Raw genomic sequence first — 108,071 nt, 5'->3', positions numbered from 1 at the left:
TTTTTCTGCCTTCATGTCCTTCACATTTACATCAAATCAGTCTTTTACAAACATGACAACAGCCTGATCAGATACCCTGTCAAAAATAGCCCATTTTCCTCCTCATATCCCACTTCCTTCATCTCTTTCGTGTCCTGTTTTTCACACCCATTTCCTCTCTCTTACTGTGTCATGTTTCCTCAGATAGAACAGAGCTTCCTTTTGAAATGTAAGAGTCTTTCTTGGCATTTCTATATGAATTTGGCAACATACAATAATGATGCGAAAATGATGCAAGTGAGTGTAGCCCGAACTCAACCCCATGGTTTTCGTGCCATTTCCATGTGTTTATACTGTCAGTCAGATTTTATCCTGTCATAATGGGACATGGGAAATCAGGGAGTTTCACTAGCTGTGTACAGACTTTCACATCAGCAGTCTCAGTTTGAGTCAGAAGAGATCTTTCCCCACTCGCAGCTCAGTGACAAACTCGTGTTTCTTGCATATTTAAAACAAACTCAGACTGAACATTTATTCCAAAAGGTCTGATTTTTGGGCTGATGGCTCGGGTTGGGTGGGGTGATGAAATTCTGACGACTACTGTCTTGATGTTTTGAGGTCCATATTTTAGTTTCATGACATCAAGTCAGCAATGCTCGGTGGAAATGGGGTTTGTAGAGCATGAAAGCATCAGAAGGCGAGCAGGCAGGGCTGGCAGTTTACGCGGGGGGAGACGAGGGAGAGTGCACAGAGGCACAACTGGGTACTTGAGGGGTCTGTGATGTCTGGTAGTTTTGTTTAAAATGCATCTCGGGGAGCTCAGAAATAATGGGCTGCTTATCGGTGCTCGAAACCATTTTTGCTGAGATCACAAGCTGAAGTGAAATAAAACAACACACAAGTACTGCAAGTACTGCAGTTTTCATGAGTTCTGACTTTATTTATGTGGATATCTTTAAGAGGAAAAGATTAAAGTGGCGTAGGTTAAAGATTTTCAGTCGCTTTGGCAGTAGATTAAGTTACCGAATCTCTGCCCAGACAAAAGCTGAAAGGCTATCATTATTTAAGGTTAGCTTTGTGGTCTCTGTTGACTCCTTGGAGACTGGTTTATCAGAGCTTTCTTTCTTTAAATGTAACAACTACACACAGTAAAGCTGTCACGAAACTGATGAACAGTGAGACCAAAGAGCGCTACCGATTTTACTCAAAGACGTCTGTTTACAGGTCTTAGGGATAAGGCTACTTTAACCTATACAAGCTGTTTGGTAATGCAATTTTGTCAGCCTCTGTTAGCTCTGAAAACCCAGAGTTAAAAAATATAGAAGTCTGTGCATGCTGAGTTAGAAAGAACAGATGTTTATGCACGACTACGTGCTCTTGTAAGACTTGAGGTTCAAGGCTACATTGTTGCTACTTGCTAGATACACATGAATCACCCACTGGGGACACAATAAGCAACATCTGGGGTGAAAAGGTAGCCAACACAGTTCCTCAAATGACCACTTCAGGCTGGCTCAAAAAGTGGGTCAGTCCCCGGAGGTTGCAGTGACATAATGCTCAACTTTACAGCACATATTTACAGCCTGCAGCCAAAAATGGTTTTGGACTCTATTGCCAGTTTTTCTTTCAAAGCACTGCTATAGTAGATTTATTTTGAGTATCTCATAAGTTTTAAGTGCATTAAGGTTTAAAATGCTTAAACAATAAAAATTAAAACACATTAAACACATTAAAAAGAAAAACAAATGGGTAAAGTCACGGTGACGGAGTCCTTTTCTGAAGGTCAAAGCATGGGAATGTCTGTGGGCATGTTGGATTTCAGGTAGGGTCTTTTTTATCCCATTTTCCCCTCATCTGATCATCGTTTATTTTTTTTATATGCACTTAAGACCCTCAGTAGACTCTCACAGGTGTTTTCTCTTAGTCTGCCTGATAAGATCTCATCTCAGGGCCAGTGTGGTTTTGGGCAAGACCTTCCTCAGCAAGCAGGCATTTATGTGTCAAAGCAGGAAAAGCACAGGCAAATTAATGATGGAGTCATTCCACTTAGAGTATATCCTGCCTTTGTGGATGCTGGTTCGCTGCCACGGCTTCTCGTTAACCTGCTGTAATTTCGGTTCTGCGAGAAGTTTAAACAAAATAATCTGACGGATGCCAAAACAACTTGCTTTCATGTAGTGCGCCCATATACACAGAGCAGGAGCACTTTCAGCTCTGGGGACTCGACCATTAATCCAACTCACTCATGCACACATGCTCATACTGGTCCCAGAGCATAAAACTCTTTTATCACTTGTGGTCCTGTCAGACAGGTGTGTGACCGCCACACTCTCAAAGTCCCGTAGGCCTTTGCCATTTGGTTCACTTTTGGCTCACAGTGCAGCACAAATTTCTCACCATCCCCCTCATCCACAGAGACAAAACACAGACAGGAACACACTATTTTCTTGTTTCTTCACTCTTCTTCACAGCTTGTCTTGGGCTCTGTGCCACACACTGCAATTACTTAAGAGAAAAGCAACCCCACAAAGATGTGTGAGCCTGCCTTAATTATATAACAAAAGCCCAAACCTGAGAGAAGATGAGTTAATTTTGTTTATATCCAAGATCTCTTTTTGTAGTGGGGTTACCTTTGTAATCATGATGGTGTATAGTAATAATGGTGGTAATTAAGGACCCAGGTTAATGTTACAAAGGTTTACATACTCTGAGTAGGACTCTAGAAGGTCAGGCAATCTAAAATACAAAAGATTAAATTTATTATATATATATATATATATATATATATATATATATATATATATATATATATATATATATATATATATATATATATATATATATATATATATATATATATATATATATATATATATATATATAGATGCTTTCTCAATCCTCAGAGGCAAATCTGGTTATCCACAAACTATTTTCTTTATGGATTTGCTAACAGACTTAAAACAGCATCACATGAGGTCAGTGGAACAAGTTTTAAGATGTAGCACAGTCTGATGACTTTGGAACAAACTACCATGTGATTATGTTGTAAGCTGTTGCGTTTCCATCGTCCGTCCCTTTGTGACCTCGCTTGGCCAACACCAGTCCATAAATCAGCCGGCCAAAGTGACCGGACTGTGCCAGAGCCTAAGAAGTTTGTCTTCAAGATTACAGCTCAAGGTCTCAAATGTTTTACTGAGATTATGAAATGAGGTTAATCAGTAAAAGAAAATCTAAGATCAGACATAGGGGGGAAGAGAAGATTTATCAGCAAAATTATGAAAAGGGTTGTAAAAGCAAAATAGGCATAGCGTTTATGAAAGCCCTCACAGGCAGACAGAAATGTCTGGTAGCGCTCAGGTATGACGCTGTTGTGTCGGGTGTCTCAACAAACGAGGTGAGTCACACACGGCACAGCGGGCACATCTGGAAGTCGAACCAAAGATGTTCTCGCAAAAACAATGACTGGTCTCTTTCAGCAGCTTACCACAGCACACCTGCTTGAGGCAAAATTGTGGCTTATGTGAGGGAGGCACATGAACACTTACTGTATATACAGTGTAGTCTAGGGGAGATTTTTCCTTCTCCATTGTTTTATGAAAAAGGAATACACACCATCCATTTTGGTGTGAGTAAATGCGACCATTATTTTCGTGTTTACAAAACCTGCTCCACCTCTAAATTAACCGTGCAATAGTTCTTTTCTCTTTTTTGATTTGCAAAAGTGCAGCGTTTTTAAAGCACTGCTCATTATTTCCTGTCGATTTAACATGAAATAACAGCCAGCAGCGGTCACAATATAAAACGTCCTCCAAGGCTCCTTATCTCCTCCCTAATGGTCCTTCTTGTTTACAGAAATTACACTAATGCCCCAAAGTAATGGCCATTAGTATATTTAAGTGAGTGGACATTTCAGAATCACTGCACAGAGGTCATTTTCAGGGAGAAAACTTTGACAGATTAGCTGTAACTTTGCACCAGACATCACCCTGATAGGTTTATCAGCTAAAAGGAGGAGATCCACCAAACAAACAGGCAGACAAAGCAGTTTTCAGGGTTAATCTCCACTGTTTGCAGTGTGTCTGCATAGATAAGGTGGCGACTTGACTTTTTTGAAGTTAGACTCAGCTCTCTGCAGGGTTGTTATGACCTCTGTTTCAGTGGCCTTGTTAATCCTCATGTGATAATGTGTGGATGTCTGCATGTTTTAAAAAAAGCTAACCTGCTTAGGCTACGTTCACACTGCAGGCGAAAGCGCATCAAATCCGATTTTTTGACCCTATGCGACCCATATCCGATCATGGTATGACAGTGTGAACGGCACAAATCCGATATTTTCAAATCCAATCTGGGTCACTTTCGTATGTGGTACTGAATCCGATATCCGATGTTTTAGAAAGCGACTGCTGTTTGAACGGTCATGTCGCATTAAATCCGTCTTTTACGTCACTGACACAAGACAGACGCCAATTATCAGCGCCGAAGCGCCCGAGAAGACATCGCGAACGCTTCCTGGCCATCCAGTGTGGATGTTAGTGAAACTGTTGGGAAGACAGCGTTGGAGAAACGTGAACATTTTATTTGTGATGTATAAAATGCAGATTCTGACAGAAATCTGCAACTATCCTTTGAAGCACCGCTCCTCTCTAAAACAGCAACAAGGATAATTATTAGGTTATTTACATTATTATGTAAATAACAAAATAACTAAAGCAAAAATTGGGAAACGTAAAGTCCGAAGTCTTTATATTAAGGGCCATCAGTCAAACAATATTGTTTGCTCTGGGTCTAAACAGAGCGCATTGTGTGTGACGTCTCCTTTTGCGCATGCGGGCCGCTTTGAGCGTTCACACTAGAGCGCGTTTGCTGTCGCATTTTATGTGTAGTGTGAACAAGCAGACAAAAAAATCGGATTTGATCAAAAAATCGGAATTGAGCATTAAGACCTGCAGTGTGAACGTGGAGCGACTCGTGTCATTCAGAAACAAGATGTTAATCAGAGGAAACTATGCACTTTCATGATTCTCCTAAACGTCTCGATGCGTGCTCGATCATCCTGGCAAGGAAATCTCAAAAAGTTCATTCCAAAAAACATCCAGGATGAACATAATCAACTTTTTGGGATTCTCCTAAACATTTCGGAAACAGTTAAACCGAACAAAATGCCAAAAAGGTTTAAAAGTATAAATGAGAAATCAAAATACATACAAAAGTTTTAAGAAATTATAAAACAGATGTTATAAATGATACAGCCACCTAAGGCCAATAACAATACCTCCCCCCCAGCCGCCAGGATAATCAGTTTTATAGTGTGGAGGAAGGGGCCTAGTGGAGGTATATTATTTAGAGAACCACAGTCCCTCACCTCACATCACAGAAGTTCACATGGTGTCTCGTCCCTGTAATCTACTAGCTCAATCTAGGCTTTATAATCTTGTGACTCTTTAGGAATGGATTTGGGACCCCCTTAGAAAATAAAATCTGCCTCCTGCCCCCTCTATTTCCCAGCAAACAGGGTAAGCTCTCTGCAAAGCTACCCCCCCATACACCCCCGCGGCCACACCACGACCCAGTAAAAACTCACGCAGGCACAGACACGCAACTGCACACATGCATGCATACGTCCTGCCACCCATCATCCATCTGTATCTCTGCTGAAATCTGATCACCCATCTCCAAAGGCAGGCCTGCCTGAAAATATCTGCTCTCATTCATACTTTCGAACAAGAGCTCGGGGCTTACAGGACCGTCAATACATTTTCAGTCAATATGTGTGTTTATTTCTTGGGTCATGTTTGTACTTGTTGGCTCCATTGATTATTTTCAGATAAAAGTGGCCACCTAGCAGGAGGAGTGCTGAGCTCGAAGAACCTGAGCCGTGGGATTTCCACACACGGCACAGAAAATATAACTCGGCAGCTGCGATGTTTCTCTTCTGAAATTATAGTTTGCCGAGTTATTTTTAAGGGAGCGATATGCAGGAGGCTCACGATCCACCAGTCGTGCTGATTTTGAAAGCTGGTTTGTCAGCTCGATGCCACGGGTCACTGGCTGTAGCGGTCACTCACGCGCAGTAAAAGTGATGGTTTGTGTTATATCTTTATATTGTATTGTATAGTTGCTGGAATGCAAATTGATTCTTTGGCCCTCCACAAAGTCTCTGTCGGGCTCGAGTTACTGTTTCTACAGCTGTTATGGCTGTTGTTCTTTGCTTTTGCTCCCGACCTGCAGCTAAGCCTAAACACACACACATACAAACACACACCAGACACACACACACGCAGCTCACCGTGAGAACCAGGAGACTCCAACAAGACGCTAAGAAGGCATCTGAAAAATGCATCTTGAATTCTTAATTTTAGAGGCTGATGGGCACAAAAATGTCGTCTCATGTAATGTTTAAAAAAAAAAAAAAAGATATTATGTTAAAAAAAAGAGGGTGAAGTGGTGAAAGTGGTGAAGAGGGAGCTGAGTGTAAAAGCGAAGCTCTCAATTTACCGGTCGATCTACGTCCCGACCCTCACCTATGGCCACGAGCTGTGGGTAGTGACCGAAAGAACGAGATCGCGGATACAAGCGGCAGAAATGAGCTTCCTCCGAAGGGTGGCTGGCCTCTCCCTTAGAGATAGGGTGAGAAGTTCGGCCATCCGGGAGGGGCTCAGAGTAGAGCCGCTGCTCCTCCACATCGAAAGGAGCCAGTTGAGGTGGTTCGGGCATCTGACAAGGATGCCCCTGGGCGCCTCCTGGGTGAGGTGTTCGGGCATGTCCCACCGGGAGGAGGCCAGGGGCAGACCCAGGACGCGCTGGAGAGATTATATCTCTCGGCTGGCCTGGGAACGCCTTGGTGTTCCCCCGGATGAGCTGGAGGAGGTGGCTGGGGAGAGGGAGGTCTGGGCTTCTCTGCTTAGGCTGCTGCCCCCGCGACCCGACTTCGGATAAAGCGGATGAGGATGGATGGATGGATGGTTAAAAAAAAATAAACAATGTAAAACTTCGAATATCTTGATAGTAAAATATACTTTTAAAAAAATACTTTAATCAGTCTTGGCACTCAGAAATACTCATCTGGTTTTGAATGAGTATGGATATTTAACCACAGCATCCTTCATATACATTTGTTTTTAAATTATACAACACCCCAAAAGCTTTGTGTTTCAAAATTTTTACCGAAAAACTTTAAAAAAGTTTCACAGTGTTGGCAGTATAGAAACACTGCTTCCCTGTAAGCGCTTCTTTCACTCTGCAGTTCTGCCTCTCACTGGATATGATGTAAAAAAAACAAAACCCAAAAAGACAATAGGGGAGAGACTGTTAACCTTCCCAGGTGGATGAAATGATGGATGGTCGAACAATAGAAGTAACTGCAAAAATTCTTACTGATAAAAGAAAAAGAGGATAGAAAAAAAAATTCAAAGCGGGAGAGTGAAGGAAGCTGAAAGTAAAACAAGAGTGAACCTCAGTTGGATGCATTAGGTGGAAACAGGAAATTCAAACTATCACTCTATTGGGTAAATATAAAGGTTTAGACAATTGATGCTAACTACCTGTTTGAAGCTCAGGAAATCACTATTCTCTAAGAACAGGTAGTAGAAAACATCCCTCCTGTTAAACTACAACTTTTGCATTGTTTTTTAAATGATAAAGATTTCCCGTGCGGTGCCGTGGGCACATTGCTATTCCCCAACTGAGAGGTGAGTGGCTCCTCCAGGTGAAATCAGCTGCAAAAAAGATGCTGCACCAAAAAAGCCCTTGTGATTGCTTTGGACGATTGCTGCGGTTTGCGTGGAAGATGCACTTATCTGCACTGTCAGGTAGGACATTTCAAAAGGTGCAACTTTTACTTTGAAGGCAAAAGTTTTTTATTTATGTTTTATTTTATGTTTGAGTTGCACTTTTCACAGTTTCCCGCTGGTGAGTGTTTATGGATGAGTTGCCATCTTCTGTGCATATGGTGGCGATTTGGTAGCAACTAAAGCAATTTCAAGGAGATTTTTGTCAACCAGCTGGGGAACACGCAATTTCCTTAGCAACTGGTGGTTGCCAGGGGGCAGGCCTCTGGGACTTGGGCTTTATTCACTTGACCCTGCATTGTAATCATGATCATTGCATGTTCAAAATCCCTGACGTCACATGGTTAGTGGCCACATGCAGACAGAACCTCACTAAAAACAAGATATAAAATTGTAACTAATGATGTTTACATGGGTTATGTTACAGCCTGTGTGACTATCTGTTCTGCTTAATTTTCGGTCTCCATGAAACTATAAAGTAATCAGTGTCTGACTTGTCATCTATTGCTCAACAAGTAAGCAAATTATCTTTTGTTTAACAGTTTAAAAATGCCTCTTATTTTCTTCATCATCCTGCCCACAGTGGCTTCTGTCACAGGTGTACATGGGTGGATGGATAGGTGGATGTATGGCTTTTAATACATTTATATAGAAAAAATGGTTCTTGTTGCCCCACCACATTAGGAATAACCCTCATGCACCACAGACTGATCATTCATCCATGCTCGAGCAAATCGAGCCTCGGGGAACCAGTGACCCATAAGTAGGCAAGGCGGAAATTACACATTGATGCACAGCTGGAGATTTCACTGCCCCTGTTTCTCGTCATGTACGATCAGTGCAGGTATGAAGACACACTCTGTCGTAGTATAAAAGAGCAGACCTCTATTCACAGCTATACAAGCCAGTATGGCTCATCTTACACCCTTCTCTTTCTCCGCTCCTGCAGGAGCATTGCATACTCCCCTCCAGCCTGTCATCAACATGTCATTAAATCCCACTCCATCTCTCTTTGGCTGCTCCGACTTTTGCCCCCTCCGCTGCAAACAGAAATTCCTGTGCTCTTTTGCATGTTTGCTTCTCCTCAAGTCGTTGTCCTCCTTCGGTCCATCTCTATTTCTGACATGGGAATCTGGGGTGTCAGGCTGTCTGAGTGGAGGACTGGAGAAGGAGACAGTGCCACTTGATAAGAAGTTGATGGAGGCTGTCAGGAGGTACAGCTATTGTGGGACAAGGCTGTTGTGGGCAGTTGGGATTTACGAGCACTGGAGCGTGTTGCAAGTTTGTGTGGACAGTTAAATCGAGCAGTTTCAACCGTCTTGTATCCAGTTATATTTCATGAAACTGAGAAAATGCTTCTTCACTTTTGCATCTTATCTAACTGACACAGATTTGTCCATGTTTTTTATCATTAAGTTTGAGTCCCATCCTGCTCATTTGCCAAGAAAACATCAAAACTAGGCCCCTGGAGGTTCTCATCTAAATCAGATATTATAAAGCCATCATGTTCCTTAGAAACTGCCCACCTTACAGTCGGCTAAAATTGTAGTATTCATGCACATATAACACCTTAAAAACATTTTAGAATTTGGATTTCATGACAACAACATCTTATTTATATCCACAAAACCTTTGCCATGCATCAAATATTATGATGTCATCATGTTGCCTATCAACCCCGAACAACAGACTGAAATCCTACTGTAGCATGAGCATGCACTAGTGCTTCTAATTTGCAACAGCGAGTATGTTTTGTAAGAACACGATGCAACAAAACTATCAACATATGAGATCAATGTTCAGAGACCTCACCAGTAAAATGAATAACTGGCTGATCTCTCCAGTATTATCGCCTTGTGCACCTTTGGACCGGTTTAGATCACACACACTCACCTCTGCTATGTCTGCTTCTTCTTGAATTTCATTTTGAGGAAGAGGGTGATGCTAACCTGGCGAGTGAAAGTGAAAAAGACAATGCTTGTGCAGCCAAAACGTTCCCATGTTTTCAGTGTATAATGAATGGTTGGCTCTGCTGAATGTGCTCCTTCAGATGCCTCAGGATGTTACAGTAGAACTCAACTTTTACAGTCAGATATCGTGTGCATGAGTCTTTGAATGTGGAAGAAAACATCGTGCTATTCAAGCTCAATCGTGCCATGCTCGAATCGTGTTTGATCTTTTTTGTAAGGAAGCACAAAATAAAATGTTTTCCTCTAAAAAACATTAAGAAATATATGCATATGTGAGTGCTGGTATTTTGTTTGCTCTTATGTTTTATCAAGTAAATTTACTGAGGGAGGTAAAAGGTTCCTCTGTACTTGGTGTTTCACTGACAGAGAAATCTTGTAAAGAATCAGAGGCCTAATCCTGAACTTCAACACCACTGAGCTTTTTTAATATGGTGAGAAACTGCTTCTTTGAGGACCTTTACACCAGTGTGGGTGACACACTAATCGGCCAGTTAGACACCTGGATCACTCTTTTCCCAGGAGGAACTGATATGGCTGTCAAAGTTCATGACCTAGTCGCAAAGCTGGGTGTCAGATACACGCACCATATCAAAGACAATAGACTTTTCAGTAGAAGCTCACCTGTGCCCTTCACTCTTGCCGTCTGACATCTGATGATGTTACAGAGCTTTATGCAATCCTGCACTGAGCCTGAAGCACTTTAGAGCATAAAGCTTCACAAAAGAAAGCAGCATATCCTCTGTGTTAGTATAAAAACAAAAGCAAAATCACTTCAGGCCAGTAATTTCCTCTGCTTGTTTGAGCTGAAGCTGAACGCCACACTCAGTATGTAATTTAGACAGGATTAGGACTAATTAGTAACTTTGTGGCAGGATCCTCTTATTATTTCTTGTTAATGACTAAAATTAGCTACAGAAAAAGCATAAACTGTTGCAGAGATTTTCTTTTATCTTTTTGTGCTTAGTAATAAAACGATGGGGAAAAAAAATGTAATGACACCGTCTTTACATAACTCAGATACTCTGCAGTGTGCGCATCACAGCGCTGCATTCCTCTCAGTGCACAGTCCTTCACAAGCTTGGCAACAAGTCATGAGAGCTCATGCCGATGGACTGAAGAATGTAATTAGAGGAAACAGTTTGCATTAGATCAGATTAGACTTCACCAGGTCAACTGGCAGTTCTCATGTAATTTCTTGACTGATAATTTGTTTTCCAGTTTGTCGTCTGCCAGTTATGATCAGCACTATTGGATGGCTGTCAGAATTACCACAGTGAGCTTTATATATTTACTATTATTTCCAACAGCTTGTTTTAGCTTCATTTATCTTCACTAAAGTAATATTATTATAGAAGCAGGAGCTTGTACTTGCAAATAATGCTTTAAGCAGTAATACTTAAAACTTCTGCTGATTTCCACTCAACAAAGTTTTGAAAAAATCTAACCCACTGCGATATAATTGCACAGTAACGTCCAAAATATTATCATGCAAGCATTACAATCCAATGAGACTCCACCAATGCTGCTTATGATTGACAGATGTCCTCCCTCCTCCATGGATCCTGCAATTAAGTCCCACTGAGGATGATCAGGTAGGAATCCTCTGTGGGTTTTGAGGGATATCACTGGCTGAATCCTCAGAGGAGGTCCTGCCCAACATGGCGCCACAGAGATGGGCCTTCCCTCGCCCTCGCAACCAGACTGGGGTTAAATTAGGAAAGGCTAACCCCAGAACTGTGGTAAAGACGAGGGCGAGGTCAAGTGCTTTGCTTTGCTTTGATGATGTTGGAGAGCACATCCAGTAGACGTTCTTCGTCTGCAGCTGACGGGCTGAGAGCGAATTGCTAATGTTGTTTGTTCTGGGTGCATGCTAGTGGAGATGGGAGTTATGTGCATATAGCCAAGAGGGACAATGTGCACAAATATAAGCCAAATGTCAAAATTCATTGTCATCTCTCAAAAATGGTTTGCAGCATATTTTTTGCTGCCTATTCCTGTACATCAAACCTGCTTGGTGAAATATGCACTGAAAGTGTAGTATACTGTCCTCTGTAGTTGCTTTCAATGAGAACTTTACTAAAAAGCTATTTTCCATGGTATCACCTGCATGTAAGGATTTAGATTCTCCTATATAGTGCCCACACTAGACTCTAATAACAAATACATGGTAGTCTGAAATGTTAAAAAGCTAAAAGCACCAGAGGACAGGAGTTCTGAATGAATAATTAACAAGTGTTAGCATTGTCCTTGTAACTAGCTTACTAGCTTCAGTAGCAACCTAGCATTACTTTAAAGCCTAACCTTCAGAAAGAAAAAAAGTTGCTTTCAGTCCAAACAAAATTGATATTTTACTGCCAACATGCTCATACATCATATTAATCACAAGCTAACTTAAGTGGCTATCTCTGCATATTTTATGTTCATGAAAAATAAAGCTAACGTGGTCAATCTTCTGCTACATTTTTAGCTTGTTGCCCAATAAAAACTGTCTGCAGCGATGCTTTATTTGGAGTCACAATCACATATGCACAACCAAACTGTCTGAAAGATAGCTTTCTAACACTTTAATTTAGATACCCAATACTTGTCATATCATGAAATATGTAACTGGCAGTCCTCATGCAAGACCAAAATAAACAGCTGTTGGCTAGAAATATGTATCATCCTTGCATTTTTGTGGGGAAAAATCAAAGGCTTGTTGCTTCAAAAATAAAAAATTAAAATGTGCTTTTCTTTTACTGCAAGTTACATTTTGGATTGTGCAAAAACAAAACAGGTTGACAGGTGTGGCAACAGGAACTGAGTTTAGCAAATAGTCAATTAGTGGTACAGAAAGAGACACGAAGACCAGACAGTGATTTACTCAGCAGCTCCCCCGCCTCTGCTGTGACATGAGCCTATTTTTTCTCTCACTACAGCCTCAAGGTTACAGTCTAAGCCTGGACTCAGCCTGTCTGTGCTGTAGCTGTTCTCAAAGTTAATCTGTGCCACAAAAAAGGGTCTCACCTTGGCTTGAGGCAGAAAAGTTCTTGTCTAAACAATAAATAGTCAAAGGAAATTAATTTCTTGAGCTGTTAGTAGGATATTGTTCATCAAGCCATACTAATAGATAAATAAAAAGCTCCAAAAGGAACATTTTTTTCATAATATGTACATATCTGTGTTTCACAGGACAAAACAGGACTTTGTGCCATAAGCACAAGTATTAGGCCTTATTAGGGAATAGTGTCCAACTCCAGTTCAACTTTAAAAACCACAACTAAGCCTATAGTAAGACCAAAGTGCTCTGTTGGAAAACCTTGGTGATATGACCTTTCCGAGATATGATGGCGCCTGATCAGTCATGACTATTAAATTGAATTCTGACTTTCAGCACGTATTAACTATGTATCTTTTTATTGCCACTTACATAATGGAAGTCATGCTGGAGTGAAAAGGTTGCAGGACTGACCTGTAGCAGCTTATCTATGCTACCAAGGTACACTTAATAGAAAGATTGAAAGCATGTATTATAAGGCATGGCTTTGACCTGAAGGTAAACCGAGTGGCTCAAAGAACATTAGTAACAGAGGGGATTGTGTGAGGAGGGAGAGGAGGTAGAGAAAAAGATGAAGGAGAGTGTTTGAATCTGCAGATGATTTCTCTTTTTAAACATACATTTTCTCAAACCAGTTTCACTGACTGTGGAAAACATCAAAGCTGCCACCTTAAAAAGGGAAGGGCCTTTCACTGGCCATATTGTGAACATATGGTCCCAGGAGATGGCTTTACCCTGCTTGGTGAAAAACATCAAGAACTGAAAGTGAAAGAGAGTAATCAAAAACCACAGGGATGCAATAAAGTGACCAATAAAGCGACCGGTTCGTGGCGTTTGGGTTACGAACTCTGTTCCCTCGTGGGAGTCGGATATCAGAGCAGGAGAAGTGTAGATGAATGTTTTCATGGATGCAGATGAGGAGCGAGGGCCAGCTGTTGGCCTGACAGCTTGTCTTGTTCCCACATGACTGGGAATAGATCTGACTGTGTGACTGGGGTGTTTTCTCATCATGATGTGGCCACAAATGTTTTCACAGCAAGGAACCCGTTGCAGTGTGCTACTTGGATGCAAAGAGTTTGGTAATTGCAATATGCTTAATTCTGTGCTGGGACTGTTTATGAATCAGCAAATTTGTGCTGACTGTTAACTTGCCACAGAGCGGCTGCTCATTGTGCTCTTCTAGAAAGATTCTGCCTACTTACAAAAACATGAGGCGATATTTACTGCTAAATGAAATGTATGCATTCATCAGTTTGCAAAAGTATCAACAAAATTAGAAATTGCATAATAAAGTGTAAAGTTAAGAGAGACAAGTTAAAAAAAATTACTTTACACCTCAAATCTAATTAAATGTAATGAATTCTTACAACTGTAATTATGGTTTATGCCCAAAATTAAAACATCTTTGATGAGCGCACATCTTTGCCGCCCTGTTCACCAGCATCAACATCTGGTCAAAGATGTCATGTGGGTAACCTTGTAGCTCTGATTTACTTTCATAGTTTTATTATAAATCTGTTTACTTCTTGTTTTTAGAACGATTTGTTCTCAAAGGGACATGCAAACTTCTCCAAGGAATTTGAACTACAAAAAAAGCTGTAAATACTTGTTTATGTTGAAAAAATGCAAATGTGCAGTGCATAAAATGGGGAGGTTCTTATCATCTAAGTTTATTTTCATCATAAATGTTATGGACAAACTTGAAAAAATTTGCATAGAAGAGCAGAAAACCCGCATAATGGTCATCTATTAATAAACCAGTTGCCATACATCACTGCAAGGTCTTCGCTCATTTATTTGTTAAATTCTTTATCATTACTTTTTTTCTACCACATGGAAAGGAAACTGTATCCTGTGTTTCCATTTGGGAAGAAAAAAACTGCAATAAACTTACTTTGTATAATCTTACTTTGTCACATCAATAAGCAATACAGCCTAAAAATGATGGGTATTCACATTCATTTTTTGTTTATCATCAGGGAATTTGTTATAAATTAACTGCAATTATATGCCATATCTGACATTTTTGACATTATAAGCAAAAGAATAATAACAAATGATCTCATAGATGTGATTTATTATTGATATGTACAGATGATAAAATATGGGATAATCATGTCTACAAATAAATGATTAAATTGAATTTCATAACAACACTTTATTAGGTACAATGTTGGACTGCCTTTTGCCTTCAGGACTGTTTTAATTCTTCATTTCATACATTCAACAAGATACAGGAAACATTCCTCTGAGATTCTGGTCTATATTGACATGATAGCATCACACTGAACTTTATGAGACGGCAGACTGGAAGTGATTAGAACATGGTTACACTGTGGACATAAAGGGAGAGACATGGTCATTTAAAACCAGTCTGAACTGATGATACAAGGCAGGCTGGATCCATGTTTTCATGCTGTTTACACCAAATTCTGTCTCTTCCATCTAAATGTTGCAGCAGAAATCAAGACTCATCAGAGCAGGCAACTTTTTTAAATCTTTGGTTGTCCAATTTTGGTGCACCCATATAAAGTATATCTGCGGTTCCTGTTTTCAGCTAAGAGTAGATCAGTAATTTCTGAAACAGCGAGTGTATGTTGATGTGTTTATTGGCCCAACACTTGCCCTGTAAGAATTGGGATAGGCTCTTGTCCACATGCAATCCTGATTTAGATGAGAAGTTAAGAAAATATCATAAACTGGGCTATTTCTTGTTAGAAATAAAAACAAGAAATTTTTGGTAAGAGATGCAGAGAGATCAGAGTGTTTACCTGAATAATCTTCTCTGTCTGTACTAGAAATAGCAGTGCAAGAATGAGGAGATGTTGATGCACGGATGGAGGACTACAGTTCTATACTTTGGAGAACTACAAAGTCTCTTTTATTGAATTTGCATTCTACATAAAAGGACTCTTTCACTGATTAAAGAAAAATGTTTAACCTACACAACACTTGAACTAGGAAACAGTCAGCAGTGGTCAGTCCCTGCTCTTGTTCTACAATGAGGGTCAACTGACCTCCCTGCTCTCTGAAAAGAAAACACATAAAACTCTTGTCTCCTGTTTCTGTAAATTTCATTTGGTGTTGAACCAGAGGCCCGCCAGCAGTCCTGCTGTTGTACTCCTGCAGCTTTTCCTGACGTAAGATGGTTATTTGTAGAGGGTCCGTGGCTCCTGGTCAGGTTTCCCACAGTGCCGATGCTCAGGCCATCTCCCTGACCCCCTGGGAAGCAGAGGTCATGCCTGACAAAGGGGAATGAAAGGGGTCTGTCCTCTGATTTATAACCCAGTACTGCTACGGGATACCTTTAGTTCAGGGATGGTTTTTGTTACAGAGACGGGGGCAAAGCAAATTGGAGTCTGCTACCTCCTCCTGACTTCATTAGCTTAAAATTTCAGCCTTACTGGGGGTAGTTATGCAGTTGCTAAGAGGTAAAACAGGCAGGTACAACAAAGTGTTTATATTTTGAATAATTTCCTGGTGGATTTCGTTACCAGATGTAAGCCAGCTGCTGTTTTCTTGGAACAGAATTACATAACTGAATCGACTGCTGCTGTGCTGGATCATTCCAGTCATTCCTTGGACTCTGTTATAAGGATTTTATTTTAGTTTGTCAGTAGATGTGTCAGTCAGGAGCCTGAGTCTGTGTCAGGTCAAACTGTGGGGCCAAGTTCTGGTGAACCTCACCTGCTGTGGATTATAATCATGTGATTTATCTGACTTTGTAAACCAACCCATGCTTTAGCCTAAACTGTGGTTTTCGGTTCATGTCAATCTAATCATTTATTTTAGTCTTCCCATTTTCTTAGGATGTAATACTGCAATTAGAAGATAAAAAATACAAAATTTTCCTTTTTTGACAATAAAATTTTAGGAGGCATGTCTAGACATCACACTCTGCATGCATCAGATGGAAGCGGCTGCACTCAGTGCCAGCCCATATCTGCTAACTTCATATATAGAAAGGACTCTTTAATTTTCTTTTGCCTAATTACAGATCCTCCTTCCTCTGCAAGCTGCTTTGCAACCCACCTCCACCCTAGCTCCTTCTTTTCATGCCGTTTCTGGCTTAATTGATGCCATACCTGTTGTCAGTGATGCCTGCTCTGTTCTGCACCCGCTGCTCTCCCTGTCTTAGTCTTTTCATGAATGCAGATGGAAGGAGGGCAGCAGGATGTTCTCCCACAACAATACTGCCATATATAAATCATTACAGATGAAAATAGCAATAGTGTTTTGACTAAAGTGGTCTAGACTGAACTAAACCGAGACTTTTGAATTATGCTGTAAATCATCAGCGGGAAGAAACCAAATTGTCTTCCCTGACTTTACAATATGAATTTGTGGGGATTTGGCATTTTTAGTTTCTTCAAGCTCATGCTGGGTCCTCAGATTTTGTTTGTTTATTACAGACACAACCCCCCCCCACGATCCAATTAATTACTTTTAAAGCCGTTACTATTATTATGACACTGAATGACATGGTTCAAATGGAATGCTGATATTTCCCAGTAATTCCTGCTTGTTTACCAGGTTTATGGTCTTTGTTGTCCTCACACACAGTACATCACAACTGCTGGCACATGGTGTGATTTAGTGTTGTGCATACTCCCATGTTTTTTTTAACATGGCAAAGTGCAACCCAGCCTCTGCCTTCCTCTGCAGACATCTCTATGATACGTCAGTGCCGGAGCACAGAGATTCCCAGATGGCCCAAAGGGAAGTTCTTGCAACAGTTGGAAAAGAAAAGGCATTTTGCATAAAAACAAAAGTATTATTTTGTAATGAGCCTTGAAAAAGGTGCACATATGGTGATGCCACTGTTCATGGAAGCAATGACCAATGACAAATACCTAAATCATAATCATGGTTTAAAATTCATATATATAGTAATTTATAACCTATCCCTGGTCTATTTTTTCTTCTTCTTTTTAGTCAAAAGACTTGTTGGCAAATATTTTATCTTATTTTTTTTATCGCCCTTTCTACTCTAAAAGTATTATACTCTGACACACATGCCAGAATCGGTGTGGAAGTAGGAGAGAGCTGTTTTCCTACACCGATACCTCTGGTTTTAGATGACCACCACTACCGCATCAAACAGGTCACCTTTGCTTGTTGATGTTTCTAGCACATCTGTGATGAAGGTGTGCCTTGCTAACAGCTGAAATAGTTGACTTCTCTCCTGGCAGACCACTGTGTGCCAGGGTTGTGTGCGTGTGCTGTTACTTTCTCTGTTTCTGAGTCATGAACCAAGCTTCTCTCAAGCGTAGACATCCGCAGTCTGCCGAAGCTGCTGGCGCAGAAGAACTAGGCCAGATTTGACACACTTCACAACCCATGCTAACCCTGACACACAATATTACTTCTCAGAGCACAGAAGAAAGATCCCAGCTACAAATGGATCGCAGTCGGAGGCCACACGAGCACAGAACTGTTTGACCTAAGGTGTTATCAAACAGCTGAATTAGAGGCTTTAGTGGAAAAGAAACTTGTGTTTTGTTTCACCGAGTAGTGCCAGATTTTTTTTTTTTTAAGCCTTGTAAGTGTTTAAAACCCCTGGTAAAGTGGAATCAGATTTCCATCCACTGTCTGAGAAATAAGTCTGTTATGCTTTAGTGGTACTGGAGGCCTTTGAGCAGAGGAACAACAACAGCTTCCTGTGTAAGCTAAAAGTCTACATTTGCAGCTTATTAAACTACCGAAAATAGTTTTGAGGGGATTTCAAAAGATTTTATTTATTGAAATATCCTGTTTATCAAGTCATAAATGGGTCAAAAGATTGCTGATCCACATGTGCTGGTTGGCAAAAGTGTGATACGGAAGGTCTTCGGACTGTGTGTGTGTCTGTGTGTGTGTGTCTGTATTAAAGTGAGTGAAAAAACACATCAGCAGCAGCATCAAAGCCTGGAGTGCTGGATTCCTGCTGGTTTATCATCCACTTTTCAAACTACTGGGCATTTTTTCCCTTTTTTGCAAGCACACTAAAATCTTTAACAGGTACACCAGTTCAGTCTTTCTGCTTGCTCAGCACTAGACCAGCCTAAACCTTGTCAACCCTGTAATAATCAGACCCAAATAGTCCTTTTCCAGCTGTTGTCTGTTTATTTCCAGGCAGACGGAGAAAAAAAAAGCCAAACCCAAAACATGACCATATGTTTAAACCTTGTCCTATGAACCCAAAACAGGATGTCACAGCAGGCCCTCTGGTCAGCATAGCTGACAGAGACTCGGGCACACAGGAGGGCTATTGTTTTGCTCTGCTTTGGGAAAGACAGAAAGAGGGAAAGGAAGTGTGGTATACTAGAAGAAAGAAATTAGATTAGTGTGTGTGAGTGCGTGAGCGTGTGTGCACTTATTGTACAGTGTAAGTGCTGCTGTTGTAACTTGCCAACCTTGCAAAAGCTTTGTTCAGTGTGTGCAAACCGGTGAACGTGTCAGATGTTTGTTTGCTTAAATATCCTCACACTGTGTTCTGCTTCTTTAAAGGGAAACTCCCTACAATAGAAATCATATATGTTGGGAAAGCCTCTTTGTGAATTCAGTCAACTCTTTTCTGTAAACTGTTAAATGAGTCATCTGCAGACTAATCCTGGGGCTGCTCAGTGGACAGTGAATAATTGAACAGTTTGCAGTAAAACAGCCCACATGACGAGAGCTTATCTGGATATCTTAAAGGAATAGATTATATTTGGGGAAATATGCTGTTTTCTGTGGACACTTGGCTAGAAAGATGATTCACATGTCTGTATGGTAAATTATGTACCTGGAAAGAACCACTAGTTAGCTTGGAGGCTTTAAGGTGCTAAATGATAGACTTTGTTACCTTTAACCCCGAGAGGTCTAAGTCATCATCACCATCAGTGATGACCCTCACGGTAACCTTGTAAATATGCATTCTTTTGACTTTTTTGTGTGTTTTGGTTATTTACTGTTCTGCTAAAGCTATCAAGGCTATCAAGGCTGTCAATCAGGAGATCAAAAGATTGGAGGTAATGTTGGGGTCAACACTGATGATGATTCAGAGCTCACAAAGTTAAAGGTAGCAAAATGTTTTTACTTTGGAGTAATGACAGGACACTGAGTCCAAAAAACTGGCTTACGGCATTTTCGTAATTTTTACTGAAGTTCAAATTGAGCATCAGAACGGGGAAGAAAGGTGACTTTGAACAAGGCATGGTTGTTGGAGGCAGACATGCTGGTTTAAGTATTTCAGAAACTGCTGATCCGCTGGGATATTCCCACACAACCATTTCTATGGTTTACAGAGAATGGTCCAAAAAAGAGAAACTATCCAGTGAGCAGCAGTTTTCTGGGTGAAAATGCCTCGTTGATGCCAGAGGTCAGAGGAGAATGACCAGACTGCCTGGAGCTGAAGGAAAAGGTAGCTCAAATAACAACTTCTTATAACCAAGGCGTGCAGAAGAGCATCTTGGAGCACATAACAGATGGGCTACGGCAGCAGGAGACCACACCGGGTTCCACTTCTGTCAGCTAAGAACATGAAACTGAGGCTACAATTCACACTAAACCTGGACAACAGAAGGCTGGAAAAATATATCAAAAACATATCTGAGTATTGTTGCTCACCATATCCGTCCCTTTATGACCGTGTCACAAAGCTCAGCTCAAACCAGAACTGGTTTCTTGAGTAAGACAAACAGTTCACTGTAGTCAAATGCCCTCCACAGTCACCAGACCTCTCTCCATGTTCACTTATGGGATGCATGGGAACAGGAGATTGTCATGATGGATACGAAGCTGACAGATCTGCAGCAACTGTGTGATGTTGTCATGTCATCATGAACCAAAATCTCTGAGGAACGTTTCAGTCACCTTGTTGAATTTATGCCATGAAGACTAAACGGATACTAGTGAGGTGTACTTAATAAAGTGTCCAGAAAGTGGTTGATGCTTCACCGGTCACTATAGGAATGAAAAAAGTTGAGGCCAGCTCAACCTTTATTTTTCACACCCATTGCATGGTAGCACGTGTTTACTGTGAATTTGCAGCCTCATATTTCTGGCTTTCATGTAGAAAAATGTAGTTAGTTGCTGTTTTATTGGTAGTCTGAACACACCACTACTACCTGCACCGCTGGACTGCAGAATTTGGAAGTTCATTTGCAGTTTGCAAATGACAATCATTTGTAATATGGCACCATATCAGCACCATTTGAGGCCTGTGTAAGTAGTTCTTGCAGATTGGTTTTGCAAAGCAATCCCATGGTGCACAAGCCAAAAAGCTTTTTTCCCCTCTTGGCACAAGAATCCGCATTGGGTTCACATCATGAAAACATAAATCACTTCCTCTGACTTTGGGAAAGTTTTACATAAAAAAAAAACCCTCTGCAGAATCCACTCAGATTGCGCTTTGTGGTGTTCTTTCAGTAGGTCCACAGACGTGCAGTCGTTTTTGCTTTTAAAAGCAAAGCTTTTTTTAAAGCTGTGACTAGATTTAGGTAGACGGATGTCATTGTCAAATCAAAATATTTTTAGATTTTCCTCTTAAGATTTCAGACCACTGTGAGCTGGAGCATGAAAACAAATGCTGACTCAGAGAAGACACAAAGAGTGTCAGGAGGAGGCTGCAGACAGGGTGGAGAGTCTGCGCTCCGACAGCGTAGACATAGCATCAGGCCACACAGAGGCTTCCTTGTCTATAAACACAACCTGTTGCTGCTCTCTCAAGAGTATGCTATGCAGGGAATGCTAAAAGGATTAGCGCCTAGCCATTTGAGATAATGGGGAAAAATGAGACGTGATGTGGCAGAGGGAGGCAACAAAGAGTCAAGGACGAGACAGCATCACATTTCTTTCATTCTCCTGTGTTTGTGCCGCAATCGGTGGTTACTCTGTCCAAAATTAGCCAAAAATAAAAAACATAACAAGGTGGCAAGAAATGACATACTCGAAGATAGTTTCATTTTTTGTGTTTATTTGCTGTGTACATCATACACAAACGTCTTTGGAATAAAAGCCGAACATCTCGTGTGTGAAATTAAAAAAGGAGAATCAGAAGTTACGTCGCCACTTTGCAAAACATGCAAACAAATTTTTATTTTTTTCTTAACAGGGAGATTTGAAAAAAAAAAATCCAGGTGGAAAGATTCTCAGGAGTGTGCCATGCTCATGATAAATACAGAAAATAATTGACATTGCAAGTAACTGCGTTATTTTATCACATGTACAAAAATAACATGCCCTTGAGTTCAGTAATACTCTCAGTCTAACCTCCACATACCTCAGCAGACCCCCAGTTCACATTACAGTGGCGTAGTCCAGGGCAAGCAATGGAAATGACCTTTCATTAAGATATAGCGGGAATAACTGAAGAATGGATGAGGTGAAGGTGAGGTAGGATCTGCGGTTATCAGGGAGAGCAGGGCGGCTTCAGCCCCCCTTGCATGTTTTGTGATGGGAGTCGGGTTGACCAAGTTAACATCTGTAAGCTGCCAGACGGTGGAAATGACATCCTAAAGCATCTGGCAGGAAAGGCCTGTCAGCTTGAGTTCTTTTACTCTTATAATATATTACTTTTTTATATATATTCAGTCTTGAAATTTCAGTGAAACACAAATATTCGCCTGCTGAAGCCCAGTTTCACAGTCACAGGACCGACAGGGTGTTTATCCCTGTTTTCATTCCTGAAACTCTTAAGCTTACCCAGCAGTGACCACTGAATAGGTGTGGTAATCTGTGAGTGGGTCACATTAGATTACTGAACACTGATCCTAACTAAGGGTTGAAAAATGACTTTCAAATAATGAAAACTAGCTAAGCATGGCTCCTTTTTTTCAGGACAAAGAAGCTTCTTTGAATCCAGCTCAGTGATTAACATTATATGAGATGAAATCTCTGGAAAGAGTCAAAACTATATTTCTATGTGTCATTTCCTCACTCTGTCCAGTTCAGTGCATTAACAACCCCATGGGGGTGCCTCACATGTTTGTTCCAACGCCTGCGTTTAAGGAGTAAAAAAAAAAAAGCGACACACAAACTAAACTGGGACAGATTCGAATGAGGTACTCATGGTTCACTTCACACTCACACAGCATTTTTCCTGTTTGGAAAAAACATAGCTTAGTGGTTTTCCATTTTAAATTAGTCATTAGGAAGAGCGGTGATGTCAAGGAGGCTAAGCTGTGTTGACTGTGTCAAACAAACACACACTTATGTGCCTTGTGAGGATTCACAGGGGGCTCATTTCAAATCAGTTCTTATCTGGTTATGCAAATAAATGAAAAGAAGCTACAAATGGAGAGGACAGTAATCCAGCGCCCACTCCACACACACGCTCATACACATTTATGATAATGGGATAAAAAAATGAGACGAAAAATAGCTCAATTTGCCGTAAAGGTCACAAAATACTTCCACAGGCTCTATAAATACAACAAATCAAATTGACAGGATATAAGTAGTAGCAGTTATTCTCTAATTTAAAGAAGCAGTGCCTTTGGAGTGAAGGGAGTAAAGGTAGATGCGTGTCATGAAATGCTAATCCTGCGAATGAACGTTGACCACTGAAACAAATCCAGGGTCAACTGTCTTTGACTCTCGTTTGAAATGTAAAAATTCAAATCATATTTTGAAGCCAGATTCGATTAACGAAACTGTTTGAGGCTCAAAAGTCAAAAAAACAAACAAATTTTGCACTCTGTTGCAGCCCACAGAGGATAACGTACTTTAAATTTATGTGAAATACACAACACCTACACAGCTGTCAATGGCACAGGAATCCTCATCCACCTATCAAACCGTTGATTCTTTGGGTCCTTCGCGAGCTGCGTTTTTACACCCATAAAGCCATTTGATGACACGAGCATTTCTCTCAATTATTGACACGCCAGTGGGAAGCTGCTCAGCCAGCTCCTCCTCAAACAGTCCATCTCCTGAGTGGCGGGAGAACTCACTGGGCTCCGAGCCTCCACAGCCGTCCCCGCCCACGCTGCGGAGCGCCAACGAGAGAGTGTCTATAGAGCTGGCCCCAGAGAGGAAATTCTCACGACCCAGACGCTCTACCATATCCATGTCCAGCCCACAGTAGTCAAAGAAATGCTCCTGCTCCGATAATGCTACTGAGAAGCGCAGGTGTAAGTCTGACTTGGAGCGCCGCAACTCTCCAAACTGTCTTCTGGGCGCTGGTGGTGACGCTCGTTTCCACGGGTCATTCTCATCGTCATGCTTGTTTGAGTGGTTTCCATTGGTAACTCCATCACTGGTCTCATTTGTAGAGCCATTCTTAGTCTGTTCGAGCGTGCAGCTTAACCCGGAGCTGGGGGCAGACTCTGGGCTGCGGTCGTGGTCAGTTTTGCTGGACCTCCTGCTCCCCGGTCCCCCGTCTGGTGTATCTTTATCGTTGGTCCAAGACATGCGAGAGTCACCATCCCGGGATGACGCTTTCTCCTCACCGATGACCATTTTCTGGATTCTGCTCTCACCTCCACTACTCTTCTCCCTCATGGATCCCTGGAAGAGGCGGCGGACGAAACTGTAGCCCTTTATCTCCATGTTATTGTTTTCTCCCAGCGCTGTGCTGCTCGGGCTTTTGCACTCTTTTTTCTGCCGGTAGATGACGAGGGAGTCTGGCCTCAGCATGCGTTTGCCTGTACTCCTTCGGAGAATGGGAGCGCTGTGTGGTGCTACCAAGGTGTTAAGTCCAGGTGTGCAGGGGCTGGGGGGCGCATTGTTCACATTGCTCCTGTTATGTGCCTCAACATCGACAGAAGTCCGTCTGTTCTCCTTTCTCGAGTCATCATTTTCATTTTCGTCTCTTGCAGCGAAGGAGCCAGAGACCGGAGGGAATGGAGTGTTGGACGGACGCCGTGGGGGAAGATGAGGCGTCAGGCTTCCAGGGATGGTGATTGCTCGCCGGGGTGGCGGCGGTGGGGTGGCACAGGGTACAAGTACAGGCTCTTGCTTGGTGTTGATCACCTGCTGGCTTTTAACATACTTGGCTTTGTCTGCCTCGAGTCTCTCCACGGCGCTGACTGAGCGGCCGTGACCGCCGCCATCAATCTGCCTACGCAAGTAGTCTGGACCCTTGTTGAGAAGCCTCAGAGGTGAAGGAGATCCAATTGGCGTTAGGGGCTTCATGTTAATTCACCGAGCTGGAAAAGACATCAAAACCGCAGCCTCCAAACTGACTCACAGCTCCCGATGTCCCACAGAGAGCTGTTGTAAGCTCTGTGAAATTTCAGGCCTAGTGGGAGCGTTTAGAAAAGTTTCTAACTATAGAGGACTCTGGCAGCTCCCATTCCTGTACTCACAGCTCTTAAATGTTTTTTGAACAATAATAGAGCAAGTAGCAATTCAGGAAACCACAAAATCCAAGATTGTTCTAACTTTTTCTATAGATAGCCAACTGACTCTTTGTTGGGCAGTGTAAGAACCCAGGCAAATTGATATCTCTATCCAGTATTTATAAAGGCATCTGGATAGGCAGGGAACAGGGAAGTCCTTTTTTGTCAGCCTGAAGCTCTCCCAAATGAGATGCTCCCTGCCCACAGTGCAGCAGAAATAGCAGGCAGGGTGTAGTTTGAAAGGGTTACTTCTTCCTCCCCCACTTTTTCTTCTCTCTTTTTCTCTACTAACAACACCCTTCACTGTTGATCTTTTCAGTGGCGACTGCCGGGAGAAATTAGATATACCAGCCTCAAATATTTCCTTTGCACAGGCCGTTTAAGGGACGCCAGGTCAAGACTTTTGTTTGACGGCCGTCGTGGTTGAGCTGACTTGAGGGTGGCCGGCACCGAAGCACTTGATTTGTTGATGGACAGATGGCGGAGAAGCAGTTCGCATCCTTCACCTGTGTGGACCCCTGGAAGAGGCAGAGAGAGAGAGAAAGAGTGCTTTTAGTTCTCAGTGCTACTTTCAAAGGCAGTGGTGCCTGAAGCCGATCATAGATTGTGATTATTTAAAGCTGGAAGGGGGGAGGGGTGACAATATCCCGTCATTGATGAATGAATGAAAACATGGATACAGCACTGTTTGCTGTCCAGACAGGATGATGACATGTCCGTCTCCACCTGTTTTCTGAACAGGAAGGCAGAGAGACTCATTATGATCTCCTATTAGAACAATTGTTTCAGCTTTGTTTATGACTGCAAACTCAACATCCTTTATTATTGATCACCGAAAACACATGACAAGTGTTATTCTTGTTAAAAGGAAAAAAAACCCAAACTCATCTCGGTACTAATTCCTCTTTTTGTCACTGCTACTAAACTCACATAACATGACGTGTAACTGGAGAGGCATAAAAATAAATTAATGCAAAATAAAGCTGGGTAACACCTTTGAAGGGATCTTTTATAGACACAGTAATGCTGCTTGTTATTTAAATTAAAAGCCACTACAAGAGTTCGGTAAAGACAGTAAAACTAATGAGGCATGACACCGTGACAGACGTTGCTTTTTTCTTAATAACTATGCTCTGCTTTATATTACATTTTCCTGCTATATGAGGATTTGGTGGAGCAAGCGGGGAGGAGGGTGCACGTGCCTATAACAGCCTCAGCCTGAGGAGTATTTATAGCTTTAAACCATCCCAGCACAGTTATCATATGTCTATGTATGTGTATATATGTGCGTGTTAGTGCATGCGGTCATGAGTACTTGTTTCCTGTAAGCATTTCTGTGTGTGTGTGTGTCAGCACAAGGCAGCGAGGGGCTGCCCTGTAAATGAAAGAGGGGTGCATGCAGAGTTTGGGTGCCGTGAAAGCCTTTCTGTCTGAAAAGCAGTGAGTGTCTGCCAAGTGCAAGCTGGAAGGCCAAAGAAGCCATCTTTAAAACCTGAAGCTGTTATTTATACTCTGGGGCCACAGGTGGAGCGTGTTTTCAATTCAACTTCCCTCAAAATGTATTAAAAGTCCATCTGGGGAGACAAATGCCCCTTGTGGTGTGTTAGACAGCAGGAGGGTGTTATACCGTTGCGCTTACTGTTCTCTCAGGTCCCTCAAGTGTTATCAAATGCTATTTTGGCTTTTCCTTCACAAAAGCTAAAACAATGAATGACCAGGAAAGAGGATCTGTGTCTCCAGTCAGGATGAACCACATGACACCGGCAATGGCAAAAACACCACAACATACACTCCTTTCTTATATTTTTGACTAATACTAATTCGATAACAGAGTGACACGAAACAAAGAAAACAATACTGCACATAATTTATCCAACTATTTATAAGACTGGAGCAGTTTCTTGAAAAAGTCATACATGCACACTCGCATGGTATTATTAGTTATTTTCTTGAAAAGGAAATCTTCTGAAATCATATCACATTAAACAATTTTTTACTCTATGTGCGTCTATTTTATTTAACCTCTTAATGTAAATTATAACATTCATAAGTTAAAATTTTTTTAATATTTTTGTTTTACAAAATAAGCAACTTAGCTTACATTAAATAAACATCATTACAGCTGATTACATAACTTTCCAATTCTTGTAATTCACTCAGTTTCTTTTATATGTTTCTTTCTTTTTACTCTTGTGCTTCTAATTGCTAATATCAAATTGTTGATATTTAAGAAGGTGAGCTAGAATTTCACCAAACCTTCTACCCTCATTCAGTCTCCATACGTCTGAGAAACCCTGTCAAATGGTGCTATAAATTACCTGACGATGGGGGAAACGGCATACCGGCTAGTTTTTCCAGATGTCGGGTATGTGGGAGCTCGGGAAAGTCAACCATTGTTTTGGTAGGTTTCGAGAAAAATCACAACAGGTGTGGAAGCTAAAAAAAATGAGACAAATTGGTGGAAAATGTGCAGGAAATGAGGATGCAGGTTATGGTCTGTGGTTAGAGTTATGGGGTATTTATTAGACATCTTTCTTCTTCTTTCTTCTGATCCCCATCTGAGTTCAAAATGAACTACCCAAGCTTTAAAGAAGATTATCGCCATAGGAGTCTAAACTAAGTTATTAATGTTATTATTGACAGGGGTGGAGTTAAATATAGAAAGAAATATGAAGAAAACAAGGACAATTTATGAATACAAGAACTGGTAAATGCCAGCTAATCCTTGAAAACCACAGTAATATGCAGTATCTGTATTTGTTCTACTTCCAATGCGTTTTGTGTTCTCTTGTGATGTCAGTGTGCATTCAATGAATGTGACATTAGGAGCCTGAAGAAAACAAGCCACTTTCATAGGTTATGTCTTGCTCAAAGTGCTATCTGGGACATCACATGACTAAGTGAGTCACAGTGGTTGCTGTTGTTTGTTTGGAACATAATATATGAATGAAAAACTGCACTAAGACAGTCGTTGGTGTAAGTGTTGGGATTTATGGTCATCTTTAGCTCCATTTCTTCAATCTTGGACTTAGGGTAGCTTTGCATGATTTCACAGTTCAAGATAATCCTTATTTGTTTCATACTGGGTCTTAGTGCAGTCCCTCTAAACTCATCTCCCTCTCTTCAAGCCAACTTTCTACTCATTGGCTGCCCCTCACGATCAGAAGGTTTAGCAGGCTTCTGTTGATGACGACCATACTAAGCACTCACAATGACATCACACAGACCCAAGAGTGAAAAAAATGCGTGAGGCCAAAGCCTGAGCTTTTGTCTCACAGGGATCACTTACTGATGTGACTGTGCTTGATATCCACATTAAACCATTATGACTGTAATTATATGACAGAAAAAGAGAAATAGCATCATAGGTCATTTTACAAGGCATTTATCTGAACATAATATAATAAAACACTAAAACAGAAATCGGGAAAACCAGAGAGAAGAAACACACATGTGCACAAAACCACAGGGGACACCAGTGACTCAACTGGGATTTGCTGGAGAACAATAGCTGCCATTAGTTCTTTTGACTGTAATGAGCCAAATTAGTACCCAGCACCTTCTCCTGTGATCTTGAAGCTTGTGCAAAGCGTGAGATAGCCTTGGGATTTTCTCTCGTGTTTCACGACTTCTTTTGTCTCTTGTTGCAGGTTGTCATTAACCTCTAAACCCGTCCCTTCTGTTCTCGTCTCTACAGTGAACATCACCCCACCTTCTCCTTCCTATTGCTACCCAAGCTCATTTGCCTGCACTCTCCTGCGTTACTTCCCACTTTTCAGCTCCTCTGCACATGCTACAGGGCTTCTCTGCCCTTTCATTTCACTCCCTACTCATCACTCTCTTCTTGTAAACATATATCTTCCTTCTCTCTTTCTCTCTTTCTATCTCTTTCCTTTTCCTGCTCCATTTACTGTTACTTACAGTGTGATCTTCAAGCTTTTTCCCATCTTAGGCCGACATATATTTGTTCTATTTATCAGGACTGACTATGTGTATGTATAGCAAAGCGGGCTCCAAACATACAGGCTTTGCAATGAATGTTAAACATCACAACATGAAAAACAAAAAAGAATAAGTAGAAACTTGCTTAAACTTAAGGATGGGTGAAAAGCCAATAATCGTAAAAGTGAGCTGAGACACAACAGGAGTTTGAAGGTTTAGATTGTACATATGAAAACTGACTGAACTAGTTTTGCTAGAATGAAACCCAGAAAAGGAAGTTCAAACTCTTGGGGAATTTCTGTCAGGCTGCAAACGTATCCAAATGTCAGAAAATTACAAACACTGCCCACCAGATTCCGATGTGTGGGGACAAATGTTTCAGGCACTGTGAACAAATTATGAATTACAAATAATTACAACAGCTTACAGCTATTTTATCCAACTACATAAAGTTGTAACAAACTAGAGGAATCTGCAGAAACATCAAACATGTGATGCAAAAGTAATACCTGGGACGTGCAGCAGAAAGCATAGTTCCAAAAACCAAACATCAGTGAATTCTCACGTCACCAGCTCTCCATGTCTGTGCAATTTCCATCGATGTGTTCTTTAATAAAACTCCTCTGTCTGTCTATCTGCCTCTCCTCTCTCGGCCTTTCATCCCTCCCGCATTTCCCCTCTGTGAAGCGGATGGACCAGCCTGCAGGGGAGGCTTACCCAGGCGCCCCCATGCAGCTAAAGAGGAACCAGATGTTTTGTGTCATGCTACATCAAAATGCTTGGACAGAGACCTGTCATGGGAAGGCACAGTGGAGTTCGTTTTTCTTTTTAATCAGCAGCACTGTTTGTGCCACATGCATTTGACCCAGTGAGAGAACAAAGCGGGTCACATTTAGGCCTCGTTATCAGTTATATTGTCAGGTGGTTCTTCTTCTGAAAGTGGTGCCCCAGAAGTTAAACACACAAAAAGACCCAGGAAGTGTTTGTTTGCTTCAAGCGAGCCTCTAGAAGGATAGCTTCATCGAGGCATGCTTGGAAATCCAGAGAAAACCCAGCTGGTCCTGGATCAGAAGGTTAAAGGAAGTTTCTCTGTGAATTATGTATTTAGTGAAGTAAACACATGATAAGATGTTAATAAATTCAAAAAGACCACCTTTGAAGCTCTCGGGAGGTTATTCTGCACATTTACCTGTCAAATTAATCTTTGGGCAGATGAGGGGCATCTGCTGCTGACAAAGAGCCAACTGGCCATCTCCAGCATCTTCCCTCTCTTTCACTGTCTTGCATTTCTCACTTTCTTTATATGAACATCTGGCACAACTATTAAGGATGACAGTGACTAACAATCCTCCCTAATGGACTGAAATGTCTCAGTGTTCAAACGTTAACCAACGCTCATTCAAAGAAGACTTTATGTCATGATGGAGCATCTGCACACATAAGAGTCTCTACAGTGTGGATAAAAGTGTCTGCCACTAATGAGCCACGATTCATGACCGCAGGCTTCGGTCATTAACCAACACTGCAAACACAGGACTCAAGAAGTCTGTCGTGGGCCAGGACAAAGCAAAGGAGGCGTTGTCTTCTCTCCTCCAAACAAAAGAGACAAACTGGGCTGTCTTCGCATCATTAACGGGCTCCAACAATGGTCTCCTATAGGTAAGTCAGACTTGGTCTGCCTCATTAGTCAGGGAGGGAAAAGAACAACATGATGACAATAAAATGTAAGAGATTAAGACACATGATAGATAGGCTACTGCCCCCCTCAAAAACAAAGCCAACTGTAAATCTTATCATGCCTGTGAGGCCTTCAGTGCTATTAGCCACGTGATCTACGGTTCGAGGCTACGCAAGGGACTTCTCCACATTCATGAGGAGCAGCAGCAGGCCACCTGGGATGGCTTAAGAAACCCCCAACCTGAATAGACCTCTTTGCAAACTGTAAACTGGACAAGATGCGCTCTAAACTCACCGCTCTGGCTCTTTTGTCATTCAATGCTAATCATCATGGGGGCAACTGAACATCGGAGAGCCACGCCAAAAACATGTACTCAGGCTAATGGTGGGTACAAGTACATGAGAACTGGATACAAAAAAGCCAAGAATGAAAAAAACAAAAAACAAAAACGAAACAGGGAAGACTGTAAAAAGATTTGACCTTATCTGATAATCAGGTATTAGAGTATTAGCATAGCTATGAGCTAAAATTCAGCTAATAAAGGAAGATCGTACATATACGTACAAAATGCAGAATTAAAAGACAACTAGTAATGAGCTAGCAACTAAATTATCTCAACTTGCTATTTTACATCATCGCAGCTGGCCAACAGGACAGCTAATAATTAACTAATGACTTCATTACACTTAAAGTCAAGCCTTTATTTGCGGATTTTACATCATCTTGTTGTAGAAAATGAAGCACACAATCAAAGCACAGAGGCCTACCCAAGGCAGCAAACGACTCACAACAAACCAAAGCCTTTTGAACATAAGTGCTAATTATCAATCAATTATCAATTAACTCTGTGCTCTGCAGCATAATCAATAAAATGAATTAGCCTATTTGTAAATGTTGACACAGTTCTACTTTATAGCATTGGAAAAACATTTTAGCAGTGGAAAGCAAAGGTATTATATTGCGTATAAATGTCGGGCAAAGTGTAACAAGCATTATTTGTTTATACTACACTGGCTAATCAGTCAAAATATGATAATAAGTAGCTTAATTAATAGAAGAGACTTTAATTGTAAGTTGAAGTAATCAGTAAGACATTACAGTAATTTAATTAACATTGTGCAATCTCCCCCTCCTATTACAGTCATTATACTGGAAGCCAAGCCTTTATCACGGCTGTAACACCCAAGCAGTGCTTACGTCGATAAGGCCAGCTCCAGGATAAAGTGTGCATATTTATTTATTTTTTTATCAACAGGCAGGGCAAGTTCCTTTTCTCTTGAGCATAGGGCTCAGGAAGGCTTCTGTTACTTGTGATTACCGAATAGCTCTGAACCATAAAGTTTTATGAGTCACTATTTGCTTTTCCAGCTACAACATTACAGCAAAGCAAAAAGAAACGCACGCAAGCTTTGCCTGTCAAAGTCTCTGAAAATAAAAGGCATCTTAAAATCTGCTTTTCATCGAGATAGAACGAGGACGCTATTTTATCATCCGAATGCCAATTTTAAAAATTAGAAAGTTTATAAGTGTAAAGATCTAAAGTTAGAGGCCTGTGATCCGTCCACCAGGTGCCAAGTGCGTGGAAATCTAATAATCCACGCTGCAGAGAGACACCTGAGCCTGCCAGTAATGCAGGAATGTTAAGCTGCCTTATGATACCTCACTGTGAGAAATGTACAGATAATATATGATCAAAGAGAAATATCCAGACAATGCAGGCAGGGATCCACAAAGACACTGGATTAAAATGATTTGTTTTGCAATACATAGTCGTACAGTAAAGTAATCATTGTGTAAATTGGTACCTCTTCTGTTTTATTTATGGGGAAATTACCAGTTATTTGGAGAGCAGCTGCTCACAGCACAGTTATATAGTCCATTTTGCCTTTGTTATTAACAAGGAATTGATTTTTAACTGCCCCTGTTTTCAGAGCATTGATCTATTTACGCACATGAAAAACGTGTCCTACAAAGGCAGGTCACCCGGCACTCAGACAGATAGAGCCCTTTGTTCTGACATCTCAAATGTGAATATAGGGCACAGGAAGGAAGCAGCAGCAATGTGGTAAGCAGAGACCATGAAATGTCCGTGAAATCCAGCGACAGGCAAAATAATTGTGGAAAGAGTGCAGGTACTGAGTTAAGCCTTCATTATACTCTGTTGCGGACACTGACAGCTGGAGGCCCGATGGCCGATTAGCTATTCCTGTTTGACTTCCACTTGAAGTTGACCGCCTGGGGAGCATGCAAAGTTGGTGCACTGTGATGTAAATTCTCCACAGAGAAGTTGGTAGGCACGTGGACAAAACCCCGACCCTCGCACTAATGCCGAGTTCCAGATCAGGTCGAATTCGGAATTTCCGAGTTCCCGGTCAGAATTTCAATCTGAAAAGCCCCCTCAACTCATAGTTACTACTCAAAAGGTCGGACCAGTCCCAACAGCTCCGAGTTAATAACCCGAGATGGCTGCAGTGAACATAAACAGTAATAAAACTGTAAAACTTTTAATCTGTTTTGTATTTGTGATTTGCTAAATAAACCATACGCAGAGCACTGACCAGGCTCTGTCCATGAAGGTGAAGCAGCTGTGTTTTTAACTGCAAATAAGTATTACCCTGTACTGCTAGTGATAGATAAACTTCCCACTTTACCAGCTTTACTACTGGAATACAATATGTTGGAAATCGGGAGTGACAATACTCCCAAATACTGACATTGATACTTTTTTGCAAAAGTATTTCTAGTTGTATTGGAGTCTCTGGGAAAACAGACCTCGGATCCCTTGTTCTGTAGCCTCAATAAACACTTTCCTGATTACTTTACGGGCTTAATCACTAGTTACCATCAGTCAACATCAGTCTAAGCAGAGATTCCCAGACCTCCCTTTCTCCAGCCCTCTCCTCCAGCTTTTGTGGTTTGATCCCAAGGCACTCCCAAGCCAATCTCTCCACAGTGTCCTGGTCTGCCCTGAAGCTTCTTAACATTTGCACATGCCTAAAAGGATCTCACCTAGGAGATGCCAGAACCACCTCAACTTGCTTCTTTCATTATGGAGAGGTAGGTGGCTCTACTCTGAGCTCATCCAGAATGACCAAGCTCCTCACCCTACCTCTGAAGCCTTGATTACACTCTGTTGCAGACACAGTCAGCTGGGGAAACCATGACCTAGCCGTCATTTCTCTTATACTTCTTTGAAATCCTCTTGAAGTCTATAAATTCTCCATATAAGAATCCACGCCATCACAAAAGACAGGAAGGCACGTCGGCGGACGTCTGCACAGCCTTCACATTCACTGTCTGGTGACAAAATTTACGTCACTCCAACCCAAGCGGACCGAAGTGAATCCTAGTGCAGGCAGAATGCATAATAAAGGCCTAAGGGAGAGCCCGGACAGCCTTCGGAGGAAGCTAATTTCCGCCTCTTGTATCCACCATCTCATTTTTTGGGTCACTACCCACAGTTTGTGGCCAAAGATCGACCGGTAAAAGCTTCGCTTTGCCTTCCACTCTCTTCTCTCTTCACCCCAATAAACCACCATGATGTTCATGTTATAAACTGTGGCCGCTCTAAGAGTCCGAAAGGACTCATAAACAACTTGCTGTCAGCCAATAAACGTGCTTTGACTTGGATGCTTGCCATGTCCACTTTCAAAACACCAAAATATTGACAGTGAAGACTCTCACCTCGAGTGTTGGGTTGCATCAGCATGGTTACATCCATCTTTTATACTGTCTATGATCCAAACATAACCTGTTTTTTGTGGGGGACATGTGTACATTCAAGGGGGAAAGAAACCGTGTAGCGTAGACAGTGTGTGCAAGAGCTACGTTTATAGAGTTAGTACGCACATATCCCAGCGCTGGACGGCATTGTTTAGTAAACTATAACCACCACTGCTGCTCCCTCCACATGCCAGCCTGGATTATGTGACCAGCAATACAAACCACTGTGACCTAGTGTGTGTGTGCGAGTGTGTGTGCGGCACATCCCTGGACTGGGAATGCACCGTGCAACTCAGGGTAACACAGCCCCCCTCCCTCGAATAAAAGCCTGCCCGGAGGCTGTTTATACAGTACAGTAGAGAGGCATAAATCTGGACACGTCCCTCAATCTCCCAGAGTCTTAAATTATGAAGCTCTGTTCTCACACTGTGAACCCTCATTAAGCTCTCAGCTGGTGTGAATGCTTTGAGAGACAGCTTTGTCTGGCCAACTGCCAGATGTTTTATTTCACAAAGTCGGCACATTTTTCCCTCTGCCAGGCATACGTCGGCTTCACCAAAGTGACAAAAGAGGCTTTAGCAGCAACTAAAAAGTCAAAACATAGTCAGCGGTGTTCCATCAAACAGTGGTTTACCTGCCTTTTTGCTGACTGAAACACTGCAGAAATGTACTCTCCACAATGACTGACTAAAAGAGTTTACTGACAGCTAGATGAGTAAGAGCACACAAGAACTGATTAAAGCCGTGTGAGAGCACAGGGGCCACATACGAGCGAACAGCAACTCAATCCAGAACTCCAAGTTAAAGTAAAAGGAAAGACAGCCAGAGTAGCATCTGTGTAACCCCACCCTGTTTTCACACACAGGGTTGCTAAAAGGACACTCACACAACCCTTGCAGAATTATTCTAAACACATGTTGCTGATGTTAGCGGTAAAAGGTTAGCACTAACTTGTGAGTACTTGTGACAGGACTGTTTGGGGTCGGTTAAGGCTTAAAGCGTCTCCAGCTGTGCCTTGTCCCCAAACACTGGGTCATCTGTAACTATGGTGTCCCCGAGCCCATCTACTCCCTCCTCCTGCGTCCCCACACACTCTCCACCACTTTAAACGTGTCAGCATTGATTTGCAATCAACACGGCGGGGCGCAAAAGTGTGCAACTCCAGATGAAATAAAACGCTCCGCATGCCGCTTCTTATAATGTAAACTTTCTCAAACACTTCTGGTGATTGGATACTTGAAGGTTGCTCATCCAATTTAGCTTTAAGCCAGGAAAATCCCTGGTTTAAAATCCACCATATTCAGTGTTTAACAGTGATCATTAATTATTTAGGGGTGAGCAGTCAAAAAGCGAATGCAGCAAGACGGCTGTATCAGGAATGTGTGGGTGCAGTTTGATTTAATCTGACTGACACAGCTCGAAACGTAAGCAAAATACCCCCTAAATCTAGAAATACTGCAAATGCTAAATCCTGACTGCCACAAAAACTTTTAAAAAGAGATCTTTTTACAGCTTTGTGATGTCTACTGAAACCCAGAGAGAAACTAGGACATTAAAAGAAACGTCACGTGCTAAAAACATGCACGTCCAATCCCAAGAAACCACGAAAAGGACAGATAAGTTTGAAATATTCAGCGTGAGATGCCACAGATCAGAATCCAACACTCATCTATTTCAAACTCACTAAAATGAGGTAACTCCTCCTTAAAAACTGCAAGAATCACCCACAGCCTCCCACACAAAGACCTTACACTAAGCTCTTCTGTTTGTCCTCTCTGCCATCTATACTTAGTTGTTAACCTTTGCTGAACCTGCCAGCTGTCTTCTCTCATTACCGATCAACCGACCTGCTTCCCCACTAACAGCACCCCGAGTGCCACGGAGAGACAGCCTTCGATTTGTCCCTCTTCCCTCCTCTTCTCCCCCGCTTCTGTCAGAATCAGAAAACATCTGGAAGAGTCCGTGCAGTTGCATCGGCGGCCTCCTCCTCTGTCAGAGGGAATGTCCAGGCTCGTGTCGTCTTCCTCACGGTCGAGCGGACACAGCGTGGCACGGCTGAGTGTGATGGGATGTGGCAGAGCTACAGAGGCGCCCAGTCGGACTGTGAACAATTACAGGGATGTGAGAGCAGCGGGGAGAAGGGCCGCTCTCACAGCTGTCACCCACGCAGACACAGGGGACCGTCAGGAGATGGAGATCTGTCAGATCATGTTTCATGATTTCGTTGCTCACAATGAATTATAAATTGAGTTCGGAAGCCCGTGGAGATGGGAGTGATGTAATGTTCTCAGGTCTCGGAGAGTGGCGAGACTGGTTATAATAATCATTATGTCAAAAAATTAAGTGCAAAGACTCAAAATTAGCCTGAAAAATACATCAAATTGATACTTCTGCGAATATGATCCCACACTAGTTTGCAAAAGAGAAGAAGCTTGCTACATAGATGGTAGGTTTCACTTCTCCTTTCAGCCAACTTCATGCACAACTTCATGCCTATTTAAAAAGGTTTGTTTTGTCTCTGGACGTAACTTAGAAGCTGAGTTTATCGACAAGCTCTTCCTCTCTTACACGCAGTTCCTCCTGAAAACGGTTCCCAGAGACTTTTGCCACAACGGCCCAAACAAGGCGACAAGGAGCAATAAAAGCTAAATTATAAGCCCGACGGTTTGTGTGAGAGTGTTTGAAGTCTCACACAGTTGTAAACGTCAAATGTCTAAAACCAGCTGCTGTGAAACAACACACACACAAACACACACACAGTCCCTTAACGCAGTGCCAGGGGGAAGATGATGTCATTAGCAGGGCACATTTTCCCCTCTAATTAGAAACTCAAGCTTCACGCCGTAACTCGGGGGTCTTTACATGCAACAAAACAGGGTTTAAAGAAAACAAATGTTTGACATGGACTCTTAAAAGGCTGCGTTTTCAAGCCCGGCTCTGCAGGAAAGCAAAACCGAGCCTTGAATTTTGATAAGAAACACATGAGTGGCCCATTGTGAAGTAAAACCATGAAAAATCCTGTGGCTTCCGCTTGTTCTCTGCATTCAGCTATAATGTGGTTAAAACCCAATCAGATTATGCACTTGTGCAGCCTCGACAAAAAAAACTCTGTTCATTAAAAACAAAACACGGAGAAAGTTGTGAAATAAAGGACTGGAAGATGAGGAATCTAGCTGTCCTGTGATATAGGCTCAAGTTTTTCAGCCATGCTGCAGAGAGATGCTGGTTTCTCAGCTCCTGTTTAAACGCTCATTTTGTGGTGAATGCATAAATATGCATGAACATGCGCATTACGTCAAACCAAACTCTCTCAAAAGTCAGAAAGTGAACATGATTCTGCATGCTCCTCTAAGCGTTGCATCAATAACACCATCATCATAAATATCCCTGCTGGTGCTACGAGCCAAGCGGGAAGGCAAAGACCCAAATCACATTTTATTTAGTCATGTTAATGATGTCAGGGCTCCTGTCAACACCTCAGACGGAGACTGCAGTGAGCAGCTCAGCGCCCCTGGGCTCTCTTTCCGCTTTGTAGCTGGAGGATGTATTCTTGTCTGCTCTGCTGGGATCAGCATCAAACACAGATGCAGCTGTATTACTGCTGGAAAATTAGCACACTGCCACATGAATCCGGGCACAAAACGGCGACTGTTTACGACCGCCTCTGCACTGTAATTTTGCAAGCAGGTATTCAGTCAGAGAGATGTTTGCGCTGCACGCTGAATCGTGTGTATGCAGTTTGAATGATTGATGTCATCAGTAAGCGTTTAAGACCTATGAATCACCGTAGCCGTTGGGCACGGTTCAGCACGGAATTCGGGGATTCAAACAAAAGTGTAAGGTAGTGAAAGGTAGGGAGGAGAGGGAGCTAAATCTACCTCTTGAATAGAAGGCCTGGAAAGTGATTCACCAAAGACTGTGTGGAAAATTTGGCTCATATTTAAATCTTCGTAACATCCTTAAAGTAGTTAGAGAAGAGGGCTAGCACATCTGCTGAGGAAAACTCACAGTGTGCTCAGAAGCAGCAATACGGCCACTAAAAGCTCTGAGCGTGTTTGTGAGAAGATACGAGCGAGAGCAACATTTGAGCCACTTCATGAGCTGCATCAAAAAGCACGAATCAAACCTCCAGCCCCTTATCACAGGCCAAACCGGCACATGCTCACCTATGAATCCGAATGTGTTTACAAGACATGTGTGGTCTGTTTAGTCTGACTGTTAAGTTGTTTATGCTCCTGACCCCACGCTGATCAAACCAACTCAGGATGCTTGAGCCCTTATGAAGAGAGGTGGAGCTGCAGGGGTGGAGGTGGGTCAAGGTGGAGGTGACCCTGAGGGCACGTGATTGTCTCCTTGGAAGAGACAGTCTTTTCACTTTAGAGTGGGTGGATTGCATAATGCCCCTCCCCATTTTTTTTTTCCTGTTCTTTTGAAAGTTCTCAAGTAGCACCGTCTTAGTCTTTAAAATGAGCTCCTATAGTTTTAGTCGTGGTCTCAAATGATTGGCTAGTTACAAGAGAAAAAAAAAACTTCACTTATTAGGGTTACAAAATTTGTCTTTGCTGATTAGATGCTTGGAAACCAGATCCTCATTTAGGCAATTTTCCTGATTTCATCCAGATGAAAATATTCAGTGCAGATCAAAGCTAAGCAAAGACCTGCTGCTCCAGGCCGGTGGTATTTGCAGTTATTATCAGCTGGACTTCAAGGTTGAGTTAAACCAGGGCGTCCACATATAGGGCTTACAGAGCATATGATCAATGGATGCACTTGCCAACTTAAAAAAACGTTTATGGTCTTATCAAACAGCTACCTAGAATCAGACGTCCATCACAGAAAAAGCCAAAAACACCATAAAGTTTCCAGACATGATTCTTGACTTGAAGAAGTTCTGTAGTAAATATAAAATGGAAAACACACACCCTGTTGACTAAGGATTATTAATATTTAACCTATTTTAACCCAAGAATACCTCCTTAGTGCGATCTGGGAGGTGAGTCTCTGGATTCTTAGTTAAGGAATAATACGGAACCCATCATAGATTCCGACTTATTTAAAGCCTGTTTATTCTTTGCCATCTGTTAACCCGTAACTGCACGCTTACTAAAATAACTCACTCACATTCTGAGAGTACAAAATAATCACTTAGCGGATTGGTCGATTCCTGTCCGAGTCAGCCTGATCGGTAAAACTTCCAAACGCAACATGTCATAAATCACCGTCAGCACAAAAATGTTATTAAAAACCGAGCAGTGGAAGCCGTAGTTGTGTCCGCACTCACCGCATTCGCTCAGTTTATCCGCTGTTGCTGTTGTTGCCTTTGAAATCCAGTGAAGGTGTGGAGCTCTGTGACGGACACACGGTCGGCGTGGCGCTGCGCTCTTCGCTCTGCGCGGTCTGCTGGCGCACTGACGGGAAGACGCACGGCAGCGGCAGTAAAAGAGGGAGTCCCGACCTCCCCACGGCGGCGAGGGGGGCAGGAGCTGAGCGGGGGAGTGCTCTGTCAGGTTATGGATTACGGTGAGGCTCAAGGTGACAAATAACGACATCGTGCAGTTATTTTAGTAAACTTTACTTACAAAATCACTCACATTAAAGACGTGCAGAAAAATGAAAAACTAATAAAATTATAGCTTTTAAGCTGTAGATTGCTGTATTTTTCAAGAAGAGTGGAGGTTGGCATATAAACAACATTATGGCCATATAAATAATAAAACAGAGATATATTTAAAAAAAACCGCCTTCATTGGAGAATTTATATGCTTTAATTTGGAAGGCTAGTTAGGAATTGGGCAACAGGTTATTTTCCATAAGTGAGAATATCACCCGTTTATTAATTTACCTGCAAACTGCTAATAAGTTGACTTACACTAACAAATATTGCAGTGCAAGTGAAAAGAGACCATGCTAGCAGATTTGTGGATGCTGCTATGCTAACAGGACACATTGTGACCTTGTGAAATTCACAGTTATAATAGTTCATTACATGGTGACCGTGAAGGAAAAAATCCTCTGATGTCAGACTCACAAGTGTGGCTCAGACAGTTATGTTATCTGTGCGGTAGCAATATGAAAGTTTTTCAGGGAGAGGTGTTATCTGCTAAACCCCCACCCTGTCCTAAGATGATCTCATCAAACTGTTAAATCACTTCACTTTTATTACTAGTTCTTAACACTGGCAGTAGTTGTTTTATTCAGGATGATTGATTGTGCTACTCGTTAACTGTTATCAGTAATCCAGCATCTGATTGGATTTAGTCTTTAATCATTATTGTCCTCTTGTAGATGATCTGACTACTTAACACATACATGCAATTACCATGTAATACACGTGATCTGTTGTCTAAGTTGCCTGTAGTGTAGGCTTCAGTTTTTTAAACATTTTCAGAAATATTTACTTTTCAGTGCTTTTTTTTACATCTTGTGTTCCACTTTCCTTATTTATTTGCTGTTTTAGCTGCAGACAGTTTGTGATCAGTTGATACCAAATTAAAAAGCTGATCGATCTGTTGCTTTTCCCCCTCCTCCTGTGTTTTTGTTGCTTGTTCTGCAGCTCAACATGACTCGGCCAGAAAGGTCAAGCGAGAGGGAAAGAGAGCGAGAGATAAAGGAGTGATCTCCACGTTTCACACACACCTGTTTCTCATTCCCAAGCTCATCACTCTCGACGGAGCGGACAGGCCGGTGAGGAAGCACGGTGTAGCAGAGAGCCACTGGAAATATTTTACTGAGAACATAAACAGGCTCCGAAACACAGACGTGCAAAAGGCTCACGTGATTCCACCCAGAGTGTATAAATCATACGCAAAGTCTCCTCTCGTCCAGTCATTTGTGCTGTGCCGGCTTTGCCAAACACTTTACACTTTACATTCAACAGAGCAAAACTCGTCCAGTGAAGCTTCTCTGTAGCTCACAGGGTAAGTGTTAAACTGATGTTTTAAAATAGGAAAATATGCAAATGTGAACCATAAAAATAGCAAAAGGGCTCAACAAAGCCTTAGAAGGTTATATCTTTTAAAACGAGATCAAGAAACTTCGTTATTATAAAGGAAAGACACTTCCAGAATACAAGTTCCAGTTTCTGCAGAGCTAAGCTTGCACAGTACATTTGGGGCACTTTGAGACTGGAGCTGTGGCTTTTGTTTGCCACATCTGGGTGCCGTAACACGATCTGCCGTTCCTGTTCTCTGACCTCTGCCCTCACGGCAACAACTCAAGGAAGCCACACTTCCTGTTGAGCATGGTGCGTGAGGTGGCGCGTGACCCTCAGCCTTGTTTGACGCCATCCTCGCACCCAGGAGTACGTTCACCCCATCTCTCTCCGCTGCTGTGTGGCTGTGGATGGCCGATGCAGCAGGTGGCAAATTCCCAGTACGATTCCTGGTGCCAGTGAGTTATTTAAGACCCTGTTAACTCAAGGCGATAATCCTGCAAAAGCTGTGAAACATCACGTACTGAGAGGGTGACTGAGACAACAGGGTTGCGTCCAGGCTCAAAAAGGAGATGTGAGGTTTCAACTGAGAAAAAGTGGGTTTTATTTTTGGTGGAACTATGTGGAAGTGAGAGAGTCTCTCATCCTCCACCTCTCTGCAAAGGTTCATTTGACAATATCTCAGTCGTACTCATACTTTTTTATTTATTTTTTTACTTTATCCCCCAAAGTCTTGTTCTCTAAAAGCCATTATTCATTTAAAACAGCATTATTATGTACTCAAACATTGTTCATTCAGGACAATTTTAACATTTAACATTTTTATTTTAACTACAACAACCAGAACTACCCGCCAACAGTCTTCTGATTCCGATTCAAAGGTTAATGCATCCTGATTGCTGCACCAGATGTGTCACCACCTATTTTCAGCGAAGCTCATCCAGCTAGAAGAGCTACTGCATGAGAGGAAATAGAAATACTCTTCAGATACGACTACTATATCGAAGGCTATTGTCATAAAAGGATTTATAGTTTCATCTGTAGTTATTTACATTTTGCACAAGTCACAGCAGACCTGAGCCTGATTAACTCTGACACAGCATGGGGGTGGGCTGAAAAGCAGCTTGCAGAGTGCAACAGCTGTGGGCAGACTAAAACAACCTCGGTAGTGTGAAGACGTGAGATTTGTTGATATGGTGCGTAGGGCTGCGTAAGCTGAGCCATGAAGTGGGTTGGTACTGAGATCAGCTGATCTGTGGGCGAAGTTTAACTCCTTAGACTCTCGATATGCTCAATAAATTTCAAATGAGGGAATAAACAAAACTGTTGTAACTCAGGTAGACAGAGTCTCTGTAGGCTTTTAAAACAAGTGAAATGTGTAACGATGGGTAGAAAGCTTTACACTAACACACTAACACTAGTTTGCTGCAGTCAGGGATCCTCTAAAAGCATTGAGTGGTCAGTAAACGATTATAGGAAAGCATTGAGATTACGCTATAGTTTGTAGGTAAAACATAAAACTTCTTAAAACTGAAGCCAATGCAGAAATGGGTTAAATCTGCATCATTTGTAATAGCCAACAAGGTTTAATGGCTGTGGTAGCAAAAATATGTCTGGCTCTATTGCACTTTATAAGAAAACAGGCCTTACTCTGTGAGCTCCGTAGACACGTGCCTGATTAGTTTATGGGCTCACTCAGCAGTTATAATCTTTGTGAATAAAACAGGATGTTCATTGTGTAAATTATTGTCCACACTAGGGTAAAAAAAATATGGTAAAGTAGGATATTTTTTTTCTGTAGCGTCGGTTTCTCGGTCAATTCCACCCTTCGATCATCAAAACAGAGACGGTGATGACCACTGAGCTTCAACAGGACTTCACTAAACTATTAGTAACATCACAGTGGTTATATCTATCTGTGCCTAACTTTAGTTAAATTTCTTTTAATTTAGAGGTGATACTTTATGCTATTTTATATCATGCAGAAGAACAACAATTATATTAAAAAGCCTCTTAAATCAAAATCGTTGTAAAAGACTAAACTACTTCTAAAGGGCTCTTTATGGAAAAAAATCTCAATAACACTGAATACTTTTCAGTGTACACTGGAAAACGTACACTAAATCTATCTTTTGGGACGGTTATATCAGAGGTTGCATTTGGTCAAATCCCCATATATCTGCCTGAAAGAAGTTATAAAAGCACTTTCCCACAAACTTTAATGCTCAAGACTCTTGACGTGTCTGCTTTAGCACACTTTAAAGGATTGATGGACAGAGTCATGCCCAGCTGAAATGTTTTTTTATGCCTTCTTATTTGAATGTACCTCTTTCCTTAAGCCAGCTCTGAACTCGTTTCCTCAGGACCGTCTTTGGAGCTTCTGCTTGCATGTATTATCTAGCAAGAAGGCTTAATTCCCATGAAAAATCAAGGAGGTATTAACAGTGAAGTTGTGAGATTTTTGGGGTGTGTGTACAGCATCACTTCATAGTTAAAAATGGCACATTTGTCTGCCAGATTTGTCTTTATTTACATTTAAAAGGTTTTTTTATGGCCTGCGGGTTAATAAAGGAACATCTGATTGAACCCAACCTTTTAATTTTCATATAGATGCATTTATGGATGCACTTTAACAGTTAAATGGGTCCTCGCAAACATAGAAGCACAAGCTCACTCTCACATAAACAACGTGGGACTGAGGATTAATGACACTTCAAAGGGAGGAAGCTGCTCAGTGGCCAGCTTCCTGTCCTGGCCCATCTTGGCCCATTTGGTGGCATCTCTGTGGGTGACGAGGGCGTCGTGAGCCATGTGGTGGCTATTTGGACAGAGGTGATCTGTCTGATGTGCCTGCTGATGTAGCAGCACTTTGCATTCTGCAGGTTAAGTTAAACAATAAGCGGCACAGGGTTAAAGTTTTGAGAAAGAGCAGATGATTTGGCTTAAATTGTCTAAGACGTAAAAATGTGCATGGGCCAGACATGCATGCTGTGATTAACTTACAGACAGTTATCCACAGTGTATTCCTAAAAAGTACATTTCTTTTGGGGTCTTGCACAGTAATGAACTTAAATATCACCAGACTCTGCAGCTCTGTTCACCTCTAAAGAACTTATTAAGAAGTTTCAGCTGAGCGTCTTTTGCCATGCACAGATTTTAGTCACTATAAGATCTTGCAATCACTGTTTTCCACCCATGAGTGTATTGTCTTAAGACCTGCTGGTTAAGCTAAACATGCTCGGACCGTCGTGTCCTCCTCGTGTTTATTTAACTCTCTGTGCTGACCTTTAGCCCTCTCGCCACCACTCCGCTGCCAGTTACGACGCCTTTTGTTTGGAGTTTACATCTGGTTGGAGGAATACCATGCACAAGCATTGTTCTGTTTTAGTGCTCACAATCTTGCTAACAGAAGACGGACAGCAGTGTAAAAAAAAAAGAGGACAATGTTCACAAAGTCTTAAACATGTCAGAATTGTTGATCGAGTGCTACAGCTGCTTGGTGTACGTGAAGTCTTGTTTTGCTTTAGCTCCAATGTGCCGTTGCTCTGATTGATGTCTGGGTCGTGGCCGAATCCTGGCAAGCCGTGGAGGTCTGCGTTGTGGATCGTAGCCATCTGCTGGCATGGCTGTAGACAGCTCAGAGCTCTATCATATTGTTTACTAAAGAGGGCAGTCATAACACTGCGTTGGAAATTCTTAAGTGTATGATGAGAATGCCAGGGATGGAGAGGGTGCAGTATTCCCTTATATTAAAGCTTATTATTTGTTGTGTCTCATAGGGAGACATTCTCCTGGTATTTCCAGCTGGCTGAGGGACTCATAGCCTTTGGCAGAACGTCCTTCCTGTAGTTGAATGGCTGCACCACAGAAGGAGGTGGCATTATGAAAAGCTGCAGAGAGACTTAGAGGTCAATCAGCCAAAAGGTCTCCACATAAACAGCTCGAACTAACACATTCAAGCTGTCTATGAAAACAAACACTGGAAAGTAAGGGTTTAAGGTTTGCATGCGGGTCAGAGTCTTTAAGCTGCAGCGCTAGAGAGTCTGTCATGGCTGGATGGCAGTGCTGCCACCTGCAATAATACTGAACACTGTAAAAGTCGAGGTATTTGTTGGAACAAGACTGAAAATTAGGACAGTGTGCTGGTTTAAGAGCCCTATAATTCCTGATATTAAAGTGGCACTCTAATCCAAAATCACAACTTTGCCTCAGAAACTTTATAATCCGTAAAGCATTTACAGCAAAACCCTTCTATCCTGAATCCCATGAGATAAATGTAGTGTTAGTAATGTGATATAGAAGCATCTTATCTGTCAAACATATTGAATTTACTCAAACCAAACAGGAACCATCGAGGTAGAAAATCAAGCCAAAGAGGAGGTGCTAAGAAATTATAGTTTCATCGGTAGAAGCTGCTTTTATGTTAAACTGCTAAATGTTACAATGGAAATTAGCATTTTTACAACTTACAAATACAGCTGTCGTCTCTTCATAACAGCTAAACATGGGCTAAATTCACACATTTAGTAACAGGCATGGTGAGTAAAATCCTGGTGTTTTATATGTATCTGTTACATGTATTTGTATTTAGTGCTAATAAGCAGGTATCTTTGTCTGGTTAAACCAGCTAACTTAGCATGCCACCTTCTTGCAACAATATGGTAACTTCGGTTTCATTAAAACACCAACATGGCAGCTGACAAAATGCTAAATTACAGGCTTCAGAACAGGCCTTTACATACCAAAGAGGTACGTCCATCTTTTACATACAGTCCAAGAGTACAGTTAGCATTATGCTAATCATGTCTGCATTTCACAAGTTAAAAACAATCTCTTAAATCAACCACTGTAGGGGACTGATATTAGATAGGCGTGGAATATTACTGCGTTTGTTGCACCTTTAGAAAGTAAATGTGTTCACGTAGCAGCTTTTTAATGTTTCTAAATAATTTTGCCACATTTTCATGTTGTGGTCAACATTTCTTTACAGTGTTGCTTCACTTTGTTGAGTTTTGTAGGCCTTTGTTTAAGCACATTTTTGATAAGGTGCTTTTAGGTTGAGATCTGAGCAACTGCAACACCTTGATTATTTTCTTTTTGCTTGGGATCATTGTCCTGGTGCATGATCCAGAATAGTTTGGTATACAGAGGAGTTCATAGACTTCATGAATGCAGGTGCTCAGGTCCTGTGGCTGCAGAACAAGCCTAAATCATTGCCCCTCCACCACTGTGCTTTGACAGTTGGTATGAATATGTTTGTGCTGGTATGGTATGCTGTGTTTGGTTTTCACTAGATATAGGACTGTGCATTATGACCAAACCTCTCCATCTGGGGCCATCTGTCCAAAGGTGAAGGATTCTTGTGGTTTGCTCTGTTGTAATTTTGCAAACCTAAGCTCTGGTTTTCTTTTGTAAGTCTTTTTCTAATTGTACTTTTGTATTTAACATGCTAGCCCTTTGGGGTGTTTTTTTTTTTTTTTAAGTTTCTCAGATCACTACACATTCTGACCATTGGGGTGAATTTGCTGGAACATCTACTTCTGGGAAGATTGTGGCCTTTTCCAGACCAGCAAACTGCCAGAAATTCTGCTTTGTAGAAGTGGTGACACCTGACAATGATCAGTTTATCAAGTACAGTTGTTCAGCAGCACCTGGCTGCTACTTACCTTCTTCATTCTTATGGAAGTGCACGTTATTTCGAATCCTGTGAAAATGTTTTACTTTATTTCTGGTCTTTCTTTTGCAAATGACTGTATTTGCTGTTTTTTTGTTTGTTTGTTTGTTTTTACAATTTTTTTGTTCATTTTTACCAGTAATAAACAGTCAGGCAAACATATTTCAAAGGTTTTTGTTGCAGATGTAAGATGTCATCAACAGCCACCCAAGGAAAACAAAAATCTGCCATAGAGTTGACACAGAACAGATGCAGATTTCGCTGAAGCTAATCACCTCAGTCTGCACAAATGCAATCTTCTTCTCAAATGAAAACCTATAAACCTGTGTCTATATGCTAAATCTACACCACCAATTAGGAACATTAGGGATTGTGCAACATCTCAAACAGGCCACTTCCACCTTGACTGTACTTCTTCAGCAGATTAACCAGGTTAAAATAAAATGGTTTCCATATGTATTTCTGTTTCTGGTGATATATGGCTCCTCCATGCTTGCTAATGAGCTACACTGAGTGCAGGGTCATCTGGGAAAAGATGGTTTGCAGATTGAGTCCAAATCCCACAGTCAGTGAATAAACTAAACAAAGCCTCACCTACAGAGAGTAATGCTCCAACAACTTTTCTTGTTGTAATTCACCCTTGGATGAAGTCAACTGAAACAGGATGTTGTCTATCTCTCAGTGGTCCAATAGTTCTCTCTGATTTATGCTCATTCAGCAGGAAGACAGAGGTCTCATCATGTGTCCCTTAGCAAAAGGTGTTGAGGAGCATAAGTGGCCCTGTCAAAAGCCCCTATTGTCCCCTTAGGGATGGACATCTGCCCTACCTTTGTGCTTGTTCCTCAACAGGAGACACACTCCTTTTACCATGTAGGGGTTTGAGCCTGTGGTGACATGCGTGGGCTCACTCTTACCTCGTGGAGCGGCTCGGCTCTTTGAACATCAAGGTGGTCGAATGTAGACAAAAAGCTGCTTGTCAACACCTATCTTGTCCCAAAACATGAGACTAAGTGGGCGTACCTTGTAGGGACGTGAGCTGTGACGATGTGGCACAAATTTCCGGCCTCAAGTTTGTTACTGATCCGGCTCACACAAGTAGATCTTTGATGGATTTGATTTAAACTTTAACACATAAGCTGGAGCAGAGCTCTGCATACTCAAATGGTTTTTGATATGAAAGCGAGAAGTAAGCAGAATGATATAATTTGAAACGTGTGGTATAGTTAAACAAGGTTCAAATTTTAATGAGAGAGGGCTTGCAACTGTTTGGATCGGCCATGTGTTCACCAAACGCTGCTCCAGTTAACGAGGGTTGGAGCGCAGCAGCTTGCCGCCAGTCCAGAGGCTTTGCACCCAGGTGCCAAAGCGCTTGTTGTCGTTTTGACGAGGACAGCAACAGGCAACCAGCATCTCTGCCAAGCTTTGGTTATAATTCAACCGGTGCCCAAATGACCGTGAAACCACAAGCCATGGATCAAAGCCAGGGGCATGGATATGGATCTCTTTAATGTTGCAGTCTTCTATTGGTTGATCGTGATTTTAAATGACAGCCATTTATCAAACACACCATCTGAATTTACAGCTTATATGATGTCAGTTCCACTGAGAGAATATATCTGTTTGTTACTAATGAGTCTGTGGCCCCAGGGAAACAAATTTACAGTTGCCTTAAAGATGTGTCCCCACCCTAACAAACGTTTCATGTTAATTTGTTCAACTCAAACATGTGGGTAGAGAGAGGGCAGCTTTTCATGTGTCCCAGTGGGGCTTTCGGCAGAAACTGTGTGCAACCTTGCAAGATCTCACGATGCTCACAGATCTTTGATTCTGCTGTTGGGCAAATTTCATTCTGATGCTGGCCGTCTGTGAGGGCCCGTATTTCACGGCTGTCATTCACAAGAGGTGGTCTTAGTTTGAAAGAGAATGGATTATCCCTGTAATATCAGCCTTAATCAAAATCACATTGTCTACAGAAATTGGCCCGTGGTAAGACTTGGAAGTTTATCCTGAATTTAACTTTGATTAGACCGGGTCTTTGGAGTTGGATGGAGTTGCCCACCATACTCTGCTCTTTGATCTACTAGAGCTCTTGCAGGAAGCTTTAGTACCCCTAATCAGCAGTGCATGGACCAGTCCAAGCTTCCCTGAGGGGTGCAGAGAGAACACTGACCCATAATGTGAGCATTAAGGGGGGAGACTGAAAGGAGAAAACAAGGCCAGATTGGCAGACGCACAGTCTGGCTCCAACCATGGATAACCTCAGGGTACTCCTATGCCTAATGTCACATGGTCATTAAATCAAGGAGCCTCCATTAAAGTGGACACAACTGCTTCTGATGCCAGATCTAACACACTGACACGCTCTATGTGAGCATTACAGGGACCATTGCCCAGTGCACAATTGTTAACAATAAGGGAAGTTTGTCAGTGCTTGAGGGCAGTGATAAATTAACAAAACACTGCTCCTTGACCAGATGCGTAGTATACCATATTGTAAAGATTATCTTGTATAGATTACAGTCCAGTTTTTCTCAGGATGTATATAAAAAGATAGCACAGAAGCTAACTATTAAAAATAATCACAGTTTAAAAAATTAATATATTTAATTTTGAAAGAAAATAAAGTCATAGTAGCCTTTAAACTGTTAGTTGCAAATGGCAGTTTAAACCTGTTTCTCTGCTTTGCACAGTGGCAAACAGTACTTTGCAAAACTCTTGCAGCCAGACTTTCTTGTGAGTTTCTAAAGTGCTCTTGGTAATACCCTTGTTTATTCTGTTCATCTGGACGTGGCGTTTTCAGTGGGTGAAGGTTTCATCACTCATCCAAGTGACTTCTTCAGTCTCAGCTGAATGCAGGTTTCCCCAACCTTATACATTTGCATAGTGACTGAAACTAGCCCACTGACTGTGAGGTCAGTTTCTTTATCATTAATATGCAAATTGTCATGACCATTGATCTATGGCCACGAGTACCATTCACAGAGAGCTGGGGAATGTCTGCAATCATCGCACTGTAAAATGGTGAAAGATGTACCCTTAGGCCACTTTTCGATTCTGAGACGGTCTTGAGTTTATGAAGTTTATGAACTTCTCTGTTCTCCAGGCTTTCTGAAGGTCTTTCTTTCTTTGGACATTGGCTGCTTTTTCACGAATTTTTTGTCCATTGTTTATATGTGACTATTTTTTTTTGTTCAACTACTTAACACTGGCCAGTGAATCATTCATGTGTACAAATGGCACCTAATTTAAGTGATGAACCAGCACTGTTTCTACACATAATAATAGGCAAAGGCCAAATTTAAATAGTATCTTTAGGCACTTTGTTGCCAGCAGCTTGTCACAAAAACATTTCTATAGTTCTACCAAAATAGTTCTGCCTAATATTACACAATTTGGCAGGCATACAATTGTATTTTTGCATCAACAGGGTTTCTCAAAGAGCTATTAGTCAAAAGTGTGCAATATCTTAACATGCTGTGCAAAAAAATTGAGGAAATTGGTACGAGTGGAGGGAAAAAAGAAGTGACAGGCCTGAAAAAAATATCTACAACAGATGAACAGTATCTGAAAACCATGTCCTTAGGAAATAGAAAATCGTCCAGGACCTGAGAGATGCATCTGGCCCTTTAGTTGATGTACATTTTACTGAAGCATCATCAGAAATGGTCTCAGAGGAAGGGCGTATCCATAATTTAAACCAGCTGAGCTTAATCACAACAAATAGTGCTGATGAAGGGTACACCATATAAACTGGCTGGCAAACACATTTTTTTTTTAACTATTATTGTTCATCTTTGAGCAGGGAGAGGTAAGAATTTGGTTCCCACTGGGACTGTGTGTGCTAAAATCCAGGGCTGTCCAGTTTTATGGGGAAACTCAGCAGTGTGTGCTGGCCTATAGCTAAGTCTTAGTTGGAGACCTTTGTGCTTCAAAATAATGTTGAATGAGGCTTGACTTCTGTTTGTGGTCACAGGTTGTTTTCAAAGGTCACATGTCTGCTTTGGTCTGTGTCTTCTGCAGTTTTGGGTTGTTGAACTTTGTTCCATTATAATCCACAGAAGATGCCAGTGCCTTTTAAAACCTTTATACACATTTTTCTTGCGTAACTGTGTGAGTTGCCAGTTCACAAACAACACACTTGATTTGACCTACGTTTGCGTTGACCCCTTTCCCACTCACGTTGATTTGGTTTAAAGCGCTCAAATGTGAAAAAGGAGCTGGACTCACTCTCCAAAACAGACACACAAGTCTAAAAAAAGTTTCTGGTATAGAAGTAGCACCATGTTTCAGATAGAACAACAAGATTACTGTCCTGATATCTCTAATAAGAGATTAGATGTGGCAAAAAAAACACCATTGCAACTCCAAATGTGTTTGTCCTCATGTTATTCTTAACCCTTCTACTCCTTCTTTTATCAGCTGGAGGTTTCTGAGCTGTCTCCAGAGACAAAGCATTACCCACACAGGCTATAAACAGGAAACAGCAGCGCTCTCTGGGTTTGTCTCATTGGAGTAAGACAACCTCATTTCGGAGAATGAGTGACACAACCCAGAACACACAAACCAAAGGTCCTAAGTATCTATTACGTATCAGGCTTTATTTACCTACTTGACACCTTAATCCTCCACTTGTTGACATGGCGAGTGGAAATTTACTCATGAGAGCATTGATCTAGCCTGAAAAAGTAATGGGATTCAGAAAGGAGATGCACGTGGATGGAAGAAATACTTCATTGTTGCACTGAAGGCATGTGAAAGAGAGGAATTCTAGAGGAAATTTTGTGAATGACGATTACTGGAAAATAAGGAATTTATGCTTTTACTTCACTTCCTTGGGAATTTCAGGCAGCATGAGTTTTGTTATCTTTTGACTCTCAGGACAATAACCTGAGTAAAAACAATGTCTATTAATCAGCAGGAAATGTTTCCTTGAAAGGATGCAAGTGTTTAATTTTTGGAAACCTGTGGAAAGTTGCTTCATGGATCACAATAACGTGCTTCGTTTGAATTATTTGTCCATGCCTCTCTTACAAACCCTAAGTCTTCAGCCTCGATCACTTGGACAAACACACGCCCACATACAGATGAGGCTCATCCGAGTGGGAGTCTAACCTGACTGACTTGCAGCTGTGTCAGCAGGAAAACAAAAAAAAGGAGAAAAAAGGAGGCAGGGGACTGAGAAGAGATAAGAAGCGAGTGTTTGTGTTGTCCCGCCCCTTCCTTCAGTCCCTGGTGTTCTACTTGACACATGTTGAATGTGTCTGGTCTGTGTGATTAAATCAAGCCCTCCTCTGTCTTTGTATCTGCACTTTGTTCTCTAATGACTGAGTCGGCATATGCAGGTTAACGCTAATGGAGCTGATGGGAATGATGAAGTGCTCATAACTGACAGACGCCTGTCGGCCTGATTTGAGCCGGACTTTAGGACTGTCAGTCATCGAAAGATTTGAGAATGATGATTCAGAACTCTTCTGATTGACTCTGATAGGTGAAGGGGGAAAGTTTGCTTGAGTGCATTCCTCCAAAAACAAAAAGTAGGACAGCATGTTAAACACGCCGTAAATTTCTACTACTGATATAAAATCGACTTTAGAGATATGCCTGCCCTGCAGTAGACTGGCGTCTGTCTAAGGTTTACCACACCTATTGCTTAATGACAGCTGTTATTAGGTAAGAGTGTGAAGTATGAAGATGTAATCAAAGTTGTTTACATCTTTATAGTTAATGCAAATAAAGCAGCAAATACCAAACATGCAGTTCCTCTTGTGGCCCCGTGGTGGCTGTCAGATAATCTGAACCTCTGAGGTGCTGATGATTCTTGAAGTAGCTTTAGAAAGATTATTAAAAGTCCAAGGATTCTTTGCTTTGGTGAGTGAAATTCTAGTATTTTATTAATCTGTGACTTGGCAGAAAATACCAGGTATCTGTGTTACAACCATACAGATTAACCCATTTTAGGTCAAATGTTTATGCAACTACCATAACTCTTGAACCACTGGCACAATTGATAAATTCCAACGGTTTCTAAAAGCAGCAACTTTTTACTTTCACTGAAAAGCATAGCGTCGCTGCTTTCAGGAAGCGTTGGAATTCTTTTAATTGAGTAAATGGTTGACAAGTTGCGAAAGTTTAAAAAAACAAAACTCTTGAGTTTTCCTGTGTTTTTGTAATTTTGTATTATGTTTTATGTTTAAGTCCTCTTTCAGAGTCTTAAGTTGATTCTATAGTAGCTAGGTTATTCTCTTAAGCTTTGATTATGAGATTGCCCCTTGTGTCTTTGCCCTCTGTGTCTGTGTGGCTATGATTATCTTTGTTGTGAGTTCGTGTGTCTTGCTTCCCTCATGTTTCATTCTGTTCCTCCCTGCCTGTAATGTTTTCCACGTTTCCCCCGTCATGTCTGTCTGCGCCTCTGTGCATGTGTTCCCATTACTTCCTGTTTTACTTTGGTAGTCTCCTGTCTGTGTGCACCATGTTTTGCTTTGCTTCTCTTACTTTGAAGGTACCTTGTCTCATGTGTTATGTTTAGCTTTGCGTCCTCTGTCTCGTTGTGTGTAATTTGCCCCAGCTGCGTTCCCCATGAGTTTCCTGTTCCTTCGTGTTTCCCTGTGTATTTAAGCCTTTTGTTTTCTTCTGTCCAGCGTCGTGATCTCCCTCCTGGCTGTGTGTCTCTCTCCCTGTGTTTCCCCGTGTATTCAGATTCTTAAGTTTTTCCTGTTTAGTTTAGCATCACCTTTTCCCAACAAATAAAGCTGTGTGTTTGAGTTCACATCCCGCCTTTGAGTCTGCATTTAGGTCCTAATGCCTGCCTCCACTACACAGCCGACCCATGACAAAAAAGTTGTAAAACACCTTTCTAATGCCAGTGACAGATTAAACAAAAAAAAAAGACCCCCACTAATTAGTGGTTTGATAATATTGAATCGATTGCACTTTGCTGTTTGACAGAAGCTATGAAATTGTACTGTGAAACTGCTTAAACTGCAAAGCAAAACTGAAAACTGCAGCCAACCAAAGCCAATCAAAATTACTGACATGCCAGAAATGCATCCATCAGTGATCCATCAGGCAATTAAGTTAAACACTGTAAAACTCTGCATCAAAGAACAAGCAACATTGCAGCAATTAGGCTTTAATTTTAACTAAAACATTAAAAGGGTACATTTGTTTTTCTGCTCTCGTTGAGATTTTTCATACAACAATCAAGAAAATCACGATATGTAAATGACAAAACATAAACACAGCATTTGCTGAAGTGGGAACATTATTTAAGTGCTCACTATGGCCAACGAGGAGAAACTGAGCCTGTTCCTACACACACTCCCACTTTGTGCACTAATTTTGTATCTGGTGGTGTTAGACTGTGCTAGGTGGAGGCTTTTGTTACATGCAGCCGAGCAGTAATGTGAGGACAACACATGAACCCAAATAAACCCCAGAAGCTTCCGTGGAAGATTTATCGTTCAATAACATACACTTATATAAAAGATGTGAAATTTCATGCTGGTAAATTATTCAGGTAACCTATTAAAGGAGCTTTGTAACAGGGCTCTGGAACTGTGGAAAAATCAACAAATTACTGATTAATAATATATCAAAGCAGTCGTTGTTTATCTACTTTTACTGTGTCAAGTTTGATTCGTTGAGTGGCCAATAAAAGCACTCTGAGCAGCTTCAAATATTTACTGATTGTAGTTTGACGTGAATTCTGTAAAACACTGCTTTGACACATACACAGCAGGTCTAGCTAACTTTAATGGCCACGTATGTAATGTGGTGCTATGTTAGTCAAAGGGTTGGAGTTGGAGAGATTCAGCTTTGGCGAGAGCTCAGTAAAGCATGTTATGCACACTGGAGTGATCTTAGATTGGACATTATCGTATTAGAGAAGCATCTATTGCACAGAAATGACATTTGTGTGTGTCCGTTATCTTTTTTCTAACACAAACACATGTGCATATTATGTGCACATTTGTGTTACCATACAGCATAATGAAGATCACATGCATACCCACCAAGGAACACACACATGCACACACGCCACATCAGACAATCCCCTTGTTCTCCTCGATATTAGAGGCTGCGGTTCAAGTTCTACCCCAAACAAGCATCATGACATGTTTCTTTGTTTCCCTGCTCCATCCCCCTTTTTTCTTATAGTCGCTGGTGTGGGGAAACTCAACCAGCTCCACTTTTTGCTCCTATTCCAAAAGAACAACAATTGTTAGTTGTTTTCTGCCATCTTTCTTTCTTGTCTCTGTGGACCAGAGACACAAGACAATGGCTCATTCAGAAAAGGCCCTGTGAATGCGGTCAAGCCAAAAGAAGGGTTTCAGTGTTAGTGCAGCAGTGATTGGACACATCTGGATGGCCAGGATTTTGCTAAACATTATGCTTTTTATACTCCAGAGTCCAACAGTTTGTTTTAAGGCTAAGCAATTTACACAAGCTGTACCTTTAAGGTTCTGGTTTATTAATCATCTACTTTCCCTGACCAGACTGAGTCACCTGTAGGTATTCCAGTCACAAGTCTATTTCTTCGCCCTAATCTAACATTTCCCCCTTTATTTATTTTTTTGCACCAGACTAAGTTCCTGTTGTTTCCACATAGAAGTGTGTAGTAAATGACATCTTCACTTGGAATCCATCAGTGGGCAGGGCTGATTACAGAGCACTGTTTGTCTACTGTATTGTTCCCATGGTTGCCAACGTGTCTGACTCTTCAGTGGGCATTGTTAGTGGCTGTGACTCAGATGGAAACCCAGCACAATGTTGTTTTAGAAGCTTTATCATGTGTGACTGTAGCACTTTACAATCCCTGATGTGGTTGATGGTTAAATATGCTGTAGTATGAGGTCCGCGTGTTTTGTGGTCTTGTTTTTTTGTCTTGTTAGATGATGTTGAGCTCAGCTGCCAGATCCCCCCGGGGCATCTCTGTATTACCATTTAAAAGGAGATGAAGCCTATGACAAGAAAGCAAGAAACGTTATATGCTATAGGCCACAGTTTTTGCATCTGGGTATAATTTGCTAATTTTGTAGCTCCCTCAGGAATTAATACCGTCTTCATTTTTTTTATATTTATATCCTTATTTCTGCTCTGCAATCCTGCAGAATTCAGCCTAGTTTATGCCTGTATGCCCTCCCCTCTCTGCTCTTTACACACGGGTCTCTGTGGTTTTGGGTTTGGTCCAGAATACAACTCTGTGGTCAGCCACTACTTAGGAAGACTGAATGAAACAGGAGCTCAGTTTCCCTCTCCTCACAGTAGCACCTACCTAACATGTCATCACATTTATACAGACAGACAAGCATGAGCAAACTGTGGCTGAGTTAGCCCAGAATGAGACGTTGGCCTGGAATAGAACTCCCCGGATCCTTGGGGGTTAGAGAAAACAGCTCCCCTGCTCTAATGCAATATTCAAATCGAGCCTGTTTCTGATGTTGCAGTGTGCCCAGCTGCTGCAAAGCTGTCCTTCCTTATCATTGTCCACGCTGAGTCACGCACCCCACGCAGCCACTGCCTCCACAGCCTCTTGACATTCTTGGTTCTGCTCGAGGGCAGCAGGGGTGAGCACGCATGTGGAAAGACGGGCAAATAGAAATGCATGCATCCATGTGCTTGGAGAGCTGTAGATAAGTAAGAACATGGTCTATACAGCCACATATATGCACATGCACATATTTGGACTCGTGCAGCTTGTCGTCTGGACTGAGTTACATGTGCGGTCTTGGAAGATATTCAGTCTACGTGGTCATAACAAGAGTAAAAGTGCAGAGCATATAGATCCATGTTTACATTTAGATCATGCTGTTTTTCTCAATCATTTTGATGCACTTTGCACATCGAGAACGTCTTTTCTGACCACCCTTAATGCAGTTCTCAAAACAGTTAAGGCATTTCTTATAACATACTCACATGTGCAAAACATGCTAAAATAATCAAAACACGTTTAACGTGTCAAAATATGAAAAGTCAGTCACTTTGACTAATCAATGAAAACCTTTTTCCATTCTTGCAAGACTTAGTCCCTAAATGGTTTTTTTTGCATTCATCAAAGCTTTACTGACTTAGAAAAAAAAATCTGTGAGTCTACTATAGAGTAAAAAGTGTTCAGACGCAAAAATGAAATATGAAGGATTTATTTAGGATTTGAATTATACATGTGAAACTAAATATCATTAAACAAAGAATACAGTTCAATACAGTAAAATCACCTTACATACAGTACATTCATGGGCCACTTTATTAGGTATCCCTGCTCCTGTTCAACTCATTAACGCAAATATGTAATCAGTCAGATGGCAGCATCTCTTTTAGACAAGTAAACATGATCACGATAATCTGTTGACCCTGAAACTGAGCAGCAGAAGTAAGATGACTTTGAACCTGGCATGGCTGTTGAGATCAGACTTGCTGAGTATTTTTTTTTAACCTCCTAGGACCTGGCGTCCACATATATGGACATCACATTTTGCGTTGTCTAGACCAAAATACTAAATTTTTCTCTACAAGGGCCTGATATCCAATTACAAGGACATTATACTGCCACTGTTTTATCAAAATTTAAAGTGAATGTCTTCATATGTGGATTTCATTTTTCTCAGAAACAAAAATCTGGTAAAAAAAAATCACGTAATTCTTTGTTTTTACATTCATCAAGTCCCAATCAGCCCACATAGAGAAATTAAAAATGCATGCCGTGAAAGAGTTCGGGTCTTAGGAGGTTAAACTGTTGATCTACTGGGATTTTCCAGCACAACCATCTCTTGGGTTTCTAGAGAAAGGTTCAAAAAGAGAAGAAAAATATATACAATGATAAATATATTATCAAGTTAGGTTTGCTGTTAGCCAAATGTAGGTTACTCATGTTGGATTGCTAGCGATAGTTTTTAAAAGCATTAGTTAATTCATGTGCTGAGACAATGATTTGCGTGTCTCCCTTCAGGTCTACCCTCATTGTTATTTCATCAGCATAACAAATTAACCCTAGATGGCTACAGATGATTTCATTATCACTCTTATAAGCTCCTCTCCTGGGTTGTCAAAGCTCTAAAAATCACTCTTTATGAATACAATCATTTAAAGTAGCTTTTTTCCCATGACAATAATCCCTCAATACTATACATGTTCAAACTGGAAAGTGAACAAGAAAAGTTAGTGTACAGGGGTCTTTACATATGGCAATGGAGTTCATATAACACTCTGTACACTCTTAGAAAATTGATAAATTACAATTCTTTGGCTGATTATATTTTTAAACAGTGAACAATGTTAATGATTGCCGGCCATGGAAAGTTTTTTTTTCTTAGGCCTGTAATGCAGTGAAACCAAATCTGTGTGTTTCTGAGAATGCTGTGTCATGACCTTGACTGATCTTTCTGGTCGTGATATGCTTTCTACAATAAAAACACCACAATCACATTGATATCAGTTCCCGTGTCTGTTACAGTTAAGTGAAATTACATTCACTGTATTTGAATTTGTATTACAGTTACTTCAGCATGGAAGCAACTATTTAGAGCTCTCCTGCTTATATGCGTCTTATTTGAAATAAATGGACATGCATTAATGCTCTGTGGTGATTCCCACATAATAACTGCTCAGGAAGCAGAATTCTGATCTATAGTGAAGTGGACAAAGATAGCCAGGAAGGATGTGGCTTGGCCTATGCTTTGCTGGCTCTTCCTGGCTCTGTCTATGTACTATATATGTTCACAGGCAGGGTTACACTATTCCACATTCTCCCTAGCTCATAAAACAAGTCGTCACGTTGTATCAGTGAGTTTATAATTCAGTTTGAGCATGCCCCAGTAAGTCCCACAGCTCCCTTAAATAGAAACTTTCAGAGAACTACAATACCTTCCTGCATATTTTATGAACAGCTATATTTTTGTCATTCCTACACTGAAAATAGGGTAAAGATAAAGTTTGTGGTTCTTTCTGTACAATGAGCTGCTCCTTTTATAGACTTGACGGTCATTGTGTTTGTCTTCATGTGGTTTCAGCACAGGGCACAGTGGCAGTGACCTCTGGAGCTGAGTCTTTACAGTGGCACTGTTTTAAACTGAGAACATTTGCACTGATTAAGAGGCTGATGGAGCATGGTGGCATATTTAGCAAAGTAACAGTAAATGACAGTTTACATAAGAGTAACAGTATTTAGAAAGAAATATATGGTATCATGCTGCAGTGGCCCAAAAACCCAAGTCTGTATATGAGCGAGATACATTCAGTCATAAAAAGTCTCATCACTATGTAAATTACAGCCTTTCTACCCACTCAGAAAGCATGTCATGTAGGGCAGGACTAAAACCAAATGCCTCTGGGAAAGGAGCGAGTGAAGCCAAGGCATTACACTGCTTTTCAGTGGTATCATACAACAAGCATAAAAAGTGTCCAAAGATATAAAATTTGCTTTTATTCCTGTCGAAGTGTTTGCATTATCAGCAAAAAGTGTTTACTTTACATGTTTACTTCAACTCACTAATTTAGTTCCAATTACAAGCTAACATTTGCAGCAGTACATATGCTAGTGTGTTAGGAAGCTTTAGTATATGTTCATTCCTACCCAGTATCAGGTATCTAGGTGTTCAGTTGTGTTCTACACTGAGTCTGCATCAAACGACAACCTCAAGGACTGAAAAATGAAACTGAAAGTGACGACTACTGCAGTTCCTCTAGTGGCTATTTGAGACTGGCCTCATTTACTCCCTGGGATGGAAAATCTTTTGTTTTATAACTCATCCATCCCGATACTGGAATAAGGGGTGTGGCTAATTTGACTCATAGCTGTAACAATTTGGTGTCTACAACATCAAATTGGTGTTTCCAGGATTTTACAGAGCAGACCAAGAATTTAGCAGAAGTGGTCGGTCAGAAATATCTAATAAATCTAGAAAAGTGATGTACAAGCCATGATTTTCAAGATCATGTGTAGCGCTGCATCCTATTGCATTTATATAATATGAAAAGTAGAGCTGCATAAGATTTTAAACACAACATTCTGATGGACAGTTATTCTGCAAAGTGCAAAAAGTATTTAGAGTTTTTATTTTTATTTTAAGTAAAACTTATAATCCTACTTTAGTAGCTTGATAGTTTTAATAAGTTGTATATTCAAATATACTTAAAGTTCCTAAAGGAAATGTACTCATGTGGGTACATGAGTACATTTCCTGGGGGGTGATGGTCCGCCCTTCTCGTCATGCCCCTGGTCTGCCCCTGATCTGTAAGGCCTCGGCTAATTACAGTTACTGAAACTGACCTTTCCACCTTGTTTGTTGGGGCTTTTAGCAGCATTTTTAATGGAATTATTTGAATATAAAAAGCTAACCAGATGTGTGCTACAATAAGTTTGTTCTTCAGTTTAGTGGATAATACTCTAGTATTGTATTACTCTGTTAATTAGCTCTAATTAAAGAAGATGCCTGCCTATGCCTGCTAGCAACCTTGGTCAACCTTGCTGACCAAGGTTTCTAGCATTAGGCAATAAATTAATACAACTTCTGATATCATATAACAAACATGGCAACAGCCAACGAGTGGCTTCAAAATGCCCATCCAAAACTATATAATGACTGATGTCACAGTCAATGTTTTATACAGGCTAGGTCTGCATCCCCTTGCATTCCATCAAGATGGCGAGGAAGCATGCTACTGCTGGCTGATCAGTCTTAAACTGGACCTATTCGGATTTCCTGTAACAGTGAGCAAATGTCAGTTTATATCAGACTGCTCTTATGCTCTGTGTCTGACATTTTTTTTCCCTACTCTTAGAGTTTTATGATGAGTTATCCTTTATAATGTTATCTCAAGCACAGAAAGAAGCCCCAGCCACTTGCTGTTCAAACCTTCTGTTTCAAATGGACAGCAAATAAACAGAAAGTTGGCTTGAAGCTGAAATGTCTTTTTTTCACACAGTGGATGGACTGAGGGCCCAGTATAAGCAAAATAAGCAATGTATCCAACTGTGACTCATGCAAATCTACTCCAGTAGAGTCCAAGATTAAAAATAGGAAGCTGCAAATCAGCATATAAGTAACCCTCGAGGGGGTGAACATTTCAGGAATAGATGAATATAATTTTTTAACTATCCTGCCTTCATGTTTCAGTAACTCGGGCTAAAGTTATAGAAATCATCTGCATTAGAAAAAAAACTTTTACAGTGTGAAAAATTCATAATATTCTGAAACATCACGTTGAAGTTTTAAATCTGCAACAGCACTTTTTTCCCCATTGGAAAATTTACATTCAGATGGGCTAAAGGCAGCCCTAGGGCACATCTGCAGCCAATCAGAGCAGCTACCTGCATTTATTTAACACCAAATACATCCTCATGCTCACCTGTGTGAGCAACATAGCCTTTCTAACAACGGATGTTGAAACTACTACAGGTAGCTGCAAAAACAACCATAGAGTAATAGTATGAATTTCACTCTATTATGTCTCTAGACCTCCTACTCACGTTCACTACTCTTAAACTCTCAGAATAGTCAGCACAGTGTGGTCATAATTGCACAGAATAAAAAGCTCCTGGTCCAAATGACTGGTTCTTCTATTTAATAATACATGGAAGAAGAATTTCTTGTGGTGGTAAATTATACATGAAAACTCTGGCGGTGAATTACAGACCCACCATGCAAAGGTACATGCTGAAACAACGCTTTGTGACTGGCGGTAACCAGCTGAGAGGATGATTACTGTTCATGCTTGGAGATTGTGAGTGCAAAGGTTGAGTTAAATCATTGTTAAACACCAACAAGTTTGTGAGTGTGTGTTTGTGGGTGGAGTGAATATTTGTAAAGAGGAAAACTGACAATATTTATTTGATTAGACAAGGAAAATTAATGGATTTTTTTCTTACACCCTGTGTGTTCATGGTTTTGTCTATTTCAGCCTTTAGAGCGCTGACGTACTGACAGCTCATATCAGAGCTGGCCTTGGCTCGTGCAGCCTGGAGTAAGTGATTTACTACGTGTGTCACTCATCCTTGGCCTTTAAGATGAAGTCATAAGTCTAGCAGATGTTCACAGGCAAAACTGCACTTTGAAATCAGTGTGAGCCCTCTACAGGTCAAGTAAAAAACTCACTTTTATACTTATGAACAAAACTTCCCTTATAAAATAAACCACAGGCACAAGATGATCCATCTGTATTCCTTATATTTAAGAGGATGCATTATCACTCAAGCACCCAGCCTTGATTAAATATGTCGTGTGAATTGTTTAAGCAGTGGAATACTTAATTTTGCCGCCTGCCTGATGAGGTTCAAAGTGGTCCTCTCCCCCATCCCCCCTTTTCTATTCCGGGTGTTACCAGATGTGACCTGAGCAGAATCGCTGACTGAGCGCACCTTTCATGGAAATGAGGTAAGTCTTATGATTTGCCCCAGAGCCAAAAGGTCTGCCTGGAACACAAAGAGAGGAGCGCTTTGGAAATGTTGACCCGATAGTGCAGAGCAGAGTCTGCCTCTGGTGCACAGAAACCCTTTTATTAAAACAGTGTGTGAGGGGAAAATATAATGTGATGTTTCTCTTTTTGGGTAAGGCTGCACGCTTCACACCTGAAACTGACATATACCAGTTAGATCTGAAGTGCATCTTTGTTTGAAGCATGTCTTCGCTCAGAGATTTTTTTTCATTGCTTTTCATCACTATTATATATACATCAACTGTGTACAGTACTGAACATCTGTCTTCACAGACCCCTTATTTACTGGTTTAAACTTCGTCATTATTCCAATTTCCCCAATTATTTTTCAAGCTCACGCACATGTATCCTAACAGTTTTACCTGAAAGCTGTATCTGTATTCCTTGAATGATGTCGCCACCTTCAGTCGGACACTTGTACATGCACTGCTTTGCAGAAAATGCTGACATTGGGTTTCTGTGTCATTTGAAGGTGATTAGAGTGAGTCAAAACAGGTTTTTATTTTTAGATAAAACTGTATGATGAAATATATTCTCCATACTGGTAGTAATCACTGAAAGAAGAGAAACGAGTGAGCAGCAGAAGAGGCTAAACAGTTAAGTAATGTTGGAGGGAAGAGGCTGAAGTTGGCCTCTAGTGCAGGGTTGTCAAACTCCGGTCCTCAAGAGCTACTGTCCTGCAGCTTTTAGATGCATCCCTGTTCCGACACACCTGAACCAAATACATGACTTGTTACCAGGCCTTCGCCGAGCTTGATGGGACGCTGAAGAGGTAATTCAACCATTTGATTCAGCTGTGTTGGAGTAGTATGGAACAGGAGCAAAAACACCCAGGGATGGGGCACTCGATGCTGTGTCGAGCTTCCAAATTGCTGATGTTTTGAAACACTCCTCCGGACTGTGGTTCCAAACGCCCAATTTACACGTGATCGAGGAGTTTCGGCAGGTAAACCACCTGTCGAAACTCCTTGATCACGTGATGTAGTATGTTTTATGAACAATGAAGGTAGTTCCCTTCTAACCGCGAAACATCGTCGTGGTAACTTAAGCTGTGAACCTGCTGCTCCAGGGCAGGGCCCGTAGTTCAACATGCCCCGGGTATCTTTCCGTTATGCGGATGCACTTACCCCAACACCTGCAGCCGAATTGCTGATTTTAGAAATTTAGAAATAAATCTAAAAAATACAAAACTCAAATAATAAAGCTGACCCTAATTACTTCTTATTGATCGTCAGGGAGACACGAGGAAACTTTGACGTCGCTGTCTGCACACGGAGCTCTCCGAGGGATCTTCCTGGAATGGTGACGCTGTTTTCGGAGAACCGATTGATCATAAAACGCTGAATTCATTCCTACTTGTTGATCAGGCTAAACAACCTGTTTCGGAGCAGCTTATTTTCAGCATAAAGAGCGCTTTAGCGATGTGCACAGATACGAATTGAGATACCTGGACAAGGGAAAAGACGAAATATTTCGGTAACGCCAGGGTTAACCCTTGGTTTTGTGCGCTACAGTGGTGGTTCACCTCTTATCGAGGTAACAAACTAAAGCAGTTTCCACGCCTGCTTTATTAGGTTACTGTTGCTCGCCTTTGATGTTAAAAGTGAATGTGAATGCAGTTTTAGGGCTCTAATGTGCAGCCGCCACCTCACATTTAACGTTATTGCGCCATAGCTTAATAAAGCAGACGTGCAAATCACTTTAGCTTCTCAACAGTTCAAAGTCAAATTAATTTAACTGATTGATGAGGTGTGGTATGTCAGGCAGAAAAAGATAAACGACCATGGCTCCATGGGGCACAGTTATGTGCTCTGTGCCTTCAGTGTAGTGGCAGCCATCCAAAGTGAATCTTGTAATATGTTATCATTCATGTCAATGAAAATATCATACGTGGCTCGTCCACTGACAGGTTTTAAAGTGTGCTGCATCAAAGCATCTAAACTTATTTTCTGTGATTTTTATTTTATTTTTTGGCTAAAGGGTTATTGTTTTTCCTCCTCCTCTTGGGCACCATGTCTCTCCTGTCTCTCCCTCCACCCTGTTATTAAGAGGTTGGGGAGAATCCACATTTGGTAACAGTATAACACGCTGCTTAGTGATGTGAATCCATCATCATGAATGTGGGCAAACAGAGGGTGCCTTGGCTTTACTATGGATTTGACTCTGACTACATCTCCACTCTTACCTGTTCCTCTCTCTTTCTCTTTGCTGTCTTTATCCTGCTCTCTCTCCCTCTCCCTCTTTGTGCTGTCATGGAAAAAGATGTTACAACCCAATAAAAGCCATAAATTGACTCATATCAATTTATAACATGGGCTGCTGACATTGAAATATGAGGTAACCTCCCTGCTTTCACCTGGATTTAGCGTTCCCCCTCTTCATTTAAATAAAAACAACATGACTAACAATGAGGGGGAAAGAATTACCAGAGCTCAGTTTCCTTCCTGCTTGTAAATGAACAATGAAGCCCAGAATAAGAAACTTTAACAAACTAAACAAATTAGCTAATCTCTAGCAATCGAGCCTACGTTAGCTAACTTCCTTGACACTATCCAGTAAACAAATAAGCAGACACTTTTTGAGTCACAGCAATTACCCTGTTTTAATGTAATCCGAACAGTTTGCAGTCTTTCTTGTTAATCTTTAACGTAAAGTTCCTTTTAAATCTGCACCGCCGATTTGTGTCAATTGTCTCTACATCTCCTTTTTCCAGCAGCAATGCAAATCTGATTTATTAACAACAAAGATGGCCAGCGAAGCATGCAAAGCCTGCTCTATCCTTTTTTAGGGGTGCTGAAGTGAAATTTAGAGGTGGTAGAGCACCCCCAAATAGGGGTCTAAACTTGCCAATGCAGAAAATTCAGGGTTAACGCTGAAGTTACCTGGATTAGCCAAAAGCCTGTTTCATGGTACAGGCCTCAGGGCCCAGATTCAGTGTAATCAAAACCTCACACAGAGTGAATAAAACATCAAGGCCAAGTCACAAGATAAGGCAGCCACAGCACAAGTTGTAAAAACATTAACAGAAATTTCTTCATCCTCTCTTAAGCAATCTCTGAACCATGACGTTTACTCACATTTTAAGAGTATTGGTCAGTGTGAAATGGGCTGTTCCAAATAGCTAGGATTAGCCTATGATAACTTAATGAATGTTACCTTTTGGTTAATTTTTAAAGAAGCAAAACATATTTATTTATTTAAAATATTTCTCTTTGAATTACTGAACTGAAGCTGTTTTGACACAAATCCACAGAAAGTTTAAAAATCAACCAAACGCACCCAAACTATGGATTTGCCTTTTTTTTTCAGGGGTGGGGGCAAACCCCTGCAGTTATCACGATAAACACAGCAGCCTCTGCTTCATCTAGTTTGCTTTATAAATTGCTTGGCTGTCCATTCCACAGAACTGCTGTCTACTACAGTCACAGCTTGCTGGCTTCAACAATCAAAACTGTCTTTCTTTGTTTGTATGACGATTTCTCCAAAGCACGTATTAGCCATAATTATTGATAGTCTGGTATATATAATAAGCAGCCTTGTTTAGAATTGTGCAATGCTCGTCTGCGTCACTGTTTCACAGAATGTCATTATCAAGATGTGACGCAGCAAAAAAGGCCCGTAGGCGGGACTGTGTTCAGTTGGATGTCAGACTGTTTTTAAACTTTTCCTGCACAACTGCTTGAAAAGTGTTTTACAAAGCCCTGCTTTTCACATCACTACTCAGAAGTGACAAAACCTTAAAATATACCTTACTGATATATTTACTGCACATGTATAGTTTGGAGGACTGTGTCGAATTAGCCTGCATTACTGAGCAAGACAAAGCCCTACCATCTACCACACCTGATACATGGGCTTTTGCTACTCAGCACCTCCCACTAATACACCCATTATCCTCAGTACTGCTGGTTCTCTTGGAAATCTAGAGATTCACATACACTGCATTTTCTTAATCCGGCAGTTTCATAATATATTTCTTTATCTTTGAGATGTGTGAGAAACTCTGAAGCCCAGAGAATAACAAGTAAGATGAGAGTCAGCTTAACTGGTATACGTAATAAGACTGTGATATATATTATGTGGCACCAAGATAACTGTTTCTATCATGTCATGTAGTTGACCGTTCGATGTGTGACAAAGTATTTGCTTCTTTCCTGACTTCTTAATTTTTTGCGTAATTGTTGCATTTCATCCAACTAGTTTTATTTTAGACAAAGACAATCCAAGCAAATACAATATGTAGTTTTAATTTATGTGAAAAAAGCTTTTGAAATCAGGAATTTACTGCTTTTAACTGCATTTTTTTGAAAAGCTGAGTTCAGTTTCACAGGCCACACCGAGGCCTGAATACTGCAACACCTGCTGAATGAAGAAATCCTGTGAACAGAACCTGTCTGACAAAGTGACGCAGGAAACAGTTGACAAACAAAGTCACTGACATCTGTCAGTCTGGAAAGGGTTACAAAGCCATTTCTAAATCTTTGAAACCACAGTGAGAGCTATTATCCACAAATGGAGAAAACTTGGAGCAGTGGTAAACCTCCCCAGGAGTGGACCAAAATTACTCCAAGAGTGCAGTAATGACTCATCCAGGAGGTCACAAAAGAACCCAAAACAACAGTACTGTAGGCCTCACTTGCCTCAGTTAAGGTCAGTGCTCATGACTTAATAATAAGACAGAGGATGCCCAAAAATGGCATCCATGGGAGAGTCCCAAGGCGAAAACCACTGATCTCCAAAAAGAACGCAAGGGCTCATACCACATTTGCCAAAAGACTTTTGAAAAATATCCTGTGGACTGATGGGATCAAAGTTTGAGTCCTGATTTATCTGGTGTAAAACATCATACCAGCAGTGTTAGTGTCATGGCCTGGGGCTACTTTGCTGTTTCAGGACCTGGATGACTTGCTGTAATCGACAGAACCATGAATTCTGCTTTCTACTATTTCTGGTAGAAAGCAGAATTCATAGCTCTGATGGCAGCCATCAGTTCAACCCTGAAGCTCAACCGCACTTGGGTTACATAGCAAGGTATTTTTCTGAAACACATCAGCAGGTCCACCTCTGATTGTCTAAAAAAAAAAAAAAAAAAAAATCCCCAAAATGATCATTTTGAAGTAGCCTTGTCAAATTCCGGACTTAAATCAGATTGAGATGCTTTGGCCTGACCTTAGATCAGGGGTGGGCAATCTCAGTCCACGAGGGCCGGTGTCCCTGCAGGTTTTAGATCTCACCTTGGGTCAACACACCTGAATCACATGATTAGTTCGTTACCAGGCCTCTGGAGAACTTCAGGACATGTTGAGGAGCTAATTTAGCCATTTAAATCAGCTGTGTTGGTTCGAGGACACATCTAAAACCTGCAGGGACACCAGCCCTCGTGGACTGAGCTTGCCCACCCCTGCCTTAGATAGTCCTTTCATGCTCAACAATCTAGCTCAAGGGTGTCCAACTCCAGGCCTCGAGGGCCGGTGTCCTGCAGGTTTTAGATATCACCCTGGGTCAACACACCTGAATCAAATGATTAGTTCATTACCAGGCCTCTGGAGAACTTCAAGACATCTTGAGGAGGTAATGTAGCCATTTAAATCAGCTGTGTTGGATCAAGGACACACCTAAAACTTGCAGGACACCGGCCCTCGAAGCCTGGAGTTGGACACCCCTGATCTAGCTGAATGAAAACAATTCTGCAAAGAAAAGTGGGTCAAAAGTCCTCCACAGCAATGTGAAAGATTCGGTGCCATCATGTGATTGCAGTTCTTGCTGCCAAGAGTGTCACGAGCAGTTATTGGGTTTAAGTGACATGACCACTTTTTCACATAGGGCCATATAAGTCTGAACCTATTCCTGTTATAAGTGAAATCATCATTTAAAAAAAAAACAAAAAAACAATGTCTAAAACACAGTAAACCACGCTGACAAGATTTCCACTGTGGAGGGAGACTATGTGTTTTATTTCATGCTAAGTTAGAAGGCTAAAAATGATAGTAAAGGATCAAATTAGACTTTTTTGTTACTCTTTTCTCCAACAGTGTTGGACTGCTTTTACTCCAAACCTTTTGTTAAAATAAGTATCACCACAGGTTGGCTGTACGTGATATTTCTCCATGCTTTGTACTACAGTAATTATTGGTCATCTTACAATGATTGGTTCCAACAGTGCGTGCTGTGAGTTACAGTAATCTGCCTCAACCATTTATGTTATACTGGTCATGTGGATTCTGATCAGTCACCAGATTACACAGACATTACTGTCACTGTCTGAACCATAGCATGCCATGACCACATGGCCATAATGAGAATGTTGGCTTAATATAAGATGTCAGAAATGATATCCCAAGGACACAGGTGCCCCGCAGGAGCTACTATATATTTATTATACATGATATGATTTGGCATTAGCCAGAGTAATAATATTTTCTGCAAATGGGGGGAAAGGTTCAAAGCAAAGGACACTCTGGGAGGGAGAGGAAGCAGACAAAGAGAGAGAGTGGGGAGAAACTGGACATTATCCAGATGCTTCAGCTCAATCTCAGAAATGGCTCTTAGCCTAGAGAATCCTTAAATAACTACCTCTCCCTAACAGAGTGCGATTCAAGCCATCAAAATATTTTGCCACTATCCCTGCTGGCAGACATGCTGTCAGAGCTCGTCATCATTTACACAGCTTATACCAGGTGGCATCATGTCACCATTTGTTTTTCTAAGTCTCATTCCAGGTCGCCGCTGGTGAAGCTTACAAATCCTGAAGGTGACAGCAGTGGATCCTGCTAGCCTGTACTGCAAAGCCACTTTATTAGTGGTCAGCCCAAAGCCAGGACAGCAGCAGTGATGCAGACAGCTTCTGAGTAGAATATTAAGACAGTAATTTGCTGCCAAACTTCTCTGAATTTCTTATGTGATTTTCAAACCCAATATGACCTTTGGTAAACTGCAGATATTTATGTAAACAGGGATTTATGGTCCTAAATATTCCATTTTTTCCTGTTTGTGTTGTGCATATCTGATCAAATCTGTACATGCTTCAGGGTTTTATACTGGAATCATTTTTTCCCCAAATGAATGCAAACAAATGAAAAAGTAGCCACTAAACTTGTCAACTGCCTTGTTTTTAAATCCAGTGGAAATGGTAAAAGTTACAGCTTTTTTTTTTCGGAGGTTCAAATGCTGCCTGGCAATAATTGACTTGTTTTGCTCCACATTAAGTGGTTTGCGGGTAAAAACAGAGTGAGTAGCGCCATGCAGATAAACGCAGAAAATAGAAACTTCAAAGCAGATACATAAACCATTTTAGTGTCAGGGTGAGCTGGTAGAGTTTTACGATTGAAAATTGTGTAATTGCACAGTTCAGAAGAAGAAAAATTGACTTCTATCATTGAGACTGTACTTTCTTTAGCTACAAGTATATGAAAGAAGGTCTACCAAAAAGAAAAAGCAAACAAGCTTTGGACTGCAGGCTTGGTCAGTAGAGTTCAATAAAATTGTTTTTGCCTGATCTTAGATGAAACGCTTTCAATATGCAGCTCCCTTTTCCTCAGGCACAGGATTTATTTTAGTCAAGTACAATTTATCTTTGATCATATTAGAATTTTTGGCTTCAGCTGTATGGTGTAAAGTGGCTTTAACTACAGCACTGAACCACCAGGGCTTTCAGTTGATGTGGCCTTAAAGCACATAATCTATTTGCTATAATTAGTTTCAGCATCAGTACGAAAGGCTGGCCATGTGGCTAGCGCCGTCTTCCTGGGTAATTTCCCTCATATCTGCTAACCACAGCACCCTGCCCACTATTATTTTCTCCAAGGGCTGGATGACATTTGGAATCATGGTGTAGAAATGTGGGTTCACACAGCAAAGCTTTTGGCAACCCAGCTTTACCACAACAGAGCTAAAGAGGGCAGATAAAGGTTATGAATTTAAGAGTTCTAACCTTGACCGGTTATAAAAGGTCACTGCTGTTTTTGTAGGGAGTTAATTTACAAGTTGCTTCAGAAAGTCATGCTTCGTATGGTATACATGTTCTGTTGCAGAGTCTGACTTTTGAATACCAAGAATAACAACACTACTTACTGTTTACATCAGTAAAGATGTACAGATGTTCGTACACATTCACATTCATAGCAATAATTTAATTATTAAACAATTAGAAGTTGTCAGAAATTACAGTGTATAATGAATTGGGTAGTACCAGTAAAACAAGGCTTCAAGACTTCTTCCAACTAAATGTGTCTAACTTCGCTGCTTCTCAACTCAAGGACAGCAATCTTTCAGAAGACAAAGGGGGCAGGAGCACACTGATTAATTTGCAGTCTTTAATTTTACAATCACTTAAGGGCTGTGAATTAATCAGTGTGTTTCTGTTCCTTTTGCTCTTCTCTAAAAGTGACTAAATCTGAATTTTAGAATAGAAAACAAATTTGAAAATACAATCCACATAGTAAAAGTGCATTTAGTGAATCCTCAGGCTTGCTCTAACTATTACTATAAATACAACTAGCAAATCAATAAATTCAGCTTCTCTCTCACCCGCTATCTGTGGCTCAGCACAATTGCTGTAATGAATTTAGATGCTAAAAGTAAATAAAATGAAAACTACTAGTTATTCTCATTTGACATCCTGTTTCATAGTCTTAGGAGCATGAAAAAAACAAATTTGTGAAGACGTTTCACCTCTCATCCGAGAGCCTTCTTCAATTCTGAAAACAAATGGTGCCCAGTGAGTTTTTTCCCCTTTGGAGGAGGTCATTGACCTACTATTGATCATGTGCGTCATCACGAGTCAAGGTGAGAAAAAAGGCGTGGACAATTACAATCATCAGGGGTTGGGGGGGAGACCATAGTAAGACCTTGCCTCACTATATCATGTGCGTGATTGGAGTCACCTGAGGCAAGGTATGAAGCGCCTGGGAAGGAATCTCAGGACTGCATTGTATGCAGGTGGCTAATAGCTGGTGTTGTAAGCCACCGCCTCTGTTCAGCAATGGTCATCCACAGTGGATATAGATGGCCTCTTTCACTCCTCTCTCAAACCATCTGTCTTATTGGTCCATGCACTTGTGGAGTGGCTGGAGTGGCATTCTGCTATGTGGAGATCCAAGCACTTGTCACTGCACTGCATGGCACACACTACATTGTTTAGCTTGTATTTGGGAGTTTTGTCTTTGAGTTGACAAAACGTTTTTGTCTAAGGGCGTGGCTGGGTCTGAAGTGCACTGGGATGTCATGGTTGGAGAAAATTCTCCCGAGTTTCTCAAACAAACCTGCTACATAACCAGTGGAAATGTTCGGTATGTCATCCTGTTTCTCCCTAGTTTTCTGTGAATCTTTGTGGACTTCTGGTGAAGTGAGATGTCTTCAAAAACTTAAAAAAGTCTATGTTCTTTTTTCAAGCTCTTAGGAGTACCATGAATGGATGACTGAGAACCTACACAGACATCCAGCTCCATACTGCGTAATATACAAAACAGTCTTTGCTGCATTTGCAGCGGAAAGAGTGATGAAAGTATTTATATTCAAAACAATCATCATGTATAGTAAATCCTCTAATGGATGTGCTTGTCAATTCCAAATAAAATAACATTTCCTCACAGCGGTCATTCACTACAATATAATAAGAAAAGAAGTGGATATATTATTAGTGGCTTATTAGTAAGCTGTGACAGTGTGAGAGTGAGTCACCAATCCAAGTAAGCAGAAAACTGAAACCAAACAGTGCTTAATTAATTTTGGTCATCAGTATTTAATGTTTATTATCTGTGCTTCCCCTATTGGGACAAAACCAAATATTTCGTGTTTAAAACTTGCATATTAATACCAAAGATCAGTACTACATACACATAGTATATAATGTATACTTTTAGTACCAGAGAAGAAATCAGTGGTTAACACACAGCAATCTTTTGCCACCACAAAGGTTGTTAGCCACAGTAAAGCAGAAGCAGGTTCTGTGGTCCCCCTGATGTATGTAAGTGTGGTGGAAACCATGAAGCGCCATAGAAACTACAGCAAAGAGCTGCAAAAACCAACGCCTTATAGTCATAAAGAGTTATAAAGATATTAAGAAATAAGCGACAAACAACAAAGACGCTTTGTCACCTGAAATCTGACTGAAACAGAGTTTAAGTGGTGGGTGTAATGCAGTACACTGTTATCAGCAGTAACCATACCTTATTAATGGCACAATCATTCTGACAGACTAGACGTGATCTAATTTACTTTTGTTTTCCAGGTTGAACATAGAAAATTAACATCTTTTCACTGGAAAGTTTCTTATCTAAATCTCCAGTTACATGAGCGCAAATCTACAATCAGCTCATGTCGCTTTTCATTTCCTGTTTTAGCGTGACTTAACTTTTGTGACTCTATAGAAAAAAAGTGAAGAAATAAATAAGTTTAAAAAACAAACAATCTACCGCAAATTTTATGGATTGGTTCTTTTTTTTGTAATTCGTCCATTTGACAAAAATGAACTACTTTCTAGCTTTCTTTATGCACTCAGGGTCGTGTGTCAACTGCATCAGGGTATCCTTTAAGCACAGATCATGACTGGGTTTGAAACTCAAACAGAAGCAACTGTTGCGATGCAGCAGGAAATTACATGTTGCTAAATCTGACAGGTGTGTTTGGAAAATCACTAGAAAAGTGCTGAGTCATTATTTGTAACTTGCAAAGCCAGTAGCTTCCATAGCCACTCCCACAGAGTTTTTTTTTTTTTTTTACAACTACATCTCTCACAATAGCAAGCATGCACTCTAGATATGTGTCCTTGAATGGCATATTGAGACCTCTGTGGGCTGCAGCTGGCAGCTGAAATTGACCACTGATCCCTCACTATGCAGCTATCACATTACTAATTATGTATTATAAACATCACTGCTCACCATGCTTCAATTGAGAATTAAAATTGTGTCCCCAGACTTAATTTGGCTTAAGGCAAAGGCACAACACACTATGGTTTTATTTGAAGGATCCCTAATGAACAATGCTTTCTGAACTCTTGTTTGTAGTTAACCCTGACCTTTGGCCTCCCTGCTGCACCCACATGCCAACAATATCAGGCTCCACACAGCCAATTCAAGAGCATGCGTGCAGAGGAGAAACGCTGTGGAGATCCCACACCTTAAACCTCCTTTCCTATAGGTGTCACTATACGCAGACGCCCCACCCCCACCCCACTTTTCACTCTACTCCTCATCCCACCCACTAAAGCTCCGCGAAAGGGTGTGCTTTTTGAAGGCTGTATGAGGCTATAATACAGCTGCAGACAAGTCAAGTCGCCACTTGGTTTGATACCCCGGGAAAAAGCCTACGAGGCAGAGGGGGAGCATACGCACAAGTGTCCCCCCCCCGCATCCTCCGTCTGAGCTCAGCACAGGGTCTAGTCTCTCCGGACATACCGTGGAGATGCGGAACACACGGAGGTTAATATCAAAAAGTTGGTGTAGTCGGGGCACACGGTGAACACATAATGTGGCAGCTGCCGTGTAGCTTCTATTCAAGGTCAGTATCTGAGCTCGGCCGCCTCACGGACGAGTGTCTTAGGTAGGAGGGGGAGAGAGGAGACGCTGAAGGGATGCCGCTGTGCCTCGTTTACCTCCAGCATCAACGATGACATCTTCCACCGAAGAAGACGTTGATAGTCAATGACAAGGAAACGGACAAACTTGTGAAACGCTTCTATGAAGAGCAACTGAGGTTACTGGGCTGTTGTAAAAGGAAAAAAAAGACACTCTTTCAGCATCTTGGCGTTTCCTGCTTTCTTTCCACAACGGCCTGTGCTGGAAGCGGCTGTTTACCTGGCTACAACAAGCGAAGAAGTCTAGCTAGCTAACGTTAACTGACATAATGAGGGGTCTGGTTCGGTTTCGCTTTGGTTCAATGTCAGTTTGACGGACTGACTGTCAGAATCTTCTACGGTTGAGGAGTTTTAACTAACGCGACACTACGAAGTGATAATTGGCACAACTTCCTTAAACTTCCCCGGCTTTTCAAGCTGACTTGTTAAAAACAAAAAACAAACTCGTATTCATTTTCATTCAAGGTCGCCTTTATTTTTCGGCAATAATGCCTTCCAGGACTGTGTCACACGGGTCTTCGGGCCGGCTTCGTGGACTGTTCTTGATGATGGTTTTAGTGTTTCTGGAGAGCTCCGTGTTTACCCTCGCATTTGCCAGCTCCGACCAGCATTCTCCTACCACGGCTCACTCGGACGGCCGCAAAGCGACTGACCATGGCAGTCACAACAACACTGGAAAGGCTTTCCCTGTGCTAGACTTGAACTACGAAAACGTACGGGTCCCGTTTGAAATCTCATTATGGGTCCTGCTCGCCTCTTTGATGAAATTAGGTGAGTGTATTTGACCTGTCAGTATGAGTGCAGCCTTTTCAGGAAATACCTGATTTACTGTTACTTATTTACCCAAATTCTATAAGTGTCTCCGACATCAGGTAACTTAGGTGTCCCATTTGCAGCCAGTTTTTCAGGTGAATATTTATATTATGAAAAACATGCAGAATTACAGTTCATAGACAGCACATTTGAATCAAAAGAGTTGAGTTAAAGTGCAGATTTCCTGGTGATCAGATAGTAGATCGCACAGATAAATCATATGGAATGGAAGTTGTCAAGCAAACCAACCATAATCGTAAAGCATCATCTCTGACCCCTAGGCCATCCTACTTGTGTTGTGCATTAATAATGACTCTGGTATGCAGACTTAACTAGTTTGCTCAAAATAGCTCAGCTCAGTCTGTGAGAGGGCAAATCAATATTGCTGTTCAGGAAGATTACTCATCAGATCTGCCAGTGTCATGTGGTGAAGATGTTTAAGAGCTATATTCACTCCCTGCTACAATGATGACTAAGCAACCTGATACAGCAGTCTGGATATTTAGTCTTCAGCACAGTGGGGCCCTACCTCTACCTTGCAGTATTGTCCTGAGCGACGTTTCAGAAGCAGCTTGCTTTTTTTCCCCCCTTACTGTTTGTGTTCTCCTTTATACTGTCTTTACCATCAATCTCTCCTGGCTTTCTGCTTTCTACAGAACACTGCATTGTCCTGAGCCATCTCTTTTTCTTTTTTTTTAAAATTATGAGAGCCAGCAGCTTGTCACTTGCCTGTGACATCAGGGGCCTGACTGAGCAGCAGCCTGTAGCCAGGGAGGATACTGCCTCACTGTCTGGGCAAGAAGCCCAGTATCTCAGGGGAGAGGACAGGAAGAGGGTCCACCTGGCTTGGGTAGCTTACTTGTTAGGATGCAGCTCAAGGACACAGAGTAAAAATGATAGATGAGCATTACCAGAAAGTGAGCAGAAGGAATGAGGAAAGTACAGAAAGTCGAAGAAAGGCAAATTTTAAAAATGAGACTAGATGAATGTGTAGGCTGACAGCAGCAGCGGACAGTGGTGACCTTAAGCCTCCGATTATCCCTTGACTACTGAAAATGGGGTCTGAACGATTCAAAGTGGCTGCTACCCTGCTCTGCCTCAGCCGTGTCTCTGATTCATGTTCACTGAATTTATATCTTACAAGCTAAAAAGCATATTCACAGACCATTTGTCTCTGAAGCAACCTTGACTGTGCATGGTGCCTTTTCTCTGCTTTTTTTTCAACTGAGTACTTTACATAAATTGATTATAGCCACCCCAAAATCTTTTCACATGAATCAGAACCAGGGGATGCAATTTAAGTGACAAGCTGCCATTACCATAAACACTGATTAAGAGTCAAAGCCTTTATATTCACAAGGCATCTATTTTTGTCTCTGTAATCAGGCCATAAACACTGTACCACAAATATGATATCTTATCTTGTGACCCCAAAGCTAATTCCACTGGAAGTGCACTATATAGTTCTCATAAAAACATGTTGTCTTTGTGTTAAGAGCAAGGCTGTGTTTGCAAGCATTCATTTAAAAAAAAAAAAAAAAAAAATTTTAATCAGCAAGAAAAATATGCTTTAGCTGAATTTTTTTCCACATTTAGCATTCGTGTAATTTGATACTTAGTAGAAATTAGATTGCAACCTGAACCTTATTTATTTCTTGTAGGGAAGAAAAAAAAAGGAATAAATCCTAACATGAAATGGCCATTGCCTTTTTTTTTTTTTTTTTTTTTTTTTTTTCTTCTTAGTTTTCAGCAAATTTGTGATTGTGTGATATAGGCTTTGTAGTGTAGTGATAGATAAAAGAGTAAAACAATACCAACACAGATTTCCTCTCATAAAATAAAAAAAATAAAACAAGCCCCCGTGGCTGCAAAACATTGCAGTTCTTCTAGCAGTCCCTCAAGGTTGGCTCATAAAGCAAGTGTATCTCCACAAACTCTTATTTTAAAATATTCAACCTTAAAGTAATAATAACTCTAAAAAGAACAGTTTTGGCCTATATGGATAGTTCCCTCTCCTTTTTAATAAGTTGTCTGCATAGTGGAAAAAGGGGTGTGACCGCTTTGACTGACAGTTTTCTTGACAAAGAAAACTGTAGACGATTGGTGTTTGGGAGGCCCTACCTCATCTAATTTTAGTCTGTGAACCAGGCCTTTCCTCAGTTTTTGTGTTATTTGTTCACTTTAGAGCATTTAAATGGATTTATCAGACAAATAGCTGTTAGGGTTACAGGGCAGGAAGTTTGTTTTCCCTCAGCCAGAGTTAAATATTATTATTTTATTAGCCTGTGTCTTAGCAAATTAGCAGATATTTGTGTCTGTGTGTTGTGACATTACAGTTTCTGGAGGCAGCTTGTTAGACAACATTAGCTTATAACTTAACACTCCACCCTCCCTCCAAATATGGTAAGTTCTGGTTTCAAAACACTAGCATTGCAGTGGCCAAGACGCTAACAGTGAGACGTCAGAATTCAGAGTCCAAAACTAAAGAGCGATGTCATAAAGGGTTTTTTTTGTTTGGTTTTGCTATGGTTATGAATCACTGTGGCTTAAATGTGTGCCAGGCTTTGCCATAATATAGAAACAGGTTATAACTTTAAGTGAATGAATGCATGCATTTCCATCCCTCAGAAAATCCCACATTGAGTGGGCATGTATATAAGTGCACGGTTTTGTTGATGTTAACTAAAAAAATATGGCCTTGTTAAACAATGAGAAGTAGAACATAATCAGTGCCAAAACTCAACCCAGAACTCTAGCAATTAATAAAATTGCTGATTGTGTTACATTTCATTGTGGTACCTTCTCACACTTTTAACTGTTTTCATGTCTGTGGTGACGTCTTTGTCTCCTTCCTGTTTTTAAACTTGAGGGATTGCAACGTTGTGGTTTGACTTGTTCCCTTTTGTGACTTGTAATCACTAGAAACTGTGTCTTGATTCAAGATTCTGAGGCTGTTAGGCTAATTTGTTTGCTTAGTAAATGATCCCCCAGATGACGCTCACAATATTTTTTTTTTTTTCCCTCTCATTGTAGTTTTTTTTTTTCTTTTTCAGCTACTATATATTGTTGAAGCAGCCTGCCAGAGTCAACCAAGGCCTGTCTTATAAGTAATTCAAGTTGTAAAGAGTGTGTGGCCTAAGACATGATTCTTGATTTTTGCAGTAGAACTAAACAAGTTGTACTGCAAGAATCAAGGATTGGCCAAACACTGGATAGATATGTGCCTTAGGTTGTGTGGGAAATATTCACATACAGAATTTGAAACCAAACCCTTGGCAAAGAATGACTCACTCTGTCACAAAGTCTACTCCACATACCTTTATGATGTTATTTATTAAAACCAAGCCCAGATTGTTTAACAAAGAAAAGTACTGAACTGCCACACTTACAGATAAATGTCTTTGCTTAAAAATGCTTACAGTAAATACCAGGTGTGTTCATGCAAAAAGCCTTTAAAGCAATTGGACATATTGACCAACTAGTTTAATGGTTTATAATCAGCTATATCTCAGTTTAATTTAGAAAATTGCCTCATGGGTAGATAAATGCAATAAACAGCCATAGACAGAAATTTGCTTTACTAATATTTTAAAGTAAGTCACGGCAAATTAGGCAATAGGATCGAATTTTCATTCTTTTCTTTTTCACTGCATTCAGTGTTTAAAACCTCAATCTAGTAGTTTAAAAACCTGTGTTCTCTGACACTAGTTATGCTTACTAAATTGTACTCACTTGTTATAGTAGAAGACAAAACTCAGAAACATATCCTTGCAAGGAAACCCCTGCGGTTGTTTTGTGTAGATATGACGTCAGGGATCATACTAAATTATACCACCACAAGGCCGTAATAAATAATTCAAAAACAATGCTGTGTTCCACAAGCAACTTGACCCCAATGGTCTGCACTGAACAATAACTCACAACAACTTTTATACAACACCTATTTTAGTGCATTGCACTAAAATACATGCAAATCTTGGCCTCACTGTGAACGCCAATGTTATGGTGTTGGAAAGCTGCCTGCCGTATCACAATTACTACAAAGAGGACCAGATGAATGTCACTATTTTAAACAAAGAAAATCTTTCAATATGTTTGCTATCTTTTGTGGCTGCTTAATGCAGCTGATTTGGTTGCCAGTGGTTTGTAGTAAGTTACCTGGCAACAGGGCACACTTCCTGGCTTTGGGAATGACAGTGTAGTTCATACTAGGCAGTACTGACACTGGGTATACATCCAGAATTGAAAGAGCTGTTACCCTTTGCTAGTTTTCAATAACCTTGTTGCATAAAGGCTCCCAGGAGGCAACGGGGCAAGGACACAGCAGCTGCCCTTATTGAAAAGCAGCCATGAGAAACTGCCTGATCTTCTACTTTAAGAACATGGCATGAAAAAAGTCTTTTATTATCTTACAGACTCTATGGCCCTTCAGACATTTATTTCCTACATACCCATGTCTTAATCATGATAGAGTTGTGTACCAGCTTGTGCCAGTGTTCTTTGAAGTTCACTTCCCTCCTTTTCTCTATCTTATCTTCTGTGTTATTGCCCTTCATTTGATGATTGCTGAAGGCCATAGTTGGAGTTGTGCTTAAGAGATTTAACAATGTGCTGTCAACACTTAGCTTAGGATGGGTTGTTCAGTCTACTTTAACTTAACCTTTAGCCCCCAATATTGCATGTGTTAAGAATTTTATATTTAGAAGGGTCTGTAATGATACTGGCATACATGTCCAGCATGCACAGTCACCCATGAATGATAATGGCACATTTAGAGTTTCATTCTTGGGTCCAGTATTAAGTTTGCCTCTGCTCAATGCACCAGCAGAAATACATTTATACCATACAGTTGTGACCTGTTTGCCCTTTCCTCAAGTACCATACTGCCCAACATTTTATCAAAGGGCTTTGTGTTTCTTTGCAACACTCGGCCATTAGAGCAGTTTAGAAATGGTTTGCAGGGGTATTTCATATCCTTGAGATTGAACTTTTCCTTGTTTAATTTCCTAGTTTTATTCTAGATTCAATCAGCGTCAATCAGAAGAGCACTTTGCAGAAGGGATCTTGGGACTGTTTGTCTTCTATTAATACCACTGCTGGCTTCCCACCCTCTTACTTATGTTATCTTTTGGAAAAAAAGAAAATACTTTGGAAAAACTGTACATGTGATCTAGATTGCCTTTACTCAGACTCACAATTGGGTATAATGAGATGCTCTTTTTGTTGAATTAGAGCTCTCTCCTGGTGTGATGAGAGGTTTAGACTTGTAAAATCTTTGTATGACACTTTGTGCTTTCTGTGTGAGCATTGCTAAAAAAAAAATCATATTTAGTTAAGTTACAGGACCGTGTTAAAGTCATGTGGCGCCTCTCATTTTTTATGTTTTGATAGGAAAGTGGGAAATGGGTGAAGTGATCTATTGAAATGTGCAAGCAAAAATGGAAATGGGTATAAGATGAAAATAGTAAACTATTCCTGAAGATTAAAGTAATCTTCAGGAATAGTTGTCCAGGCTTGAAGAACATTCAAAGCTCTCTGGATTTTGGCTGCCTTTTGCATTGTTCTTTGCCAAGTTAACACAACAGTCCTTTAATAATGTTGAGATCCCGGCTCTGGGGAGGCCAATCCATGACTGACAGTATTCCAATGTATGTGTGTAATGTTTTGGGGTTTTGGGGGGGGGGGGATTTAATACAGTTTGGGATCATTGACAGCCTGAGAAATGAAACTGTTGATAATTAGATGCTTTCCAGATGGTATTGCATAATTCCATCAATTATGAAAAGCCCCAATGCCACTGGCTGAAATGGCTGCAACAAACCATGGCGTAGGCTCCACTGTTTTACTGATGGCTCAAGATACTGTTGTACCTCTCACCTGAAGTTCTCCATTTATATTGACAATGGTTTGAACTACAAGTTTTTTTTGATCGCCAATTAAAGTGAATAACATATTAAGCATACTTTATGATTTTAAATTTAAAAGCATAATCTTCAAAATTACTTGAAATGGTTGCAATTATTTATGCATTATCATGGAAGCAAAAGGATAAACGGATATGACCTACCACAGTTGTTGGCAGGCATTTTTATGTAAAATGTTATCATGGGTATTAATTCTGAGGAAGGCCTTTCACTTTAAATTCTGTTCAGCTGAGTACCAATTAGCTTAGCTGGGGGTGTGCAGGCTGATTCATGTAATTTGATGTCCCCACACTATAGTGTAGTGTTGATGCCTGCAACACGTTTAGAAGAAGCTTTGTAATTATGTAACCATATCTATGGGAGTCGTGTTGTAATCACCAAGGTGCGAATTTGTGGTGCTAATTTAGCTTTAATTTCGAAGCCTCTTAAGAGCACATCGACCCTCTCTTCTGAGAAGACACTGTGTTTTGAAAAATTCCAGAAAGAGCAGCAGAATTTCCATCCTGCTCACATCCCATCCTTTTGGCTGAATTTTCATAAAGTTCTTGTTTACTGTGTTCAAGCAGTTCTCATAGAATACCTTTGCTGACCCAGTTGGATACTGAGCCTCCCAGGAGGTTTAGGTGACGCTCTTTTTCTTTTTATATTAAGGTTATTTGAAAGAGCAGCACTTGAGTTCTGGCATCTTATCGTGGGGAAATGAAGTCTTCTTAGACCAGTTAAGATAAAGCCTCTAATCCTGCAGCTGTGTGACGCACAGACATGCACTTGTTGAGCTTTCTTTTGCTGAAACACTGTTAATGTTGTGCTTAAGCTGCCCTAGTGTGAAACACACCAAGACCACCCTCACAAATGCCCAGCTTGTAACTTGTGATGCTGGTGTTTTACATACCGTTAAGACAAGTATGCTTATGTGCTTTCACTATAAATGATGCGTTGCGTTGTAGCAATAAACTTGCGTACTGGCATAAAGGTCTGATATTTACATGAGAAACAACCTGTGTTATAACTGAGAAACATACAGTACTATGCACTAATTGGTTAACATTAATTTAGCCTGCCATTAATCACATTGTGTAAAAGTAAGCCGATCAGAGGGGCCATCTTCGTGCCTCATCTCTCCTTGTTCAAGAGAGGGGTACAAATCTATTATTTCAGGTGGTACTGCTTTCAGGCACCAACCACTTTTGTCCTATAATGATTGAACTTTGTAAATATGTTGCTCACTGATAGTTTCACATGTGCTGTTTTAGATGAATATATTCAATATTAAAATACCAAATTTATGTGTGTAAAATGTGTAAAATGGTCTTTCCCAAAAAATATTGTTTTGTCTGGATGTGTTGTTGTAACCCTGCCCGGTTTAAGTTTCTGTTTATGCTGTGTTATTTATTACACTGCCAGCAAAATACTGACACATACCTGTGTACAGTAAAAATAGCCCCACTGTGGGATGCCTACTGTTGTCCCTTTGAAGTCCTCATCCCCTTTTATTTACTGTTTTTCCAAAAGTTGCAGTTCTTCCATTGCCTCAACATGGATAGGCAACTTGTGTATGTGTTTTGATAGTCAGAAAGATAGCCTTTCAAATACACACTGCATATGTGGTTTGTTGGGAGTGGCAAAGTCTTACTGTGAGCATACAGTATTGACAGACTCTGTGCTGTGACATGAGCTATGTAGCCTCAAGCAATAACACCTGATTGGGAAAGGTTATTTCAGTTCTCTGGAATGCCCACCAAATTAGATTAGCTGATCAAATAAAAATTTAATGTAAATTTAAATAATAAACATAAAGGTAAAGTATAGCACTTATGTATTGTTTTAATGTCCTGAACGTAGGGTGATAGTAACTTTATTTAAACTGCAGGCTTGACTTTGTTGGTCTCTCGTGTCTCTCAAGATCTGTCTACATTATATCTTTTGCATGTCATTTTCATTTTTTCCTTCAAGAGTGCATAAGGTGATGGTGTTAGGATCAGGGGTTACACGGGTCTTTAACATACCAGCAGCTTCAGTTTTTTTTTTTTTTTTTTTTTTTTTAAGATGTTGGAATGAGTAAATGCAGACAGGCAAGCTTTGGCAAGTCTATACAGCCCACACAAAATTCTTCCTTTTGCATTTCCTGCCTATATCACCAGTGCAGAATGGTGAATTTCATGCTGATGTTAACAGTGATGAATAAATTCAGAAGCTTATTTTTTTTGTGCAGTATTTAAAAAATAAAAAATAAAAAAAATTTTATAGCACAAGAAGGAATTAGCTGTCTGGGTGGTAGCATAACACATAAGTGCTGTGTGTCACAGATGATTGCTTGTGGTTTGGGGTTGATATGTTAGTTCTGTGTAATCTCTGTAAAGCAGAAAAGAGCTCAAAATAATTCCAGTTAATTTCAGGTTGTGTCCACACTATTTGTTTATTACTTATCCTTTAACCCATAAACCAACACAAAGCATTTTTTTTTTTCACTTAAGATCCATTTCCTTCGGTTTACACATTGAATTTGTATTACATCTGTTTTGTAGTTGACAGTGAGTACAGGTGGTCAGTACTATATATACAAACCTCCTGCTGCTCATATCAAGCACTTGTTCATGTTTGCTGTTTCCTTATATGATATTGTCTCTTCTTTTGTTTCCATCCAGGGTTCCATCTGGTTCCTCACTTATCCAATATTGTGCCAGAGAGCTGCCTGTTGATCGTGGTGGGCTTGCTGGTAGGGGGAATCATCAGAGGTACTGGTGAAACGGTCCCACCAGTGCTGGACTCTAAATTGTTTTTTTACATCCTGCTGCCCCCCATTATCCTGGATGCTGGCTACTTCCTGCCCATCCGTCCTTTCATGGAGAACCTGGGCACAATCCTGATATTTGCCGTTGTGGGTACTCTTTGGAATGCCTTCTTTGTTGGGGGCTTGCTATATGGTGTGTGTCAGATTGGTACAGAAAGCAGTTCAATCCTTAGCAGAATAGGGCTTCTGCAGTGCCTGCTCTTTGGTTCCATCATATCAGCTGTGGATCCTGTTGCTGTGCTTGCTGTGTTTGAGGAGATCCACATCAATGAGCTCTTGCACATCCTGGTGTTTGGCGAATCACTACTCAATGATGCCGTAACTGTGGTGAGTGACCAACCTGGAGTCTAAGTAGTGCAGTAGACTGATATATATGAGGCAGACATTTTTCAGGAAAACTTTCAGGAAACTTTTTCAGACTTTTTGCATTTGGCATTCTGCTGATTTCTTTACCTGGCATTACAGGGACTAGTCTATACATTTTATTCATACAATGTGTAACCAGCCCAGAGGCCAAATTTATTTTCATGTTAAAAAATAAAAGGAGCTTCACAGTCAGCAAACATGGGAACATTCTGCCAAAACATTCTGTCCTTAGCCCCTTGACTGGATTGACTAAGACATTAGTTCATGTCCTTATCACCCATCATAATCCTGTTTCTTAAACTATTCTCCTACCAATTCATATTCATTAGTTAGTACCTTTTTTGTTATTCACTTTTTCTTCCCTCTTTCTCCCTCTTGTAGGTATTGTACCACCTTTTTGAGGAGTTTTCAGGCATTGGCACGGTGACGTTGGTGAAAGGCTTCCTGGGAGTCATCTCCTTTTTTGTAGTCGCCCTGGGTGGCGTTCTAGTTGGAGTTCTGTACGGGATCCTCGCTGCCTTCACCTCACGCTTCACCTCCCACACGCGCGTCATCGAGCCTCTTTTTGTCTTTTTGTACAGCTACATGGCCTACCTGTCTGCTGAGATATTCCACCTCTCCGGCATCATGGCGTAAGTTTGTTCAAGTCTGGTATATAACAACCCACGAAAACCCCAATGTTATAACACATTGTCAGATTGTGTTCTACTTACAGGATACAGCAAAATTGAATCTCAGTATTACTCTATATATTAAATAAGATGATTCAGTATTACTGTGCAATATCACTGAATTTTGAGTGATTCAAAGTTGTGTAAATTTACAGTAATTGTACCACTGCTAAGTTTAAATTCATGGTACTTGAGTACATCTCATTCCAGTAAAACCTAGTACACATTGTGACCAGTGCAGCAAGACACTAATCAAGCAATTTCCAGTTAAACTGAATGTAAAATTGTCCATGTCCAAGTCTCTAAATACTATAAACTTTGTCACCTTCCACAGCTCCACATGTTAAGAAACTGAAACAAGCAAAACACCAGGTTGAGAGACTTCAGTGATTGGATGGTATTAGTAGGCTGTTGAAACATAGTTGCACTGGTGGTTGGGTGGTGTAGAAACTGCCCCGCTACCAAAAACAGGGGTTGCAGTGGCCTAATCAGAAAAATAAGTAAATAGAATAAAATCGAAATAAAATGATCACTGTCAATAAGACAGTGTCCCATCCTTACTGGATGGGACATATGTTTAAATTCATCCACTTAATCAAGATGACTAGCTTGTCTGGCATTGTGACACGTTTAATTCGCCTGTTAAGAATGAGAATGTCTGAAGTGTATGTAAACCAGTGGGAGATCACCAAATTATATTTAACTGTTTCATTCATTTACAATGTGAATGATTCAGCCTACCTTAGTTAGTAGAAATTAATAGATTTTAACTCTGGTTCTTTAATCCGTCTTTTAATGTCTTTATAGGGTTTTTTTTTTTTTCAGTGTTTTGGTTTTTTTTTCTTATTGTTTGTTTGTTGTTTAAGAACAGTCTGAAACCTGAAGAGGAACCTGACCCATGTTGGCTGTTGGCTAATCAGTGCTGTGGGCGGGACTATCGCTGCCGTAAAGCTGCCAGAATGATGTCTTGGTTTTTTTTGGGGGGGGGGGTTCTCCACGCTCATTGCTTGTACAACTTTACAACAAATGGAGAAACATGTTGAATTGTTCTCACTTCACTCCACTGCACTCTTAGAACCGCAGCCAGCAGTATACTGGCATGGCTACACCTCTGAGCTGACATCTGAAATGACTGATTGGTTGGGGGAAAAACTGAATTTCATCACCCATGGAAACTAGTTACAAAGAAGAAGTTCTTTCTGATACCAACATAGTGTTACATTGAGTGAGGTACTCTTATGTTGTACTGGACCTCTCCTCAGTGTTTAGATGCCATAATCTTTATATATCCTTAACACTGGAAATTATACTTCTTATATTCATTCAGGAAAATTATATTCTATATATAGCCAGTGGTTTCGGAAACTAATCTAATCTAATGCCACCTGAACCAAGCTAGGATTTAGTGGCATGTACAGCATTTTCTGACATACTATTTCATCAGTTCTTGTAGCAATTGATTTTCTGTTTACTTTCAGGCTGTTTAAGATTGCAGTTCTTATTGATGTTCCTGACGGGAGGTGCTGATGCAGTTAGTCGCACCCCTAAGTCAGGAATGATGGATATGTAGCTTCAAGGACAATCCCTTGCCTGCAGCTGTGTTGCCCTTCACCTTAAAATCTGGAAAGAAAGAAAAGAAAAGCCAATACTGAAAGGAAGGAGGAATGCTGACCAGCTGCTGTGGATTATTGAGCATATTTGTCAGTTGCTTTAGGCCCTTTTTTGACACACAAACACTGACTGCATGACTAGATTAGAAGAGGGAAGTGGCTGCCAGACAGGAATTGTGAGATAACTTTGTTTATTTTTCCAAATTAGTGCGTAACTGAACCTCTGAGCTGTTTTTTAATGGTCACTGTTGCTGCCAGCTCAGGAAAACTGGTACTACTTTTAACCATATTTTCCTTTTAAAACATAAAGTGGTTCTGTGTTATTTGACTTTATTGTGGTCAGTAATGTTTTCAATTGGATGACAAACGACACCAAAAACCCCCCACATTAATTGTATTCAGTATATCTAAAAAAAAATCTGTTATTACCATTTCTCTTCCCAGGTTAATAGCATGCGGCGCCGTGATGCGACCCTATGTGGAGGCCAACATATCCCACAAGTCCCACACCACCATTAAATACTTCTTGAAAATGTGGAGCAGCGTCAGTGAGACTCTAATCTTTATTTTTCTGGGAGTAGCCACGGTTGCCGGACCTCACGATTGGAACTGGACCTTCGTCACTGTCACAGTCATTCTGTGTCTTGTTGCACGGGTTATAGGTCAGTTCTGCTTCTGTATTTTTGCACGACTTCTTCAAATATATGCATGAAAGCAAATTTCAAGTGTGACATAGTGTCATGCAACAGAGGAGTAAATTTGTTATATTGCTAGCGTTCAAGGTTGGTTTGCTTTGGCCAGTCAAAGTTTTCGGATTTTGCGTTGAAGTGACTTTGTTTTGTTTTTTTTTGGGGGGGGGGGTTGGCAAAGGAGGTGAATGTGCTACATTGTGATTTGCACAAAAAGCCCACATTCTTAATAAAGGAACTGGGATTAAGTGTTGCCATCATGTGTCATTACACAGCTGTTGGTGGAATCGCCACTGAGGATTTCTCCACTGAGTTGTCACAATTTCTTCTGTTATTGATTTGTCATACTCTCCAGTGTCTACATATATATATGTTGCTGGGGTGGCATTGAAAGTGAAAGAATCAGCGACTGCAGGGTTCTCTCACTATATATATATATATATATGATCAGTCATAAGTCACACACATCTTACTTGGATCATATGATACAGGATCTTGTGATGGAAAGCAGTTTCAAGTTGTTCTTGTCTTGTGATCATTCCAGTGGTTTTTTTGTTTTGTTGTTCTTTTTTTTTTTCCAAATTCATATTTTTTTTTAAATATTTTACACAGAGGTGCTCAATGCTTTAGAGTGTATGCTTTAGCATTTTCAAGTTTTGAAGAGTGTTTTTTTTCTTTTCCTACCCCATTTATGTCACTGCTATAGATTTTCATATTTCGGTGGCTTTGGTTGATTTGTGTTCATGAAAATTACCTAATATTTTCAAGTGGATGTTTTGCCTTCCTCATAAAGCAGAAAAAAGTGCTCACATTAATTCTAATTGACTCTAAGAGGTTAACCAAAAGCTAGAACAGCACAGAAAGATACGGAGAAAGTTAGCTATTCTTCTGAAATCTTCTGAGATTTCCGTACTTTCTTTTTGTTGCGATCTAAAGACACTAGAAAGATTGCATTTACAACACTTACAACATCACTGACATACAAAGCCTGACTAATTTGTACGCTGTTCTTTCCAGGTGTTGTTGGTCTGACCTTTATAATCAACAAGTTCCGCATTGTCAAGCTGACCACCAAGGATCAGTTCATTATAGCCTACGGTGGCCTGCGAGGTGCCATTGCCTTCTCCCTTGGTTTCCTGCTTGAAAAAGATCACTTTCCTGAGAGGGAAATTTTCCTCACTGCCATTATCACTGTGATTTTCTTCACTGTCTTTGTTCAGGTATGACTACTCTATTTATTTATTTATTTATTTATTTATTTATTTATTAATCAGAAAACCCCTCACAAAACTTGTAAACAGTTGGAGTTAGAATTTTGTAAGAAGTTTTAATGAAAATGCATTTTACACTTAAAGGTCACTTTATTAGATATACCAGTTCAGCTGCTTGTTAATACAAATCTACCCAGTCAATCACACGGCAGCAACCCAGTGCATTTAAGCACTGGTCACGATGTAAAGATGACCTTCTGAAATTCATATCTAGCATCAGGATGGTGATTTAAGTGACTTTGAATGTGCCATGGTTGTCAGTTCCAGACAAACTTGGTGTTAACATTCAGAATCAGCTGGTTTTCCCGCATAGCCCTCTCTAAGGTTTACAGAGAATGGCCTGAAAAAGAGAAAATATCCAATAAACAGCATTTCATGGGGCTAAAATGCCTTGTTGATGCCAGAAGTCAGAGGACAATTGCTAGACTGTTTTGAGCTGAAAGGAAGACACCAGTAACTCAAATAACCACTTGCTACAACCAAGGTATACAGAAAACACATGTTAAATCCTAGAGCAGGAATCCACACCAAGTACCACTCCTGTCAGCTAAGAACTGAAAACTAAGGCTGCATTTTGCACAGACTTGCCGAAATTGGACAGTCGAAGATTGGAAAATGGAGTTTGGTCTGAGTCTTGATTTGTGCTGCTGCTGATGGGGTCAGAATTTGGTGTAAATAACGTGAAAGCATTGATCCACCCTGCCTTGTATTAAGTGTTCAGAGTGCTGCTGGTTGTGTAGTGGTGTAGGGGGGGGACATATTCTTGGCACATTCTGGACCCTTAATACCAACTGAGCATCATTTAAATGCCACAGTGAAAAGTGGCTGCTAAGTGTAGATTAGACATCACATCAGTTGTTATCACGATGTGTATTTCTACCCACTCATCTCCATCTCTCAGCAGCATTAATGCTGGTTTGCAAGAGAGCTCCTTTTGGTCTAGTATATTTGCATCTAATACATCTAGTTTGAATGTTTCCTGTACTGTTTGTCTCTCAATTTAGTCTCTCAGAACAAATGTTTTTGCAACCATTCATGCATGCAGAGAATTAAACTAAAAATAAAAATATTTCATAGAACATATTTGCAGAAGGAGGGTTATTACTTCCCCCCCTTAGGAACAAAAGCCTATTTTTATCACACTAGTTCCTCAGCTTCAACTCCTATTTTCTTTTCTCGGAGCTCCTGTTTTTGAAAATGTAATTTTGTGCTGTAGGTGTGTACGCAATACACAAATGCAAGTGAGAAAATCTGCAGATCAAATGCCAAAACTGTGAAGGAGTAACAGATATGGGTTATCTAAAGACATGCAGTTTTGCTCTGAAAGCTTGGTTCTGGAAACATGAATTCAAGATAAAGACACATTCAGTGTTGCGCATGCATTGTGTTTTGTTTATTTTAAGCACTGCGGTGCATCACTTAGCCATGTCAGATAAATCAGTCTCCAGGTGGGATTGTAGGAAGATTTTCAGAGGTAAGATGGCCCCAGACAGGCAGCAACTAAAATAAAACCCTGAAAGCACATTCTCTCGCTTTAAAACTTAGATTTCAAACATATTTTATTCATGCTGCTGGAACTCTGGTTCTGTCGCCAGCACAGACCAGGAGTTTGTAATTAGAAGCCTCTTTTACCTCCAAGGCTTAGTTTGTGTCTGTATCTGCATGAGCATTGTTATTTGGAAGTCTTACTGATATGAAGTGAAAATCTTCATTATTTTATTTGTCAGTCGGCATATGAATGAGATTTCCCTTTTTTGGGTTACTTGTGTTTGTCTCCTAGTGGCCATTAAACTAGGAACTGAGCCCTTACAAGTCTGGATTTATGATCTTGATCATGGCTAAATGTCTAATTTAGTGTCAGTGATGTTTTAATTGGCATGACTGTTTATTCAAGATGGCCACGTGAAACTAGTTAGTTTGGTAGGACATTCATGATGTTTATAATGTAGTTAAATGTTAAGCTACAGTACAGAGAGTGTTATATTTCTGTAATTATGAGCAGGCATTGTTACAAGTGTAGAAAGATGATAAAATTCACTCAGACTAAAAATAATGGATCTTTTGTTCAGGCTCAGATGGCAAATTGTTAAAAAATATAATCAGTCTTATTGCGCCAGTCTGACATTGATTAGCTGTGCCAATGAGGTGAAAGTGCAGCATTTTAATCAAATCGCAAGTTCCCTGAAGAAAGGAGTGTCATCTTTGAAAGTTCTTGTATATTAGTCCTTATATAAGTATGGAATAAACATGAGGTGATAAAGGCAAAGGCTCCTGTGCATACATGCCTGTATTATTAAACAGCTTGAATCCTCTGTCATCCAGTTTATGCCATTACTGTTAACCAGATGGCTGTCTTAATCTGTTTAATAAGCAGAATGATACATTCAAGCTGCCGAGGTGCAGAGCGGTGCAATCATGCCATATAATAACATAAGAACATTTCCAGTATAACTAAGTGAAAGTTCATTAAGAGAATGAAAGATGCTGATGTTTGTTTCTGTTTTTTGTCTGAGTTATTTCTCAATGTTGGCAGTTTAAAAAGCAGATACATTTACATACATGAAAACAAACATTATTAGTCATTATTATAAGACGGGGAGGATGATGGGAGACCCGTACAGAAGACTTGTTTGTGTTATGCAAATTTTTAGCTCCAATTTTACATTTACTATGTAACAAACTAGTTTTGCATGATTTTGTTGAAATCTGGGACTTCCTGTACATTGCAAAATATTATGTGCTGTGGGATTTTCTAACAAATGTGCATTGTAATACTACTCAGCCTTCAGCTGATTTCGGTAACCAGGACTGATCTGATTTAAAAAGTGTGGAGCTTCTTCATGACTTTGACAAAGAGATGCAGAAATGTTAGAAAAACACTACAATATGTGTTAATTGTTTGAACAGACAGGTAGATATGCATATATTTCTGTCTTTACCACGTTAACCACTGTTGGGAGGTGTGTACATTGCATAATGTTTTGTTCCCCTTATCCTCCTTAAAGGGGATGACCATCAAACCCCTGGTGGAGCTGCTGGCGGTGAAGAAAAAACAAGAGGCCAAACGCTCCATTAATGAAGAGATCCACACCCAGGTACAGCCTTCAGCCATTCACAGCAGTCAACTGTCAGTTGCAGTGATTGCACAGACATATGACTCAAAACCTTTTGGTATGTATTTGACAAATGCTGGAATTATTTGAACTAGTGGAACTTCAGTTCAATGCAGTTTTATTTATGTAGCACCAAACAGTCACCTCGAGCCACTTTATGTTGTAAGGAATGTGTGCAGCATCCACCCAACCATCAATCAGTCCTTTTTCTTGGCTGCTTATCAAACTTGGGGTCAGTGGGATCTAGAGCCTATCACAGCTGTGGGTGAGAGGCAGTGTAAAACCTGGACAGGTCACCAGTCCATATAAGAGCTAACACAGAGAAATAGATATCCAGGCACCCACACAGCCACACCTATGGGCAAATTGCAATCACCACTTAAGCTAACAAGCATATGTTTGGCAAGAAAGGTGTTACACATTCCTTTCAGTGGTTATGTAATATCCTCCTGAGAGCTGAGGGGAAAAAAAGAAGAAGGATCTTCCCACTGAACTTTTTTTTGTTTTGTTTTGTTTTTTTTGTAATTTCCTGCCTCTTTGGAGCTAAAAGAGGCCACCCAAACACATGAGAAAGCCGAGGATGTCCTCTATTTAGTACATCAGGACTTGGTAGGGTAGCTCAAATAAGTCAAAAGATATAGACCAAAAACAAATGCCCATTAGAGAGGACATAAATGAATAGCCTGGTTCTCAGGAGGATATGTGAAATGCTTTTCAACTGATGAGGCCTCTGAGGTCGTTTAGGTTTTCAAACTTTGGTCGTTGCTCCCACCTACTGACGGTGTGGTGGTACTGCATAGTTGTATAGCATGTTTGATGCACACTTGGATCATAAAATTCGTTTTTGGTGACCCATACTATAATACCAACACTTTCATTGTTCTTGACAATGACAATAAATAAATACTACTACTTTGGTAGTACAGTTATTCTGCTTTTTTTTTTAACTGTCTGATTTAAGTGAAACCCATCACATCCAAAAGCATGTCTGGTATCTGTAGGTTTTGATACTCTAGAAATTTTAACCGCAGTGGTCCACTGACCTACTGTTAAAGTCATTAACCCATCTCAGAAAATTAGACTGCACATGAGCAGACACACAAACATGCACACAGGCATCTATGAGTCACCAGCTCTTGATGCAAATGAAGCAGGCAGCCTTAATGGCTTGCCCTTCACTGTAAAACACCAGAGGTTAGATTCACTGAAGTGCTTGAGGAAACTCCGCGCTAAGTTATATGGTGGCAAATAATCTGCATACTAGCCCATTTTCTGCCATCTCCATTGTGTTTGGTTGCTTTTCTTCATTTGCCAGTACACTGCTGCTGGGATACATTTCTCAGCTTGGCAGTGGTATCAGAATGTAAATGATATTCTGTTTGTATAACTATAGAGCTGAAAAGGAAAATATCACCTTGAGATGGTAAGATTGTTTTCTGAAGATATTCACTGCATAATGTGGTGTGGTCATAAAGAGTTAAATCGGACACCGTGTACTGGTTTCTTTATTGAGGTGTTGAATAGACATAAGCTGGTCTAAGGAGAAACCCCACAGTTAGGGAGTTTGTAGCTGAAGAACAGTACAGAATGGATCCCTATATATTGATCTTTTCATTATTTAGCATCCATTGCTGCCGCTTTTAAAAATGAGACCTTTTAACCCCCACAGTTCGGGACAGTCTTTATGTGAATCAGTCACTCCTGACAAAGCAGAAGTAGATTGCACAGTTCTGCTTAATGACTTGTTCCCATGGCAACACCGACTGTCAGACTGTCATCTGCAGGCTTAGTCAGAGCACTGGTCTGATTGGCGAGCCAGCTGCAGTCTGAGCAACAAATCCATCGGTGTGTTTCTTCAGTTCTCTGAGCAGGCACGGTGCCACTGTTAATAAATTCTGTCAAATCAATCACCTGCCTGCTGCTGCTGGTCATATCTCATAGATTCTGTTTTAACCTGAATTGTCTGCTGCGATGATGATGATGATGATGATGATAATGATGATGATGTCGGTCTAATCTCAGAAGGTGTTTACAACAAGTGTAACAGCAGTAATGCAAGAATTACAAGATGTAGCTGAGTATTGAGTGTAGTATAAGAGTGAATGTAATCATGGTTACACGACAAATACTTTCACATTCAAGTGGTAAACTGTAGATAGAGGGATGGGAAATATAGAAACTTGCAATTGTGACTTACATAAAAGAAATTTGCTTTAAATCCAGTAAATGTAATATGTTCCTTTGGATGTAATTTATAATAGATGGAGGGTTGCTCTTTGCGTCTTTGCACCACTCTGAGCCCGTTTTATTATACATGAGACTTCTCCCCAGAGAGGACTGGGGTCAGTAGAGTCCAGAAAGTCTGATTCATTCTGGAGTACAATTTTAAGGCTCTTCAACAACTATTGTGGCTTTTTCCCATCCCCAGTTCCTTGACCACTTACTCACTGGCATCGAGGATATCTGTGGACACTATGGACATCACCACTGGAAGGACAAGTATGGATTTTAAAGAGAATCAGTCTGACATAACATTATTAATTTTATAACTCAAATATAGCTAACTGTAACAATATTTATCACAAATTACTTGTATGTATCGACTAGTTTGAAATATTTAATAGTTGCTCTTTTTTTGGCCTTGGCCTCTTCTTCATCTAATTACAACATATTTATTTATGTCAATAAATGCAGAAATGTTGTTGCCAGTAATTAATTCCTGTATTTCCCTCTTTGTCTCCGTCTTAATTTTTCGCTCCCTTCTTCCTTTCAGACTGAACCGCTTCAACAAGAAGTATGTGAAGAAGTGTCTGATTGCCGGCGAACGCTCCAAAGAGCCGCAGCTCATTGCCTTCTACCACAAGATGGAGATGAAACAGGCCATTCAGCTGGTGGAGAGTGGAGGGGGAATCAAGCTGCCTTCTGCTATGCCTTCCACTGTTTCCATGCAGTAAGTGCTAAACAGCATCGTGCTCAAAGTAATTCTTTGTGTGTGTGTTTGTACATAATTATCCATTTTTTTTTAAATACATTTTTAGCCTATTTTTATTATCTTTTGGATTTGCGCATAGCTTTGAAGTTGGGAAGACTGATGACAGGCAAATGGCTCATGCTTAAATGACCACTGATGCATTGCAGATTCTTTGCTAATACTTTTGTATAAACAACACCTTCTCTCTTGTTTTTCTTCTACCAAGTAACGAGGAGTGTTTGGTAACTGTAAAGGTGGATAGTTGTATTATCCAAGAAGGATAAGCAATCAGTGATAAATCGCTAAATGAATCCTTGACCAGTCTTAATTTCTAGTGTAAGTGACTCTAATTGTGAAATGGTGTGTGCACAGTAGGAAACAGTACCGTAGTATGAACACAAAGGGAAATCCTTTGTGTTATGTTGTGCGTTTTTTACAGAAAGATAAGTAGCTGTGCTTTATCAAATGTGTCTAATCTTTAGGCATCATCGATGTGTTTATACACGTTTAAGTTGTGTAACTGTTGTGCTATACAAACACTCTGTTATTTCTTTTATCCCCCGTCATTGTCAGGAACATCCAGCCCAGGCCTCCTACCAAGCCTGCAGCAGAGCGAGCTATTCCACAGCTGTCTAAAACCAAAGAGGAGGAAATCCGGAAAATCCTCAGGACCAACCTTCAGAGGACACGACAGAGGGTAACTTTGCTTACTAATGAATAGTTGGACGCTTTATTGATCTGTTCATTTGCCATTTGTATGAAAAATTGGCTTTGTCTCACTGGCAGTTAAGCATTCCATAATAAGTGTTGTTTGGTGCTCACAGGGGATCTCCCTCCCATTAGTTTATAACATATTTATTGATTTTTGAGATAGACTTGGAGTTAAAATAATTAGTTCTGCACATTTTTTTTTTTTTTTTTTTTTTTAAGACGCAAAATTAATTTATTTAGTTTGGTAAAGAATTTTATTACAGTTCTGATCATAACCTTAAATGTGCAGTGATGTTTGCAGGACTGCAATCTCTTTAATGTGTGTTCATGTGTCTGTCTTTCTCAGCTGCGCTCGTATAACAGACATACACTGGTGGCCGATCCTTACGAGGATGGACTCAGCGATTTATTCCTAAAGAAGCAAAAGATGTTTCAGATAGAGAAGAAGGTAATTTTCAGTTTTTGAAATCGAATTTATTCACATACTGTGGTCAGAGCTGAACAAACATTTGCTAGAATAAATAAATCTGTATTGAAGAAAGCAGCCTATTGTGACTCGAAGTATATTTCATAGAACCAAAGGAGCAGTTTTTCTACCTTTTTTTTTTTTTTGTACTGTGTAGCCAACAGTAAAATGATTCAACTAAAACTATGATTTGAGTTTTAATTAGAGTCCACCCTCATTCTCTTAAATTAATTTTCCTGTCACAAATAGGAGCTGATTGATTCTCACAGTTGAGTGGCTCTGTGATTATTTTCATTTTAGCCAGCCTGTAATTAGATAATAAAAATAGACTCCTATTTAGGCTAAATTGAATGTGCTAGAAGTTACTGTAGGCTCAAGATGATGTCTGCAGAGTTTAATGAAGCGACACATAATTTTAATAAAGTTTCTGTATAACATTGATTAATGATGTCTTTATCTCTGAGCTGTTTCAGTTTAGTTGCTGTATTTTCCAACCAATTACATGAGACAGAGACTGGATTTCTTGCCATCTGAGTTTTGTACATTACTGATTTTGAATGTTTAGATATAGAACTGTGCAAAAGTCTGAAGTCACCCACGTTTCTTTGTTTTGCGTACAAGGAGCCAGGCTTTATTGTATTTTTTTTTTTTTCCCCCAAAGTGATCTTGAACAATAGTTCTCCAGCCTTTCTAAAGGTCTTACAAAGTTTCTTTGAAAATTGTTTGCTTTTCCACCCATTTTGTTTTACCTCACTATTTTCAGAGCAGTGTTTGTTTTTTTTGTTTTGTTATTTGTGTGTTGTAAGCTGCTTAACACTGAGGGATGAATCATTCAGGCATAAAAAAGCACCTAACTCGAGGGATGAACCAGTGTTGTGTCTGCACATACCAGACAACTTAGCAAATAACCAGTTTTAAATTGTATTTTTATGCATTAAAGGCACTAGCAGCCTGTCACAAAAACGCATAATTTTTTTCCTTTTTTATTTTGTTGAATCTGTGACAAATGGAAAATTTAATACAATTTGACAGACGGGGTGATTTCACAAAGGGATATTAGCCAGAAAGTTGGCACGGCTCAGCCTGTTGTGCAGAGTGTCCTTAAAAATTAAGGAAACTGGACAAGTGGAGGACAAAAAAACTGCCTATACCAGATAAGCAATATCTGAAAGTCATGTCCTTAATAAATAGGAAAGAATTCAGCAAAGACCTGAGAAAGAACCTAAGAGATGCATCTGGCCCTTCAGTTAATCTATCTACTGTTTGCTAAAGCTTCATCAGAAATGGTCTCAGAGGAAAGAGGGGTTGTCATGAGCCCAAAGGAAAGATAGTAGGGAGAAAAGGCTGAGGTATGACAAATTACACTAGGACTGGGCTGAACATCATTGGCAACAGGTGTTCTGGAGTGATGAATTTAGAAAATGTTTGGATCAAATCGTTGTCGGTACGTATGGAGTAGCAGTGAGTGTCGACAGCCTGTAAAGCACAATGCAGGCTTTGTCATGGTTTGGGGCTAAATTTCAGGCAGTTGTGTTGGGCAAAATTGATGGAATTATGAATGAAAAGTACCATCAGATTTTGATCCAGCATGCAATATTATATACAAGGCATCTGATTAGCAAGAGCTTCATTTTTAAGAATGACAATGATTCTAAACATACTGCCATTGCAGTAAAAGCATTCCTGGAGAGAAAAATACACAGTGGCACACTGTCAGTGATGGATTGGCTGTCCCACAACCTGAATATTAATATTATTGAAGCAGTGTGGGATCACCTTTAAAGATAACAGCCAAAAAATCCAGCCAACATGCAAAGAAGAGCTTTGAATGTCCTGCAAGAAACGTGGAGAACTGAAAAGCTCTTAAAGAAATTACAAGAAAGCTTTCTTAAGAGGCTTTAGTCAGTGCTAAAGAAGAAAGGTGGTCATAGCAAATATTCACTTTCAGGCTTGTTAGAATTGTACAAACTCCATTTTTGTCTTTATAAACTGTATTTTCATGCATATTTCCATGTTTCAATAAGTGTTGCACCCCTTTTCTATGGCCAGTTTTTGACACTTGTACAATACTGTATTATAAGTTTTGATTGATTACATGGAGAAGGCTAAACCATCCCACACCAACAATATCTCTGTTTTTTTTTTTTTCCTAGTTAAAGGAGATGAATACCTACCTGACGGTCCCTGCCCCTCCCCCTGATTCCCCGACCATGTGCAGAGCCAGACTGGCCTCAGGTAAATGCAGCGATGTATGAATCATTCTTAGCTCCAGCCAAATGAAAACACTAGGTAGTCTCAACCATCTTACTTCCAGGTACCTCCTGAAATAATATAAGAAAATGTCTATAATGGGACACAGAAGATTCAGAGATTGTATTTCGTTAGGGTCACACGATACCATTTGCAGAGCAATAAAGGCCATAGAAACACTATTACCGTTCCCAGCTGCTGCAACAGATAGTTCCCCACTAATGGAAATGTGTTTGCATGTGCCAGCCAGCATGTAAAACAATCTGTGGTTTTATTTTAGGCAAACATACTGATTTCAAACCTGATCAGGTGCAAAAAGGAAACAAAATGTGTTCAGGTATGTTGTGAGTGTAGAGAAGATTAATCGTAAGCCGTGATATCACATGAGCAATTCTAACACGCATGTGTCAGTTACCCTGCTTGTAAACACTCAGTAATCATTACTAATGATGTGACTCATTACTAAACTGATAAAAGCCACGTACAGGTGATTTATTGTAGTCAAGCATATTGGAGTTGAGCATGTTACATGTTGAGGAGCTTCAGTTCGTGTTCTTCACTTTAACTGAAAGTTGGCATGTGCTGCACCTTTAAATGATCATGACTAACTTTACCCTATTTTTTGTTACACTAGAAATAATGGGAACGGTCCTAAACCCTGTTGTTGTGTAGTTTTGTGCAGTGATTCTGTTGCCCTTAATATTTGTTCATCCACTTGTACATCCCTTGTTCATGCATGCGTGTGTGATATTATATCCCTTTTAAAGGCTGGTGAAATAAGTTGAAATCCCTGATATTCTACCTGTGTCCTGCTTATAGACCCGCAAGCCTACAGCATTAAGCCTGCATTGAACAAGGTGCCCATGATCCAGGTAGACCTGGCCTCTCCTCAGTCTCCAGACTCAGTTAATCTGTTGGATGAGTTCGGACAGGCTAACCAGCAGGAGGAGGAGGAGCAGGGCCTGATGATGAAGCCCCCGTCGAGGCCACGGGAAGGTAAAAAGCCGGGTGAAGAGGATGAAGCAAAAGATCAGCAGAAATTAATGAGGTGTCTGAGCGACCCTGGTCCCAGTGCAGACGAAGATGAGGATGGGGCCTTCCTCCCCTGAGACAACAGGCCAGTTATGTAACGGTCAGGCTGCAGCCCTCCTTTACTAGTTAGAGGGAAGAGGGCTGCTTCACTGCTCTGCTCTAAATTATCTCTTTGGTTCAGAAACCAAACAAGCCAAAACTGCAAATACTGTATGAACGGGAAACAAAAAGCAAAAGGAGAGTTCCTGAGAACGGCGGGGGGAAGAGCCATTCGTTTGTTATTCTCATTGCTCTTTATTTTATTAGGTAGCAGTGGTAGAGCGACAGCTGGAGTCGCTATGTGAGGGATGGTGGAGGGTTTTGATGACAGTCTGAGACATTCAGGAAAGAACTATGCATTACCAAAGGTTTGGACTGTTCCAGTTTCAGACGATGTTGTTTTTACTTTAGCGTCAGACTGTTTTTCCGTCTTGATGATAGCGTGGTTGTTAGTTTTATGTTTGGTCATGTTTTTACGGCTTCTGTCTTCAAAAAACACGTTCTCACTTGCTGGGTAAGCCACAAAAATGACTTCAGCCTAGTTTTGACTTTTATTGCACTCAAGTTTCTCGCTGTCATTCTGTCACTTGAAGTTCCTGGGTATCCAATCGTTTAGATTGCAGCTTTTTAGAAATCTCTAGGCCTTATTTGATGTCAAACCTTTTCACTTGGTGCATTTTTAAAAATTGTATCTGTTTTTTATGACATATTTTAATTTCAGGGACGCAAACATCTGTTTGTAGGTTTGTAGGTTATGGGTTAAAAGCTGGATGTTTTTTAGTCACCGTGTAAACCACAGTTGTTTTCCTGTCTGTTGAGCGACTTTATGGGGTCTACAACACCTACAAACCTGAAGTTTAGGCCGTAAAGCAGTACAGATGTTTTGATCTGCCAGTATACATATTAATTCACTACCCAAGTTAAATCACATATTGTCATATCCTTATATGCATGTTTTATGTTTAGTTTATAAGACCCTTTAAAACTCACTCATCCCATCAGCTTTCACACTACTCATATTTTAGACCTCCAAATGTTTTTTTGTAGACCTTTAACTTTTCTTTTTTTTTTTTTTTGTAACTGACCTCGTGGAGAAGCATTTTTGCCTCGCATTATTGTTGAGGATATAACAAGAGTTGAGACTCGAGGGTTAGTTTGTACAGAAATCAGTCCATGCCTCCTAAGCTTCTTTAAAAAGCTAAGACTGCAGGCATGTCATGGCAAAAAAAAAATAAATCAAACTCTATGCAGCTCTGTAACAAATTCAGACTAAACATAAAATGCTATATTAATGAATACCATTCATAAATTATGGCTTATACACATCATTGCTGAAGGCAAAGCTAAAATCTAACCCTGGCATTAAGACAGTCTTTACACTTAACTAGAGTTTTTGCACATCTGAGCAAGACTGAAACATTACCTGCAGGCATGAAAACAGAGTCTAGTGTTTCTTTGATATTCTTTATGGTTGAACAGTGTGTTTGTAAAATACGTCCACATCTTTTTACAGAGCTACTCAGTGATTTGGAATATATAACATTAGTTATTTAAGTTACTGATGCGATAAATTGCTGATTCCTGCTTGTCTGGTTAAATTCAATAAAAGGGCAGTGGCCGATGCCACAGTTATTAGACGTGGGTGAAAGAAAAACTCATGGGTTTAAAATCACATCGCTTGAATCGAGTGATGAATTCGGCATTGAAAACAAGTGAATTAACTGAGTGAGTGTATCACTGTTCTAGGTTGTTTTCTTGGTATTATTAACAACTGAACCCTTTTTGAGGTTCTTACAACCACAAACCTCACGTTACACCCGAGGAAAGAATAAAAGCGCCTGACTGTCCTTAGCTCCTCCTACGATCATCTGCAAACTTCTAGATGTGGTTACTGTAGCAGGGGATCACATGCACTCATCTGAATGCGTGTGAAAGGGAGTAAATCTCAGCATAGCTACACCGTTGAGTTTGGTTCTCTAAAATCAGTTACAGCTCACACAGACCTTTAAACATCTCATTTCCCTGTTTCCTGACTAAATTGAATTTCCCTTTGCTCTGAAATGTCAGCATGTCTGTTAGACTATCAGGAGATATGTGGTGAAAATGTCAACAAGGATGTGGTCAAAGACCAAAGAATTGTACCAGAACCTGGAACTGAAATGACTTGCAGAACAACCCTCCAACCTCCTCTTTTTAAAGTTCCCTTAAAGGCTGTAATATTTGCACGTAGCTTTTATGGCCGTCTAAATTGGTGTTGAACTGAAATTGCTGAAATCCTGAGAGCCATTTCTCTACATCTCTTTATCATCGTCCCAGGTGATCTATGTTTTAGCAACTTAAAGGCAATTTGCTCTTAACCCTTTACTACTTTGCAGAGTCTGACTATTAGATTTTAGGAAAGCTGCAGCAAGTAATATATTTCTAAAAGCACTACTACTTATTAGTATGTTTAACTGTTGAGATGCAAATCAGGTCCCAGTGTTCAAATTCTGTCTAATTAAAACATGCTCACAATACCTGTGCATGTGATCAAGCAGAGGGAAGCCAAAGGAGGCACATTTACATCCTACAAAAGACGCCACATCATTGATTATTATATTGTATTGTTATATTATTCCAAAGAGTTGAATTTCTCCAGGAAAAAAAAGAAAAAAAAAGAGAGAAACCTTTATTTTTCATACCAAATGCATATTTTGGGCAAATGTTATCACACTCCATGGAGGGTAATGTTTGGTGCAGAAAACTTTAAACTGAAGCCATACAGCCTGTAGAAGAACCTATTTTATTGTAACCATATATATATATTACAAAACATCATGTAATGATCACGCTTGCCTTTGTTTTGCTTGTTGCACAAACAAAAAAACAAAAGACCTTTATAGTTAAACTGCCTGTTTTCTTCACAATTTTGCTTCTTGTTCACTGAATGTTTTTCTACACTGATAAATCGATCATCAAGCGGTGCGTGAGCAGAGCCGGATGTTTGGGATTGATGCCATTTGTTCTTGTCAGCAAGTTTATGCAGAAACTACCAAGCAAAACTTCATCACACTTCATGCAAAGAGGTGGAGTGTGTGCAAAGTACAAATGTTCGTACAAGTTTGGTGAGATCGGGATCGTTGTTGTGTAATCCATCTTTGTTCTTTGCAGAGGACGTGCTGTCCGAGTGTCCTCCTAGATTTAAGTTGTGGTGTTGAATTTACAGAATCAACACTGTTGGCTCGCCAGTGTTGATTTCATATTTTTCTTTTCTTTTCATATTTCTGTGTTCTCTGAAACACACCATGTGCTTTATTTGTTCTTTTAAAGCGTTGTTTTTATGAGCTTATTCCAGTGTGAAAGTTTTTATTGTAAGTATTGTATCTGATGTTGTGCACTGCATCACTTCATGTGGTTTTCAGAAGGCTGTACTGTGGGTTTTCTCCATCTTATGTTTACGTGTACCAGGAGTTTAGAAGCATTTGTCACCTGTGCTTTGAAAGGTGGAGTTGAAGCTTTACAGCGTAGGAATGGGCTGACTTCCTTCAAAGTATAAGTAAAGCTTTATCACTCACTCGGTGTTCCAACCAACAATCAACCAAATTAACCTAAAGGCTCCAGTAACTTTTGCATGCTTTTTTACCCCCTGAATAGTTTTGTGTTTTTCTTGATCTCCAGGCAGCTATTGGTTTCTGTTCATTGACAATATCTCAGATATCTGTGAAATCTTCAGCTCAGTCACTCCAAAGGTCAAGTCAGCATCCGCATCTCATAGATTTTTGAAATGCACTAATATAGTGGAGATTCCTCCCATTCAACATATCTGTTGGATCTTATGTTAGTATTGATGGATATTAATGAAGATTTGACAAGAAGGGGCAGCACAATAAATGTAAGCACTAATTTGGTTATGACTACATGGGCTAAGACATGCTAAAACACTGGCCGTCGAAGTACTCCTAACATTTCACCAGCTGGGCAGTATGAGGCTGACTATTATTAAAGGCAGTCATCTGAGAATGACACACATGTTCCTGTCAGCACTGTAATGACATCCAGTGGCATTACATCGCCATCCAAAGACTGTTGTCGTCTTCATTCGTGTTTACTAGGCTCTGTTGTGTGTCACTATTTTATGCTGAGCACTTTAGTCAAGCGGTACCTTTATCTTTTAACACAAACATTACAGACGGAGCAATAATGATAGTGATGGAGTGTACACGCTGTGTGCGATTGTCAGCCGAAACGTCACAGGATAAAGGAATGTACTTTTTGAAGGGCCTTATTATTAGGGATGGGTTTGATGTTCTTAGTCTTCAAACAGAGAAGCTGGAAACGGTGGATTATAATTCCCTTTTAATTCATTTGTTTATTTTGTGTCAGTCATTCGTTTGATGTTTTCAAATGGAATTTTTGCATTGATTAAAGGTTATTTTTAATTTTATATATATATGAATGATATTATGGAAAAATATAGAATAGCAGATTTTATTATATGATGTACAAATCTGAATCTTAAGGATGTCATGTGTGCACTTTCTTGTTGAATAATCTTTAGCTTTCAGCATTCCATTGTAATGACCTGTAAAACTAACAACTGGTAAATAAAACCACATCTGAAAGTATATACAAGATTAAAAGTTTACTTTATGACACACCTGAGTCTGACTCATCATTTAAAGAGTTAGTTGTTTTTTTTTTTCTCCCCTCCTGAATGGCTTTTTACACTTTGGTAGGCACACCTTGCTAATACCAGGGTTAAACTTTCTTAATTCTTCATTTTGGGCCACGCTGACATGATGGCGTCACACAGTTGCTGCAGATTTGTCGGCTGCACATCCGTGATGTGAATCTGCTGTTCCGCCCCATCCCAAAGGTGCTCTATTAGATTGAGATCTGGTGACTCTGAAGGGTATTCAGATACACTCAACTCATTTTAAAATCCAAGGAACCAGTTTGCGAGGACTGCATGTTTGACATTGCTGCTTTGTGGAGAAGATGGGTACACTGTGGTCATAAAGGGATGAACATGATCAGCAGCGTTATTCAGGATTTTTGCATCACCAACACCAGCCTGAAGTGTTGGTACAAGGTAGGTTGGATCCCTGTATCGTGTCATTTTATGCCACATTCTGAACCTACCGTCCCAATGTCACAGAACACACTGAGACTTCTTAGATCAGGCAACGTTTTTCTGATGAACCCATATGAATCGTTGCTTCAATTTCCTGTTGTTACCTAACAGGAGTGACACTTGGTGTGATCTGCTGCTGCTGTCTTGTGTATTCAAAGATGCTCTTCTGCACACCTTGGTTGCCACTTGTGGGTTTTTTGTTTAGTTCAAAGCAGTCCAGCCATTCTCCTCTGACCTCTGACAGGAACCAATACCAAATATAAGTAACTCAAAAAGTTCTGCTTGTTTGATCTTTACTTAAAGTTTAGCTCTCTGAACTAGAAGACATGAAAGTGGATTCGCTGTCATCTACTGACATGTCTGTTTGCTTTCTGAGCAAAAGAATTATTACATCATTGCTCTGCACTGCTGCGATACATTAAAAAAAAATAAGAACTTGACGAATATATTTAAATACTAATACAGTGTTTATCTGGTTTGTAAAGTCTTAACCTGCAAATTTCAATCAGCAACGACAGGTGAGTGCAGTGGATTAAAGTCCTTCTAAAATGTAGTGGATAAGTCATAAGCTGAAGTTATTCCAATCAAGTAAAACTGCCACAAAAATACAACTGCTACTGAAGCAATTGTGTGAAAGGGATCAACATAACTCCCTTGCTGGATCGTTACACTAGTTTGAACGTGCAATAACCTTTGTTAGCCAGAAGGGGAGTGCGCTTCATCTTATAATTAAAATAAAGTCAGACAGCAGTCAGACCAAACACTGTCCCAAAAGTAAAATATAAAGGGGATGAGTTGGATTTATATATCTTGGAGACATTTTATAATTGGATACTTGGATGCTGAGTCTAATAAACTCGGAATGAACTGTCTGCCTTGTTAAAACGTAATGGTATTACTCGGGTTGGCAGTGCTGCAGCTCGCTTGTTGGGAGATCCAGAGAGAAAGCTGCAGACGCTGTAGCGATAGTTTGTTTATTCAGTCTTTATATCTGTTAAATGGAAAATCACAGTGACTCGTGTGCTTCTTAACTAGCTTGGCCTGACAAACACATTTACTCTGTAATACTTGCTGAACGGATATGCTCTGTTCATCATAACCACCCATTAAAATTGATGGCATTTGTCGCATTCTATCAATTTTCAGCAGAGACGCTTAGTTGCCAAGTTAATTTTACATCTGAAGAGTCTGATTTGAGACTCCAATTACTGGAACTTTTGTTGGCTTAAAAATCCTCTTTGTATTTAAATTTGCTGGCATTTAGCTGAAACTCATCCAGAGGAATTAATGGTCAGTCAACAATAAGATAAGCTTAAATTCCCAGATCACCGATGTTACAAACAAACAAGAGTTAAGCTCTTCTGTCCAAAGAATCAGTGACGGAAAAGAAACCGAAGGATGATGTGTGTGGAGCAAATGGCAGTAACAGTGAATTGTCTGGACCTTGAGGTACAGCGTAAAAACAAACGGATCACTTGGATGTAAGAGAAAACTTTCATACAAGTCTTTAAAAAATGTGTCTCGAGTTCCAGCTTTAGAGCCAGGTTGCCAAATGCTTAAACATCCATGCCAATGGAGCCAGTTTCTTTTGTTACTGGACAAACCAAGACTAGACGTTTCCAGCTGCTTGTGCTCAGCTGAACTAAACCTTCACCGGTGAGTATGTATGGTTTCCAAACGGCTGAACAATTTAAGGCCAGGGCATCAGACTTAATTGAACCCCTTTTTTTTAATCTAAACTACTCAAGCAAATCCATTTCGCCATAACCAGTAAAAAATAAAAACATAATAAATACAGCAGAAGTCTTGGGCCAGCCTTCATTTCTTTGCTTTTCAAGTGTTTTTCTTTTCTTTTTTTTTTTTTTATTTCCAGTCCAGTCCGTGTACCTGACCATTTCTAAGGAATGCCTTTTTTTTTGTTTTGTTTGAATCACACCATTTAACATTGAAATATAAACCATTCAAGCATATAAAAGGAACCTTGATCCAGATACACAAACTACACAACTTAAAAAGAATCAATTTTAAATTGTATCTTCAGGCACTTTTTACTAAACAGCCTGTCACAAAAATACTTAATTTTTCCCCCCATTTCCTTTGTTGAATTTATGAAAAAGGCCAAAGTTAACACATTTTGACAGGCATAAAATTGCATTGTTGCACTGATTCCAAAAGAGCTATTAGCTGAAAGTTTAGGATTTCTCGGCATGGTGATAAAAATTGGAGTAAACTGGACAAATGGAGGTCAAAAGAACGAGTAGCATGTCTATAACTTATCTACAGCAGATGAAAAGCAACTGAAAGCCATGTTCCTAAGGGGGGAAAAATCAATCGCAGTACTGGAGAGATGAATTTGGTGTTGTGGATCTTAAATGTTAAAATTGAGGGAATTACGATCAGAGAAAAATACCATCAGATTTTCATCCTTCATCTAACACCATCTGAAAAGTGTCTGATTGTCCATCCATCCATCCATCCATCCATCCATCTTCATCCGCTTTATCCGAGGCCGGGTCGCGGGGGCAGCAGCCTAAGCAGAGAAGCCCAGACCTCCCTCTCCCCAGCCACCTCCGGGGGAACACCAAGGCGTTCCCAGGCCAGCCGAGAGATATAATCTCTCCAGCGCGTCCTGGGTCTGCCCCGGGGCCTCCTGTGGGACATGCCCGGAACACCTCACCCAGGAGGCGCCCAGGAGGCATCCTTGTCAGATGCCTGAACCACCTCAACTGGCTCCTTTCGATGTGGAGGAGCAGTGGCTCTACTCTGAGCCCCTCCCAGATGGTCGAACTTCTCACCCTATCTCTAAGGGAGAGGCCAGCCACCCTTCGGAGGAAGCTCATTTCTGCCGCTTGTATCCGCGATCTCGTTCTTCCGGTCACTACCCACAGCTCGTGGCCATAGGTGAGGGTAGGGACGTAGATCGACCAGTAAATTGAGAGCTTCGCTTTTACACTCAGCTCCCTCTTCACCACGACGGACCGGTGCAGCATCCGCATCACTGCAGCCGCAGCACCAATCCGTCTGTCGATCTCCGGCTCCCTTCTCCCATCACTCGCGAACAAGACCCCGAGATACTTGAACTCCTCCACTTGGGGCAGGGTTGTCTGATTGTCTGATTGTCACCAGGTTAATTTTTCAGCATGACAGTGATCCCAAACGCATTACCAGTGCATCCCTGGATAGAAAAACACAATGGAATATTGGAATCAGTCATGGACTGGCCTCCCCAAAGCCTGAACCTCAACATTACTTAAACAGTGTGGGATCATATTTACAGAGAATGCAACAAAAAGCAGCCAACATCCAAAGAAGACCTTTGAATGTCCTTCAGGAAACCTTGAGAACTGAAGACTACTTAAAGACTGACATCTTATTGCAATCTGTCCAAGAGAGTTCAGGCTGTGATGAAGGTATTTATGCCAAATATTCACTTTCAAGCTCAAGAGAACAGTACAGTCCCTTATTTTGACTTACATACTGTATTTCCATGTATACATGGCATACATATGTCTTAATAAGGTGTTGCACCAATAAACCAATACATATAAAGATAAGACACATATGGTTTTGCTACATCCGAGTGTTTCTTTCATTTTTGAGCTTGACAGCACGATGATTTCATTTTTCTCGTCTTAACTCATCTTCTGCCCGCCAGGTTTCACATCAAATGCAACTTTCCAGTAAAAACAATAAATAAAAATAGTTCAAGTGAAGCTGAACGCAAAATGAAGTACCCGCTGTTAGTGGCTCTGACTTCCCAGGTCATTTTAGCAGTGGATTAAACACACACTTAACTGCCAAATACCAGATATGTAATAGCCCGCCCCGCTGCTGCAGCATTTACATGTGGAGTGTGAAATAAGCCTGAAAGCTTTTCAGATGGATTTGTCCAAGTGTTTATTTATTTCTAGTTAAATCACTGTGTCTAATTCGCCTGTCAACTGGGTTCCCGTCATCGAGGAGCCAGTCAAATTGGTCTTGTTTGCATGAGGGCTCTTCTGTTTATTTTCCCCTGATTGCTCTTTAATGCTCGGAGTGGATGCTCTTTACATGTAATGATTTGGTTTGTTTTTAATATTGGACTCATCTGACCCTCTGTCGCATCAAAATGCGCATTCAAAGGGGACACACCTGAGCGTTTTTATGACTGACAGGGAGAGGTAGTCTGTTAAATGTGAGCGTGCAGTCTGCATGCTTTATGCGAACCTACC

General features: G+C 40.6%; 2 protein-coding genes across 5 annotated transcripts; one reads left to right on the top strand and one right to left on the bottom strand.

Annotated features, from left to right (window-relative positions):
* Positions 1–21,691: 21,691 nt before the first annotated feature.
* Positions 21,692–39,867, bottom strand: fam110d (family with sequence similarity 110 member D). 3 transcript variants are annotated; one of them, XM_031740724.2, is made up of 2 exons: positions 39,703–39,867; positions 21,692–25,596 (listed from the first exon to the last, which is right to left on the bottom strand). In XM_031740724.2, the coding sequence occupies exon 2, from the start codon at positions 24,870–24,872 to the stop codon at positions 23,529–23,531; it is 1,344 nt and encodes a 447-aa protein (XP_031596584.1). In that variant the 5' UTR covers positions 24,873–25,596; positions 39,703–39,867; the 3' UTR covers positions 21,692–23,528. The 3 variants fall into 3 exon arrangements, with proteins under 3 accessions (XP_031596584.1, XP_039474900.1, XP_039474899.1); XM_039618966.1 differs by lacking the exon at positions 39,703–39,867 and adding an exon at positions 39,543–39,639; XM_039618965.1 differs by lacking the exon at positions 39,703–39,867 and adding an exon at positions 29,530–29,666.
* Positions 39,868–73,651: 33,784 nt separating this feature from the next.
* Positions 73,652–103,381, top strand: slc9a1a (solute carrier family 9 member A1a). 2 transcript variants are annotated; one of them, XM_039619451.1, is made up of 13 exons: positions 73,652–74,801; positions 83,413–83,885; positions 84,306–84,556; positions 86,650–86,867; positions 87,912–88,114; positions 91,171–91,260; positions 93,707–93,777; positions 94,052–94,228; positions 94,823–94,946; positions 95,307–95,408; positions 97,580–97,661; positions 97,957–98,013; positions 98,496–103,381. In XM_039619451.1, the coding sequence occupies exons 1-13, from the start codon at positions 74,519–74,521 to the stop codon at positions 98,783–98,785; spliced, it is 2,421 nt and encodes an 806-aa protein (XP_039475385.1). In that variant the 5' UTR covers positions 73,652–74,518; the 3' UTR covers positions 98,786–103,381. The 2 variants fall into 2 exon arrangements, with proteins under 2 accessions (XP_039475385.1, XP_039475386.1); XM_039619452.1 differs by lacking the exon at positions 97,957–98,013.
* Positions 103,382–108,071: the final 4,690 nt, after the last annotated feature.

Source organism: Oreochromis aureus, linkage group 11 (genome assembly GCF_013358895.1).
Source record: "Oreochromis aureus strain Israel breed Guangdong linkage group 11, ZZ_aureus, whole genome shotgun sequence".
NCBI lineage: Eukaryota > Metazoa > Chordata > Actinopteri > Cichliformes > Cichlidae > Oreochromis > Oreochromis aureus.
Note: the sequence above shows the minus strand (reverse complement) of the source record. Positions and strands in the feature narration are given on the sequence as shown.

Bases quoted from the DNA above. Each gene is read 5' to 3' on its own strand.
- fam110d (XM_031740724.2), bottom strand. From the start codon at position 24,872: ATGAAGCCCCTAACGCCAATTGGATCTCCTTCACCTCTGAGGCTTCTC.
- slc9a1a (XM_039619451.1), top strand. From the start codon at position 74,519: ATGCCTTCCAGGACTGTGTCACACGGGTCTTCGGGCCGGCTTCGTGGA. The intron at 86,868-87,911 runs GTCAGTTCTGCT...TGTTCTTTCCAG, and splicing joins TCTTGTTGCACGGGTTATAG to GTGTTGTTGGTCTGACCTTT. The intron at 94,947-95,306 runs GTAACTTTGCTT...TGTCTTTCTCAG, and splicing joins TTCAGAGGACACGACAGAGG to CTGCGCTCGTATAACAGACA.